This window comes from Triturus cristatus, chromosome 5_1, assembly GCF_964204655.1.
Source record: "Triturus cristatus chromosome 5_1, aTriCri1.1, whole genome shotgun sequence".
Lineage (NCBI taxonomy): Eukaryota > Metazoa > Chordata > Amphibia > Caudata > Salamandridae > Triturus > Triturus cristatus.
Genome location: NC_140587.1, coordinates 334302332 through 334446510, shown reverse-complemented (window position 1 = coordinate 334446510; position 144179 = coordinate 334302332).

Sequence of the window (144179 nt, the reverse complement as noted above, 5' to 3'; positions counted from 1 at the left end):
CTGACTTTTCATTGCCATGTTCCATGGTATACTGCAAAGCTTTTACTGCATACCATGGGCCAACATATAACTAAGGCCTAGCAGTATTATTGGATTGTGGTGCCTTTTTATCTTTCACGATGTTACGTGGGCAATGCAATACTTAAGTCAAATTTACAAAGGAATGCAAGGCCACCATGTGTGGCCCTGCATTGATTGGTAAATTTGGAGAAATTCAAGGCAGTGCAATTCACTGTTTTGCACTACCCTGCACACCAAAATCTACATTGCTGCTAAATTTGACATATGTCCATATGCTATACCCTGAAGCAACTCCACTATGCATTATTCCATTCTACACCACTCCAGTCTACGCCTCTCCAGTGTACAAGACTCCACTGAATGCCACTCCATTCTACGCTATTACACTGTGCACAACTCCACTGTATGCCACTTCATTTTATGCTATTCTGTTGAACCCCACTCCAATGTACACCACTCTACCGTATACCACTTCACTGTATACTATTACAAACTACCCCACGCAACTATTTACCTCCCCAATCTACACTACTCCAGTCTATGTTATTCCACTTTATGCCACTCCACTGTACACTACTTTACTCTATGCCATTGCAGTGTACTCTCCTCCACAGTATAAATCTCCACTCTGCAAATCTCTACTACACTCTATGCCACTCTATTAAACTCTACTCCACTCTATCCCTGTACACTACTGTCCATATTGAAACTCAACTCTATGCCTGTACACTCTATTGTATAACACTTAATTCCACTCTCCGACAGTTACCAACACTGTATGACAGAGCACTCCACTCTACTGTATGAGATGCCACTCCAACAGTTTCCTCAACTATATGTTATGCCACTTCAATGCATGCCACCCCACTCTACTCTAATCCACTGTACCCCACTCAACTCTGGGCAACTCCACTATCCAGGATGCCACTTTATGCTTCTCCATTCAATTCCATTCCATTCTTCTCCGCTCCACTGAAGAGTGTTCCACTGTATGATACTCCACTTTACGGTAATCCACTGTACCGCAAAACAGTATACCCAACTTGGCCCTATGCTGCTCCATTGTATGACACTGTCCTCCATTTTATATAACTTCACTCTATAAAAGTCTACCACACTTCATGGCACTCTATGACATTCTACTCCCCTCTATCTCCATACACTCCAGTCTTCAACTCTATACTCCACTCTGTGCCCATGCATTACAATGTACAACACTCTATTCCTCTATACAACACTTTTCCATATGGCACAGCACTCCACTCTACTTTACGAGACCACATTCCAATTTATAACTGTTTACTATCAACTGTATTCCAGTACACTCCACTCAATGCCACTCTACGATACATCAATGCACTCTATTGTACTTTACTCCACACTACGTAACACCACTCTACTCTACTCCACTGTATGAGACTTTACCTCACTCTACACTACTAAACAACACTTCACTCTATACAGCTCAATTGTTTCACACACTATTGTACTCTACGTAACTCCACTCTGCAACACTCCACTACTCTATGCCACTCTCTGATACTTTACTCCTGTCTATACCCCTTCACTTCAATTCACAGCACTGTATTATACTGTAGGGCACAGTACAAATCTGTACTCCACTCTAATCTATGAAACTTTAGTCCACTATACAACACTGTTTGCTGCTCTTTGTATGCCACTGCACCCCACTTTACTCCACTCTGCTCTGACACAGTATTCAACTGTACTCTATTACTCCACTGTGCACCACTCCACATCACTCAATGCCATTGTACTCTAACACTATATGCCAAGCCACTGTACCACACTCAACACCACTGTACTATGCACCACTCCACTCTACAACAATCATCTAGCTTGCATGCCACTATATTCTATTGTAGTCTACATCCCTTTCCTATGCCATACATCACCACACTGCACTCTACTGTTCAACACAGTACTCCAGTTTTTGACACTCTACCCAACTGTATGCTATGCCACACTACTCTACTGCACTCCACAACCACTGTAGTCTGCAACACACAATTCAGCTTCAATAGTCTATGACACTTTACTCCATTCTACACTACCCCACTCCTATGTACTCCACTCCACCATACTCCACTCCATCATACTCCACTCCACTTTATCTCATTTTACACCACGGTACTATAGTCTTCTCTATGCCACGCAAATGTCCGACACTCTACTCCACTGTATGCAACTCCACCCAACTACAATGTACTACACTCGAAGCCATCCACACTATGCAACTGAACTACATTCTATGACATTCGACAACACACCATTCAACCTCTCTCTACAATACTCAACTCCACTATATGACACAGCACTCCACTCCACAACACTCTCCTCCACTGTACTTTGACACTCCACTTAATGATACTCCACTCTACTGTTCAACGTGCCAATCCAATGTACAACTTGCTGCTCTAGTCTTTGATACTTGACCCCACTATATGAAACCCAATGCCACTACACTATATAACAATTTACTACACTGTATAATATGCCACCACACTCTAACCTACTCCAATCTACAATACTCCAATATATTATATTTTAATGTGACACCTGGGCATGCTTTGGAACCTCTCCTCCACTGTATTGTATGACACTCTACATCACAAACCTCTGCCGGCAACGCTGGGCTCTTCGATTTAAAACACATTTTTATTTTTAAAAAGTGTTTAAAATTGAATTCAAAGGGAAAAACAAAGGTTAAAGCTTAGTTATAGCTATGAAAATGTGTTTTCCCCACACAAACAAAGTTTAAACTACACAAACTTAAAACATTCCAAAGTTATAGTTATAACTTTCATTTGCAATATATCCACCACCTTCAAATTATCATAAGTAGCAGAGCTCGTTACACACACATTTCAGCTCGCTAACCACACAACACTAACTATAACTCACCACTCTACCATGCACTGTGTTCTCACAAATAATGATACTCCACTGTACAACACTACACAGAAAAAAGACTCTCTGCTACGCAACTGCATGATGCTACACTTTAACATCACTGAACTATATGACACTCTACTCCACTAAACTCCATTCTTTGCCACTACCCTCTACCACACTGTGTTACTCTCTATGCCACTCTACTCAAGAACACTCCTCTCTACCACACTCCATTTTTATGACACTCCAGTCAACCGCACTCCACTGTACACTCAGCACTACATGGCATTACACTGTACAACATGCCACTCCACTCTACGATACTCCACTCCACGATACGACACATCACGCCACTCCACTCCACTCCACCGTGTAACATTTTACTCCACTGTACGTTATGTCAATCCCCTTTACTCACCTCGATTCTATTCTGCTCAACAAAACTCCATTTTACAGCATTAGACTTTATGGCAAAATCATTCACTGTACTGTACTATACTCTACTTTATGACACTCCAATTAATGACAATTCACACTGCAATTTGAAACATGTTTTTATTTCAAAATTAAAAACATTAACATACAATGAGAAAAACAAAGGTCAGGGATAATCAATTCTTAGAAAACCCTTATGTATTTTTTCTAGGCAAACCCAACTTAAAACACACTAATATTAAAATTTATAAGTAATAATTATAACCTCAATTTAAAATTGACGCAGCACCTTCAGATTACTATAAGTCACGCACTTCGAACACAGACTTGTCACCTCACTATCCCTAGTATGTTAACCATAACTCATGCCTTTTCCATGCACTTACAGCATGCAAAACCATAGCATTCAAAACAACACTTTTTAAATTTAAAATAAGCTTTATTAGTTTTCAAAAAGAACAAGCATATCAAAAATAAGGGAGACAAAGTAAATGAAGGGGGGAAAAATAGATACAGGTAGTTTAATGAACCAAAAGGTCTCTTGGAAAGGGCTGCCTGAGTGCAATGGTTCTATACATACTCAACATTAGAATAAGTGAAATAATCACATGGCTGGGTGAGGACGCAGTGCAGAATCATAAGGAGAGGGTTCAGGTATAAAGGCACACAATTCATTGAGAATGTCTATCCTTCCCATAGAGTGTATAAGGGATAACTATATCAAGCTGAGACTATAGGTTAAATTGTATACAGTTTATGGTGGCTTGTATCTAGCAAAGTATGGCTGCATAAAAACACTTTTAACTTCTGAAATGACATTATTTGCCACAACACAGTGCATGGTTAAGTGGTGAGTAATAGTTATTATTGTCTGGTCAAAGATCTGAAAGGAGTGTGTAAGAAGGTCTGATCCTTATGATAAGTTTACAGTGGTGGATAAATTGTAAATGAAAGTTACAACTATAAATTACATTTTTTTAAAGCATGTGTAGTTTAAAATTGGTTTGTATAGGGGCAAATAGGTTTTCCTAACAATAACTAAGCTTTAACCTTTGGTTTCTTCATTGATAAATCTATATCTCTAAATATATGTCTCTCTCTCTCTCTCTTTCTCTCACTCTATATGTAAACATGTGTATGTATATTAGGCCTGGGCGAAGCACTACGCTACGCTCGCGTAGTTTGCGAAGTTCGCGCTACTTCGCACTACGCGAACTGCACGTAGCACAGTGCGAACACGCGTAGCGTAGTGTTGTGTAGTGCTGCGGTCATTTTTTGCTTGCTCGCGGTCCTCAACGTCAAGTTGGCGACCGCGAGCAAGCAAAATGACATCCTGGCGAGACTTTTTCCTTGTTCGCGATCGCGAGCATGGAAAATAAACCTCCCGGCGAGATTCCCAACGCGAGAAGGTCAGGTTTCTCATTGCGAGGGGTCGCGTATGCTCGCGACCGCTCGCGATGAGAAACTACCAGTTCGCATTGAGAAAGCTGCAGCTCGAGTAAAAATCTACTCGAGCAGCAGAAAACTACAGCTCGCACTGTGCAAGATGCCATTTTCAATGATTGCACAGTGCCGGTTGCTTGTCCGCACTGTGCAATCATTGAAAACAACATCTTGCACAGTGCGAACATGTTACTTCGCAGTTCGCGAAGTGCTACGCGTAGCTCGCGTAGTGCGAACTTCACTTTGCGTAGCTTCGCGAAGTGCTACTTCGCGAACTACGCCCACCCTTAATGTATATACATATATATATATATATATATATATATATATATATATATATATATATATATATATATATTATTCACAGAAAAAAACATAGGTTTCAGAGGCGTTATAGTTAGTTGGACATTTGAGTCATATAAAACCAGAGAAATTTGCCTGTTATAGATAGTTGAGCTAACTATAACTCGCGTGCTCGCAATTCACTGCTGATGACGTCACGTATTACATCATTCATGAAATGGTCAGTGACATCACTCATGACATCACTGATGACATCTCAAATGACATAACTGATGACATCACTGATGACATCATCCACGTGATAGTCTGACACACCTCTTCACACTCTAATATAACCTTTAATACACCCACTCTAAAATACAGACTACCATTTCGAAACTATAGACACACCAATACCAGATACTAGATACCCATCATATCTATATATTGTGAGCCCAACATACACCAATACATTCACTCATACATGCTGTCACTCATCATTACATCAGTATAATATCCACTCATACACCTATACATACATTCGCACAGTGCTACTGACCCATAGAGTTACTCACACATCTACTCTGTCATGCCAAAAATCAATCACACACCCATGTACTCACCTATGCAGATATATACACAACACCTGAGTTATTTATATACACACCACTTCCCCTATTTATATAGATACTATCACATACTTACTCTCTTATACAATCACTGATACAAGTACACATTTGTGTATGTAAACACTCTTGCAATCACTCTCTCTCACATATAGTCAATTATATACCCCAACACTCACATATACTGTCTAAAAACATATATAGTTACTCACATATATACAACTGAGACATCAATTCACTAATCAACACACCTGTACACACAGTTAGCTACCCATACAGCCCTTCCGAGATGCAGTTTTGAATGTATAGAACCAGTGAAACAGCTATTCAGACATGTATGCACAGAGTCAGCCACCCCCCACCCGGATAGACACTCAGACACCCATACAGATACTCATACAAACAATCAATAACCCATATAGACACTGATGTAGCTACTCACCAACCCATGCACCTGCTTACACACCAACTGAGAGACTAATAAAGACATTCACACAGTTTAGTCACTAATCCATACATTCAGTAACATACGTTCAATCAGTGACTTATAGAGTTTCAAAAATGGACACTGAAAATTTTCTGGTGAAAACCACACAATGGATTCCTATGGAAGGAAATACAAGCTACTGGTAAGTACGCTTAGGATTAGTTTTCAGGGTCTGTGCTGGGCTAAAAGATGCAACACTGGGTTCTCTCCTGATAACAGGTGAGTAAATCGGAATTCGTAGTTCGGCTTATTTTAGAGGAATATTTATACGTTTCAAAAATGGACACTTAGAAAATTTTCTAGTGAAAACCACACAATGGATTCCTATGGAAGGAAATACAAGTTACTGGTAAGTACACTTAGAATTACTTTTCAGGGTCAGTGCTGGGCTAAAAGATGCAGCACTGGGTTCTCTCCTGATTACAAGTGAGTAAATCGGAATTCGTAGTTCGGCTGATTTTAGAGGAATATTTGTACAATGGTGAAGGAAGGGGGAGGGGCCTGAGGTGACATGTGCAAACAGGCCCTCTGGCGCGATTTAAGTTGGGTAATTAATTCCTCTTCAATCCTGAGGTCCCCTGGGGGCCAACTAGCCCACCAGGTACCTCCAGTATGCGCCAGGGAGCTGCATTGCAGAGAGGTATTCAGAGGCCACGCCCCTTTTTACAACACTCTGCAACACAGCTCCGTGGTGATTACTGGAGGTACCTGGTGGGCTAGTTGGTCCCCAGGGACCCTCAGGATTGAAGAGGAATTAATTCCCCAACTTAAAACACGCCACAGTGCGTGTTTGCACAGATCTCACCTCAGGCTCCACCCCATACCTTCACCACTGTGCAAAAGCACCCCGTGGGGTGTTTTAAGTTGGGGATTAAGTGCCTTTGAATCCTGAGGTCCCCTGGCAGCCAACTAGCCCACCAGGTACCTCCAGTAAGCGCCAGGGAGCTGCGTTGCAGAGAGGTGTAAAAAGGGGCGTGGCCTCATTACACTTCTCTGCAACACAGCCCCCGGCACATACTGGAGGTTCCTGGTGAGCTAGTTGGCCCCCAGGGACCCCCAGTATTGAAGGGGAATTTGTTCCCCCTCTGCAAACGCGCCAGGGGGCTCGTTTGCAGAGAGATGAAAGGAGGGGGCCCCAGGGCCTGCCCCCAATTTGTATTTTTTTATTAAAAAAAAATACATCGGGAAGGGGCGGCATGGCCCCCTCCCGAGGCCATAATTTGCCCCGGGGACCCCATCCCCCGGGGCCTGGCCTTTTTTTATGTTTTGTTTTTAGGAGGGGGGCCGCGTGGCCCCCCTCCCGGGCAACTACTGGCCCTGGGACCCCATCCCCCAGGGCCTGGCCATCTCGTTGGGGACCGTGGGGGGGTCCCAATCCCCCCACGGTCCCAGCCGGCTCCCCGCTTCCTGCGGGAGCTGGCATTGCTTTTCCACATGGGGAGCAGCTAACATGCTGCTCATCTCTCTGCAAAGCAATCGTCTTTGCTTCATAGAAGTGAGAGCAGGTTTCCCTGATCTCGCTTCAATGAAGCAAAGCAGTTTGCAATGGCAGGGTGGGAGCCGCGAGGCTCCCGCCCTGCCATTGCAAACAGCAGTGTCCCGGGGATGGGCACCCCGGGACACTGCAGGAGCCGGCCCTGGGAGGTGGTGGTCTCCAGGGCCATCATTGGCTCCAGGGAAGGCTGCGCAGCCCCCTCCCACTTAATTTTAAGCCCCGAGGGTGGTGGTCCCCGGGGCTTGGGGGTCCGTAACGGACGCCCTATTTTAAATATTTAGTGCCCCAGGGAGGTGGCGGGACACGGGGTGTGTGGGGGGGGGCTCGAGCCCCCCCACACAGGTTTTTTTTTTTAAACAAACAAGCCCTATTTTAAATAATTAGTGCCCCAGGGAGGTGGCGGTCCCCAGGGCTGTGGGGGGGCCATGAGCCCCCCGCATGCATTAAATTAAAGCCCTGGGGGGTGGTGGTCCCCGGGGCTGGGGGGCCTATTTGGGCCCCCCATTATAATAAAGATATTGCCCCTGGGTCTTGGCCCCTCGGGGGCTTAATAAAAAAGAAGTGCGGGAGCCCGCGCTTCGTTTTTTTTTTTCGTCAGCGCGATGCGCGGACCCTACGCGCATCCCGCGCCTTTTTTTCGGTTTTCTTGCGCCTCGGTTCTACCGAGGCACAAGATGGCTGCCAATACTTCCTGATTCAGAGTGTTGGCAGCCAATTAGCATTCAGCTCGTGCTCGGGAGGGTTCGGGGAGGGTGCGGGGAGGGTGCGCGGATCCTCCCCGGCCATAGATATCACTAACTTTTTTACCCTAATTTTCTCAGGAACTACTGAACGGATTTACAACATTTAAGCAAAAGGCACGAGTCTGAACTGAGGACTACCTCTTTGCCAAATTTGGTGTAATTACATTCAGCAGTAGCTGTAGCTGCGACAACAGATCCTATAGGAAATTGCATGGGGAAAACGCGTTTTGGGACCCCCCTTTTTTCTCGGCTCCTGCTTGAAGAATCACCACAAAACTTTCAGGGTAGGAGCGGAGCGGAGCTAGCCAGACTTATTGGGAATAGAATGTTGCGGATTTCCTATGGAAAATAGGTCCTAACTATAACTATCTACTGGCGACCGCCAGTAGATAATATATTACCTACTGGCGGTCGCCAGTAGGTAGTTATAGTTAGGACCGTGTTTCCATAGGAAATCCGCAACATTCTATTTTGAATAACTTTGGCGCCGATTGACGAATCCTCGCGAAATTTTAAAAATAGGTGGGGCGCTCCGCTCCGCTCCTTCCCTGAAAGTCTCGGGGGGATTCGTCAAGTGGGGGCTGAGAAAAAGGGGGGGTCCCAAAACGCATTTTCCCCATGCATTTTTCTATAGGACCTTTAGTCCAAGCTGCAGCCCGAATGGCTGAACAGAATTACTTGAAATTTGGCAAAGAGGTAGTCGTCAGGTCAGGGATGTGCCTTTTGTAGGTCTGGTGTAAATGTGTTCAGTATTTGCTGAGAAAATAGCATTTAAATCAATATATATATCTATAGGCGCGCTCCGAGCGCTTACGGTAAGCTTACCGTACGCGCACGCTGCCATGCGCGAGCTCAATTCTGATTGGTGGTTACATGACTGTAAACATTCGAATCGGCCGAAATGAGGAAGTGTCGGCCTCCATTTTGTGTGCCTCACACTGATAAAAAAAAGGAGGAGAACGTGGAAAGGGGGCAACGAAGTGAGTTGCAGACCCCCTAGCGTTTGTCAGGGGGTCCAAGAAGGCCATAAAGGTATGAAAAATACATTTAAATGTTTTTAAAAAAAATCGCGGGGTGCGCGTACGGTAAGCTTACCGTACGCGTACGGTAGAAAATAAAAAAAAAGAAGAAAAAAACAAATTTAAGTGTTAAGATAATAGGGGGCTCTAAAAAGAGCCGTTGTGTTCATTGAGTGTTTTTTGGTACCTACAAGTAAGTACCGATGCAGAGTCTAAAGTTTAAGAGGAAGACTCTGTTCCCTTCATCATTGAAATGTACACCATCTCCTCTATAAATGTCTTGCGTGTTGTAACGCAAGTTGTTGTGGTATATAGAACCCATACCATAGTCTCTGAGGAAAGCAGAAACAGATTTGTTGACGTGCTTCCTTGCTTTGTCAATCTGCGGACAAAATTGGTAGGACCAGTTCCACTTTTGCCTTTGGCATATGTTAGAATATACAAAGGCAGAATGAGGAAAAAGAGACATCAATTGCACAAAGGTGTCCTTAATAAGCATTTCCAGACCTACCCCAGTTAAAGTGCCTAGGTAATTTCCACCACAGTGCACAATAATAAGGTTAGGCTGTGGGAGATGTAGAAAGGTTTTGACCAATCCATTTAATGTCTACATTTGGCAAAGCAAGGTCTCTCACCATACCTCTTTTTTCTGCAAATCACTCCAGAAGACATAGCTGTGACCTACAATCCACACTGTGAACATCTTTCAAGGAGATCTGGATGCACTCTGAAGGTGTCTTTCAGTAGAATGGCAAAATGAAATGAAAGACAGTTTGGAAATGGAGGCATGCATATTTTTTTAAAATAAAAAGAACTCATTGGCTGTTTCACACCATTCTACACTAAAAACTAGGCTGTATGTGTAAATTTATAGAAGCATGTTTTGTATTGGTTCAGAAAATTGTGTTCCCACAGAAGAATAGTTTGGATTTGCTGTTAGGTTGTAAAGGTGAAGCACTCTTGCTCTTTCAAAATGAAACATTGTGTGGTGAACTTCTGACCTGACTCCTCACAGCAGTGTTCCATGAGCTGTTGCTATGGTAGCAGGCAGAAGTCAAGTTGGGGGAAGGGTACTTTTGGAAAAGGGTTGACGTTTTCAACCAATAGAAATGTGTGATTTCATTTGAAAAAAAGTGGGAAGCACTGAGATTTGTAATTAACATGTATATGTGTGAAAAAAGAGAGGGAAACATTGCCATTAATTGGTTCTGCTCAGAGGAGAGAAGTGTACAGCTCTGATATTCTGAGTCTGATAGTCTGCAGTTTGAGTGCCACATTTCTTTCTCAACTAAATAATTTAAAAGGTGAGTTATGAGTTTGAGAGGGGATGTATGTGGTGATTTTTGCATGAGTCTGTGAGCAAAGAGGAATTTCTGTCAGAGAGGTATTTTGTGTCTCTCTGGTTCTTTTGGGAAGTAACCATGCATATGTCTCTTACAAATGAAAATACACAGTCTGCATAAGCAGACTGTTAGCACACACCCAGCAGTTTATCATGTAGAATCATGCTTAGTATTCACAAGTGAGTGGTGTTTCAGGTAGCAGTGAGTAACGCTAATACATTTAACATCACTAAGGCTGATTTATTTTGCTGGAGTGTAGTCAGTCACCAAGGTCACACATGTACATGGTCTCAAAAAGCTGTTTGCACATGTGCTGTTTTCTGTGTCTGAAAACTGTAATGAAAATGTATGCACATGTGCTCTTTTCTGTTTCAGAAAACTGTAATGAAAATGTATCAGAATGTTAGAGTAATTAACGCTTGGAGGAAAAAAACAGTACTAAGTGTGCTTTGAAATTGGCATGCAAATTTCGTTTTCAGCCTAAAAACACAGAAAACTGTAGTAAGTGTGCTTTGAAAATGGCAAGCAAATTTCATTTTACGCGTAAAATCAAAGCATGAGGCTGTGAGCATAGTGGAATTGCTGTCACAGAGGTATTTGGAGTCTCTCTGGTTCTTTTGGGAAGTAACCATGCGTACGTCTCTTGCTACTGAAAATACACAGTCTGCATAAGCAGACTGTTAGCACACACCCAGCAGTTTATCCTGTAGAATCTGGCTGAGTATTCACAAGAGACTGGTGTTTCATGGAAGCAGTGAGTCACGCTAATACATTCAACATCACTAAGGCTGATTTATTTTGCTGGAGTGTAGTCAGTCACCAAGGTCACACATGTACATGGTCTCAAAAAGCTGTTTGCACATGTGCTCTTTTCTGTGTCTGAAAACTGTAATGAAAATGTATGCAACTGTTAGAGTAATTAACGCTAGGAGGAAAAAAACAGTACTAAGTGTGCTTTGAAATTGGCAAGCAAATTTCGTTTTTTGCCTAAAAACACAGAAAACTGTAGTAAGTGTGCTTTGAAAATGGCAAGCAAATTTCATTTTACGCGTAAAATCACAGCATGAGGCTGTGAGCATAGTGGAATTGCTGTCACAGAGGTATTTGGAGTCTCTCTGGTTCTTTTGCAAAGTAACCATGCGTATGTCTCTTGCTACTGAAAATACACAGTCTGCATAAGCAGACTATTAGCACACACCCAGCAGTTTATCATGTATAATCATGCTTAGTATTCACAAGTGAGTGGTGTTTCAGGTAGCAGTGAGTAACGCTAATACATTCAACATCACTAAGGCTGATTTCTTTTGCTGGAGTGTAGTCAGTCACCAAGGTCACACATGTACATGGTCTCAAAAAGCTGTTTGCACATGTGCTGTTTCCTGTGTCTGAAAACTGTAATGAAAATGTATGCGACTGTTAGAGTAATTAACGCTTGGAGGAAAAAAACAGTACTAAGTGTGCTTTGAAATTGGCAAGCAAATTTCGTTTTCTGCCTAAAAACACAGAAAACTGTAGTAAGTGTGCTTTGAAAATGGCAAGCAAATTTCATTTTACGAATAAAATCACAGCATGAGGCTGTGAGCATAGTGGAATTGCTGTCACAGAGGTATTTGGAGTCTCTCTGGTTCTTTTGGGAAGTAACCATGCGTATGTCTCTTGCTACTGCAATACACAGTCTGCATAAGCAGACTGTTAGCACACACCCAGCAGTTTATCCTGTAGAATCTGGCTGAGTATTCACAAGAGACTGGTGTTTCATGGAAGCAGTGAATCACGCTAATACATTCAACATCACTAAGGCTGATTTATTTTGCTGGATTGTAGTCAGTCACCAAGGTCACACATGTACATGGTCTCAAAAAGCTGTTTGCACATGTGCTCTTTTCTGTTTCAGAAAACTGTAATGAAAATGTATCAGACTGTTAGAGTAATTAACGCTAGGAGGAAAAAAACAGTACTAAGTGTGCTTTGAAATTGGCAAGCAAATTTCGTTTTGTGCCTAAAAACACAGAAAACTGTAGTAAGTGTGCTTTGAAAATGGCAAGCAAATTTCATTTTACGCATAAAATCACAGCATGAGGCTGTGAGCATAGTGGAATTGCTGTCACAGAGGTATTTGGAGTCTCTCTGGTTCTTTTGGGAAGTAACCATGCGTATGTCTCTGGCTACTGAAAATACACAGTCTGCATAAGCAGTCTGTTAGCACACACCCAGCAGTTTATCCTGTAAAATCAGGCTGAGTATTCACAAGAGACTGGTGTTTCATGGAAGCAGTGAGTCACGCTAATACATTCAACATCACAAAGGCTGATTTCTTTTGCTGGAGTGTAGTCAGTCACCAAGGTCACACATGTTCATGGTCAGAAAAAGCTGCTTGGACATGTGCTGTTTTCTGTGTCTGAAAACTGTAATGAAAATGTATGCGACTGTTAGAGTAATTAACGCTTGCAGGAAAAAAACAGTACTAAGTGTGCTTTGAAATTGGCAAGCAAATTTCGTTTTCTGCCTAAAAACAAAGAAAACTGTAGTAAGTGTGCTTTGAAAATAGCAAGCAAATTTCATTTTACGCGTAAAATCAAAGCATGAGGCTGTGAGCATAGTGGAATTGCTGTCACAGAGGTATTTGGAGTCTCTCTGGTTCTTTTGGGAAGTAACCATGCGTATGTCTCTGGCTACTGAAAATACACAGCCTGCATAAGCAGACTGTTAGCACACACCCAGCAGTTTATCCTGTAGAATCTGGCTGAGTATTCACAAGAGACTGGTGTTTCATGGAAGCAGTGAATCACGCTAATACATTCAACATCACTAAGGCTGATTTCTTTTGCTGGAGTGTAGTCAGTCACCAAGGTCACACATGTTCATGGTCAGAAAAAGCTGTTTGGACATGTGCTGTTTTCTGTGTCTGAAACTGTAATGAAAATGTATGCGACTGTTAGAGTAATTAACGCTAGGAGGAAAAAAACAGTACTAAGTGTGCTTTGAAATTGGCAAGCAAATTTCGTTTTGTGCCTAAAAACACAGAAAACTGTAGTAAGTGTGCTTTGAAAATGGCAAGCAAATTTCATTTTACGCATAAAATCACAGCATGAGGCTGTGAGCATAGTGGAATTGCTGTCACAGAGGTATTTGGAGTCTCTCTGGTTCTTTTGGGAAGTAACCATGCGTATGTCTCTGGCTACTGAAAATACACAGTCTGCATAAGCAGTCTGTTAGCACACACCCAGCAGTTTATCCTGTAAAATCAGGCTGAGTATTCACAAGAGACTGGTGTTTCATGGAAGCAGTGAGTCACGCTAATACATTCAACATCACAAAGGCTGATTTCTTTTGCTGGAGTGTAGTCAGTCACCAAGGTCACACATGTTCATGGTCAGAAAAAGCTGTTTGGACATGTGCTGTTTTCTGTGTCTGAAAACTGTAATGAAAATGTATGCGACTGTTAGAGTAATTAACGCTTGCAGGAAAAAAACAGTACTAAGTGTGCTTTGAAATTGGCAAGCAAATTTCGTTTTCTGCCTAAAAACAAAGAAAACTGTAGTAAGTGTGCTTTGAAAATGGCAAGCAAATTTCATTTTACGCGTAAAATCAAAGCATGAGGCTGTGAGCATAGTGGAATTGCTGTCACAGAGGTATTTGGAGTCTCTCTGGTTCTTTTGGGAAGTAACCATGCGTATGTCTCTGGCTACTGAAAATACACAGCCTGCATAAGCAGACTGTTAGCACACACCCAGCAGTTTATCCTGTAGAATCTGGCTGAGTATTCACAAGAGACTGGTGTTTCATGGAAGCAGTGAATCACGCTAATACATTCAACATCACTAAGGCTGATTTCTTTTGCTGGAGTGTAGTCAGTCACCAAGGTCACACATGTTCATGGTCAGAAAAAGCTGTTTGGACATGTGCTGTTTTCTGTGTCTGAAAACTGTAATGAAAATGTATGCGACTGTTAGAGTAATTAACGCTTGCAGGAAAAAAACAGTACTAAGTGTGCTTTGAAATTGGCAAGCAAATTTCGTTTTCTGCCTAAAAACAAAGAAAACTGTAGTAAGTGTGCTTTGAAAATGGCAAGCAAATTTCATTTTACGCGTAAAATCAAAGCATGAGGCTGTGAGCATAGTGGAATTGCTGTCACAGAGGTATTTGGAGTCTCTCTGGTTCTTTTGGGAAGTAACCATGCGTATGTCTCTGGCTACTGAAAATACACAGTCTGCATAAGCAGACTGTTAGCACACACGCAGCAGTTTATCCTGTAGAATCAGGCTGAGTATTCACAAGAGACTGGTGTTTCATGGAAGCAGTGAGTCACGCTAATACATTCAACATCACAAAGGCTGATTTCTTTTGCTGGAGTGTAGTCAGTCACCAAGGTCACACATGTTCATGGTCAGAAATAGCTGTTTGGACATGTGCTGTTTTCTGTGTCTGAAAACTGTAATGAAAATGTATGCAACTGTTAGAGTAATTAACGCTTGCAGGAAAAAATCAGTAGTAACTGTGCTTTGAAATTGGCAAGCAAATTTCATTTTCTGCGTAAAGTCACAGCATGAGTCTTTTATGGCATTTTTGGACCCCCTGACAAATGCTAGTGCATTCAACATCACCAAGGTTCATTATCTTTGCAGGAGTGCCGTCAGTATGCCAGGTTACACATGTATATGCTCGGAAAAAGCAGATTGCACATGTGCGGTTTTTTGTCTCTGTAAACTATAAAGAAAATGTGTCAGACTGTTAGAGTGATTAATAATTGCAAAAAAAAAAAAAAAGTGTGCTTTTGAATTGCAAAAGAAATATCGTGTTCTGTCTAGAATTTCACCAAGAGTCTGTGTGCAAACAGGAATTGATCTTAAAGATTACATTCATGTTGGTTTTCTTGTGTTTTTTACTTGTAGGAAACGGATAGGTAGTGTTATTTGAAAAGAAATGATCATAACAAAAATAGTAATATATTTAAATTACAAAAAAGGTATTTTTTTTTAGTTTCTTTCAGGTATTGCTGGAGAGCAGTGAAGGAAATATAAGATGCCTATAAAATCAAGACAAAGAAAACAACAGAAAAAAAGGTTCATTTGAAGACAACTGGAGGACCAAAGTTAGTTGAAGATGCTCATGTTGGGAAAAAGAAAAAGTCTTCTGGTAAGCAGAGAAAGGAATTTTTAAAAAATATATTCAAAAAAAGGAAAAAGTTGAAAAATGCCCCCATTGGAAAAACTGTTTCAAGTAGAAAACAACAGGAGAATAGTGAAAATTTACAAGATGCTAATGTACAAGCAGAAGCTAAAATAATTAACTTGAAAAGAAAATCAGCATTTAAAGAGATCCGTAGGAAAATGTTTCAGAGAAGAGTGATGTCCAATTTGCTAAAAGATGTGAAAAAATATAAGAAAAGAGCAAAATTTTGAAAGAGAAAAAAAGATATTGAAGCCATTGTAGAAAAGGCTTTAAATTTAAAAAGGAAACTATTCATTTTAATTTTGAACAGGATGTGTACATTAGAAAAAATAGTTAATGTAATGAAGTCACAAAGCAAAAAGAAAAGAGTAGTAAAAAGAAATAACTTTTGTAAAGTGTTTTTAGGAGAATGGATGCATAGTTCAAGTACTGAACCATTTTTTAATGAAGAGAGTTATCTTCAAAGTAATAGTTTGCTGCATGCAGTTGACACCAGTGGTCGAGCATATGAAGTTAAGGATGGTTGTATAATGGAAAAGGAGAAAATGGTTCCAAGAAATGAGGAAGAAGTGATTGCAGATGAGGCTATGGGGAGACGTCCTAAAGCTCCCGTGTATACTTGGAAATGTAGTAGTATTTGTACTTTGCGACAGGAATCTATTGATAAATTACGTGAGTTTTTAAGAGAATATAGTAAAAAGAGTGTAAAACAGAAGATTAAGGTGCTTCAAGGACTAGATCCATGCAGAGTGAGAGAGAATACTGGTTTGCAAGGTCACTCTCTGGCTTGTTTATCTAGGAAAGTTTGTCAAAGTGTTTTTTAATCAAAATAATCTTTATTTCGGTCATAGACCATAAAAGATAAGCAATCCACAAAGACATACAATTATACAAAAGAAGAAAGGGGAATTGCAGTTCATAAAAAGTATGCACAATAAAGATTAGATTAATTGCCAATTAATTCATTAAAACAGTAGATAAAAGATTAAAAGATTAAAATATTATAAAAACAATGACAGATAACATCAATGGGTGTTACATTATACCGGGGGATTAGACAATAAAAGGGAACTTCTCCTTCGCCACACGGCATACCAGAAACGTGATACCGAAAAAACTATAGGTAATGCAGTGTCTGTCTTCAGGATTCTGTAGGCAACTTTACAATGTGTAGTCCCCAAATTCCTACAGAGTTGAAGAAGCCAACGTTTTCTGATAGGTTTATATGTGGGACAAAAAAAGAGGACGTGTAGATCAGTTTCACTAGAAGCTCCACAGGTTGGGCAGTCAGAAAGATTATTTATCGACCACTTTCCTGTGAATGCTCTCAGGGGCAATGTTCCATACCTGAATTGCATATATAATTTCCTAGAGGCATTAGGCTCCATCTGGTCTAAAACTGGCTCTATTTTGAAATCTTCTTTGATATTAAAGAAGTCCATGGTCAGTGAGCCTAATTTGTTATCGGTTAGCATCATATTTTTGTTATTTAACCAAAATGCATTTGCCAATTCAGCTCTAGAGAGTGTAGGGGCGTTTATTTAAGGATGATGCCATAGAGCAGGAAACCCTAATCTAATGAGCTCCCTTTTAATATAAAGTAGCCACGGTATATTATCTATACCACGGGGTGTCAGATTGCCCCACTTGCCGCACCTAACTTGGGCGAAATTATCATTATGGAGCCGTTTTATAATCCCCAAAAGGCAGGCAGGCATCCCCATCTCAGCCAGGAACGCCCACAAGGTTTGCCGAGGGACTAAGTCAAAAGCTGCTTTGAGATCGACGAAGATAAGGTAGAGGCTGCCACCCTCTACCCTCACGGTTTTCCAATAGAGAAGTTGTAATCGGAAAAGTTGGTCCACCGTGGATGTCTTCTCTCTAAAGCCAGCCTGGTAAGGAGTTAGTATTCGTTTTTCATCCATCCAGGCTTGCACTCGATCTAGAATAATACGTGCAAAGAGCTTCTGGCTGACGTCGATTAGGCTAATCGGGCGGTAGTTACTAGGCAAGAGAGGGGAGCCCATCTTGAAGACCGGGACTATCTCGGCACCTGACCAGGTATTCGGAATGGGGGCACCATGGAGAATGGCATTGTAAAGTAAACAAAGATATGGTATCCACACCTCGGGTTTATGCCTGTATAGGTCCCCTGGAATCTTGTCAAGGCCTGGTGCCTTACCTACTGGAAGTCTATTTACAGCCTTTTCTACCTCCCTGGAAGATATACTATCAATGACTTCGTTAATCGCATCAGGGGGGGATGGGGCCTCAGTAGTGAGGGCCAAGGGAGCATACAAACTCTGAAAGTGATCAGAAAAAATAGTTAATGTAATGAAGTCACAAAGCAAAAAGAAAAGAGTAGTAAAAAGAAATAACTTTTGTAAAGCGTTTTTAGGAGAATGGATGCATAGTTCAAGTACTGAACCATTTTTTAATGAAGAGAGTTATCTTCAAGGTAATAGTTTGCTGCATGCAGTTGACACCAGTGGTCGAGCATATGAAGTTAAGGATGGTTGTATAATGGAAAAGGAGAAAATGGTTCCAAGAAATGAGGAAGAAATGATTGCAGATGAGGCTATGGGGAGACGTCCTAAAGCTCCCGTGTATACTTGGAAATGTCGTAGTATTTGTACTTTGCCACAGGAAGCTATTGATAAATTACGTGAGTTTTTAAGAGAATATAGTAAAAAGAGTGTAAAACAGAAGATTAAGGTGCTTCAAGGACTAGATCCATGCAGAGTGAGAGAGAATACTGGTTTGCAAGGTCACTCTCTGGCTTGTTTATCTAGGAAAGTTTGTCAAAGTGTTTTTCACCATTTTAGGATGCTGGCAGTTCATCATACTGAAATTAGGAAATTTGTAAGAAGATTGTATTTTGCTAAAAGTCCAGCACTAAAGTTAAATGAGTTGAATAAGGCTCTGTTTCGTGGATCTGTATCAGATGTTGAGAAGGTTAGTGATGAGATTCAGTTTTGTTACTTTGGGCCAGAACAAGAAAGTGCAGGGAATGACACAGTTATTGAGGAAAATGTGGAAGATAATGTAGAACCCTCCGTAAGTAAGAAATTTGAAGATCAAATTACAAAATTTGCTCTCATCTCTAATGAAAGACCAAATATTACTTGTATTTGTTGCCGGAGAAGCCATTACAAAATCCAAACAAGGAATGTTGATCTCTACAAAAAAAGTGAAGAAGAAGATAATTATAAGTGGAAGGATTTTGCAACATATATATTTCTTGAAAATTGTTTTGATTTGGGTGAAGACCATCGTATTTGTAAATACTGTTACAACAAGTTGGAAGAAAATAAAATGCCAGCTAGAGCTGTACATAATAATTTAGAATTGGTTGAAGTTCCTGCTGAACTTTCTGATTTAAATACGTATGAGTCTATACTCATTCAATGTGTTCATCCGTTCCAGACCATAGTACGTATGGAGCCAAAAACAGGCAAATTACCTCCTTCAGATTTACAGAGAGGTTTAAAAGGAAGAGTTGTCTATTTGCCGTTGGATTTGAAAAAAAATATGGAAACTATTGACACAGAAAATTTGGAAACTGAACCATTAGTTATTCTGGTTAATGGTGTACCTACAAAGAATAAGAAAATTTGGCAGGAATTGGTAGATGTTCGGAAAGTACAAAGAGCAAATTTATATTTGAAAAGGAATAATAAATGGTATGAAGCCATTTATATGGATGAAGATGAAGAAGAATTAGTAGGAGACACAGACACACCAACTGGGCAAATTGAAAAAGTTGACAAGTCAAAAGAAGAAGAAATTTATGAACATTTCAGCATACATCCTCTTCATTCAAAAGAAGTAATGGCAAACACCATTGATCTATTTCAAATGAAAAAAGCACAAGGAACTCCTGTGAGTGTATGGGAGGAGAGTTTGGAAGCTCGATGTTTTCCCCAGCTGTTTCCTACAGGAGAAGGTGGACGATATGATGAACGTCCAGTTCAGATTCCTGCTTCTGAGTATCGGACTACAAGATTATATGCAGAAGATCCCAGATTTCGTCAAAGTATTCCTTATTTGTTCCATCTGTTATTTGAAAGTGACTTGTCTGCACTATCTTATGCAGTAAACCACATTTTAAAAAGTGGAACACATCTACATAATGTGTCTGCTAAGGATTTATTGAACAAAGTGCAGCAGCGAGATGATCATTTGGAATCACAATTGATCAATCTGATGGCTTGTCAGCGTGGGACGAATGAATATTGGTACAGACGCCATGGAGAATTGAAATGTATGTTACGGAATTTAGGAACTCCAACATGGTTCCTAACCCTAAGCTGTGCCGAATACGCTTGGGATGATTTACTGGATTTTCTACGAGAGGCAAATTCAAACATTAAAATCATTGAATACAAGACAGCAGGAGAACTGTGCTCATTGGATCCGGTTAATGTTTGCAGATATTTCAATCATAGATTTGAGGCTATGATGTCCTTTATCTGCAACAACAAAAAATCCACCACTTGGAGAAGTTTTGGATTTCTTTTGGAGAAAAGAGTACCAAGCAAGAGGTGCTCCTCACATTCATATGCTGTTGTGGATCAAGGATGCTCCAAAATTTGGAACAGATGCTGATGAAGCAGTGTTATGTTTCATTGAACAATATGCAACATGTGCTATACCTAAAAGCACAGAGGAGAAAAAGTTAAAACAGCAAGTTTTACGTTTCCAAAGTCATCGGTGTGGAAAATACTGTCGACGGAAGTACAAGACCAAAGATAAATTCTACACAAAATGTCGATTTGGATTTCCTAGACCTGTTCTTTCAAAAGGAAGAGTCAACAGTTTTATGTCAGCTGTGCGACATACTATTACAAGAAAATCTCCCAAAAATACGTACAACCTGAGAAGAAAAGAAGAGTCAAAATATATAAATGACTACAACCCAGTCATTTTATCCATGTGGAATGCAAACATGGATATTCAGTATGTGGCAGACAATTCTATTGCTGTTGCTCGGTATGTCACATCGTACATTACTAAATCTGAGAAAACAGAATTGAAGGAAATGTGGGAAGAGATTTCTCACGAGAAGAGTGTCAGTAAGAAGCTGTACAGTTTCAGTTTGAAGATGTTAACGCATCGAGAAATTGGATCCTACGAATGTTCAGATAGGTTATCATCTGCAAGTCTTTACTCGAAATCCAGAAGAATAATTTGGGTCAGTTTAGGCCTTGCAGGAATGCGAAATCGGGTACTGAAATCTGTTGGAGAAATTAAATATTTGGCCGAAAACGACCCAGAAAGTACAGATATTTTGAAAACAAACATGTTGGACACACATTACCCAAAAAGAAGTCATCATCTTGAGAACATGTGTCTCTATGAAGTGCTGCAGAACTACATTTTTTCACGGAAAGCCACAGAAGACATCAACAATGGAAAATACAAAGTCATTGGTGAGGAAGGATGTTTAGTGAAGCAAAAAAAAGGAAGTTTGATTAATCACAGGAAGCTGAGTTGTGACACTACTGACAAAAAGGAATTTTACTACTTGGCACTTTTGCAGTTGTTTAAACCATGGCGTTCAGAGGACGAACTACTTGGAGAATTTCAAAGCTATGAGGATTCATTTAATGCATGTAAAGATACCATTGAATGCAGTATTTTCAGGAATTATGTCCAAATGTTAAACGAAGAAATTGAACAGGAAGCTACAATTGCAGCTGAAGTAGCTAGAGATAGTTCTCAAGACAGCCAAAGTTCTGGAACGCTCAGTCAAGATCCCCTAGGACAACCAATCGTAGAAAATGAAGCTGCAATAGCCATGACTGAAGTGGAAACGGCTATGAATCAAGCAAAGGAAGATTAAATAGAATTACCAGATTTGGAAAAACAACTGAATGAAGAACAACGACAAATTTATGAAGAAGTCAGAAAAAAAATTGATCACGGATTACTACATGAAATTAAAGAGTGCACATGCACAGCATTTGAACCAATTAGGTTATATGTGAGTGGACAAGCTGGAACTGGGAAAAGTTTCTTAATTAAAGTCATCAGAAGCTACCTACAGCAAAAAACTGATTCAACTTTGTCTTGTGTTGTTACTGCTCCAAATGGATTAGCAGCATATAATATTAAAGGAATTACTCTCCATCGCTTGCTAATGTTACCAGTGGAGCATGAGAACAAAATAGAATATCACAAGCTAACTGGTAAAGCATGTTTCGAAGTTTCAAGAGTGTTGAAGAAGATGCAAGTTCTCATTATTGATGAGGTAAGCATGGTATCAAACTTAATGCTTGCCTTTGTGCATTTAAGAATGCAGCAAATTCTAAAAAGAGACTATGACGTGCTATTTGGAGGAAAACATGTTATAGTTTTTGGGGATCTACTGCAGCTCACTCCAGTTAAAGGACAACCAGTGTTTAATACTGTGACACATGAGGACACAAAGAAGTCATTAGGAAGCATTGGTAATGCGAATATTTGGTCATTCTTTGAGTACAAAGAACTCACTACCAATATGAGACAAGCAAACGATGAAGAATATGGAAGTATTCTAAAAGATATCAGAATTGGACTACTCACAGAACATGCCAGAAAAGCTTTACAGAGTCGATTGCTACATAATTTATTTCCAAGTGAAGAAATAGTTGCAGAGAAAATATACAAGAACATTGCAGAAAAAAATACTGTAATCTGCTTAATGCCAACACTACGTGAATGTTCAATATTCAATGAGGAACTTTTGAAATTGGAAAAGGAAGAGATTAAGAAAATGGAAGCAGTGGACAAAATCCAACATGAAAGAATTACAATTACATTAACAGGCGAACTGAAAAATAAACTGGATTCTCTAGAGAAGAACATTTCGAAAACAGCTGGATTAGAAAAAAATGTATATCTTTGCATGAACTGTCGAGTATTTTTAAGGAGAAATTTGGATGTAGAAAAAGGATTAGTAAATGGAGCTATGGGTAAAGTTGTGGGTTTTGTTAACTACCAGAAAAAAGAAGGCATTGAGTATTTAAAAATAAAATTTGATCAGATTGAAGAGGTAATAAACATTTGTCGTTCTTCAGTCCGTTTTTTGCTTGTGAAAGACTTATATGTACGTAGGAAGCAGTTTCCATTTTCTCTAGCATATGCTGTAACTATTCACAAGTGTCAAGGATTAACTGTTGATAGTGCATTTGTAAACATTGGATCTACTGTGTTCAAAGAAGGTATGGCATATGTTGCTTTGTCACGAGTGAAAACATTATCTTGTTTATTCATGATAGAATTTGATGACTCAAAAGTTAGTGCAGATGCAAATTGTGTAAAGGAGTATAATAGATTAAGAAGAACCTATGCTCCTCATTTAGGTCAGTATCCTGTGTTGGAGAAACGTGTTGTTTATCGGAAAAGGAGATTTGAGAATATCTGTAATGAGGATGTAGAGAAGAGAAAACAAAAAGAGAGTCATGTGATTGCAAGCAAAAAGAAATAGGACAATGTTGAACAGGTTGTTGGTTTCCATTTTGAAAATAGCTCTGGTGTCAACTGCTATGCTAATGTAGTGCTAAATGTTGTTTTTTATCTTGAAAGTTTGCTTGAGCAGATAACAGAAAATCATGAAAAAAGATTATGTTCTGTGCTAAGTCTTCTTTATGAGAAGCTGAGTGTTGATAAAGCAAAAATAGAAAGTACAACTGAAATTAGAAATCTATTAGATGTTTGTTCAGGACGAACACAGTTTTCACAAAATATCCAGCAAGATGCACAGGAATTCTTCATGTACATTCTTTTGGTACTTGAAGATGAAGGGGTAGACATAGAAAATATGTTTGGTCTGTCTTATAAATTGGAACATAGTTGTGAAAACTGTTTCTACACATGCAGCTCTAATGTTGATTCAGAAAGGTTTATCTATTTAACATTTCCAGAGACTAAATCAGTGACTTTTAGTAAATTAGTTAAAGATGCCAATCACAACATGGAATGTTCTAAATGTAAATCAGACATGTTTTCAACGTTATTTTTTAAAGAAATATGGACAGTATGTAATTTTAATGATGCAACGTTGTAGAGCTGATGGAACAAAATTGGACACTTTAATAAAGAAATTTACAGGACAGCAATTATCAATTTCTGGAAAAACTTTTGTCACAGTTGCAATAATTTTCCATGATGGGCCTATTGTAACTTCTGGTCATTACACAGTTTTTCTTAAATGTGAAAAAGGCTGGACACTGTGTAATGATTCGCAGTTGGTTTACAAGCAACGTTTGCCTTTTGATTTAGCAAATTCCTATTTAATTTTTCTGCAACCAAAATTTTAGACAGAAATTGCAACATCTGTACAAAACATTATTTACATTTAATTGGATTACCATTGGAAATGTCATCAAATATTATTATAAAAATTACCATTTGGCCGTACTGAAAGGTAATAATTTGCATTGTGGACTTCTTTGACAAAAATTATTTTGGTGAATATGCTTATGCAACAGAATTTTCGGACAATATTTACTGAAATTAGTGATTGTTTTTACGTGAGGATTATATTACGGTATGTTTTAGTGAGAAGAGATTATGGGCTTTTTTTAAACAATCTTTGTGATTGTTATTTTTTTTTGCCCGCTGTTAAGTGATGAATGCAATTGCTTTTACGATTCAAAGTAAAATGCAATATATTCTGAAAACAGCAAAAAAAGGGCAAAAATATGTTTAATGAAAAATGAAAATATGTGCACTGTATTCGAAAAAGTATTGATAAATATTAATACATTTTCTTTTTTTACAGATTGAGAAAGGAAAAATATAAAAATAAACTTCTTTTCACAAAGTAAAATAAATCACTTATTTTCTTTTAGTTATTTTCTTTGTCAGGTAAGTGTAAAATTTCAGGAATTATCACACATTTACTTTAATGCTCACTTTTTTCACTACTCTTGTCTATGTTTTTTTCATTTCTGTAGTAGTCCCTCATGGACCTTGTAGGGTGATTAAATTATTGGGTTTTTTAAAAAAAAAAAAAAAATGCGCGTACGGTAAAAAAATAAAATAAAAAAAGTCAATTAAATTTTTTTTAAAAAGTTAAGAAGTAAGGTTGGCTCTTAAAAGAACCGTTGTGTTCATAAAGGGAAAGAGGAAAGAAAGAATGGGAATACTAACAAGGACCACAGATGTGCTGGTCTATCCTATTGTTTATGAGGGAAACACTGGTCTCCGCATGAACAATTAGGCCATGACATCTTGTGCACCTCATTGTAACCCTCCCAAAACAAGGGTTTATATCCAGAGGACCAGAAAAGGGTGATGCTCCCACCGCAGAGGAAGTGCTCGGCTGAGCTGCCGAAGAAGTACTCGGCTGAGCATCTGCAGGTGTGCTTGGGTGACTTACTGGAGATGTTTCTCCAGTATGTCTAGCATAAGTCTTGGGATGTTTATCCTTAATGTGTCTAACCATAGAGTGATTTCCAAAGGAATACTTCTTCCTAGGATTCCCTCTAGATAAGACACGCTCACAAAGTGAGCAGGTGACTAAAGGAGCATTTACCTTTTTCTGCCCCTCTGGATAGGTGAAATATTCCCATACAAAAGAAGTCTTTTGTTTCCTCCTTCTCTCTCTGATGATGCTGCTACCTGGCTCACTCTCAGAAGAGGACTGCTGTTCTGCCATCGTATCACAAAGACAACTCAGCTCCTTCTCCTAAGGGATCACAAGCAGAAATGAGGGGAATGGGTGTGGTGTAGGAGAGTTCTAGAACTGAAAGTACTTTAAACCAATCAAAAGTGCTGTTTCTTGATCACGTGACCAACCGTGCGCGTACGTTACGCTTACGGAGCGCTTACGGAGCGCTTACGGTAAAAGTACGCATGCGCGTATCAAAGACACGCGCATGCGCGCATGCGCATAACAGGCACGCTCCAACACTTCCGCGTAACGTGCGCGTGTAGCGTATGCGCTTACGCGTCGCGTACGCAGTACGGACGTCTACGTAAATTGCGTAACTATACGCAAACAGAGTAGAAATATTACGTTCGTAAAGCAACACGTGCGCTTACGGTAAGCTTACCGTAAGCGCACGTAAAAAAAAAAAAAAAAAAAAAGATTCACTATGTTATACTACTATATCTTACCTGTTTGGTTAAAAAAAAGGTGAACAATTTTATATTGCAGAATTTTAAAAATGTTACCATAGTGTTTAAAGAGAATATAAAGTAAAAAAAAGAAGTAAAAAACCTTGCAAAAAGAAAAAAAAATAATAATTTCAGAAAAGTTAAATATAAGAATTAGCATTTAAAAAACCATACAAATTCACTGAAAAAACCATGGGTTTCAGACACGTTATAGTTAGGAATTTTCATTTTAAAAACCTTGCAAATTCACTGAAAAAACCATAGGTTTCACAGACGTTATAGTTAGCTGGACATTTCATTCGTAAAAAACCAATGAAATTCCTCCGTTATAGTTAGTTAAGCTAACTATAACTCGCGCACCCGCAATCCACTGCTGATGACGTCACATATAACATCACTCATGACATGGTCACTGACATCACTCATGACATCACTGATGACATCTCAAATGACATCACTGATGACATCACTGATGACATCATCCTTGTGATAGAGTGGCAGACCTCCTCTCACCCTAATATAACCTTTGATACACACATTCAAAAATAGAGACTAAAATTTTCAAAACAATGGACCTACCAATATCAGTTACAACAACCTATTCAGTAATTTTAAGATCCACATACACATCCACTCATTCACCAACAGTCCTATACAGTCACTCATACATGTACTTACTCATATGTGCTCATACACCTGTACATCCTGTTACACAATGCCACTCACCCATAGAGTTACTCACACACATAGTCACTCATGCTAATAAAGAATCAAACATCCATTTACTTGCATATACAGCTATACACACACCACCACACTTACTTCTACGGAAACTTACACATACTTAGTCTTTTAAACAATCACTTATAGAAACACATACTTATTCATACAGGAACTCTATCAATCTCTCACTCTCACATATACTCACTTATATACACCAATAGTCACATATACTAATTTAAAATATATGTAGTTACTCATAAAGACACTATTGAGACAGTCTATCACTCACTAACACACCCATACACACACTCATCCACCCATACAGTCCTGCACACATGCTGTCTTCAACACATACAAACAGTCAGTCACTCATTCATGCACCCATGCACTACGTAATACCCCCCACCGAACCATGCAGACACTCAGACTGATAATCAAAAAACCAACTAATAACCTATATGGACACTCATGTAGCTACTCACCAACCCATGCAGCCACTTATACACAAAGTGAGAGACTGATACAGATATTTACATATTTAAACATTACTCACTAAGCCATGTATTCACTATGATACACTTAATCAGTCAGTTACACAATCAATTTTTAAAAAACAAATCATCCATTTAGACACTTATATACCCATTTATCCTTCCATCGACCTTGACATATACATATATAAAAGATATTTAATTTTCAGAAAAACACACATTCACTGGATGATGTCATCAGTGATGTCATCAGTGATGTCATTTGAGATGTCATCAGTGATGTCATGAGTGATGTCAGTGACCATGTCATGAGTGATGTTATATGTGACGTCATCAGCAGTGGATTGCGGGTGCGCGAGTTATAGTTAGCTTAACTAACTATAACGGGGGAATTTCATTGGTTTTTTACGAGTGAAATGTCCAGCTAACTATAACGTCTGTGAAACCTATGGTTTTTTCAGTGAATATATATATATATATATATATATATATATATATATTTTTATATATTCACTTAAAAAGCCATAGGTTTCACACATGTTATAGTTAGGTGGACATTTCACTCGTAAAAAACCAATGAAATTCCCCTGTTATAGTTAGTTCAGATAACTATAACTCGCGCGCCCGCAATCCACTGCTCATGACGTCACATATTACATCACTCATGACATGGTCAGTGGCATCACTCATGACATCACTGATGACATCATCCTTGTGATAGAGTGGCGGTCGCGCGAGTTATAGTTATCTGAACTAACTACAACGGGGGAATTTCATTGGTTTTTTACGAGTGAAATGTCCACCTAACTATAACATGTGTGAAACCTATGGTTTTTTAAGTGAATTTGCAAGCTTTTTTAAATGCTAATTCCTAACTATAACGTGTGTGAAACCTATGGTTTTTTAAGTGAATTTGTACGTTTTTTTAAATGCTAAGTTATGTATGTATTATTATATTTTTTTTTTAAGGTTTTTCACCGTGCGCGCAGCCCGCAAATTTTTTCGCAGGGGCCCCCTGACAAAGGCTAGGGGGTCAGGAACTCTCTACCCTGCCCCCTTTTCACATTCGCCACCTCTCTTTTTCAGTGTCGCACCCAAAACAAACAAAATGGCGGACAACACTTCCTGATTTCGACCGATTCGAATGTTGACTGACATGTAACCACCAATCAGAATTACGCTCGCGCACGGCACCGTGCGCGCACAGTGTGCGCACGGTGCGCGCATATAGATATTTATGTACTTTTAACTGCAATATTTTCAGGAACTACTGTACAGATTGACTCCATATATTCAAAAGGCACATGCCTGACCTGAGGAATACCTCTCTGCCAAATTTCAAGTAATTCTGTTCAGCCGTTCGGGCTGTACCTTCGACTGAAGGTCCTATGGAAAATAACATGGGGAAAACACGTTTTGGGACCCCCCTTTTTTCTCGGCCCCCGCTTGATGAATCACCCCGAGACTTTCAGGGTAGGAACTGAGCGGAGCGCCCCATTAGTTTTGAAAATTACGCGAGGATTCATCAACCGGCGCCAAAGTTATTCAAAATAGAATTTTCAGATTTCCTATGGAAACACGGTCCTAACTATAACTATCTACTGGCGACCACCAGTAGATAATATATATATTATCACCAGTAAGTAGTTAAAGTTAGGGCCAAAGTTTCTGTTGAAAAATTGTTTTTTATTTTGCCAATAACTTTGGCGCCGCTTGACAAATCTACACGAAATTTCACAAAACCTTCGCTTTTGGGGGTCTGCTACTGTGCTGAAAGTTTTGGGTTGATCCATCAAATGGGGGTGAGAAGAATGGGGGTCTCAAAACGCATTATGTCCATGTTAAGTCAATAGGGAGTTTTTATTTTTTGAACACGACTGCAGCATGTACAGCTGAAAGGAATAACACCAAATTTGCCAGAAAGAATGCTTTTTCTGATTTGATGTAAATCCATTCAGTAGTTTTTGGGATATCTAACTTCAAAGAGGACATGAGTCCTTGCAGTGGACTTGTGGATCCTACTAAAATTTATTTGGCTGCCAGGTGGAGAGGTGTGGTGCAGCGGCCAGGGCAGCTGACTTCGGAGCACAGGATTCACGGTTCGACCCCCGGCTCCGGAGTCAGCTCAGCTCAGCACCATGTGACGCTGAGCAATAGTTCACTGAAATTCCATGACAGCCCCCAGTGCCTTGAGACCCGTAAGGGTGAGAAATTGTGCTTTACAAATACAGATTTAACACTTCAACCAGTGTTGGCAGCCATCTTGGGACTCAGCTTGGAGCCGAGCCTCAGAAAAAGTGAATAATAAAGAAAAAGGGGCATTGTAGGGATACCCTGACCACCCATATATGGTAGGGGGGTACCCTGCTGGAGGTAAAAAGCATTTTTTTAAAAAAAATGTTGCCATTGTCCACGAGTTCCTCCAACATTATTGGAATTAGCCCCAGGGAGGTGGCAGTCCCTGGAGGTGTGGCCTGCCCGCATGCATAGTTAAAAGTGCCCCGGGGAGGTGGAAGTCCTTAGGGCTTTGATAAGCCCTGGGAGGGAGGCCCTGTTCACCCCCTACCATATTTATTCGATGCCGCCAGGACCTGGCCCACTCGGGAGTTACTCTAAACCAAGAAATTGACCCCTGCTGTTATCTTCAATAAGTCTCACACAGCGGGATTGCTAAGAGGTCTTCGGAGGCCATGCCCCCTTTCTCCACTACTCTGCAAACTCAGCTCATGGTGCTTACTGGTTGAGGAATGAAGTCCACTTTACTCCTGAGGGACCTTGGGGGCCAAGAAGCCCTCTTGGTACCTCCTGTATGTCCTACACAGTGGAATTCCTGAGAGCTGATCAGAGGCCCAGTTCCCTTCTCCACCACTCTACAAACACCACTACTAGTTAAAAAACCATAGAAATTCCCTGAAAGCAACAAAGGCTATAGGGACGTTATAGTTAGGAAAGGGAATCAAAAAAACCCTTAGAGAGTCACTGAAAAGCCAAAGGTTACAAAGATGTTAAAGTTATGCTCTGGTTTCACTCGCTCAGAACCAGAGTAATTCAGCAGTTATAGTTAGCTGAGCTAACTCTAACTCTCGCCCCTGCAATGCACTGCTTATGACCTCACATATTACAACACTCATGATGTAGTCAGTGACATCACTGATGACATCACTGATGACATCATCCACAGAACATCTGATGCACCCCCTCACATCCCATAATAACCTTTCATACACCCAATCCAACTGCCACACTACCATTCTCAAAACCATTGACACACCCATACCAGTACATACACACTCAAACACTGATTCATAGGTCTACACACACATTCACTCAATCACCCATACAGCCACTCATACACCAACTCACTCACTAATACAGCCAATGATATATCCACGTATACACCCATACAGACACTTCCACACTGTCAGTCACCCATAGAGCTGCTCACACACCTACTCACCCATAGCCATTTACTCGCATATACAGTTATACACACACACCCACTCACTTATTCATACTGATACTAACACATACTCTCTCACATACACAGTCACTGACACAAACACACACTCACCCATACAGCTACTCTCACAATCCCTCACACATACAGTCACTCATATACTCACATATACTGCCTTTCACATATGCAGTTACTCCCACATACCACTGACACATCCATTTACTCACTGACACAGCCATGCACACACTTAGTCACCCATACAGACCCTCAAAGATACACTCATTAACTGATACAGCCACTGACTCACCCACTCACTCATTCATGCAAGCAGTCACACCACCCCTCACCCACCCACACAAACACTCATACACCAATATAGGTTTTCAGACAACCAATAAATCACCCATACAGCCACTCAAGTACCCCCCACCAACCCATATAGCCACTTAGACAACAAATGACAGACTGATACAGACATTCACACAACCTAGTCACTCACCCATACATTCACTGCGACACCTAATCAGTCACATATACAGTCAGTCATGCACGAACTGAATCATCCATACAGGCACTCATACACCCACTGATTCACCAATATACCTTTGTGTATATACTTAACACTCATAATGTTTTAAAAACACTCACAGCCACTGGATGACTTCATCATTGATGTCATTTGAAATGTCACTGACCACCATGTCATATTAGCTCAGCTAGCTATAACTGCTGAAATTCTCTGGTATTGTAGGAGTGAAACCTGAGTCTAACTATAATGCATCTGTAACCTTTGATATACACACACACACACAAACACACACATTTTAGCATTTATGCTTGAAATTCATTAGAGTGTTTTTCGTTGGCCATGTATGTTGCTTGACCTAATTCAAGGCTTTTACATTTAAGGCTGTTCTGACGCTATAATGGTTGTAGCCAATTTCAAAATTTGCGTTGTGAATTACAATGTTTTTACTATTTTGTGGGTGTGTGTTTTGTACTAATGTGTCCCTATTTAAATACCTCCCTCATTTTTCCTTAAGCCCACCCATTTTTTTACTAATTATTCCCTGTTTTTTAACCACTGCCCCATCGTTCCCATAGTTACTCCTAAAATGTATTCATGTTTGCAATGACCTCGGCAACACCATTGCTGAGACCTTTTTACATAAAAGATAGGAGAGGTGAAAACATAGGTGGAGATCTCCTCCTCTGAAAGTGCAAGGGGGGAGGAAGTGGTGGCATAGAGAGAGGTATTTGAAAAAGAAGTGTGGTAGAGTTGCAATAGTATGAAGGGGGTTACTTGTTACATAAAGATGTAGAGATAGGTAAACAGTGTGAGATACTTTAAGAGAGGGGAGTTAGTTAAAGTAGGTGCGGAGAAGGACGGAGAGAGATAGAAGACAGAAGCATATTTTTTTTAATTGACACTGACTGCCTGAGGGTACAAGCGTTGGGAAGTCTTGCCATGCACGCTAAACTTGCCCAGATGTCAAATTAAAAGATAATATTTTGCCGCCCTCTGTTGCTGCTTTAATAAAATGTAAATGATTCTGTTTTTTGTGCATATGGTAATCTTTCCTCCTGCATTTCTCACTTCACCCAGGATAGTGGGGGCCCTTTGACAATTGCCTTCTTTTATCATGCCTTAAAAGGGACCTTCATATAATACCCATGTATTACGCTATTTCATAAAGTATAAACAAGGGTGTGAGTGGGGTCATTATGTTTCATATTTGCATCTGTGTACTTGCATGATTTTCCAAATATAAGTGTTGACATCATCTACCTTTATAAAGATAACTGTGTAAAATGTAGATGAGAGTACATATGGTAGCCCAGGAAGGCTCATTAAATTGTGATGGGCCTTGGGATGTTTTACACTGTAGTAAAAGAGGGTGTTGATCAGTTGAATGAAAGATAATGGTTAGAAGATTACGACTAGTGATATTCCCCAGAACAGCATCTCATTGTAAACTTTTTCTTTCCTCAAAAAGCTTCTCCTAAGAAATTTCTTGAAGCCCAGTCTGAAATTCTGCAGCCAGAACAGGAAACTCCTGATCACTGGTGAGAGAAAATGTTCTGGAATACTTAAAAAATAAGAACCAACCAACACCTTCTCCCACCTTGAGTATTTATCACTCTTCAAGCTTCTTTTCAACAGCAACTTGATGAGCTTATTAACCTAGTTGTTCCTAAAATAATTGAGAGCTCCTTACACTCTTCCCTAACTAACCGTGTTGCAATCAGTAATCAGTAATTACTTTCAACCACACAAGGTCCATCCAACCTTCCCTCAAATGTTCATTTTCCCATTGTTGCCAGTGCTGTAATGAAAGATTAATCTTTGTAAGTAGGAGTCAGGTAGCCAGTTCAGGTAGAATAACAGGTTGTAGGATTATTGAGGAGGTTACAGGCAGAGGCAGGCGCCACTAACAAAGGGTGGTGGGGTGGGTAGCGGGAGCACGGGGGAGCGCACAGGGTGGGGGGACAAGGATATGTTAATAATAACAATTGAAAAAACATACCTAACTATAATATATGCAGTCTCCAGGGAAGGCAATAGGTGATACACAGAGAGGAGGACTTTGATGAAGGTGTGACTACAAGGCCCTCTACCCCTGCAGAATATGAGGCAGATTTTTGCCTGAACAGAAATACAGTGTATCAATGAATAAACCGTATGTATTGTGTGTACACACATTAGGTGTGCACCTCACTATTTCCTATTCACAGGAGTTATTAGGAGTGGTACGCAAGGGGCTGGTCCTCGTGTGGTTCTGAAGAAGAGTTTATAGGGGACAGCTCGAAACATGTTGACCAACTAGTAGGGAAACCATACTCATTATAGTTAGGTATCTACCTGGCAATAACCCCTGTTTTTAAACATACCTACTAGGAGAAGGAATAAAACATGAGGTAACTAGCTAGGTATTTTTAACTTTTTTTCTTCCCACTTCACAACACTGCCCAACACATAAATTAAAAAAACAGTGCTCCTACGTAGTTCGCAAGTCAAGGCACGCATCAATCTGCAGCGGTTTGAGATGACCCCAATAATGAAGCATGCCACCTAGGGGTAACCCTGGTGGGTGAGGGGCATCTAGAAAATATTTTTTTCTTTCTGGATAGAGGGTTTCCTCACACATTTTCTGCGGAATCCCTGTTCCCTTAATGGTTAGGTTTCTTATTTCGGCATTCTGAATTTTGTGCCATCCCCCTTCTTCCTGGTCCCAGCAGCCCTGGGACACACTCCCATCCAATGCCCATGCTGCAGAGGAGCACGGGGATAGGCCTGAGTGGGCAGCAAAGATGTTACACTCAGGTCATGGAGTCTGTGGAGTTTCTCCACTTGGAGAAACCTAAGTGTGCATCTGTGTTTTGGTCAGCCTGAGGCGGTCAGCCAAACGCATATGAGTACTTAGGGAGTGCACAAACACTCCTTCTCCCCCCGTCCATGCCCCACCGCTCCATGCACAAACTGGTTCAGAGCCAGCTAACAAAATAAATAAAACGATGCTAGAGCATCTTTTTGTTTTTTGTTTGCTGGCTCTGCGCCAGGCAGTGGGGCAATGCTCCACTGCCATTGCGGAGGAGCAACAACTGGTTACAGGTTATATAATAAAGTACCCCACCAGGAGCAGCATCCTCTGTGCTTTACCCATTCTATCCCGTTACTCATCAGCATTCCATGATGAGAGGGAGAGGAGTTGTCCTAACGGCTATGGCGGTCGACCTCGTACCGGGCTCGAGTCTCGGCAATGATGCTGAACATCCTGTGATTCTGGGCAAATAACGTAATCTCCCCAGGGCCAATTCACTGGACTAATCTGAGACAAAATCCTAAACTTACTACTTTTGGTATTCACAGAAGGCATTTAGTGGTAGTAAAGTTAGGATTGTGTCTTACGTTAGGATTTTGTCTTAAGTTAGGATTTTGTCTTAAAATAGGATTTTGTCTTAAGACCAAAATTTAAGAGAAACATAAGTTTAACTTAAGTTTGACTTAAGTTTCACTTAAGACAAAAATCCTAACGTAAGACAAAATCCTAATTTTACTGCTACTAAATGCCTTCTGTGAATACCAAAAGTAGTAGGTCTGTGAATCGGCCCCCTGTGCCTAGCAAAAATGATGAATGTGTCCTCATGTAAGCAACTTGTGCTATGTAAAACAGTCTGATACCCAATACCGGGTCAAGTTTGCACAATATAAAACGCCATAAAAAAAATTAAAAATAAAATATTACATCACACACTGCTGAGCAAAGAAGTGAACAAGGGAGATGGTCACAGAATGCATCACAACCACAGCAAATTATAACATACTGGTTGTGCATTCACATCATAAGCATGACTCCAGCTGCTGGACACGGTGTGCACTAGTGCACCCCTATCTATTAAGACCTGGAGCACAACTCGCATCCCTGGAATGCTCAACGCCAGCTTCCATTGGGTGGAATTAGCAAAAGGCCTCTCACTTAAGGATGACAGACATTCATTATTTGATCACCTTTCCGATTGTGCACATTCGTTTGGCATTGCTATGCGATGGCCTTACACAAGTAACAGAACTCCCATTTTCAACCTGCATTGACATCTAAAAGGGGCGTCACCATGTGGCCCCTTCTGTAATATGAATCTACATCCTCTGTAGGGTATGCCAGAGCTTAATTTGTGCTGGTGGTTTCCTGTGGTCAGCACCAGCACTTAATTGACAGGGCCAGGTATATAAATGTTTTCTCCTTCCCTAGGGACATCCCCTAACTATTCCAAATAAATACACCTAGCTGTGTGACTGCATGGCCGCTCTTGTTTAGGCATGATGAATGTGTATGGTTCATCACAACAGTGATGTCACAACCCTGGGCAGTCACTAAACAATTGTGTTGTGCTCTCCTCCACCACTTCTGCTTTTAGCAGTGTGCAGGACTATGTCTACCAGTGCGTGATCCCCAATTGCTGAGCTGCATGAGTCTGCCAGCATAATGGGGATATCTTACTCCACATTTGAGTTGCTCTTGGAGTCTTCACGATTGTTTAAATGGCTTTTGGCAAATTTTGAACCCCAGGACTTAGGGGTATATTCACAAGAACGTGTGATAACTACCGCAAGAGTAGCATAATGCAACTTTCAATATCGCAGCCCATCACGGGAATATAACCCCTTGTCAACGTGGAATTCACAATACAGCGGTACCATGCAATAGTCTGTTGAAAACGTGGAGAATGTCCTCGATACAACCACCCGACGGAGATAAAAACACAAACCACAACACCTGAAAACCTGCAATGAGCCCTTCCGCGATGAGGAAAGCAGGGATAAGCAGTGCGAGGAGAGCAAACTCATGTGCAATGCTGCAACAAGCATAAGAACAGCATACGGAAAATGCCACTGAACAAAATACAGCAACAGCAGAGTACCACGGATGCACCCTGGCCAACTGCAGAGGACAACATGCACACCACTACATCCAAGCACCGTAGAAGGACAGAGTCGACAGGCACACCACATGAAAGAGACCAGTGGCATAAAAATCAGAGCCGCAGGAGCGACACACCCACCGTGCAGCATACGCACATAAGCAGAAGTGCACGTCGACATTTGCAACACCCCGGTACAAACAGCAACCCCTCCACAACTGAACACAGTACACAACTGGATTCGCAAATGTGCACAACCAGACACATCACATCTATAACCCCAGGGATACGTAACATGACAATGCACAATTCCAACCTGTAACCTGCAAATATGTTTATTCACACATGCAGTGCAATTGGACATCAACTACTGTCCCATGATTGCCATGGACGGACAAAATGTGACGTGCTCATGAGAAGTATGTGTCAATGATGTAGTTCCTATGGGCCATTCCTGCCGCAGCTGCAGTGGGATGTGGGCCACCAGCCCCATTACCATCATCATCGTCCGGTACCTCAGGAACTGGCTTCCATGGGGCCCTGGTGCGAACACATATGTTGTGCAACACACAACATGCAACGAGCATCTTGCGCACGACGTCCGGGCTGTACAGGAGCTTCACACCTGTGCATTCCAGGCACCTGAAACGTGACTTCAACACGCCAAAAGTGCTTTCAATGATGCCCCTGGTGCGTATGTGGGCTGCATTGTACTGCCTCTGGGCGGGTGTGTTCGGGTCCCGGAGGGGTGTCATCATCCAAGGGCAGAGTGCATATCCTTGATCACCTGTGACAGTGCAGGGAGAAAAGAGTCAATACTTGGTTTGGCAGAATGTGATGGCAGGCCCACTAATACAGTGATGTCTGTGTTGGCTGTGCGTGGGGTAAGTGTAAGCCAGCCCTCAGGGAGTAGCTGGTGCTGGCAACAACTCCAACAGCCATCAGGCACTCAGACATGCAATGTCAGAACCGCAAGGGGGGATGACTCGAGTCGCACAGGGCCAGTGGTCCCAGATGCACAGTGGCCAACACGGGCCAACCGTCACGGGACGCTGACCTGCAGGAGAATGGGGCAGGGTCATGAGGGCAGAGCAGTGCCTCACATGTGTCATGGCTGCATTCCACATCTCCACACGTCAAGCCATTGTGTGGCTGTGGTGCCATGTAATGTCTGTATTGGGTGAAGGGGTAGCCCAGGATGACCATGGAGTGGTGTAGTCTTGTCTGGTAGGTGGTCGTGTAGTCTGACATGTTGAATGTGGCTTGGTCACGTGTGCATCCCCACAGATGTGGTTTGTGCGTTGGTGGCTCAGGGATATGTGGTGTGTTGATAAGGTACTTACCAACGAGCAGTCCCGTTCCGTATTTGTCACCCTGGAAGTGCTGGTTGATGATGAACTGTCGGAAGATGAAAGAATCGTGCACACTGCCTGGGTAGTTGGTGACGACATTGGTGAACAGTCCATCATTGCCTGCACATTGATGGAATGCATGTGCTTTCTGTTACAGTAGTGGTGAGCAGTATCCGCAGGGGGCATGAGTGGGACATGTGTGCAGTCGATTGCCCCAACACAGTCGGGAATCCGGCTATGACGTAGAAGCCTTGCCTCCAGCTGTTCCTGCGCAATGTTGGGGAAGTGAAGGTACTGAGGTATGAAGCTGAGGATGGCATCCAGGACAGGTGTGATGAACTTTGATAGGGCTGGCTGTGAGACTCCTCCGACTCTCGCAGTTGTTGGTTGGAATGTCCCAGAGGCCAACAGGTGCAGCACAGCCAGCAGCTTTGTCTGAGGTGGGATGTTGGTTCTCCGCTGTGCTGGGACCGTCAGCTTGTGGGCGATGTGGGTCATGATGCTGAGAATGGTTGTCCGTTTGAGCCTGTAGTGGGCAATGACTTCCGCGGGCGTTAGGTCTGTGAGAGTGGTGCATTTTTGGTAGGTCCGCTGTCTTACTCTACGCTGCCTCTGTGGTGGTCTGGAGGGGCGGGTCCGTGTCCTGGGGGTGGTGGCAGTCCTGGGGGTGGTGGCAGTGGGTGTTGTGGCCCTTTTGGGGCTCCGAGCTGCATGATGAGTATCTGCATGGCGTTGTTTGTTCTTTGGGTATGGCTGTGTGCGGGGCTCCGTTGCCTACTGCACATAGCCGTCCGTCTTTACACCTGCTTAAGTGGTGTTGTTCTTTCATGTGTTTTTGCACGGGAACGCCTACTCGGCATCTCATTAGAGTTAGTTTTGGTGTCCGCCGTGGTGTAGCTTTTGGGGCAGTTATCGCGGGAATACTGGCGATTTCTGCAGTTTGCACCTGCTTGTGAATGGGGTGTTAAATCTATCTCCTCTTCTGTTGCGTTAAGGTGGAGATAAATCGGAGATAAGTCCTTGTGAATATGCCCCTTAATATTTTACGAATTAAGCACTGTGGTAAACGGCCTGCATGGCATTTCCTCACTGGGCACAGATTATGTAACCCGGTCCTTGGAATTGTCATTTATATTACTTGCAGAGTTATTTTTAGAATTTTCAGTTTCACTTGTTTCTAACAAATTATTATCTTCCATCAGACATGTTAATGGGTAGTACGTTTGTATATAAATACGTGATGCTCTCACATATTCAATATTAATGTCTTTGTCTGCTATCCAAATTGGACATTAGCAGAACATGAAAAGTTCGGATTCTACACTCACCATGGTTAACTGCAGGTTTTCGCCTTGCTTCACTGAAAAATCCAGTTGGGAATGGAATAAGATGCTAAAATTGTGAAATCAAACTGGCCCCTGGTTATTTTATCATAACTTGAAAAACTAAGATTGGATTGATATTTTGTGGAAACAGCAATAATTTGAATTCAGAAGTTTAAATAAGTCCCACCTTGCCCACTGGGGGACCCATGTGAAAATGTTCACATGGGTAGCGCTCAAAGGCACCCAGTCAAATATTATTATGTTTTTTCCGAAGGTTGTTTAAGATTTGTTGTTCGCTATCCTTTTATACCATCAGCTCTGTCAAGGTGAAAACTGTATTTTCTTTCCGTCCTTCGGAGCTGCAGTCTTTTGCCTGTGCCTCAGCCTCATTGTGGAATACATCTCACCAAGAACACAGAATGTGCCTGATAATTAAGCCTGGGTGCCTTGAGGGGGTCTTTATTTATCTTGGCTGCAAAATATTTCTCTTGTTTCAATTCCCTTTCCTACAAAGACCAGCACACTTTGAACTGTGAGGAGTTGATGTCTTCTTTCACATCGTTGCAAGCAGACCCATAATTATCTTCACCCCCAGAGGAACGTTTTCCATCTCGGTGTTTCAGAAAGTAATTAAAAATGAAGAGATAGTCATACTTTGTCGGGTGTGCACGTAAAGGCCAGTTTTGTATGAAAAATGAGATCAGGTAGAAAGGCTAAGCTGTTTGCTCAGCATCTTCACCAGCCGGCCAGGTTTTTTCATTGCTCCATTCATCTCAGTGCTAAGTAAAATGTCTGCATAGGGCTGCAAGCACACTGACTGGTTGCAAATACAGGCACTGGAGCCTACAAGGAACAAATGAGCTCCATGTGGGTATTAATTTCCGCCACGTGGCAACATGGCGGTCCCTGGACAGGGGCCGGGGGTCATAGCACCCAAATAAATGGCACATTGTAAAAGGGACATCAATGAGAGCATGCTCAGGACCACTTCGGCTTGCTTTCCAATTGCTTCTGATGTCCTTCGGCGGTTGGTAATCATCGGTGCTTTACGACCACAGGAGCCATCACAAAGCATTTATTTATAAATGTCCTCGCCAGCCAGAGGGAAGGAGGAGAAACATCCTTTAACTGCCCTTTAGCCTCAAGGCGCACAAGGACTCGCAAAGCAGCTATCACGTTTCACAAATGAAGTTAAACTGCTGGGTGGAATTTCACATGCACAGTCTGCCACTTTGCAAAACACAGGTTTGTGCTTGCAAATCCCTTGACCCGTCTTGCAAATTATGTCTCAGAAGGCACCTATCACAGGTTTTTACCCTGAATCTTTAGCCCATATAACTTGGTGGAACATTTTTCAAATATGCCAAAATAGTGGTCATCTTCTTCTAAATGGAGACCACCAAATACATTTGCTCATTTAGAATGGTAGTTATCTTAAAGTGATTCTTGACCTGTTGTTGGACATGCACCTTATTAGGGGGATTTCCATACAACTTTTTGCTTTTTGTCCTCCTGGTTATTGACAACTCATTCTCCTGACCTTAGGACTCTGAGCCCTTTCCTGCTGTACTGCTGCAGGGGAGTGTGTGTGCCCTTCCTGCATGTGTCAGGGTAGGGTTCTTACTTGATTGGGTTAGGTGATGTATAAGTGTCAGGGAGGTCATTGCCTAAGATGCACAGTAGCAGTACGACGTCAATTCCCAATGCCACACTACAGTGTCCAAGCCAACCACGTTTACAAAGCATGCAACTGACTGAAGAACCCACAGGGGGGTAAAGGGGATGTGACAGAGAAGAGACTGCCACACTTCTTACTCTGGTTCCTTTTCTGGGTCTTCTCTCCGCTTGCTATCTTCTGATCTTGCAAGGGTGTGTAATTACATTGGAACTGCAAAAAAACATTTTATTAGAACCAATACCCTTTTCCCCCAAACATGTTATTCTATTATCTTTGTTAACTGGGTTCTAAATACACCTACCCGAGTTTCAGGTGACTTATGCCTCTCTTTTTTCTTTGTGATGGAATAGTATGCCTTGTCTGTAACTGTAGATACAATGTTTTGTCTTCTTAGCACTACTAGTTCATTTTAATATTTAATTATCCTTTATCTTTCTTCCAGAAGCTCACCTTAAACTTGTACAGATGGCACTTAATTGACGTTCAATTTTCCTAAGCAGGTAAGTACATTCCCCCTTTACTATTTTAGTGCTCTCTTGATAATGTGGTAATATTGTAGTAATCCTTTAACCCCTTCCCCGCTCATGACGGAACCACTCCGTCATGAGCCACGGTTGAGCTGTGCTCATGACGGAGCGGTTCCGTCATGCCGCGACCGTTGGCGGCCGCTCCGCCCACGCGGCGCTGTTTCCCCGCCTGTGCGGGGGGACAATGCAACTGGGCGGAGTCATGACGGAACCACTCCGTCATGAGCACAGCTCAACCGTGGCTCATGACGGAGTGGCTGCGTCATGAGCACAGCGCCACCGCGCTGCCCCCCCCCCGCACCCCCCAGCGCTGCGGCGGAATTCCCGCCGCAGCGAAGGGGTTAACCAATGACTGTGCAAGCTTGTGCCAAAAATGTTTTCCTGATGAACCATGCAAAATGAGTTAATGGGAAAAAACTCTTCCCTAATGCTCTTTCATAAGAGGGAAAATAACTAAGTAGATTGCAAGTTTCTACACACAACAGTAAGCATAACTAAATGATAACTGAGCAACTTATGCTGACACTGTATATAAAACGTAACAATCATGTGTGTCTGGAAATAATAACAAACTTGTCTCAGCTTGAGCATATGCTACTTCGAGAACCTCCTAATGAAACTAAAACTATGCGCACGCTAAAGATACACTGACTTAAGTGCGCTTGTGCTGGCTCTACCTCCTTTTACTAAACACTACTCTCCCCAAGCATGAGCTCTGGAACTTGCGAGAGAGAGCATGCGCAATCACTGCGCCCGATAACTTCCTCGGGAAACACAACTCCTCACAAATATTAAAACTAAAGCTGGCTTACTGACTAGCATGTCGCAAACACTACACCGCAAGACTGGAGACAGGATTCCGAACCGGAGACACGTCGAAAATTGGCGTGACGGAGGGTCCCTGACTGACATTCGCATCACAATGCCCCGAAGCTCGTTCTTCCACAAATACTTCAGGTGAAGTGCGCACTTTGGCGAGCGCTTCACGTGGACATTCTTGATTGCCTTCAGACTCCGGCACACTAGCTTGCTGACCTAATGAGTGCTTCCCGGTGGCCATCTTGGATCGCTTCTGCCTTCGGATCCTAGGTAAGTAGTTATTATTTACCCTTCTAGCTGGGCTTTCAACCCAATTAAGCCAACGGAAAGACTTTTAACCCTAAGAGGCTGAGTGGTTCTGAAAATAAGTCTGGGTAGAGTTCACCTCTCACAACTCATCAGCGCAACGTGGAGTTCCGCAAGCAAGCTGAGTGTTTTTTCCACCTGTTCGCAAGATGTTTCTGATGCTCGGAAATGTGGATTGTGCGTTCGGGGGATATATCGCACAAACTTCACCCCCCGGTTGCACATGTGTATGGCCATCTTTTTTTTCTTGTCTGCTATGGTCCTAGGCGTGTTTTTTAATCCTCCCTAAATCTTTGCAATCCTTTGTTCCCTAAAGTTTTTTCTGATCTTTTTATTTATTATCTATCCCTCTCTCTTTTTAAGTGTATAGTTTGCGTTTTTTTCTGATTCTTATGTGTTTTGAGTGGGTTTTTGTACTTTTTTCTATTATTTGCTTTTTATTTGTTTTTTACTTCCTTTCTTCTTCTCCTAACTTAATTTTTTACTTTCTACATTTTCTTTTCTGCCCTCGGCCCCCCCAGAATAATGGCTAAGAAGTTGAGAGAGTGTCAGGTGTAGGACGGCACGTGGTCTAGGGCCGGCCCCACTCACTGCACATTTATGTATGCCGTTGTGCGATAAGGTCCGTTGTGGTAAAGCGCGTGAGGCTGCTTCCTTGGCTCGCTGGTGGGTGTTTTGCTCCCATCGAAGGTTATGAACTTTGCCACTTGTTTATCTTTACTTAAATTGATGCCTGCCTTCTATTTGTAAGAGCTCTTAGAGCTCTTTATTGTCTTACAGGAGGTCCTTCCCCTGGGAACTACATCTCCCATCATGCTTGGGGGAAGTTGCACGGAGAGCGTGGCAATGCCTACATCAGTGGCCACGCCCCTTCCTCCGTGCTCACTATTCCGGTGGCTTTGCCCGAGTGCGGAGTTCCCGGCTTTGGTCCCTGTCTCCTTCTCTTCTTAGAGCCTTAGTATTGCCCTCTTGAGTCCCGGGATCCTAGTTTGGTCAGATCCATTTTGCCCCAGGCCTCCCGTTGTTCATCATTGGTTGATGCCGGCCCGCGCAGTACATGCTGGGCCTCCCGCTGTTCTCCTCAGGTCCGTGCCGGCTCCTGCAAAGTTTTTCCCTTCGCATTTGGCAACACTACTGATAAATAGCAGAGTAGGTCGTACTCTTCAGGTAAGAAGAGTATAATTTTATTACAAAGTCTATGTTGTGATTTAGTCTTCGTTATTGTCAACCCATTTGCATATTTTTTGAGTAATCACGCAGAAATTGGGTAAACTTGTTTCTTTTGTTTATGAGTATTGGTATAATCTCTGGCACACAGAAACTGGGCATACTTTTTGTTTACGAGTGTTTGCATAATCTAAGGCATTAAAAGAAGACAAGACTTCAGGAGCTCAAGACATATCTATATGATGCCTTAGGAGATGGTATCATTAGTGGAAAAAGGTGATTTAGAAGAAACTATTTCATTTAATAGAGAGTGATGTTAACTCATGTGCTACGCTTTCATTATTGTTCTGAGTGCAGAAACTTATTTACATAATCATACTGCGTGAAAGATAATAGTGAGATAAAACTCTAGGGAGTTGTGGGTCATATTATTTCATTAGTGTTATAGTTGTTTTGTCGTATTTTAACCTTTTCCTTTACAGATCTCCTTCCCTGCTGTTCCCATCCTAATTTCCCTTCCCCCCCGCTTGATCACTTCAATCCTCTGTTATACTAAAAATCAGAGTTGAAGGTATCGAGAGGTGGGTCATTGTGTCTTCACGTCCAGACCCTGAGGAAGGAAGCCTAACGTGACAGAGTGGAAAGAGGAGCCAATTTCTTTGCGGAGGGCGTCGCCCCAAAGGGGTGCAGTCCCGGCCTTGTTTTCGGAGGTGGCTGCACTTGTTTTTTTTGTGCAGCACCCCTTCCCCTCCACCCTGGCAGCAGGTGGAAGGCCTGATTCAGGGAGCATCACCAGCGGTGGGCGAGGGTATGCCAGGCAGTGTTTCGCTGCTCTAAGGTCCAGCACACCCATAACCAACTGACGCACCAGTTACCCGAGATCCTGGACTGAGAGCAGGACCTGCTGGACCTATTTAGGTGTTGAGGTCATGGGGTTTGGTGAGTAGCTAATTATTACTATTGCGTTCTATTCTATTTTATTGCAAATATTATTTTTTCCCAAATATCAAGAATGCGGCTGCTTACATGGAGGTAAGTTACATTTAAGAATCTTATATTATGTGATTGATATTCTTCTAGACAGGTGCTCTCTGCTACCAATCGGACTTGTTTGCAACTTTGTGCTCACTTGGGCTAATTATGGAAGTGAGGTTAGAGAACTTAAGTTAGGTAATGCAGACTAGACAGACTCATTTCCTTTGTCCTGTTCCTAAGATAGTGGTAGTTAGTTAATTAGTTAGTTACTCAGTATTAGTTGGTAATTTAGTGGCCTGTGTGACACGTGCTCTCACATGACTTCAGTCCTTGACACCTTAGTCCTTAGTAGAACCTTTTGTAGTTTGTATAGTGAGTGAATAGCAACCAACCAATTTGGTGTATGCAATATGCATGCATCCATCTATCCATTTTTAAAAGACTAAATGCAGACTTAGTGAATTGGCCTGTCAAAAAGGGTTGAGATGACTGTGAATGAGATCGGAATTCGGAACATAGAAGAAAATATTTTTTTTTTGCAATTTATTCCACTGTCTTTGGAATAGGTAGGCTAGGCAAGTTTAGGACTCAGGAATAGGAATGGAACTGTGGAATAATAAAGATAGGACGATCCGCACCGCGATACTAGTCTACTACTAGTCAATCTGATTTAGGAAATGTCAATGTTATTGCAATTGCTGTTTCCTTTCAAAAATCTTTTTTGAGCAAATATATAATATGTATTGAACACCAATAAGTATTTGTCTCTTTAATTATGTCTTACAAGATCAGCATCCAGGAGCAAGAAGAAGACAGGGTCTTCCGAGGTGGGTGGGTGAGCTGGAAGTGCCTCCCAACAGTAACAATGCTCCTCTGCAGATTGCTCTGCTGGCCCCAGTAAGTCCTCCTGTTGTTAATATTAATATATATTTCCCTAACTTTTACCGCTCCTTATTTTGAACTATTATTTCCGTTTCCTAATTTTATTTTTTCCCAAATCTTCTTCGACCTATCTGTTTCCAAATTCTTGTTATCCCTGCATTACCTAGCAACTTACTTATTTATAGTGGTTTTTTTTTTACATCAGATCAAACTGCCTTTGACTCGGTATTAGTACTGTAAGACTCAGAGAACCCAATGGTCCTTTGTACTACTAGTATTAGTACTAATACTCTGCTGTGCAGATTGCATGCCCAAGTAAGGTATTCTACGCATGTTTGTTGAGATGAGAAGGCTTTCTTTTCTTTTACTTTCTCATGCTCAATCAGTAAATGATGGTCACGGTGAACACCCCAAAGTTATGTATTTTACTTTTTCTCGTCTAGGCCTAGTACTAATTTTTTTAGCAGCAGTTGATGAAGAATAACTGTTTACCATGCACCATGGCTGGAAGGAAGCAATGAGGCGGGGGAAGAGGGAGGCACTGTTATATTTCCCAACCAAGAGACCTCATGTCCCATTGTCCGCCCAGTTGGCTACTCTTTTTCTAAAAAATGCAGATTCACCAATAGCTCTAGCCAATGAGTCCAGTCATTTTGGTTGTTCTCTTCTTGAGAGGTTTTTAAAAATTGCCACCAACAAAATGCCCAACCGGATATTTTATTATTTTTGATAGGACATACTGTCTAATCTAATCTATATCCGAATTGTACTGATACGTGTGGTGTATATATTGTATTTTCAAGCTTATTAGTGAAAAAAAAAATAGGGGGAGGGGTATATGGCATCTAAAAAATGTGAAATGTTTTTTCAAGATGTACCGACCACCAGTGCTGGGGCAGCTGTGAATTCAATGGCAGCCAGGAGGGAGCTGTTCTGGCAGCTGCAGGGGGTGAGCCAGAAGCAGTGGCATGTGGTGGTAAGTCATATTCCTTACTTATTGACAATACACTTGCTGCAAGGGTGTACACTGTACTGTTGAAAATAAGTTGTAGTGAACATTTGAAGAAGACACTCTTTACTTAGCATTACCTTTAACAGGAGTTGAGTAACTAATGGCCTCTTCTCTCTTCAACTCAGCAGAGAAAGTTTTATGAAGAAGACTAAGAGTCAGACGACCTTGATGGATTGATGGAAAAGTGAAAGTAGGATGGAAGGAGGAAGGACGGGTTACATGTAATATATGACTGACAGAGAAGGATGCGTGGGGAAGGAAGGGTGCCCGGAATGCATATAGGTGGCTGATAGGAAGCATGAGTGGTTGAAGGATGGGTGAAAGGTGAAAGAAAGGATGCCTGCCTGGGTGGGTGGGTGAAACTGTATGGGTGAAAGGAATCCTCCGGGGGGGTTGATAGGCCAAACATAAAGGCAAGCAAGGACGCATGGGGGTTAAATGACGAATGTATGTTGTTGGTGAAAGGTTTGTTGAGAAGGATAGCCATGTTTGGATGGATGGATGCCTGGATGGTATCATAGGTGAAGATTGGATGAAGAGAATGTAAAAGAAAATTAAACTGTGCCAGAGAAGCAAAATAGAATACAAATAATGCTGCAAGAGCAATGCAATGATAAATGGAAAAATCCCCCGGAAGAAGAATAAAGACGGACTGATTTTTTTTTCAAGGTTTTTTATTCAAAGGTTTGAGGTTGTATTTCAGAATACTCCCTTGACTCACAGTAGTTCACAAGCACAACATATATATTGTATACGTACCCACCCATCATCAATCGCCTCCCTCTAACTCCGAGGCCCACTCCCGCTTCCTATCCATGTAATTTCAACCATGTCAGCCATGGGTGGCCTAATGGTTGTATGGTTACAGGCAAACAATAGTAGTACCTCACGTCATGTGACGGCGTGACTTATACCCTCATTCATATTAGTAATCATATCATCTGTATTGTAGTAGTCAGGGTGAAAGTGAAATTGAGCATTTGACATTGATTTAACAGAGAATGGCCATAATAGAAAAAAAGATTATTGTGTAGTAAAGCTGCCCCACCTGCAGACAGTAGTAAAGTAAAGCGAGTCTGCGACACGATTATGTCTGTCTTGGGAGCAAGCTGACTGAGCTGGCATGCCTACAAGATTAATTTAGCTAAACAAGAGAGAGAAGAACAATACTTGTCTACTCCATAGTGCTTAATGCCTAGAACTCTCATCACATCCAAATCTTAGGGGCCGAGGAAGTGAGGATACCACAAATGTTATGTAATGCTAGTGCTACTATACCACTAGAATTTTATGTGTATAATTTTGTGTTACTGTTTTGCTAAGACTATTGGTTACAATTGTTATTTTTCTTTCTTGATATAGCTACTCCTTCCCAACCCAACTGGCTGGAGTTAGCAACCAAGACCTGGCACCAGAAGCTGGAGGTCATCTGGGATGAATAGCGGCGGCTGGTGGCTCTGGCAGAGGAGGCAGCAGCTGCAGCCTCCAATGCCCCGGGCCCCAACCTGGCACCCCCAGTGACTCTGGTGGTAAGACACTGTGGTCTGGCAGATGCCCGCCGCAAGTCAACCACTGCTGCCCCCCTGTTGTTCCTGTAAAAACTTTCAATGCCGCATGCTCCTCTGGATGGCACACCTAGAGGGCAGGATGGAGGAGCGTTTCCACCTTCTTGAGCCCAAGATCTGCTAGCCCACCACTAGACCTCATTCTCTTCACTTCTGCCCCTTTTTCAATCTTTTTTTTGGTCGGTGGTCCTTGTTGGGGAGAGGGTGGGAATGTAAGGGTTGGGGAAAATTTGGGTGTTCTTTTTTTATATACTTTTGCTTTTATGGACAATTTTTAGGACATGCTTTACTGGACATTGGTTGGGGTTAGGAAGAGGGGTAGGTCAGGTATTGTGGGTTTCTTTCCTTCTAGTTTATATTTGTTAGGGGAATACATTATTTATAGTTTTACATATGATGTAAATCTTTTTTCGGGGCGTTACTCTTTTACTTCGCACTGTTTCCATTTGCTGCAGGGCCGCAGCCAGTTTTTGAAATCTGCTGATAGTGTAACACACCAACAGATAAATGCAGTACCCTCACTTGTCGTACTACTGTCAGTCTCTCCTCCTAATCTCTGCGGTCTGCAACTAAAACCCCAATGGACTCAGAAGTGTGGGTGTGTGAATTAATTAATTTCCATAGTATATACATTATTGCATCCCCCACACTTCTTCTCTTATCTGTGATTGATGATTAGGCAAAGCGATGGCTGTATGGTGAAGGTTGGGTCTACCAAGGTGCCATGATGATGGTAGTAGTAGTAGACAGTAACATTTGCAAAAAAATAAAATGAGACAATCACCTTAGGGAGACTACGGAATGACTAGTAGAAGTACAGTACACGAGAAGAAGACTGCCAAACAAGAAACCATGATGATAAGGAATACTAAAGTAAAATAAAACAAAATAGTGGGCTAGCCTAGTACAAGTTATTACAAACTGAAGTTGACTCGAGCTATGAAGAGAACAAGTGTAACCTTTAGTGCTGGAAGGATGGTGGTGCTGGCAATTAATTATGATGGATTATGTTACTCTTAAAATAATTGAATATTGAATACTGAGCAATAATCTATATATTGCCAATGTGGGCTTAATATATTCTTAAAGCAGAAGAAGATCCTCACCCTGCCTTGAGTAAATGTTGCTTTCACCATATCCACCCCAGCAAGTGTGTGATCAATTATTGGTGTAAATTTAATGTAGTCACACCTCAATAAATTACACAGCCCAGAGGAAGAGGGTTAGGGTTTAATGAATGGTTGGGAAGGGGGATTTGAGGGAAAGGTTTGACAAACACAAACACTACACATAGACAACACATTCATCTTGGCAGCCGACCATCATAATTCTGTTAAGGGAGAAAAAAGACATGCATGCATAATGATGAGTAGTACTATACTAGTACAGGGCAGTATATTAATTATGCAATTTGCTATCTGCACCCAGAGAGACCCACATTACATACATTATGTTCTATTGTACAGGGCTTCCTTTGAAAGACAGCATATAAAATTAAAATATCTGTGGGAGTCTAATATAAGCAAACATAAACAACACATACAGTCATAATGATTGAAGAGAAATAAATAAATGATACTGTATTATTGCCAAATTGGGAGTTGTATCTCCGCATTCCTCTTGGTCCTTCCTTGGACTGTCCATCCGTCAATCTTGGGTGCCTGGTGGATGCAGTTTGGTAAGGTAAGTGTGAGTTGTTTTTCCAATATGACACAGAGTAAAGGGCCTGTAGATGGAAAAACAAAAAGGATATTGAAAAATCAAGGAGAAAAGTTAAATTGCATAATTAAGGAGGAGTGCAGGAAGAAGAATTTCAGAGGCGGCATGGCTAAATCATGTCTGTTATCGGCAGTTACCTCTAACAGCAGGAACAAGCCCCCCCACCCAATTTCCACTTAGCTTCGAGTTTGAGCCAGACAGCACAGTGAGCACACACACAGCAACATAGCATTTTCCAAATTAAGTAAAAAATCAATGCACCGCTGTCAGTCACGCCACACTCACCACCACAACTACTCAGACATGTAAGGCTGGGGTTGTTGTTTACCTTTAGGCTACTTCATGACCTCAGATATTCCATCAATCATCTCTGATCCTCCTGACTCAGACTGCGAGTATGTTATTGTGTCCAACTCCGTACGAACCGTGTCCCGAGTGATTCCAGACTCGTCCCCACTCAAAAATCCAATGGATAGGCCTGCAGTAGTACAATTTTGTTATTGAACAACAAGAAAGGGAAGATTGACTTGAGTCACTTTTTTGTGTGTAGAATAGTAGACATCATTCACAGCAAACAACAGTCACTCAGCCTGCAATGCATGCCATCATTTACCTGTTCTTCCAGGGAAGTCCCTCTAGGCTAGGAAAGGATATATATATAGTCAGGGCCCAGGTTTGGAGGCAGGCACACATTTCTCATTTTTTGTATTCTCCATCCAATGTCTGGCTTGAGGGAAATGGCTTTAGGACGAGTCAGGAGGGGTGCACTTACTTCTTCACTCACTGCACACAGTTACAACAAAGGATGGATTTGTGAATCAGAAAGACAGTGACACAGACATATAAAAAAAGTTAATATTCTTCATTAGCTTTATCTTTTTTGGGGGGGGGCTTCTTTTTGAGTGTTGCAGGAAGAAAGGAAGTAACTTGAAAGCCTAATTGTCAGGGAAGTTGAGTTTGTCCTCAAACTCTGGTGGTTCGTCCAGAAGTAGGTCACCTAACACATAACTTCTATGACCTGAGTCGCTGTTATCATCTTCCTGATGTGGTACTTCATTTATGGTGTAATCATGTGGTATAAAGTGCTGATTCATTTTGATCATGGTTAATCTCTCTATATTTTGGGGCAAGAGACTGGTCCTTCTCACTGTCAGAATGGCACCAGTAGCACTGAAAACACACTCAGCAGAGACATTTGCTAGGGGGCAAGCCAGATAGTTTATCACAAGCCTGCTGAGCTCTGGCCATTGCCGTCATTTTCCATACCAATACAGCAATGGGTTTTGATCAAAGTAGATCTCTGTTGGGTCATCCAGATAGGCCTGGACCATCCACGCAATGGTCAGGTTTTCCGCTTTGCTCGGCCTCTTTTGCCTTTGTCTCAGCACTGGACTTAAACCCTGCTTGTAGAAACCATTCCTGTGCCGATTTTGGGGCTGATGCTCCTGTTCTTGTTGTTGTTGATGTTGTTCTTGGTGTTGTTGGTGGTTTTGGCTGCAGTGAGCCAACCACACTACCCTCAGGCTCTGAAGTTGAACTTGAAGGCTGTCCTTCAGTACTTGTTGTGCCCTAGAGGAGCGGGCCTCTAATTCCTGGATGTTCTTTTTCTAGCTGACTGGCTTGCACAGATATCCAAGTTATGTAGCTGGCAATATTTCCGTCTGAAAAAAGGAATGAAAGTGTCCAGTGATGGTTTGTACCATGGATAAAGAATTGAGGCACAAATGTAATGGTAGGATGACACAATGTGTCTTTGCACCCTTGTATTTTCAGATGAGCTAAGGGTTAAGCTCTCCACCAACTCATATGCTTTTTTTTCCCTCCACACCTGCGTATATTGTAAACACCTCCTTTAGCTGTTCATGTGCGACACAGGGATAGCTTGGCTCATCGTACAGTCCTCCTTGCTGACTTCACGTGTGAAGACCTAGAAAGGAAGCAGCATCTCTGTCAGGCATTTAACAAGGCCCTATTGGTCCATCTCAATGATTATGCCTTTCAGAGTAGCATCCCCTCTTTGCATGACCTCTTCATTGATTGGTCTGTACTGCTCAAACAGACGTTCAATCATGTAATATGTTGAATTACAACGTGTTGGCTCCTCCTGGATGTGTGCTTTAACTGGCATTCTATTATCACGTTAAATAATTCTCAGCTGCTTCCGGGCTTTCAAAGAATGGCTGAAATGTGAGCAGATTCTTGTGCAGGTGGTAGGTAAGTTGCTGACTCAGTCTTCTTTTTACAGAAAGTCCTGAACAATGACGTTAATGCAGTGCGCCAAACACAGAATACTGAAATAGCCACCATCGCCCATGGCCTTAACTATATTACTGCCATTGCCAATGGCAAAAAACCCAATGTTAAGCCCTCTTGGTCACAGCCATTCAAAGACCTTAGTGAAAAAGTCTTCCAAAATGTTTGCAGCAGTATGGGATTTCTCCATGGCGAACACGGCTACTGTAACATGCTTCCGAGCGCCACTAAAAATGTCAGCAGTGTCAACACCTGCAGATATCTTTTCTCTAACCCACACAAAAGAGATCTAGTGTGCAGTGATGCATATGTAACCAGTGGCTGGCAACTGGTCCACATGTCTGTTGTCAGGTGGATAGTGTAAACAGCACTCTGCTACAAAGCTTTTCAAATCAATTCCAGCACGTCGTGATGTAGTTCTATAACAGCACCTCTGGTAAAATGGGATCGGCTGGGAACCTTACATTTAGGGCAGATGGCTGCCACAAATTCAAGAAAACCTACCCCTTCCACAAAAGAAAAAGGGAGGTGGTCCAGCACTAACATTTTAGCCAGCTTAGCATTGTGCAAACGTGCTGTTGGGTAGTTGCGTTCGTACTGCCCCTTCGACCTCAACATGCTGAGAATGGCAACCTGGATTTTGTTCTTATCTGGTGCCACTGATGTTTGTGACCTCTTGACACCTGAATGTTAGGCTCAATGTGTTTTTTTATTTGTTGCGGTACTCTCTTACCTTGGACCCCTTGGTGCCTCGGCCTGACTCTTGTATCATTGCGATGTTGCTGATGATGATGTTGGTGGTACCAATGCACTGCTGGGGACAGGACTGCTTTGTGTGCCGAAGAAAATTTCTCCATCTTGTTCACCTTCCACCGTGATCAAATCTTCTTCAACCCCTCCACAAACAACACTTGCAGTTTTTTGGTCACTAAGATGTGCCTCCCACTGGATCAAGTGATGTTTTCTCAGATGGGTTGTTTGGCCTCTGGTACCATAGCTTGTACCAAGCTTACCCCGACTAACGCCACCTCCACAAATGGAGCATATAGCAATATTCACCTCCTTCCTGCTAACCGAAAAGAAGTATCAAAGTGGGGAGGTCAACTTTCTGACACTGCTGGTGCCACTTGCAATGTCAGATGAACTAGTATGTGGGCATGACGTTTGACTCTCTACAGTACCTCTTTCTACTGAAGCGGTTATGGTAGATGTAGGTCACTGTCGGGATTTTGTAAATATGGCATCTGAAGGTGGTGTTGGTGGTATCCGTGCCACATCCCTCACAGCAATTTGGAATGGGGTAATGTCGGTCTCCACTGGCACGGGGCAAATGTCCATGATGACTGTCTCATCATCATCCTCCTCTTTTACATCCACCGCCATAACTCTAAGGCTTTCTGGAACCTTCCTTTTCCCTAGCCTTGGCTTGTGGTGTGTCTCACTCTCAGATTGAGGTGGGATCCAAGTGGCGTCTAGATCATCAGAAGGGGGGCTTGCAGAAGAAGTTGATGGATTAACCCTCCTTTTCCTTGCTAGGGATCTGGAACACAATGGATCTTCTGAAAGAGTGACTTGCTCTTCTTCTTCCTCAGCAGGAAGCTTGATCTCCTGAACTTCCCCTACTTCGGGAGGAACAACTACTATTGGGGGTGGTTGCGGCTGTTGTTGCCAGTTTCCTGCATTGATTGGGTACTACTTTGCGATAATGATAAGTCAATTTCAATATCGGTGCTCACCTGCATTGTGGTGAATAGATTATGTGCCTCTGCGACAGACATGGGCTTGGGTCTAGGTTGCTCCCCGGACACAGCTGCTGCATGCGCAATTTTTGGTTTTCCAAAAAAGATCTTGGGCGACATACCGTTGGTGGTATTTGGCAGTGCCTTCTTTTACTCACTGGAAATTTTCTTGGTACTAGACCTGGTACCTTTTTTCAGGGCCATCTTTAAGATGTCAGTTAGCACGCAGTGGCACAAGTTGAAGAGATGTCTGTGGTCATGTGACGTTGGGCGCAGGCCTTCTGTCTGGCAGTACAATGGGTGATGTTGTCTCCTCCTCGTTTGTGCATCTAAAATCAAAGAAGCAAGACGAACATCAGTGAAACTTGGCATTGTAGTGGTTCAATTACTAGTACAAACAAATATAATATAATTTAGTGTGTTGTCACACTTGTTAGTGTTATTAATATTATTATTACCTCAGTTATTTAAACAATTAACAATACAGAGTAGCCATTTGTGAGACTTTGACAATTACAAGGGCTTTCATGTTTTACTATACATTACACTCAGGAAGGATAGGAAAGAAGAAGAAGAACAACAGAAATACAAATGTAACGGTTTGACATTGTGCATGTCGTTGGAAGCAGCATTCAGGGAGCTACAGCTGACAAAGGACAATGGATGGAAGAAATAAGCCAAGCAGAACAAAGGGAAGACAGACAATCAGGCCTATAGCAAAAGCACATTAACTGCCTGCACAAAATGGCCACCAACCACATGGTCACAACAAAAACGAGCAGGAGGCCTGGAAACCAATGAACTCAAGCAGGCCTATATGGACACAGACTTTACAAAATGGCTCCTGGCCACATGGGCAGGCCAAGCCAAGGAAAATGCTTGCCCTCTGTTACAAACACACTCACCCACTGGCCAGAAAAAGAAGGCATGCTAAACAACACATCTTTAATGCAACAATGCCAACAACGAAAATCCAAATGAAAAGTGACCAGGAGATGGACAAAGCACTGGGAGGAGCCTGCTGGACAGGAACAGACTCTGGGGGCACTTCCTTCGTCTTGAAAAAAAAAGAAAAAGGACTCCTTGAAAAAGATGTATAGCCAAATGTCACTTTGAGGAGTTTTTACTGCAAATCAACATTTTGAGAAGGTTTTGATGCTGCTCGGGGAGAGAACCTTCTCCAGATTGTGGCCATGGTCGTCCCTGCGCGTTCTGGATCGCGAACTTAAAAAAAAAAACATTGGAACTCTGCTGGCATGCTCGGATGATGTGTTTGCTATCGCAAGCTCTCACAGGACCATTGGGGTCGCCTCGCAAATCCCGTGGTGCTTGCAAAAAGCTCTTGAAATCTCGTTGGCAATCAAAGGTAAGTGTGGAGTTTTTCGGCAACTCTGTGTTCTATGTGGAACACGGATTTGCCAAACCTCTGAGAGTTGAGGGGAGATTTGAGCCAGGGGTTAGTGTTGTACCTGTGAGTGTCCTGTAAAGAGGTACACCACATACCCAGGGCAGGTGCAACACTGGCTACTAGCGGGATGCCACACTAATTGTGCCACCTACCTGAATAGCTGGTGAAAAATTACTCAGACTCAGGGTGGCCAGTCTCACTCTGTAGCCAGTCTCATTCTGTAGCCAACCCTCACTACCGCTAAACTGGGTAGGTGAGTGGCTGGGTTGTTACATCTGCTTGTGCACTGCCCGGGTAGGGTAGAACACTCAAGTGGGTTTACCCTACCTAGATAATTGGCTCTTCCGATGGGACACTTTCTGGGTTTGTCCGATTTTCTTGTTAAGGGCTTAGGGCCTGGAGCACTTTCCCACTGCAAGCGAAGTATAAAAGTGCCCAGGCCCTTCCTACACATGTTAGAAAGTGGTGCTCACCTGAGGTTGCGAAAATGTTAGTCAGTTCTGCCATGGCCGGCCCGTGGGTGCACACTCACACCGATTAGGTTTTAAGACCTGGGTCTGACCTGCCATTGCAGGCTGGTTTGCGCACTCGCACCAAGGGTGCTCATAAATATATGTCCAGCCCGCCATTGTAGGCTGGTATGTGCTTTGCACCGATGGTTCTCCTAACTATGTGACCAGCCTGCCATTGCAGGCTGGTATGCGTTTTGCAGAGATGGTGCTCTTGGCAGGCTGATATGCGGTTTGCACCAATGGTGCACTTAAATATGTGTCCAGCCTATCCTTGCAGGCTGGTGTGTGCTCTGCACCGATGGTTCTCTTAAAGACGTTTCCAGCCTGCCATTGCAGGCTGATGCGCACAGTTGCACATTTACTCAGACTGGCCTGTTTAAGTCACTAGCCATTCTGAGAGGACCTTTCACCTCCACCTGAGTACCTCGAGTTCACTTCTTAAGGGAATGAAGTGAGCAGAAGGTGAGAGGCAAAGCAGGTGCACATATGTGTCCCCAGCCCAGATACTGAGGAATACCAATGTGTGTTTTCACTGTCGCTGAGGTTTGCTCTTCCAATAGGCTAACATGGGGAAATGGTTGAAATCAATTCAGACTGCTATAGTGGATTGAAGTGGAGCAGCCTCATGGTAGTTTCAAATCATTGTATTCAGAGCAACAACCACTTGCCATTAGATAAGGTGGCTTTGTTGTAATTTGCACAGAAATGCCACTGCATTTCTGTGCTGTAAACATTTCAGTGCCTGAGTGCTTGATCCAGTCCACACTGGAGGTTGCAGGAGCACATCTGGGCATTACCCAGCAACAGTTATAAAACACAGGGCATGCAACTGGAATGACAAACCTCTGCCATTTGTAGGCAAGCTGGAGAGATTGGAAGAAGAGGTTTTGACAATAGGTCTCCGAAGCGAGATCATGGCCCCACTAAAGATAAAGATCTACATTCCACAACCTCATGGCAGACAGGACTGAACTTTTGTGGACACATCTGTGGTTCAAAGGAGGAACCTTCGAACCACCCCTAACTTCAAAGGCAGACTCCAGTATAACTACTGGTACCATACTACAGCACAGGGTGAGAAACACTTGTGGGGACATAGGACCGGAGATCCCGGACTACATGGTAGACATTGCCAGAGGACTTTGTTGTGAACAAGGAGGATTACTGCCTCTGAAAGGGACCACATGCCCTTCCTGAATAGTGACTGGCTTGGGCCGACTACCTGCTGCTGTGTGCACCCTGAAGTGCTCTCTCCAAGGACTTGTTGATCTTTCCCACTGTTCTTTTGGAGGTCTCAGGGACATCAAAGTTCTCTGAAGAGGGATCCACACCATCTACCTGTGACACCTGATGCACAGCATCCTCTCAAGTGCCCCCATCGTCTGCTGGATTTCAAATGGTAGTGCGGCATGGGTTTGAAACTAAAAAGTGTGCCTGGAGACCGAATTGCCTAGTGTTGAGACCAAAGACTGGTTCACATCTGATGCGAGTGGCCTCCACATCTTGAGGACTTGGCATGCATAAGCTTCTTGTTGTTGGTGAGTAGATTAGTTGAAGATGCTGCATCTCTGTTGTGCGACACGGTGACTGCATGCTCATTGCATGCAGTGTCCGATTGACAGGTTGCGACCCATGGAGGTGGGGGCATAACTATATTTGTGCCTCATTCCATATCATGAAGAAGTGCTGAACTTAGTCCTGTGTGTATGACATTAACTGTCAGGTGCAACCAATATCGATGTGCACTGGACGTTGTGCCTAATTTCCAGGAAGGCAAGGAATTTGAAACTCTTCATTTTGTGTGTGACCAGAGCTGTCTGGTGCGGCCGACATCGACGTGCACTGGACATTGTGTGTCATTTTCAAGGAGGTACAAAATTTGCAACTCTTTGTTGTGTGTGATCAGAACTGTCTGGTGCGACCTGTATCATTGCCCATCCGATGTTGTGCCTGTATTGCCTTCTACTTCCAAAAGGCCCCTTAGTTTCACTCTCCATTCCTCGACTGTTCCCTATCTTGTCCCCCCGTGTGGCATACCATCTGTCCTCTCCTCACCTGGCATCCCCAATCAGGCCATGTTGCCAGGTAGTATTGCCCTGCTCAGGTCTGGGTGGTGATAGAGACTGACTGGGCTGGAGAAATGCTTCCGAGCACGATCAAAAATGGGCAAGTGACTATGTGACCCCCATGCTTCACAGAGCTGGGCTGGTGTCAGCCCTTGGGGACAATATGGAGTGACCGTCTATTACCCAGTCCCATGTCTGCTCCACATCCTGTGGGTGAACTTCTCGAGTGGTTGCTAAACCCCCATTGCTGACTACCTTCCAATTTCCGTTGCTGCCTACCCCACCTGCTTCCTGGGACCCTGACTAAGCGTGACTCCATCCACGTGCGGCCTAGAGCCTGGGGGTAGGATGGGGTGTCTCAAATCTGTGGGTGTAGGATAGTTAGGGTGAATTGGAGGGTGGAGGGAGGCTTGGGGCCACGGGGTCTGCAATGTGTAACCAATCGACCTGCACCGCATTAGGGTGCTGAGTGTGTTTGTGTTAGAGCAGTTTTGTATGGACTTGTCTGATATCCTTTGCACCGCATAGCAGTGCAGAGTGAGTGTGTGTGTGGGAGTGATAGTGCAGAAATGCCCATTATTCACGACACTAGATGGCGGTTTGCCTGATGCATTGATTTGTTGCCAGAATAGCATTACGTGTGACCTTGGTTGAACCCACGCATCCTTGGCCCGCGGTACTGCTGAAAAGTGTCATAATTCATGATATCTACATATTTCTGATATAGTTGTGATGTGGGGTTCACCCTATGCCTGTGTGGTATCAAATTATAAGAACTGCTACAATGGTCCTGGGGTGGACAATGTATTGCACCGTATAACGATGCTGGGGTTTATAGATTAGGATCTTTCCCAAATGGTCATATTAGTGATGTCATTTGAACACAACTGGGTCTAGGGCTGCTAGTAATAATTTCAAATGTGATTTATGCCCAGAAATACATGATGCATATGTTGTGTTGATTGTTATGTGTGTTGAATGCACATGTTATTTACATACATCAAGAGAGAAGTCTCTTTTTTGATGCTCAAGGTATTTATCATGAGTGAGTGCTGTGCCAATGCTTTACACATTGCCTCTGTGGTAATCGTGACTTTTCAGTGCCAAGCTACCCAAGGGTGAGCGCAGCTTATGAAGTGTGTGTAATCACTTGCCCCTGATGGGAGTGGTAGGTTCTGCCTGGCTGCTGGACTGCCTCAGCCAATCAGAAAGTGCCAGTTCCAACACCAGCACAACTATCCCTAGTCAGCAGCAATATCAAGTGACTCTCAGAAGGAAGTTCTACTGTAAACTAGGTAACTAAATACAACATGCTGAGCTAAAGAGCCTAAAGCTTGGGTTAGAAAACATATCCCAATTGAACCAATAGGAAAACAATAAACATGTTATTAGGGAAAAATACAAGGGTAACAAGGAAACAAGTTGAAAAAATTAGAGGAAAACAGCATTTAGCAACAGCAGAATGCTAAATGTACACAATGTGGAAATGACCATAGAATACAGGTCAGAAATAATTGGACAGTAAGTAGTCTTTGAGATAAGATAGCTTACTTCTGACAAGTTGCCACCTGTGACAATCCACGGAAGTATGATCATGAGAATTATCAAAATTCTTCCCAGGCGCATGTGGCACTATTTGTGACCTTGAAATTCCTTTATTAACATTTCCATCATTCACACATATAGCCAAGCATGACATGCTCCAAACTCCCCCAACATTCAGAACAACCACATTCTTCTTGACCCCAATGATCTTTACCAGACCAAAGTAACTAGACTTTTCATGGGCATCTGCCCCATTTTTTATTTTACACACACAATTTCTCCCACACTACAGTTGCATTCGTGTATGGGTATCATAGAAGCCCCTCTTATATTTCCTCTGATATTCTCTTATACCATGAAAAGTCTTCTTATTCATATCCATTCCTCTCACAACATCCATATCCATTCCTCTCACACCTTCACCACAACATTTTAAGTTTGGAACTCAACACTCTACCCTTTAGATACAGAAAAAGAGAGGTCCTTGTTCCCCACAATACAGGAAGATCAGAGTCTGACAAGATTAGCTCATCAAGAGGAAGTGAAGATAAGAAGACCTAGCCAGTACATTTTTCAGGTTCAGAAGATATTCCACGTGAAAATTGATTTCCATTAGGCTCTAAACCAACCTCATCTTTGGTGAATATGGTTTTTCTAGATATCTCAAAATCCCTAGGTTTGCCATCTTCCCAAATGTATCTTTTACCTTCTCAAAGGCTTCTTTACATTCCTCAGCCACCCAAAACGTATGTTCTTTTTGAGTAATAACCCTAATGGTTGTACTACATTAGCAAAATTAGGAACACACTTGGAGTAATAAGCTGCTAGATCAAGGAAAGCCCCGACATGATCTTTGTTGCTGGGTAATGGCTCCATCACAAATGAATTGGTAATTTATAACATGGGAGGATTTCTATCACCAGGCACCATACGGCCTAAATAGACGACTGAATTCACCCTGAAGTTATATTTCTATCTCTTGAAAGTAGTCCATTATCCCTCAGTCTGATCAATACTTGTCTCAACATTACATCATGGCGTGCCTTATTCTTATCATAAACTAAAATGTCATCCTCAATAAACATCACACAGTCAATGCCCATAAGTACTTCCTTCATCGCCCTTTGAAAACAGGCTGAGGCTAAACTGAATGGCATTCTTATGAACTTGAATGCCTCTAACAATGGAACAAAATATGTAATGGCTCTTGAATCTTTTTGAAGGAGCTCTTGGTGTATGTCTGAAAGGTCCATAATGCTGAAAATATTAGCCCACTCAATATTGGTTTCTTGTATGTTAGGCAGTGGTTGCAAATACACCTATATTCATTGGCTAAGATCCATGAGATCTACACACATCATTATTTTGATATCATTATCTTCGGGAGCTAAAACCACAGGGACCAACCATTACAACACTTCTATCTGTTATATGCCACTGACACATAATAGTCTGGTTAATTCATCATGTAATGGCTGCAACATTGGATGCAGTACCCTTCTAACTTTTTGCACCACTACTTTACTATTTTTCTTCTCAATTATTTTGTGCATAAAATTCTTCAAAAGTCCAAGTTCTTCCCTAAAAACTTAGTCCTACCAAGTCACCATCATCACTCATGTTAGCAATGAGCAGGACATGCTCTGGAGAACTGCGATTAAGGATAATACCAAGGTCTCTCTGATGCCGCCACCCTAAAAGATTATCTTCTCTCTTGGCAACATAGATCTTTCCAACAGTTTCTCTACCCTTGAAATTGATGTTCATCCCAGTAAATGCAATTAAATCAATTTTCAGTACTCTGTAACAATGAAGTTTTATGTCAGGAGGTAACAAAAGATGAACCGGAATCCACCAGAACTAGAACACTCTTTCCACAATCAAACCCTCACACTCTGACATAGCAATTTGCCCACCTTCAACCGCCTCATCCACTACTTTCACACCGCTTGCTACTTGAACTATTGTTTTAACATTGCCGTCAAGTGAAGCTTTACCAACACTATTGACTTTGGAGTCTGGAGTTTTTGCACACACAAGCCAAACTGCCCCTCTTGCCAAAATTCCTGCATGTAGAATTATGGGCATAACAATTAGGACTATTTTACAGGTGATTGGGACTGCCACACATGAATTATATCAATTTGGAATCTTTTTCTGAGCTTATATTGGCATTAGACACATCATTTATCACCTTTGGGCAGTCACTTTGCTGGTATCAGGCCACCAATTTTTACCCTCCCTCACACCAAGTATTCTCTAAACAATGTAACATTTCCTTAACCCAACCAGACTTGTATTCAATACTCTCCTCGATATTTATGGCCACTTTCAACAAAAGATTTTTAGCTAACATGTTTTCCTGCACCCTCAGATCATTCATGCAGCATGGCAATTGGTCACAGATTAAGGATTTTAATGAAGCTAGATTAAGTATTCAAAGTTTTAAGGAAGCTACATAGTGTCCAACTTTCTCATGTTTAGCATGTACTCTTGTCAAATAAATTATATCTTTCCATCACAATGTTGATACATGGACCAAAATGCTTCACTAACATTGTAACAGACATTTAGAGCACATCACTGGGTTTTCCTTCTCCATTAACATCTTCAAGAGTTTCATAAATGTTCCTCCACTCAATACCTAATTTGTGAATCAATACCCCTGGATTCCTTGCTGGTGAAAACTTCTCTCTTCCTATTGCGATTAAATAAGAGTCAAATTGTTGCTTTCTTTTATCCAGTGCAGAATTTGTCAGTTTCAGATAAAAACTGAAGCAGCTGCGACGTGCCAGCTGGATCTACAGCTATATGTCCTAGTGTGAGAATTTCAGGCAACTAGCTGATAAAAAACAAACAAACACATTAATTTAAAATAAGAGACTAAATTAATAAACTAATAGAAGAGATTAAAATAAAAACACCTGGCAGTAACGTGTACTCCACCACAATAGAGTGACCAACCGTCTGTAAATTTCACAGATTGCCCGTAATTTGTGCCTCTTGTCGGTTGTCCTTTAAGAATTCTTTCACGGATGCCTTTTGTCCGTAATTTCAGACTTTAGAGCGAGCTGCCTCCTGCAAGCAGCCTGAGAGTTCTGAAACTCTTACTGCAGGGGCCAGCTCGCGCTCATGCTGTGATCAGTGGCCTGCAGCAGCCCCTCCCCGGCCTGGCACGGCTGCTATCCACAATCACGCTGCACTGGTTCCCTTGCCATACAACCACCCCTGGCGCCCCGTCGTCGATATAGTCACGACACATCGACCCCGTTCACCTTCACTCATTGGCCGTACCTTCGGGATAATACAGTGAAGTCACTTATTAACATCACCTGTGTGTTTATTATCCTACCACTACCCAGTGCATGAATTGTATGCCTCCAGGCTGGTCTAACCGCGGGTTGTGATTTCTTTTTACCCCCCCACCCCTTGTTGTTTTTATCTCCCTTCTCCTACAGGTCTTTCTATACTCCAGTACCAGTTCCTTAGTAATACCCCCTACCGTTTTCAGCAACTAGTGCTAGACGGCAGTGCACTCACCTCACACTTTCACATTGGTCCTGACGAAGTGCCATTGACCCCTTTTGGGGCAGCTGGGGCACGAAACATGTTGACCACGTCCATCTTTGATTAGCCCTTATGGAACATCACTGCTATATAGGGCTTCTACATATTTTTAAATTAGGCTGGAGCTACCTCAATAATTAAAACTTGAATTAAGTAGGACGGCTCTATACCTATTTTATTCACCCCACACTTTTGTGCACTACTCAGCCCTCACACCCACACGCACCCATACGGCTTCTTCAAAAGATCCCCGATAAAGAGTCCCGGTTTCGGGAGCCCGTCAGGCATTGCAGCGCCAGCTTGACGAGGAGCAAATGCCCAAATGATGAAGCATGACATCCCTTGGGGTGTGTGAGGGCATTTTGAAGAAAGACCTGTTCTTCCCCCCTTCCTAGTCAGTTATTCCTAGGAACTGCTCATTCCTCATATAGTACGGCCCATTATCATTATGTATGGCGGCCTAATTATCACCTACAGAATGATAATGGGCCAGTGACAGCCTTTGCTGGGCCTCCTCCTGCCAGAGCCCAGGGCATTGCACACTGCTTTTGTTTATGGGCTCCTGTCACCTCACCAGGGGCCAAGCTCTTTGGGGGTGGAGATTTCATTTTGGTGCATTTTACCCAGGTGCATCCAATATGCAAACGCAAGTATTTAAGTTTCACTCCATCAACACAACAGATGCAGTGCAAGGTTCTCTCAACCTAATATAAACTTATTTTGACTTGTGCTTGTGTTGGTTGTCTATTTACTTACGTAATATTGTGCAACCTCCTCTGATGTGTCTGTAAAATGTACCTTTTGTCCCAAATTTTTGTCCTGAATTCTGACCTTCTGACCTGAATTTTGACTCTTTGTCCTCGGTTTTTACTCTCAATGTCCTGATTTTGCACCCATGCCAGATGGTCACCTTACACCACAAGTCTTGACTGCTAGTTAATTCCACACTGGACATCTGATCCAATGACGAAACTGCTCAAAGCTTCTGAAAAATAGTATGTTCATAATTATTTCGTACCACAGCATGTTGCCTGATTGTGCCCATAAAATATTGTTTATTTTTTAAAACAAGTGTTTTCCAAATATAGTGCGCACATCACTAATTCTTACTGAATACCACCAAAAAGGAGTCCAATGAGTGAAATAAAAAATTGTGAGGCAGTGCATTTCGATGTACAGACGGCACTCGGTATGACCCTATAAGATACAGGGTTTAGGATATGCGACATGGGGACAGAGTAGCTCACGGCTTCAAGCATGTGACTCCTATCACATTTGATTTAAAAGAAAAGCAGTTTGTGAATGCATGATGAGACACCAGACAGCCTGCATGACTCCAGTGAATTGGGGACTCAAGAAAAGCATCTTGCAGTAGGCACACTCAGTTGCAGTGTGTTTTGAATTCCAACTACCTTTCAGCATATCAGGGTGATTAAGACAGCTGATGTGCTATCAGTAGACAGTGCCACTGTTAGCAGGCACACTGCCAAAGCAATTATAAAAAAACTTGGAAGCAGCAACACAATTATTCTCAAGACATTCCCAGGTTTACCTGAAAATCTCCATACACGCATGGCTCTTGAAATGTTGTTGGTGGGTGGTTTGTCACAAACAGGTTGCACATCCCCAGTGTTATAATGAAGAAATTCAATGAAGCAGATGATCTTCAAACCAACAACATGGTACAGGCATCCAGAGTCAGAAGCAACATCAACAGGCTCTTAGAAGTATGTTTCACTCTAACCTAGGTAGCCAGATACAACATGCTGAGCTAGAGTTCTAAGAACCTAAACCATTGATTGCAACAAACTGCCGTGTACTCACAGGGGGTTCATAAACCAATGCCTTCTACAAATGTATCAGATGTGGTCGTTAGCTGACTCAGTGAGCTAGATTCATATTGTTGCAAATGCCTTGTTTAGGGTTAGCACATAATACAAACTTTGTTGTGGGAAGTCTTCTTGGAACAGTATAGGGCCACATGATTGTGGAGAATTTTAAGCACTTGATGATCAGCGAGAATCAGATGGTGTTCTATTGAGGGTACCCTTGAGGCAGAGTAGAAGATATATAGAATTATGGATAAGTAACAGTCAATAATGGGGATGTTTTTCATGTAAGGTTTCTGAGTGCCACGAAATAGACAACAATGGCAAAGCTCAAGTTGTCTACAATGCCACTCAAAACCACAAGTTGAAAAAATTCTTTATGATTTACTTCTGATAAAGATACAATTTTATGTTTTGGATTGCCCCCAAAATAATCTGCCCCTGATTTCAATTGCTACGTAAGCGCAAAGGAGTACAGGGGAGCCATAAAAAACACAGGTTCTCCTCCCTTTCCCAAATGTGAAACAAATACCTGGCTTTCTTCACCCACCATCACCTCATCTATGCTTTGCCTTGCTCTCCCTGACAGAAACAATCTTCTCTGCTCTCCTTTAGTGTCTGGCCTGCACTGAGAGACTCTCGAAGAGCCTTGTCAGAGCAGCCTGCCATTACTTTATGATATCACAACAGGGAAACACCTCTTGTATCCCACTCTTACTACATTGTAGCAGTGAATAACCAGATTCAGAATATGGCATTCACATTAATGAGAATCACACATAACAACTGTATTTAAACTCCTGTGAAATTTTAATATATAACACTTAAACCTGCAATCAGTGGATAGGATAACCCAAAAGTGACACCTTGCAATTGAAGGACCAGCCATAACATTCCCATATCTGTGTGGGCAGGTGGCCTCTATCTTCAAGAGCCTCAGTCAGGTTTCTTACTGAAAGGTATGAAAAGAAAGCTTTGGAGAGCTCTGCAGACGTTCAGCCATGAAGTGTCTTGTAGACATTTTACATTGTCTTGACATGCAACTCTCTTTTATTTAAATCTAAATTGAATCTGTAAAGTCATGTGTAATGTGATTGTTCTGTTTGAGGGTAAATATGAGCCGGACAGTATGAACCTGGCTTCTTTGGGACTTTGCCAAATCCTTTTTGGTTAGTCAAAGTATAGAATGTTCCTATAATTACACTGAGAGCAGGCTGATGTTAGTGCAAGGACATTTTTGTACTTAAGTGATTCTTCAGAACTGTGATAGATATTAGGAATCACATTCTGTTTCAAAGAACATGCCTAGATTTCATAATTTATTAACTGCATTGAGTAGGATTCAATTAATTTGAGCCTCATGAACAAGAGAGGTGATGGGTTTACTTGTTCTATGAATGGGATCTGTTAGTAATTTCTTTCTTTCTAGAAACATAGGACTCAGTACCTTACATCTGATTGCCAATATATGGACTGATCTAGATCTACTTTCAGCATTTTGTGCATGAAAGTTATTCTCAGGAGGGCAAGCTTGGCATATACAATAAAAGGAATATAAAATTATAATCCTAGTTCATGCATTTATGCACGGATGTATGACGTTACAACGCATACTTTTACAACGCATGCACTTACAATGCATTTTTTACATCGCAACATCCACTACAATGCATTCCATTACATCGCATGACACTACAACGCATTTTAAAAAACTATCTTTACAACGCATTCCATTACATCACATACTACCTTTACAACTGCATACCATTACAACCAATACTGTTACATTGCATTTAAGGTAAGTATTGGATAGTATAGGGGTAAAAATTACTATTCTAACTCCAAGGGGTGCAACAGTAGGGTAAGTGTTGTATAGTGTAGGGGTTAAAAATTGCTAATCTAACTCCAATGGTATGCATTGTAATGGTATGCGTTGTAATGCCTGCGTTGTAGTGACATGCGATGTAGTGTCATGCGTTGTAATGGTATACGTTGTAATGGTATGCGTTGTAGTGTCATGCGTTGTAAAGGATGTTCCGTTGTAATGCCTGCGTTGTAAGTGTAGTGCGATGTAATAGTTGCGTTGTAAAGGTTGTTTCCCTTTATGCACACTTTGAATCACAGAACTTGTGATAGAATGAGATAATGGTGGCATTTTGTGTAACAGCAGGTGAGCACACACATCCCTGTAGGTTTGTTGGTATTTGCTTGCTTATTTCAGTTAGTTTTCCACACTAGAAATATTAAATCCCGTGAAACAAAAGTGGTAAATGTGTTTTAAGGATGAAAGTTTGAGGGACCCACACTGTATTTAATGGTGAAACTGAGAAAGAGGTTTCTCCACAGCGAATAATAGGTTTCTTACTAGTAAAAATATTTATTAGGGAAACTATACACTAGAGACAGATGTTCACATGATTTGCCACCTGTTTTCCCCTTTCTCACTACAGTGAAGAATGTTTCTTTGAGAAGGAACTATAGCTCTCATAGCCATGACCCGATTTTTAGATAGGAAAGAATAGTGGATTTCTGCTAAGTACTGGGATTTGGGACAAATTTGTATCTTGGGTATTGTGAAAGTTGGTGGTAGCTGCAGTGTCCTCCATTGTCAGCCAGATGTGACTCAGTAACTATGAACCTTCTAGGAATCAAGAAGAAGTTTTGCTCCCATATCTTCTGCATTTAGTGATATCTGGGTTGCAGTTTTCCTCAACTAAACAATGATATGCTAGTTTGATTTGGTACTGCAATTCTATTTCCACTGTGTTTAGGTACCATGCTTTCTTTTTCAAATTTTAATCTCTTAATTTATCTTGCATATGTTGCTGAGTTTAGCTGTATCCATGCATGTGGGTGAATGTAAGGATCAGTCAGTGGGTAGTAGAATGAATGCACAAGTACAAGGATAAATGTCAGATTGCCTGTTTGATTACTTTGGGGCTGATTTATATCTTGACATCATAGATACTCTGCTGCAACAGTGATGGAGTATCTATATCACCAAGATAACTGTCAACTAGCCCGATTTCGATGCAGGCAGACCATTGGCTTAATCATGGCGGGGATTACTCCTTCTCAGCTGTGATGATACTCCTCTGATGGCCCTATGGGGAAAGGGCAATCAAAGGCAGACCTATAATACCACCCACAGGATTTAGATGGGTGGAATTAGAGGTCTGTTTTCACTGCCTGTCACTGTCTGGATAACCTTGTCAATATGAGGCAGTCAACAATTCTGTTTCTGGATTTTCTTTTCGAAAATAAAAAGAGAAAACTGTTTGGTTCAGAGCTCAGTCCTGTTGATGCAGCACTCCTCCAAATTACATAAGGCATTGACAGGAACTGCTGTGACGGTGGTTCCTGCCAATGTTTTATAAATGACCACCAGCTTGGCGGTCAGTAATAATTTGGTCGGGTGGCATCTCCATCAGGGAGATGGAGTAATTTACTCCAGTGCCATGGCAGAGAAATGGGCTGCCCACTGAAATCTAAGTCAGCCCTTTTAATGTGTTCATAAATCCATCAGTGAGAGAAGATACACTTATTCATATGCCAGAGTTGTGGCGTATTGCCAAGGCTTGTTTTACCTACTTTTTTTTTCTTCAAACATATGCAATGAATATTTGAAGTAGAAAAGTAATACAGAAGTTGTAAATGGCGGAAATGTAATATGTCTGAAGGTAGTGTTCATATGTGTACCAAAAGTAGTAAATTAAACATGGCACACCGCAAATGTGACCCATCGCAAAAATGCACACAAGCAGAGTTGTATTGGTTGGTAAACTGGCATTGTAATTTGCAATTGGTATAGTTGGTGTTGAATTTTTGTGTGACAATTTTGTGCATTGGTTTGCTGTGAAGACCAAACCTATTTCTGAAGGTGTGACCTTGAATAGGGCTAAATAAAGTACTGGGAGATAGGAAATAATGTTACAGTAAAAAAACTCTAGCAGGTGCCTGTGTGCATGAATTTACTAATATTTGTTTTTTACATATTAGCAAATTGGCATTCTCGGTCCACTCACGTACTCATTTCCTATGTGGCAACTAGGATCAGCTAAAAGTAATAATATTCATTTCTTTGAACTTTTTAGTTAATTGTGCAAGAAGTATCCTAAAGCACACATCGCATGTCTGAAAGACCCAGTTGATTGCCATATTTAAAACCATGTCACCCTCACTGTTTTTATCTATCCTGTGCATTTGCCTGCATCCCCTGAAGACACAAAATAACTTCATGCAGAGATGACTGGCAAAACTTTGTTTGCTATATAGTGCATTTTGACTAGGAGCAAAGCATGCACTGCCTTGGACGTGAGTCATCGGTGCACTATGACACGTTTTCTAAGTTCTAGGGCTCTACAGTTTCTTGATGATGCTGTAAAATGAGGTAACAAAAGGCCACATGTACAAAGATTAGAAATAGAGATTTCCTAATTGCGATTTCCGGTGAATATCAATTAGGAAATCTCTATTTCTCATGTATGAAACTCTTTTGAGTTTCATTAGCGATTCATATTTGGTCACAAGTCAACCCAACTTATGAATATTAATGAGGCAGATAGCAATTTGCGACCCATTAGAAATCACAGCCATCACAGGGATGGTGGCCTCCTGGGGTCACAATGTCCCACTTCATACCTTTGAAAGACTTATCGGATTCTAAAGAGCTTACATACATTTTTATCCAACATCTGGTGCACTTTCATGGTCTTCCTTCTGGTATTATGTCAGATTGAGGCCCCCAATTTGTGTCTAAATTCAGGAAAGGGTTGAACAACTTGCTGCAGTAGACGTAAGACTCTCTTCAGCTCATCATTCCCAAACAGATGGCTAAACTGAAAGGGTCAATCAGTGCATCGAACAATACCTCAGATGTCAGCTACTACGGGTAGATAGGGATTGGAACACTTTTCTTTGGACTGCAGAGTTTGTCTATAACAATGGTGATCATACCTCCATAGGAGTTTCCCCCTTTTATTGTAATTACGGTTTTCACCCCTATTGTGGCCTACTATCTCCGCAGGTTCCCACTGCTACTCTTGCTGCTCTATACATTGTTACTTGACTCCATGATATCCATGTAGAGGCTAAGCGGACTTTGGAGGAGGCCAAACGCAGTTATAAGGATGGAGCTGATCACCATAGGAGACCAACTGCGAATTATATTGGTCAAGGGGATGAGTAAATTTAAGCCTCGCTTTATGGGTCCCCATGTTGTTTCTAAAGTGGTAAACCCTGTTGCTATGAAACTCAATCTTCCTGACTCTTTACAAATTCATCCTGTGTTTCATGTGTCTTTGTTGAAGTCTGTGACCCCTGGTACTGTCGTTCCTGATCGGCCTCTCCCTGTTCTAGTAGATGATGAACCTGAGTATGAAGTGGCATATATTGTGGACTCACGCAGGGTACGCTGTAGGCTCCAGTATTTGATTCACTGGACGGGCTATGGTCCTGACGAACAGTCTTGGGAACCTGCTTCTAATGTTCGAGCTCCGCGCTTTGTGCGGTTGTTTCATAGGTGTTATCCCAATAAGCTGAAACCTGTTAATGGGGCTCTTAGGGGGGTGTACTGTCAGGCCGCATGTTCCATCGCAGCCCTCCTGAGCCTGCCAGCTGCCTCCTGCGTGGGTCCAGCCTGCCACTCTTGCCAGTTGGTGGAGGCGGCGCTTGAGGTTTACATAGGGAGGGGTCCACAAGGGAAATGCAATTTGCATTCCATATCAGACCCCACCAGGTCTCCTGTGCATTTCCCCATTTGTTGCTCTCTTACCTGCCTATTCATTGATTCCACGCCAGGGAGGAGGTAAGATCCAGCGTTCCTCTCCGGGCGTCCTTCTGCTTCCAGTTTGTTAGTATTCTTCTGGGGTTAGGATTATTCTTCTGTGCTCCTTCGTCGGCTCGCAACATTGTTTCTCCTGAGCAATGCAGTGCAGCTTAACTCTTTGTTTCCCAGTGTTCTACCTCTGTAAAAGGGAAAAGAAGGTATTTTGAAGAATCTTTGCTTCGAGTGTTTGTAGACTACGCTGCACTTTGGTTTTCTGTAGCACTCCTATACTTATCTGATTGCAGGGCTCCTTTGTTTGATTGAGGAGTGTTGTCTCCACTTGGTACTTGCTTCATTTTCTTTGATTGTTTCTCGTCTCTACCTGCAAGAAATATAAAGAGACTGTTGTAGAACCAAATATACGTCACATTTGTTTAATAGTTTAACCCCACATTTTTTTTGCCGCATATTTTTTCTTCATTCTGTTTTCTCCTCACTAGGGAAATGAGTTTTTTTTTTTTTTCCTGGTTCAGGCGAACTGGAAGATATTTTTGTTATGGGTCTACTGATAGCCAAAGGTGGTTCCTATTAAGGTTGTTATATTTCATTTATATCCTTCATTGTGGTTAAACTGTGTGTTTATTTTTTAGATACTCTATGTGGGTCCTACGTTCTAGTTGTATATATTCTCTACATAAGACTAGCGTATCCTTCAACCGGTATAATATCAGAATAGTCATGGTGTCTATACCACAGGCTAATAGCATATAAGAACCTACTTACCTTTGTGTTTTTTTTCATCAGGAGCCTCGGTGATACCTCATCGGACGATCCAGTGGAGTCAACCCCTTCTCGCTTTCCTTGTTTTGTCTCCCCTTCTTCCCCACCTTCCCTGTTTTGCTTTGACCTTGTTGGGCGAAGGAGGTGGGTGATAGAAGTTGGGACCTAGCATCTGTTCGATCCATTTTACTCTTGCACAAAACACCGGTGAGCCTCATACTTATATTGTGGCTGGCTCACTGCTCCTGCCTCCCCTTCATTTTCTATATTCTCGCTAAAACTACATCTTGAGAGTCTATGTTGCTATCGCTGGGGTGCTCGGGGAAGAAGATTGGGGAGAGGAGATGGACCTCCCCCCACCTAATGCTTCTCCATTGCCATATAAAGTCAACAGAGGGCAGATAAATAAGCTGAATGGGTGAAGTAACATATGCGACAATGCAGCATTCACAGAGCCCCCACAGTGGAGGCACCACCATATTAGAGAGTCGGTTAGATGCAGACTCAACAGAACTCTCAGCAAGCAGGCTATGCTGTGGCCAACAAGTGCAAGCTCAGTGGTGGAGAGATTGCACAGAGGAAGTGGGCACTTTACTAACTGTGAACTTACTGTCTTGAACTGCCTCACTTCCCATGACAGACCTACAGGTGCCCTGCCCTAGTCCAGTGCTGGTCTACAGGTAGGATACACGATGACGTCCACTAGACCCAAAAAGGAGGCTACAATAAAAGACATTTTTACTAAACCCCCGGCTAAGAAAACAGGAGCGAACCTTGGTGCTTTGTCCACTGGCTCGGTCAGCCAAATGGAGAGATCTGATCAACATGATGAGGCCCATGTCACCCAGGGTTTCATGTAGACCCTCTTTGGCTCCCTACGAGATGACATAGCGGCCTTGTATACAGAAGTCTCCAAACAAGTAAAGGACCTGCGCCACAACATGAACGAACTGGAGCAAAGAGTGTACTTGGTCGAAAAGTCAGGAGATGCTCGAGTAGAAGAACTCGAAGAATACCGCAGAGAAATTTTGGAACTCAAAGATCACAATGCAGACCTTAATTACCATCTAGAGGATTTAGAAAATAGATCCCGCAGATCCACTATACCCATCAAGGGCATTCCAGTGCAGGCCGATGCAGGCCACCTGGAAGAATACGTGCTGCACCTGTTTCCCCATGTTGCCCCGGAGCTAAAAGATAAAGAGATACCGCTGGTCCGCACTCACAGAGCTGGTAGACTTACCTCAACACCTGGCACCCGCAGCATATCCTCACATGTCTTCATAACTACAAACAAAAAGAGCTCATAATGTCTGTAACACGTGATCTCCCTCATGTATCCTTCGAAGGAAATAAAATTCGTCTTTTTCAAGACCTTTCCATAATAACTCTACAGCTCAGATGTGCCATGAAACCCATCACAGATCTCCTGAGCGAAAAAGGTGCACGATATAAATGGGGATGCAACTTTCGACTGGTCTTCCACTGGAACAAGCAGACATACCCGGTGTGCACACCACTGGAAGTGGCAGAGATCTTGGGAATCAAACTGGAGCAAGGGACTTCGTCGCGGCGAGCTGATTACAGGGAGGCTTCCCTGGGGTCGAACAGGCGGCGTGGCCCAGGACCGCAAAACATAAGCAAACCTACCAAGAACGAAGTTTTCGAGGAACGCTTGGCATTCCTGCAGCACCTTACGGTGAGGAAACAGCCCCGGACCACACAGACGAATGAAGATCATGGATGTTGGACTGCTGTGAAAGACCACTAGCTACAACATGACGGCCTATATGGACCTGGTACTTTGCAAACTGAAAGGGTGTTAACCGATGTTGCCACTGGGTTTACGCGGTAATGGATGTCTCCCTGGGTCATCCTATACATAACTGAGAAACTGGCAGCGGCGGAGATTTCTACGCCTTTAGTACTAGTCAGACACTGGCTGGAGTGGTCGACGACATGGGCCCCTGTCACAAAATTGCCAGTTACGCACCACTTGGTGCTGTTGTTTATCTTGTTTCACTTTTTATCTTTTTTTATGTCTCTTCCACTGTAATGTGGCAACTGTTATGCTTTGCCACACTATTCTGGTACACAATCACAACCCACCAGTTCGGAGATTCAAATGGCGGCTTCCACCACCGATGGGATATGGTATGAATATTTAGTTTAAATGTGAGGGGTTTAAACTCTCCTATTAAAATAGAATTCCTGTCCCAGTTGAGATTGTCATGCTGCGAAGTATGTCTTCTGCAAGACACTCACCTTCTTAAGAAGGATTAGGGCAGAATGCGATCTAAGTGGTTTGATCGACAATATTGGTCAGGCGGTCCAGGGAGTGGCTATACTGCTTGCTACGCACTTTCAGGGTCAGGACCTGCACATTCATTCTGAAATCACGGGTCGTATGCTCTCACTTAGCCTTTTCCTCCAATCACACACTGTTGGACCTGTCAGCCCTAGGGTGGTCTCCCCTTCTATTTTTGTATCGTGCCTCATTTTTTCCACCCTCATTTTTATGTTGGACTAGGTCTCCGTGCGCCTTTTCATTGCCAGGCAGTGTTAAGGTGCAGGTGCTCCCTTCTCCCAAGATGGCTGCCACAGACCCCTGCTACTGCAGGGTGGTCGTTTTTGATAGTAGCACCCTAGCTGCCAGGAGCTGGCTGGGACCCACAACAATGTTGCGACACCAGCCCGCCTTTTTGTCCCATAGTTAGAGTGGGGAAGCTCCTGGAAGAAGCTGGAACCTTCTAGAAGGGAGGTGGGGTTTTATTTTTGCCGCCTTGGCTAGAGGTCACCTGACCTAGGGCTACTTAAGAGTGGGAGGGAAACTTGTGTGGTGAGTTGGCCATTGGGGTGAAGCAGAGCTGGAAGAATCCACCAGGAGTGTAGGCGGTAGGGCCTAGCCAGGGACTTATGCCTCTGAGAGTGACAGGATTTAGGTACTGCCTCTTAAGTGAGTGAGGTGCCCTGTGAATCCCACTGATCTTGCCCAGTAGTAGGAGGACCCAGAGACTCTCTGCCAACCTGACTAGGAAGGATCTAGTCGCCCTCTCCATCCCTACCCCTGTAACAGAACCCCTTAAGGGCGCCAGATACATCTGCGCCACAAGACTTCAGCTGTCAACTGAGAACTGAAATCTAACTTCAAGAACTGAAACTGCATGACAAGAGCGAGCTGTAAGCCTTGAATGCCAGAGCTGAGACTGCGTGTCCAAGCTACTCTAGTGAACAAAATACTAAGCCGATTGCCAAGACACCGGGGATCGACCAGGTACTAGCGCTGTGACCCCCGCGCTTCCTACCCTGGTCTGGGACCCCCGGCAGCGTGCTCCGCTGAGCACTTTACCCCATCCTTAATTTGAGCCCCCCCCCTGTGACGACGAAGCCAGCGCGCTCACCGCTGCGGCCTGGAGGCCTGGAGGCCTGGAGGAGTGCCCTGCTGTGTCGCGAGGCCCAGGAGAAGCCCGGGGCCCCGTCACTGCTGTCGCAGCCGGGTGAGGAGGTGCGCAAGGTCGGGGCCGAGTTCCCCCAACGTCGTGAGGACGGACGCCTGCTGACGCCGAGACGGAGGTAAGCCCGGAGGCCGAGATCCCCCCTGGTGCGCCCCCTGCTGGTCCGGAAACCGCACCGCACTTGGCCCGGGTCGTCCCCTCCGTGGGAATCCCCTCCCCTGCCTGCGCGACGGAGAGACCCCGCCGAGGGATCCTGTCCGTGTCCCCCCTTCTGTAAGACTGAGAGCGGTGCTTAGTGAACTGCACCGGAGCATAGGGACCCGCTCCGCAAGTCCTGTCAGTCTCCCCGCTGGAAGCCGCCTAAAGGAACTGACTAACATTACCCTCGTGTGGCGCTTCCCGCCACCGACCCTGCTTCCCCCGCTGGAGTGACAAGGGATGCGAGTAGCGCACTGTATGACCTGTTCCGCCCGAAAGTATTCACATGCCCGTGATCGCGAGTAGTGCCTTGTGTTATATGCTCTACTCGATAGTGATTACCTTAAAAGGAAATGCGAGTAGCGCCTTGTGTTACATGCTCTACTCGAACGAAGTTGTTTGCCAGGAGATGCGAGTAGCGCACTGTGTTCCATGCTCTACTCGATAGTAATTGTTTTGCCAGGAAATGCGAGTAGCGCCTTGTGTTATATGCTCTACTCGGCAGTAATTACATGCTAAGGGATGCGCGTAGCGCATTGTGTTTTATGTTCTGCACGAAGGAAATTCTACACCAGGATCACGAGTAACGTATTGTATTATATGCTCTGCTCGACTGTAATTACCTACAAATGGTTGCGCGTAGCGCTGTGTTTCATATGCTTTACTTCACAGGATTAGGGGCCATTGATTACGAGGAGCGCTCAGTTCCACAGGCGCCATGTTAGTGAGCCCAATGTGTCCCCGTTCAAGTTGTTGCAGGGATTCTGCTTATACACAGAACTATGCGTAGAACCCCAGGACCTCAGTGAGTTGTGGTGTACCAGAAACTCACCTCAGAACCCAGAACCCAGTATCCGGCTAGCATAAGTGTCCCATTCGTTATCCGAGATTTAGCTCGGCGGTCCCAATGAAAAGACAACCCAGAACACGCGACTCAGTACATACTCAGGAATGGTGGGAATCGGAAATACCTGTTCGTATATTATTCTCACATCAGTCCACAACAATAATCAACAGAGACACGGTGTAAATAAAAAGAGTTTATTTTTATAGACCACGTGTCCTAAGATGCAGTACTTTCGCTAATACAAGCAGACAAATGATTAATATCAAAACCAGCAACATAGTTACAATACCATAGAATATAAACGGGGTGATCATATTATAATGACAGTGGATACTACCACCTTCCCTTTACTAAGAAGCTAATATTATTATTATGCTAATAGAAGGTCTCTTAGGCTTGAATAGGGGACCCCATACCTCAAAGATCAGCTTAGTGAAATCACATCACAGGAGCATCAGGAGTCTTCGCGCAGGAAGGCTCGTCTTCGGTCTGAATAATAAACATGATGTCTGTGATATTAAAAGCACCAACTTTCAGGTATGTGCAGCTGCGCGTGTGTTATGACTAAATAGTGGGTCGATCAACCTAGAGTGGAAAACATGCATTGTGTAATAATCCAGACTGTTTGTCACACCATGTACAGACCAAGGTCGCTGCGCAGAGCTTGGGATGGTAACAACAGATCGCTCTCGTGTGAAGCAAGTCTCGAGTCAGCAGTTTATTTAAGAAATAACATGTAAACGCAGTATCGTGTGCAAAAGCAGAAAGATGGCATTCTAACATCTAACGTGGTTATGCTAACTTAACAATGTATGTACGTATTCAGGAAGAACTCACTACACGCCCCCTTGATCGAAGCACTATTTAATAGGCAAGAAAAGAGAGAACGCAGAGTTCAGTTTCGTCAGAGCAGAACAAGGCGTAACCAATGCAGAGTTTCAGAATGCGCCAAAGTCCGAAACTACAAAAAATATAAACCAGGGTTGTTTAATAAAAAAAAAAGGAAGTAAAAAAAAACTCAAAACGACCATCAGGAAAAAAAAGAGAAAGAAAAGAAGAAATGTTGCGCTAGGGTGCTGTCCAGTAGCACAGGCGCAAAGGACGACTGTCCAGTTAATCCATGAATGTATAGGCAGCATATGTGGCCACTGCTTCCAACAAAAAATCGTTTGCAGGTCCACTGAAAGTCTCAGCCATCCAATCCATCAACGAAAAGGAACATACGTGTTCTTCAACCATCGGAGCCTCTAGCACGATCAGAGGGCACCCGGAATGTTCCTCCAAATAGCTCATAGCCAAGAAGTTGTAGGCAGCTGTTGAGATGTCCCAATTACCCAGGATACCATGCGCCGCACCACAGGCCATAATCCGGACACCAGAACAGGCCAACTCGTGAGACACTAAGGGCCTCATCAGTCGATCGAAATCCGGCACCGGAGACACCAGGTTGGTCAAGCACAAATCCAAAGGCCATTCAAAGGGACAATCCAGGCAGTGAAATACAGGCTGCACGCAGGTGAAGTAAGAATACCTGAAGGATAATCCATATGCCAGGCTTAAGGTCGCCAACGGCAGAGTTCCATAAAAGTCAAGCATCCTATCACGAAGAAGATGCAGGCGGGACAGGCGCTCGTGCGGCACAGAAGGAGCAGCCATTCCGGAGTATGAAAATTAAAAGCAGCACACCTGCCACTAGCGCCAGAAGCAGCGGAACACCTCCAAAGATGCTCGAGAAAAGTGAATGAAAAAATGCCGGAATCACACCAAAAACAGTTTTGAAAGAGGTCACAAGACCCGAGCCCACAAGTTTAAAAAAATGAGCCAGGCCGGTCGTGGACGAGGCATTAAAAATAGTTTGGATCAAAGTGCCGAAATGTAGGGGGAGGTCAGTATTCAGAAGCGCCTGTACCTCAGTGCGCGTATTAGCAACGTGAAGGACAAATGTTTCACGAGAAGAAGTCAATGGCACCTCTTTTTGGGACAATAGAGCTCTTATTCTGCTCAACTTGTTGAACTCTGCTTTCAAGGTTGGAATCGAAGGCCAGATAGAAACATCCAGCCGCCCATGCGGGGGTGGAAAGAGAACATTATTGCAGCAGACAACTTTCTGCGAGACAGTTACTATGTACGGGATTCCCACTAACATCCCGCAGCAAGCTTCATTATTCAAAATCAAATAACTCCCGTTTGCAAGCAGCGTGAAAGAAGGCGTAATCACAGGCACTGGGATACCTCGTAGGACGCAGGCCAAGTTCGGGGCTTGTACATTGCATGCGCCGTGTAATTGAATGTGCCTACATACCAAGGAATGGTCTGGTGTCGTGGTACATTCCTCGCCTTTCAAATAAACCTCAGTTCCGTCCCTCGTACATCTATACGTAAAGGGGAGGGACCAAACCTCATGTATGAAAGCGTTGCCCAGCGGTTCATATCTACCCAAAGCATAATGTTTCATACAAGATGTAAACTTAAAAAGCGCAAAAGGGAGAGTTATCAATCCGTGTACTAACCACGTAGCTGAATTGATCTCCGCTACAGAGAAAGGCAACGGTTCTAATTTTTCAATATGTAACAATGAGTATGTAGCATCCTTCATGGACATAAATCGCTGCTTGTCAGTAAGGTTAAAGGGGAGGAATAACGATGTAGTGTTCAGATAGTCCCAAGGGACTCTCCCCGCCTTTAACGTCTGCAATGTCCATGCAAACTGCATAACAGAACGCAACTGGTTTTGACCATGATATAACACAGACATATCATCATGCACAATATCAACAACAGAAGAAACAATATTATCTAATGTATAAATCCTTGAAGAGAGAGTGCTAATGCTATTATCTATAACGGCTAAAACCTTCTCCATGTTTGCTTGGTCAATAGCTCTCAATCTGGAAGCCGCCTCAATCTGCGACAACTTCCAGACTTCGTTGTAAATAGCATACGCCCACCTTTTGGTTCTGCCACCCACAGGACCCTTAACAAAATCATTCAAATCTATTTTGTCATGTAATTGTGATAAATGAACTTTGACAGACGCCAAGGTGGAATGTCGCAGCCAAGATTGACATAACTTGCCCACAGAGTATGTAGTTACAGTATGTGACGACTCAAACCGAGGGTCTACGCGTTCCCGAGTATACCCCGGCTTCAGTCCCAGAAAACGACGTTGACAGGTGTCTGAACTGCTTTGCCAAACTAACCAACCCTCACTATTAAATTTCGAAATATTAAAAGATGTATTTGAAACTAAGGATTGCAAAGCAGTAAGGGATAGATCTGTGTGGTTATCCCAATTGGGATAAGCGCCCAAATCCGGCACTGAAGGTGACTTTAATTGTTTTGAAGTAGCCAATCCAAAACAGGTGGTTTGGAAGATGGACGAATTTAAAAACAAAATATGATTTGGTATAAGACAGGCACGATGTAAAGCCTCTGTACCCTGAACCTGCCACGGTCTGGAACCCCAAACCGACTTTAGATCAATAGTAGCCTTCCATAGATCATAACCTTTGATTGACAACTCGTCCATAAAGGACTTGGAATAAAGCAACTTTGTGTGTGTCAGTCGAACCTTTGCGGCAGACTCAGGCAGCACTTTAAAATAAAACGCTGCCGGGTTGGAAACACTGAAGTCGGTAAAATAAGAATACTTGTTAACTAGGGTTTGTGAACTTCCGAATGCGGGAGTAGGACAGTGTTCCCATTGGGTAAAATTTACAAAATTTCTAAATGTATTTGCTTTATGTAGGAAGTGATTGCCATAATGTTGAAAACAATACTGTTCCGCATAATTAGCCGCATTTTCATATAAATCTTCAGCATCAAAAGCGGCATAATATTTCAAATCAGAAAACAGTGATTCAATGGCGTGTACATCCCAATCATCAGAACGTATGTTCTGCCTAACCACATCACCCATAGAAACACGAAATACATTAGGTACATTAATGACCTCTGTAGGCCCATGAATTTGGAATTTAACAGCATCCCATGCGATTCCATCCAAGACGGGCCAGGCAGTAATATTCACGAAAGTCTGGTCCCTTTTCATGATGTGGGACGAGGAGTGGGGGGCCAAAGTTCCATTGATAAGTCTAATTGTCGATCTCTCACTCAGATAGTGGCCATCCACAAGACGGAAAAAAACTATCACAAATCCAATTGACATAAACAAAAAAATAGTAAAAAGCATCAACCAGATGTATGTCCAAGGGGCAATCAAAAAATGTCTCTTAAACCAGCTGAAAAAAACAGCAATGTTTGATGGGGGGCTTGAGGGTAACGAGTTAGTGTCAAAGGAGAAACGGGACTGACCAAGTGCTGTAGATTGTAAAACAGGTGAGGGACCACGCGTAGGATAAGCATACTCAGTCTCTTCGGGCAAACCACCAGCCGATGGTATCAACAAGGGGTCAGTAACAGATTGCATCTCGATGGCAACCTCAGGCAAGGTGTTAGAAGCAAGAGCCAACATTGAATTTCTTTGCATCGTCTGGCATGAAACTGCTGGAGTCATACTAAGAAGTATCGGCCACTCGCTGAAGTTTGACATTGTCAATAGAGATGTACCTGTTTTCTTTGCGACCAGGAAGTGGAGGTAAAATGACTGTTCTTGTACCCTGCACCCCAAGCACTGGAACTGGTGCACGATAAGAGGGGCCAAACTCCTTCTTGTTCTTCACCTTCTCACGGACCAGGTCTCCAACTCGGGGTAGCCAGCCGACTACCGGAACCTGAACTTCAGCTTCAGATGTGGAGGGCAAGTGTTCCTTCGAAAGAGTGTCTCTGGCTTCTTGTAGAGTCTGTAAAACAGCACAGTGATCATCTACGTCAAAGGGTGCGGTCGACGCCGCCATGTCTAGACCATCAAGGTCTGGGACAAACATTCTGATTCCGAAGAGCATCATGTACGGGGTCCGCCCACCCAGAGACCTTCTAGGGAGATTATTAAGTGCACGTTGGACGTTATACAAATGGGCTAGCCAGTTCCGGCCTGTGCCTAAAACACGTGCTGTCAATGATTGCTTTAAGTCACGGTTCATTCGCTCCACCACACTATTACCCTCAGGTCGGTAGGGGGACGAAAATTTGACTAGGACCCCCAAATTTCTCATAGCCTCCTTGTAAGCCTTAGAGGCGAACGCAGGGCCCTGATCAGAATGGAAGGTACCACACGCAAAAGTTCCCACAAAGACACGCAAATCCCTGATGACAGTCCGCGAGTCAGCACTCCTTTGTGGCCATACCCATAGAAAACGTGTGCACGAATCCACTGCAACCAAGATGTACTTGTACGCAGTATCAGAGGAAAAAGGACCGCAGTGATCTAAATAAACACAACCAAATGGCTTATTAGAGATGTACAGCTGTGTCTGTGGTGGGCGCGCAACAGTAGAAGGTTTAATCTGTTGGCAAATGTCACAAGCAAGAACATAAGCGCGCGTTTGTTTATATAAACCAAACCACCAGTAACGTTGTTGTAGCAGAGATATTGTAGCCGACACACCGGCGTGGGCAGACGCCAACCCCTCATGTGCAGCCAAGATCAGTGCTGGCCTGCAGTCCGCGTTGGGAATAATTCTGTCACCAACGTCGTTAATCCTCACTAATGGGACATTATCAGGACTTAAATGGTAAATGTAACGAGAAGGAAAACCCTTCGGGTAATCGCCTCCCTTTTCTGTAGCAGCAATAGCTGCCAAGATGTCATCATCAATCTTACTTTTTGATCTGGTAACTGCTGCCACTAAGTATGTAGCCACTGCTGTTTTTGCTGCCTCGTCAGCCAAGCTGTTGCCGACAGCATGGACACCAAGTCGCTGGTGACCAAGAGTGTTAATAACATTCACGAGAGGGAGACGGTCTTTAAAGTCTGCCACTCGAACCCAAAGCGTTTTATGCTTAATTGTGCTACCTTTTGTGTCTCGATAATCATTCTGAGACCAGAAATGTAAATTGTCATTGTAGGACTGGACACAGTAGAAGGAATCACTCACTATAAGAGTAGTGACTCGGGGATCAGCAAACTCCAGTGCAAGCACTAGAGCCCGAAGCTCCGCCAACTGCGCGGTACAATCACCCAATGACTGCGTATGCACTGCATCAGATTGGAATTCACCATTTACGAATGTACCTACGACAATTGCGCAAGCCGCTGAGTAAGCGTGCTTCGATCCAATCGCGGGCTGCGCAGACCCGTCAGTGTATATGACACAATGGTATTCTTCGAGCGGGCGCAAAGACAGAGGTGCCGGATGAACGAATTCATACTGCAAGAACTCTTGAGTCTGTAATGTGGCATCAAAGATGTAGGTGACGTCTGGCGACGTCAGTGTTGTGGCCCATTGTATCCACCGAGGATGCAAAGCTTTAGAATTTGGTACACTTGCCTTTGTCACTGCTTCTAAGGCAGGATGGGTGTTACAACCAGAATCTGTTTCCCATGTGACAGTGCGCGTTCTTTAAGGATCGCCATCTGTACAGCAGTCAGAACTTTTTCGACCGCGGAAAAACGTAATTCAGCAGAGGTGTACAAGTGGGATTTGTACGCAATGGGGACGGTATCGCCCTCATTAAACGTCAAATACGTGAAACCCACGGCGCCTGGCACTATTCGTATTACCAGGTTAGTGTGGTTATCACGTGTCAGCAAATATTGTGAAGCAAGAAGGTCAGCCTGTAAAGACTGTAAAATTTTAGAATGTTCCAGCTGCCAGCTAGACTTCGAAAATGTTGGTTGTACCAAGGCGTAAAGCGGCTTGATACGCTGGGCATAATCAGGAATGTACGTACGGCCGAAATTCAGAAAGCCCAGCAAAGATTGTAATTTCTTTAGTGTCGTAGGCGCACTCATGCATGCGCACTTCTCCAGAAAGTGGGGAGCTAACCCCTTTCCTTCATTATTGAGCTCGTAGCCCAAAAACAACACCGTATATTCCGCGATGTGAGACTTCGCAAAATTGAATTTGTAGCCATAGTCAGCAAAACTCACTATAATATTGTCGACTCGAGACAGATGTGGCAACAGCTCATCATCCGTGAGGTAGATATCGTCAACATAGGAGTACGCCTCGGGGTCTATTCTTTCTAAGAGAGAAACCACGCGAGCGGAAAAGACGCCAGGGCTATTTTTGTACCCCATGGCTAATCTGGTAAACTGTTTTTGTTTTCCGCCCGAAGTAAACGCTGTCCACTGGCTACTCAGTGTGGACAGGTTATGGCTAAAAAAGCCATTGGAAATGTCAAGTGTCGTTTTAAATCTTTTACGCACGAGACTGTCGACAAGAGCCGAGCTATGTGTATTTTGTACCGCGCAGGTCCGGCAATGGGAGTTTAGGTGCCGGTAATCCAAAACTAAACGGTACGAGCCGTCAGGCTTCGTTACAGTGAATAAAGGGTTATTCATAGGGGACACACAAGTTTCAATTACACCCTGATATTCCAATTGTTCAAGGATCGCCGCGACGTGGGGTCTAGCTTCACGACGCACGGGATACTGGGGCTGAGGCTGGGGCATAGACCGCAATGGAATCTCATGGCAGGGGGACAATCGGTCCCAACCCACCTGAGTACGATACACCGCTGGCGCAAGCGCCAGCGCCCACTCCCCAGCGTACATTTCAGCCTGGTCCTTAGGCACTGTGTGCGCAAAGGACGGGAGGATTTTCTCCTCCCCTTTAGGAGCGTCCAAAATGAAGGCTGGGGGCCAATCTGCCTCCGCTAGGAGGATGTCATAGGTGGTGGTCAGATTATCCCAAAAAATCCCTTTTATAGAACGTTGTATGTCACCCTCTATTAATAAGACTATTTCATAAAGTCTGTCAGGGGGAGCCACTCTGGTGTCAGCTGTTTCAACAGTAACCAATACATCAGTTGCTGTCGCCGCCAGAAATGGACGCAGAGCTTGACGGACTATGGTAATTTCCGCCGCGCTGTCCAGTAGCGTCAGCGCCCATGTCCGGTTCCGAAGCTGTGTCCGCACTATCTGAGGCATACTTTGCCGTCAGAGCCGCCACTTTCTTCTTCTGAAACGGGGGTCTTTGTCGAGCAAATTCGTCCTGCTTGCCTTTTCCCTCAGTCTGCCGAGGCTGGTCACGCTGTTGTGGAACACCCCGACCTTTGCCACCGCCTCCGCCACCGGACTGTGTAGCCGATGTTTCCTGTGAAGAACGAGGAGAACGCGGTTCAGAAACCTGAAATCTATCAGGAGACTTAATAGTAGCACGATCTCGCAGATCATAAGTGCGCTCACTACTTGACTGAACGGGAGAGGCAGGCCGAGAGCCCTGTTTCTGCTGCTGCTTTCCCTGCTGTTTAGACCGCCAATTTTGTTTTTGAAAAGCTGGCCGGCCATCCTTACCAGAAGTATCTGCCTTACCCTGCTGCTTAGAATCGGGATTTTTGATCACAGGCTTAACTCCTAAAGAGCTACGACCCAAATCTCGATATGCCTCAGAGATTATTTTTGCAAATTCCTGCGGTTTGTCCTCTTCAGCAACTTTCTTCAGTTCATTACGAACCTGAAAGTGCAACGCATCACCCTTAAGGTTTCCCATTATCATGGTAGCCACCAGGCCAAAATCTCCGAGGAGCCGCATCCCCAATTCTATCGCAGACTCCGCTCCATGGTCCTCTTGAACCTGTTTAATAATGGAGGGCAGCTGTAACATAGACGGAGTGCCAAAGCACTGCGCGTACGTCGCAGCAAAAATCTTACCCCAGGATACACAATCGTCCATATGGGGAACTAAGTCTTTAGGCAAACTAATGGTGAGGATCCTGTGTTTCTCCACAGGAGTTGTATGCGGATAAACCGCCTCTATTTGGTCAAATTTTTCAGCAAGCCAAAAGGGATAATCATCCCTTGTGGGGGGGCGCTTGCCCATAACAGAATTAACCATAACAGGACTAATGACCACCGCGTGACGATCACTAGGTTGTCCCGCACTAACAGGCGCCCCCGCCTGTACAGTGCGCGACACATACTGCACTAACGCCCTATATACTGTTATAAGGGCAGTGTGTAGTACACGCAATTCATCCACCGTCACCGTGAGGTAACGGGGATGAGGCGTAAATCCGGCTAGTACCGGCCAAGTGGCCCCCGCAATTGATAAAGGGCCCATTCTCGGCGGTATAACCACATGGGGGAGGGCGCCATTAAACCAAATCTGATGTTGCCAAGCAGATATTGGTATCTCCTGTGTCCTATACGGCGCATAGGCGGCAGGCACGGCAGTGGCAGTGTAAGAATGAAATGTATTATCATTACCACTGACTGCCGGAATCGTCACCCAAGAGTAGAATAACTCAAAGGGATGAGCCGCATCGGCTCCCACCACAAAGATGACGTCCATGCCCGCGTCCGGCACTCCATATTGCGTCAAGTGACGTTTCAGTGCCGCACGGCTATGCGCCGCAATATTTATCGCCATAAGGACAAGCTACACTTCAAGTATTCAGTAGCACAAGGGTTCAATAACCTTTTTAATAATCAAGCTTGAAGGAACCTATATCAATAGAACTAGGTAGGTTTAAAATCCGTCAGACTTGTTATCCGGAAACAAGAATGAGGGTGCTGTGGACTAAATGTAAGCACTACTAAGGCGTTTCAACTCATAGACCAAACGTTAGGTGCGCCATGTTGCAGGGATTCTGCTTATACACAGAACTATGCGTAGAACCCCAGGACCTCAGTGAGTTGTGGTGTACCAGAAACTCACCTCAGAACCCAGAACCCAGTATCCGGCTAGCATAAGTGTCCCATTCGTTATCCGAGATTTAGCTCGGCGGTCCCAATGAAAAGACAACCCAGAACACGCGACTCAGTACATACTCAGGAATGGTGGGAATCGGAAATACCTGTTCGTATATTATTCTCACATCAGTCCACAACAATAATCAACAGAGACACGGTGTAAATAAAAAGAGTTTATTTTTATAGACCACGTGTCCTAAGATGCAGTACTTTGGCTAATACAAGCAGACAAATGATTAATATCAAAACCAGCAACATAGTTACAATACCATAGAATATAAACGGGTTGATCATATTATAATGACAGTGGATACTACCACCTTCCCTTTACTAAGAAGCTAATATTATTATTATGCTAATAGAAGGTCTCTTAGGCTTGAATAGGGGACCCCATACCTCAAAGATCAGCTTAGTGAAATCACATCACAGGAGCATCAGGAGTCTTCGCGCAGGAAGGCTCGTCTTCGGTCTGAATAATAAACATGATGTCTGTGATATTAAAAGCACCAACTTTCAGGTATGTGCAGCTGCGCGTGTGTTATGACTAAATAGTGGGTCGATCAACCTAGAGTGGAAAACATGCATTGTGTAATAATCCAGACTGTTTGTCACACCATGTACAGACCAAGGTCGCTGCGCAGAGCTTGGGATGGTAACAACAGATCGCTCTCGTGTGAAGCAAGTCTCGAGTCAGCAGTTTATTTAAGAAATAACATGTAAACGCAGTATCGTGTGCAAAAGCAGAAAGATGGCATTCTAACATCTAACGTGGTTATGCTAACTTAACAATGTATGTACGTATTCAGGAAGAACTCACTACAAAGTATCATGCTTAGTTAGACGGCCCGTTCAGGGAAAGACTTTACGTAAGTGCGCACAGCGCTAGAACAAGGTTAGGCACTGCATAAGTATCACCCAGAGTGTCGAATGTAATGTCATGATGGCATTATAATTCATGTATTACCTTGTTATTTCCTGAACTGCATCTGACCAACTAAACTTGGATAAACTTGAAGTATTTGCATAATTGAACGGTGTGGCGTCCCTTATTGTGTGTGTTCCTAGTCCATGAGAAGCGTGTGGTGTATGGTTGCTTAACACATAGCCCTCTGGTTGCCCGACCGGCTCGCGCCACGCTACCGCCTATAGGGCCTGGTGACCCCGGGTTCCTACATTGTTGGCCAGCGGTGGGATCCTTGGGACTTGTGACCATACAGCACCCTTCCGTGAGGTGAAGGGCGCCACAATTAAACGCCTATCCTACATTATTTTTTTGTTCCACAGCTCAGAAACCATTGTTGCTGGATCATTAGTTCCACTGTCCAGGTAGAGAGTGCAAGAAGCCTGGTTAGCTATTGACTGTTGCCTACACCCTAGGAATTTTCTCCTTAGAGTCTAGGTCCCCACCTGCCAGAATGGAATCCCGGCTAGCTGACCTCGAGGGGTACACTGTGAGGCAACTGAGGGAGTTCGCGCAGGAGTTGGGGGTGCCTGGGATGCGGAGGGCCAAGGCGCCGGAACTCCGTACCGCCATTAGGGCATGGGTAGAAGCCCACCCAGAAGGGAGAGGGGATGAGGGACAGGAAGCGCCAGATGCACCTCAGGAGGAGAGCGCCCAGGAAGTCCTAGATATCCTGAATGTAGACATGTCCGAGAATGTGCCCCCAGGAAGACGTTCTGGGGCCAGTAGTAAGACAGGGTCTAGCAGGAGCGCGTCTCCAAGGGAGTATGAGGACAGAAGGGAAGAGAGGCAGTTAAAATGGGAGCTGGCCAGGCAGGAGAAAGAAAGAGAAATGGCCAGATTGGAACAGGAAAAGGAATTAGCAAAATTGGAATGGGCAATGGAGGAGAAGAAGCTGGCGCACGAGCTTCAGTTAAAAGAGCTGGAGTTACGTGCCCTCCAATTGAATGCGTCTAACAAAGACAATGGTGGCAGCATACCCAGGGAACCTCAAGAACCAAAAATCTACCTACCCAAAGAAGTCATAGCCAATTATACATTAGGGGATGACATCATGAAGTGGTTGGAGGCATACGAGGTAGCCTTAACGGCCCATGGGGTACCCGAGAGTAACTGGGGAGGTGGTCTCTACCGGTATATACCTCCCACTGTTAGGGACACCCTGTTATATTTGGCCAACGCGGATCAGGTTAAGTACGCCCCCATGAAAGAGGCCTTGTTAAAGAAGTTTGGCCTGAACCCCGAGAAGTATAGGCAGAAGTTTCGTGGCAGCCATAAGCTGTCCACCCAGACATGGGTAGATTTGTTTGATTACGCGAGGAAGGCACTAGATGGTTGGGTGCGTGGCAGCGAGGTACAGGACTACCAAGGGTTGTACGATCTTTTTTTAAGGGAGCACCTCTTGGATAAGAGCTTTCCGGAGCTGCGCCAACATCTGGTGGACCGCAAGCTGAAGGATCCTCGAGAGCTTGCGGAGGAGGCAGATATTTGGGTGAGCACCCGGGTGTCTCACAAGGGCCCCGGGGGAGATGGCTCGAAAGGCGGACAGGGTTTCCCCCAGAAGAAAGAGGGGGGAGATAAAAAGGTGGAGTTCTCGAAAGGTCCCCAAAATAAGTTTGGGAAGGGAGTAGGAACCCCACCCCCGTCCAATTCCACAAGACCCACTTACCCTGACAGGAGTCAGCAGCAAAGGATTGTGCGGTGCTACGAGTGTGGGGAGATTGGACACTACAGAGGAGATCCCAAGTGTCGCAAGCGACCACCAGCCCCATCGGGCGTGAAGAGTCCCAGGGTGAGTAGTATAGCGCTTGGGGTGGAGCTGCCCTTAGATAGGGAAGGGGAGTGGACAGGCCTGACACTGGTTTCACTCGGGGATAGAGAGGTGGTCCCCGTAGTGTCCCTGCCCCCGAACACTGCTAAATATCAGCAGAGGGTGAGAATTAATGGGGAGGAGGTGGAAGCTCTGAGGGACACAGGGGCCAGCATGACCACTGTCGTGCGGCGGCTGGTGTCCCCAGACCAAGTAGTCCCCGAGGAGTTCCATCCGGCCGTATTGGCTGACGGCAGTTTGAGTCACTATCCAGTGGCTCGTGTTCCATTCGAGTGGGGAGGAGTCAAAGGCCTACTGCGAGTTGCTGTGAGCCCTGCCTTGCCTGTGGGGTGTTTGCTAGGGAACGACCTGGAGCACACCAAATGGAAGGACGTCGAGTTTCACGCTCACACTGAGATGCTGGGATTACCAGGGTGGACTTGCGTGAGCACGCGGTCCATGGCTGCCCGGCACGGAACTCACCCGGAGTTGGAGCCTGGAATCATGGCCCAACCCAAACCCAAACGTGGGAAGAAGAAGGAGGTAGAGGACATGCCCCGTGAGTCGGATGGGGAGGCCGCAGAGGTGCCCCCGGAGTCCGCGGAGGTAGATGTCGTTCCTGTGGAGGACTTGCCGACCCTTGCTGACTGGCAAGTGGGAGGAGGGCCTACCCGGGAAGAATTTTGTCAAGCACAGAGGACGTGCCCCACTCTTGAGGGTATGCGGCGGCAGGCCGACGCTCAAGTGGCTAGTCAGGAACTGGGAGGTTATCATGTGTATTGGGAGGATGGTCTCCTATACAGTGAGCCCAGGGTGCCGGTACATGGATCTTCGAGGGCCATAGTGGTCCCCCAGTGTTACCGGGCCTTCCTGCTGGAGTTAGCGCACGAGATCCCCTTAGCTGGACACCTGGGCCAGGACAAAACCTTTGCACGGTTAGTCCCCCATTTTTATTGGCCCAGGATGAGGATTGCCTCAGATGCCTTTTGCAAGACCTGCAAGTCTTGTCAGGCTAGTGGCAAGACTGGGACGAAGTTGAAAGTCCCGTTGGAACCGCTCCCCGTTGTCGTGACCCCTTTTGAGAGGGTCCGTATCGATATTGTTGGGCCATTGGACCCTCCGACCGCAGCGGGACACCGGTTTGTCTTGGTTTTGGTGGACCACGCCACAAGGTACCCAGAGGCTATTCCTCTGAGGACCATCACTGCACCGGTGGTGGCGCGGGCACTGTTGGGAATTTTTACCCGAGTGGGATTCCCGAAGGTCGTGGTGTCGGACAGAGGCACCAATTTCATGTCGGCCTACATGCAGGCCATGTGGAAGGAGTGTGGAGTGACCTACCGGTTCTCCACCCCTTACCACCCCCAGACTAACGGACTTGTAGAGCGCTTCAATAAGACATTGAAGGGGATGATCCGAAGCCTTCCCGAAGGCTTGAGGCGTAAATGGGACGTCCTCCTCCCCTGCTTGTTATTCTCCTATCGGGAGGTACCGCAGAAGGGAGTCGGGTTCAGCCCGTTTGAATTGCTCTATGGCCATCCCGTTAGGGGTCCCCTCAGTTTAGTGAAAGAGGGGTGGGAGAAGACTTCACAGAAGCTTCCCCGTGACATTGTCAGCTACATGCTGGCGTTCCGCAGCCAGATGGCCAAGCTGTGGAAGGCAGCCACAGAGAACCTGGAGGCTAGCCAGACCGTAATGAAGGAGTGGTATGACCGCAACGCTCGGACGGTCGAGTTGGACGTTGGACAGAAGGTGTGGGTTATGGAACCTGGAGAGCTTTGTGCCCTCCAGGACCGGTGGACTGGCCCGTTCGACATTGTGGAGCGGCGAGGCCAGACCACATACGTTGTGGATGTAAAAACCCCCTGTCAACCCCTCAGGGTGCTCCACGTCAACCGCCTGAAGCCGCACCATGAGCAATCGGAGCTTGCTCTCCTTATGGTGACGGATGGGAGCGAGGAGGAAGAGAGTGAAGCTCTTCCTGACCTTCTTGCGGCACAAGAGAAGGATGGTTCGGTGGAAGGTGTAGTCCTCTCCCCATCCTTGACCCCAGAGCAGCAGAGGGACTGTCGCCATGTCCTGGGACAGTTCGCCTCGTTGTTCTCCCTCACGCCTGGAATCACTCATTGGTGTACCCATGATGTGGACACAGGGGATAGCCCCCCGGTAAAGAACAAGTCTTACCGGCTTTCTGACCGAGTGAAGGATAGCATCCAGCGTGAGGTGGCAAAGATGCTGGAGCTGGGGGTGATAGAACCTTCCAGCAGCCCGTGGGCTAGTCCAGTGGTGTTGGTGCCGAAAGCGGCCCCACCGGGTACGACGCCAGAACTTCGGTTCTGTGTGGACTACCGGGGGTTGAACTCTGTCACGAAGACAGATGCTCACCCCATCCCACGTGCAGATGAGCTGGTGGACCAGCTGGGAGCAGCCCGGTACCTCAGCACCATTGACCTGACATCCGGATATTGGCAGATTGCCATGGCCGACGGAGCACGGGAGAAGACAGCGTTCTCCACCCCAGAGGGCCACTACCAATTTCGAGTGATGCCCTTTGGGCTCAAAAATGCTCCGGCCACATTCCAGCGGTTAGTGAATCAGGTACTATCTGGCCTGGAGTCCTTCTCAGCAGCCTACTTGGATGACATAGCTGTCTTCAGTAGCAGCTGGGAGGACCATCTGCAACACCTCCAGGAGGTATTGCAGGCGCTGCAACGCGCTGGCTTAACCATTAAAGCCAGCAAGTGCCAGATTGGACAGGGATCTGTCGTGTACCTGGGACACCTGGTGGGCGGAGGTAAGGTGCAACCCCTCCAGGCCAAAATTGAAACCATCTTGGCTTGGGAGCCCCCCAAGACCCAAACAGAGGTCCGAGCTTTCCTCGGCCTCACTGGGTATTACCGCCGGTTCGTCAAGGGATATGGTACCATCGTGACCCCCTTGACGGAGTTGACCTCAAAGAAACAACCTCGCAAGGTCATATGGACAGCTGCATGCCAAGAAGCCTTTGATACGCTGAAAAATGCGATGTGTACAGCTCCAGTACTAGCAACACCCGATTTCAGCAAGGAATTTATTGTACAGACCGACGCCTCAGAGCACGGCATAGGTGCAGTGCTCTCACAACTCAACACCGAGGGCCAAGACCAACCTGTGGCCTTCATATCTCGAAGACTCCTCCCTCGGGAACGGCGATGGAGCACCATTGAGAGAGAAGCCTTCGCGGTGGTATGGGCTCTGAAGAAGTTGAGGCCATACCTCTTTGGCACTCACTTCCTTATCCAGACCGACCACCGCCCCCTTCGCTGGCTCATGCAGATGAGAGGCGAAAACCCCAAGTTGTTGAGGTGGTCCATTTCCCTCCAGGGGATGGACTTTCGGGTGGAACATCGGCCCGGAGTTGACCACGCCAATGCTGACGGTCTCTCCAGGTTTTTCCGCCTTAGTGAAGAGAACTCCCTAGAGGTTGGGTAGCTCTCCCCTCTTTCGGCTGGGGGGGACGCATGTTAGACCTGTCAGCCCTAGGGTGGTCTCCCCTTCTATTTTTGTATCGTGCCTCATTTTTTCCACCCTCATTTTTATGTTGGACTAGGTCTCCGGGCGCCTTTTCATTGCCAGGCAGTGTTAAGGTGCAGGTGCTCCCTTCTCCCAAGATGGCTGCCACAGACCCCTGCTACTGCAGGGTGGTCGTTTTTGATAGTAGCACCCTAGCTGCCAGGAGCTGGCTGGGACCCACAACAATGTTGCGACACCAGCCCGCCTTTTTGTCCCATAGTTAGAGTGGGGAAGCTCCTGGAAGAAGCTGGAACCTTCTAGAAGGGAGGTGGGGTTTTACTTTTGCCGCCTTGGCTAGAGGTCACCTGACCTAGGGCTACTTAAGAGTGGGAGGGAAACTTGTGTGGTGAGTTGGCCATTGGGGTGAAGCAGAGCTGGAAGAATCCACCAGGAGTGTAGGCGGTAGGGCCTAGCCAGGGACTTATGCCTCTGAGAGTGACAGGATTTAGGTACTGCCTCTTAAGTGAGTGAGGTGCCCTGTGAATCCCACTGATCTTGCCCAGTAGTAGGAGGACCCAGAGACTCTCTGCCAACCTGACTAGGAAGGATCTAGTCGCCCTCTCCATCCCTACCCCTGTAACAGAACCCCTTAAGGGCGCCAGATACATCTGCGCCACAAGACTTCAGCTGTCAACTGAGAACTGAAATCTAACTTCAAGAACTGAAACTGCATGACAAGAGCGAGCTGTAAGCCTTGAATGCCAGAGCTGAGACTGCGTGTCCAAGCTACTCTAGTGAACAAAATACTAAGCCGATTGCCAAGACACCGGGGATCGACCAGGTACTAGCGCTGTGACCCCCGCGCTTCCTACCCTGGTCTGGGACCCCCGGCAGCGTGCTCCGCTGAGCACTTTACCCCATCCTTAATTTGAGCCCCCCCCCTGCGACGACGAAGCCAGCGCGCTCACCGCTGCGGCCTGGAGGCCTGGAGGAGTGCCCTGCTGTGTCGCGAGGCCCAGGAGAAGCCCGGGGCCCCGTTGCTGCCGTCGCAGCCGGGTGAGGAGGTGCGCAAGGTCAGGGCCGAGTTCCCCCAACGTCGTGAGGACGGACGCCTGCTGACGCCGAGACGGAGGTAAGCCCGGAGGCCGAGATCCCCCCTGGTGCGCCCCCTGCTGGTCCGGAAACCGCACCGCACTTGGCCCGGGTCGTCCCCTCCGTGGGAATCCCCTCCCCTGCCTGCGCGACGGAGAGACCCCGCCGAGGGATCCTGTCCGTGTCCCCCCTTCTGTAAGACTGAGAGCGGTGCTTAGTGAACTGCACCGGAGCATAGGGACCCGCTCCGCAAGTCCTGTCAGTCTCCCCGCTGGAAGCCGCCTAAAGGAACTGACTAACATTACCCTCGTGTGGCACTTCCCGCCACCGACCCTGCTTCCCCCGCTGGAGTGACAGGGGATGCGAGTAGCGCACTGTATGACCTGTTCCGCTCGAAAGTATTCACATGCCCGTGATCGCGAGTAGTGCCTTGTGTTATATGCTCTACTCGATAGTGATTACCTTAAAAGGAAATGCGAGTAGCGCCTTGTGTTACATGCTCTACTCGAACGAAGTTGTTTGCCAGGAGATGCGAGTAGCGCACTGTGTTCCATGCTCTACTCGATAGTAATTGTTTTGCCAGGAAATGCGAGTAGCGCCTTGTGTTATATGCTCTACTCGGCAGTAATTACATGCTAAGGGATGTGCGTAGCGCATTGTGTTTTATGTTCTGCACGAAGGAAATTCTACACCAGGATCACGAGTAACGTATTGTATTATATGCTCTGCTCGACTGTAATTACCTACAAATGGTTGCGCGTAGCGCTGTGTTTCATATGCTTTACTTCACAGGATTAGGGGCCATTGATTACGAGGAGCGCTCAGTTCCACAGGCGCCATGTTAGTGAGCCCAATGTGTCCCCGTTCAAGTATCATGCTTAGTTAGACGGCCCGTTCAGGGAAAGACTTTACGTAAGCGCGCACAGCGCTAGAACAAGGTTAGGCACTGCATAAGTATCACCCAGAGTGTCGAATGTAATGTCATGATGGTATTATAATTCATGTATTACCTTGTTATTTCCTGAACTACATCTGACCAACTAAACTTGGATAAACTTGAAGTATTTGCATAATTGAACGGTGTGGCGTCCCTTATTGTGTGTGTTCCTAGTCCATGAGAAGCGTGTGGTGTATGGTTGCTTAACACATAGCCCTCTGGTTGCCCGACCGGCTCGCGCCACGCTACCGCCTATAGGGCCTGGTGACCCCGGGTTCCTACACACACATTCACACTAGCATGCCTGTATGCCCCCAATGACCATCAGGAACACTTCTTGAAACAAGCACTTGCCACCATACTGAAAACACCCGACGCTAAGATAGTGATAGTGGGCGACTTCAATCTCGTTTCTGACAGCTCATTAGATAGATCGACACAGAGGTCAGGATCTACCGGATCCTTTTCCCGCAGGGTATTAGATGGTTAGCTGATGCAGGGCTTGTAGATGCTTTGAGGGCAATACACTCCACCACACTAGTCATATTCTTTTTTCTCAGCTGTCTGCCAATCATTGCTAGAATTGACTATGTTTTGATGTCAGCCACATTGCTTCCACTTGTGACACAGTCCAATATTGATGTAGCCTCTATTTCCGATCATGCGTCCATTCACCTCACACTTAGTTTGCCCTTGCGTGACCCAAGAGGCAGAAGCTGGCTCCTTAACTCTAAACTGCTATATTATGAGCCGCCAATCAAAGAGGTAAAGAAAAAAATTACAGACTATTTAATGACAAATGACAATGCACAAGTAAAGATAGAGACACTATGAAATACGCTTAAGGCATTGGTGCGGGGATGTATATTGCCATAGCTGTGCGACTCAATAGGTTCCCTGTTGATTCATGCAGCTATGGCAATTGACGTCCCCAAGGGCAAAACAAGCGGATTTGGAGGGGAGGTGGGAGACTTGGAGGCAAAGCATAGGATGACAGTTTCACACTGCATTAGACGTCAGTTAACTATAGCCCGCAAACAACTTATGGCTCAGGATATGGATGCTGCTGAGCAAGCTCTGCTTTGTACGTGGCAGAAGTACTATGCAGGAGGAACAAAGCAGGTAAACTGTTGGCTCACATGTTGCGGCCCCAAACTCAAGCTTGTTGTGTCCACAGTTTGAAGGGGCATGACCAGGCACCGATAACATGGGATGAGGACATAGCTGCGGAGTTTGGCCAATTCTACACCCACTTATATGGGAGGGATGAATAACTCATCAGGGATGGTGCCGTATACGTGGTGCAAAGCTTACTGACCTCCTTAGCAGACAATGTAGCAGCCCCACTGGAAACAGACATATCGTAACGTGAGGTCCTCGACGCTATTGGGAGGTTGAAATTGGACAAAGCTCCAGGACAAGATGGATATACAGCAGCATTCTATAGGCAATATGAGTCCATATTGTCTTCCATACTGGCCTGTCTATATAATTCTTTTAGCACAACCGAAGCCCTAACGGAGTCCATGCGTACCGCAATTATCCCAGTTACACCAAAGCTAGGGAAGGATCCTAAGTCCTGTCAGTCATATCATCCTATTTCACTGCTTAATGTGGATGCAAAAATCTTTACCGGGATTCTGGAGCACAGGCTGGGGCAGTATTTTCCGGGCCTTGTGGACCTAGACCAATCGGGTTTTGTGCAGGGCCATACATGTGGGGACGACATGAAGCGCCTCTATCATCTCTTAGATAAACGCACATATTCAAGACCCCAACTCTCCTCCTGTCAATAGATGCCAAAAAAGGCATTTGATCGAGTGCACTGGCCTTTTCTTAAGACGGTGCTGGAGGCTCGTTTTTGGAGCTGGATATGGGCTAGCTAAGAGAAGCCGACGGCATTGGTGCGGGTCAATAATTTACTATCCACCTCCTTTCCAGTTTTCAGGGGCACGCGGCATGGATGCCCCTCTTGAATCTTCTATTTGTGTTATATATGGAGCCATTAGCAGAACTTATCCATGGACGACACAGGGGAAAACATTGGCCGCTTCAGACGCGGTCATGGAGGTTCCCGAGTTGAAAGACCAATATGTCATAATTTTCGACGTTACGCTCGGCTAAGCTAAGTAGAGACAAACGCTATGTGGTAATATGATATCGGATAAGCAGTGAAGCGGGGTGCAGTGGTATTTTGTATCGGAGGTCTCACCTGGTAAACGGCGTGCATTGCCGGCTGCTCCACGGTGGTCCGGTGGGCAGAGAGAGGCCTGGATGGACGACCGACATCGGGGAAGTCCACGGGGGTGCCTACCAAGGACTCCTGCTGGGCACGCATGGCCATAGAGATCGGTAGGGGTCGGAGGGTGGTAGCTCATAACCCCATCCGGGGCAGCTTAGGCAGAGGCAGCTGCAGAACAGGAGCAAATGCAGGGAGCTCCTTACACACAGGAAGTAATCATGGGACAAATGCACTGCAGGACCCCTTGGAAAATGTAGGGAAGAAGCCTTTGGAGATCCTGAGCACCGGGGTAACTACAGTGTATGCATCACCAAAAACAGGTTAGTGGCATTCCATTGTAGGAGGTACAGCCGACAAATATCGGGAGGGTAAAGTGAGTTTAAACAATTGCGTGGGGAAGGGAATAGAACTGATACAGATACATAAAAAAGCGCTAGAGTATTTTCTGTTCCAATAGAAAGATTTCAAGTAAATACAGTGACATCACAAGCTCTAAAAAGTGTGGAGGGGGCGTCTGAAAGGAGCTCTTACCAGAACAGGTATCAGCTAAGAAGTCTGGGGGTGAAAACCCTATGAGGAGTACACTAACTAAAACTCAGGGGAACTCTACGGTAACTAAGGCTGCAGAAAACACTGCCTCAAAACAGGACGGCATTGCAGAAAGTAACAGGGAGACCCCTAGAAGGGGGAAGGTGTGAAGGAAAAAAGGGGAGACCCAGACAACAAATTTGAAGATTACTCCCTCATTAAGGACCTTTGTTAAGGTAGTGCCAAAGACCCTGATATTAAAAAATCCAGCTCTAATCTGTCCAGTGAAGAACCAGGCAGAGGATAGAGATATTATCAGCCCAAATAGATTTCAGGTGCTGGCAATTTTCCCTGAGATTCAGGAAGGAGCAGTACTGGAAGAGCCTAGGTCAATGCAGGACGAGGAAAGAGCGGCTCCGTCTCTTAGGATCATGGAGACTAGTCCTCTGCAGACAGGGTAAACACAATTAGAGAGAGTATCCATTAAAGACCTACTATTATCTCTCAAAGATCAGGAAGGGGTAAACCCTGTGCAGTATAACACATAGGCACAGGTATCGTCTCAACCCCAACCACAGTCCCAATCAGTCACAGACTTAATTCAGTTGTTAACCACCGAAGTGAGGAATAGATTTGAGGTTTCGGGATTCAATCAAAGAGAGATAAGATCGTCATGTGATAGTTAAGAAAGAAAGATGGACAACCTCGCTAGTAGGACAACTCAGTTGGAAACCTCAGTGAAAGATCTCACAATTTCAAACAGAAGCCAACACGAAGGAAATCATGATATTAAAGGAGAATAAGGTGTTTTTAAAAGAAAAGTTGGAATCACTAGAGAATAACATGAGAAGGAACAACCTCTGTATACTAAAAATTCCTGAAGGTTCGGAGGGTGAGGATCTGAAGGCCTTTGTAGGAAGACTACTGAAGTTGAGCAAACAGATTGATTGTACAGTAGAATACTTGGTGGAGGACATACAGAGGGCTCATTTAAGCCAAACCCGAATAAGACAAAACCAAGGCAGATTCTAGTTAACTTTAAATCATATAATGTAAAGGAAGAAATTCTCATAAAGGCCCTAAAAATGAAAACCTTAACAGTCGATGGCATGAATTTTGAAATAAGATCTGATATACCCCAATTTACGGCAAATAAGCAGTGGGAATTTGGTAACTTGATTGAGCCTTTTAAAAAATTGGGGGCGACAGCCCAGTTGAAATTTCCTATCAGCCTCGTGGTGATGCATAACAACAAGCTGCAGAACTTCCGAAGGGTAGAAGACGCTGCGGAATTTCTCAAATCCATATCTGACACAGGGGTGTGGTAGAGACCTGTGTGTTGGTATTTTTCGTTTCCGCAAGGTATAAGCAATACTTAACTCTCCTGGCTGTTTCTATTTGCTATTTTGATTAAGCGGAACACATTTTTAATGTTGATAATGGTCTCGTAAACTTAGTGGGCCTCTTCAGGCTTAGGCCATAAAGAAGGAAGAGGAGGGTTTTCCAGGGGAGGGAGAGGTGTGGGGGGGGGGTGGTCACGGGTTAATGTTAGTGCATGGGTATGGGAGCAGTGGGAAAAAAGACAAACAAAATTGGTCCTCATGGCACAAGCTGGAACTTAGATCCTAATGATTCTAAGGAATAAAAGATGACATCCAGCCAGAAAGCACAGATAGAAATATTATCATGGAATGTCAATGAGATCAGAGTGAAAGATAGAAGGGAGAAGATTTTGCAATATTTAAAAGATGCTCTTGCCCAGATCATATTATTACAAGAGACCCATCTAACAAGTGAAGAGATGAAAGAGGTATTTAAATCAAGGAAATGGATACAGAAAGCGGTATTCACTGAGCAACAGCTTACCATTAGAGGGGTAGCGATTCTGGTGGAAACTAACTCCCAGATAACGGTGGAGCGTAGTAAAGTGGACAGGGCGGGTAGATGGGCGATTGCCAAGATAAGATGCTATAACCAGACCTATACAGTGGTTGGCTATTATTGCCCCAACCTAGATGACCCCACGCCGTTCAGAAATTTGCTTTCAGACCTTTAGGATTTTTCCGACCCTGTCATTTTGGCAGGGGATTTTAATGTGGTTCTAGATATTAATCTAGACTGGTTCTTCAAAAGTAGAGCTGTTTTAAACAATAAAATGCATCCCTGATAAAGGAGAGAGAGAAAGGGAACCCTTAAGAGTTATACCTTCAACAATAAAAAATATGGGCACCAATCAAGAATAGACCTATTTTTATTCAGTCAAAATATAAAAGATCAGGTTGGAGCTGTCAATTATGTGGGATCACACCTGTCAGATCATTCACGTTAGCTCTCGTCCCCCTAAACAGTGAAATTCAAAAGAGATAGTCAATCGAGCACACTATATTGCTTGATGAGGGTACAGTAGGAAGACTAGGGAAGGAAACTCAAGAGGTTTTTTAGAATAATCTAGAAACAGCTTCAATAGGTATAGTCTGGGATGCCTATAAGGCTTTTTAAGGGGAAAAATAATATCCATTCAACCCAACAAAAATAAGCAACGGAGAGAAGAGATATCTGGTATTGAGAGTAAGATCCGGCTGTTAGAACAGCAGTCGCTTGAGAATGTGATAGGACAAGGGGCCTGGCAAAATTCTATTCTGGCTCTAAAAAACGATCTTGCAGGGGTGGTGGAAAGTAGATTACAAGAAAGGTGGGGAGCCAGTAAATTTGCACATTTTAATTATGGGGAAGGATGTGGCAAACTACTGTCATGGAAGGTGAAAAACGACCAGGTAAAATATTTTTTTAGAGAACTAAAGTAAAGAGGTATAGGGAGTCCAATTTTGACAACAGAAAGTATAGAGGAGGCTTTCCTGAATTATTTTGGAGAAGTTTACTCGGAAGATCTTATTACGAAAGACGGGGAGGTGGAAGAATGGTTGGGTCAAGAGATCCCACGTAAAGTTTTGGATGTCCAGAGGGAAGCTATCAATAGCTCAATAACAGAAGGTGAAATAGAAACTCCATTAGAGCAGGGAAATCAAACAAAGCAGGAGGTCCGGACGGTCTCCCAATGGAGATCTATAAAAAGTTAGAGGATTATCTAGCCCCGATTATGGTCAAGGTGCTTTCAGCTATCTTTGAAAATGGCAGGGAGATTCAACCTTTCTGGGATGGAGCCAGTCTGATGCTGATACTAAAATCAGATAAAGCACCTAATTGCTGTGATTCTTGCAGGCCTATTTCGCTACTTAATTCAGATTATAAAATCTTTACAAATATTGGCAGATAGGCTAAATGGGGTGGTGGGAGTTCTCCTTCATGAAGATCAGAAGGGGTTTGTACGAGGTAGGGGTATTAAAGATCTGACCTATAATTTTATTGGAGCCATAAATATAGCCACCACGTACAAAGTACCATTGGCGGTTATCACAGTGGATGCAACCAAGGCCTTTGATAGGGTAAATTGGTCCTATATACATAAGATGTTAAGGCTATCTAATCTTGAAGAGAATTTTTGCAGGGCAATAGACCTGCTGTATAGAAATCCTACAGCTAGAATTTTAGTAAACGGAAATCTTTCAAAATCATTTAACATCTTTAGGGGGACAAGGCAAAGGTGTCCATTATCTCCCCTCTTATTTAATATATGTATTGAGCCCTTAGCATAAAAGATAATAATCCACAAGTATTCCGCCTTTTAAATTCCTAGACTGGGAGAAAAAAGTTGGCCTATATGCCGATGACCTGGTGGTTTATTCCTCAAAGGTTGGTACGTCACTACCAGTGGTTTATGAATTGGCATCGCAGTTTGGTGTTATCTCAGGATATGTGATAAAGTAAAACGGTCGTAATGACTTGGAACATTAACTCGAAACTGAGCATTAAGATCGTTTCAAAAGTAGAACAAATCCCGGAATCCAACTTTTATAAGTTTAATAACGAAGTGGGAAAACTATTACTAAGTTTGGCCCATCTTCCTTTGACATTATATGGCAGAATTAACCTCGTGAAAATTTCCATTCTTCCTAAGTACACCTTTATGTTTCAGAATATTACTATGACTTTTAAGGTGGAATGTCTCAAAAAAGCTCAATCAAAAATTACCAGCTTTATTTGGGCATCAAAAGGGGTCCATATCGCAGGGAAAAAGGTAGGGAGGCAGTATGATAAAGGGGGGCTATGATTGCCGGACTTATTGTATTATGCTTGGCTATTTATTTTAAAAGGAGGGAAAATGTTATTTAGTACACTAGATATTTCCGATGTCGGGAAAATGTTTAAGGTAATTCTTCAGGATGTGGAAGTGGGAGAACATGGTTTTATACATAAATATGGAGATCCGTGTTTCTTTAAAAAAAGTGAGGCTAAAAGTCCTACAGTCTTTTGCAGAGACATGGTACAAAATCAGGAAAGAATTAAAACTAAATTACTACCATGGAATGGCTCCCATCTGGAACTCTCCTGGGTCTCTGGAGTGCTCCAAGGATAGCCTGGCTCTTCCGTTGAAAAGTGCAGGAATAACAACCTGGGGACAACTGACAGTGGAAGGGGCCTTGATTTCCTGGGACGAGGGACAAGTAATAGCTAACAATCGGCTCTCAAGATTTAAATATCTTCAAATTAAAAGTTGGTTCCTCACGGTCGGTCCTGGTGTTGAAATATCAAACAAACTGGAATTTCAGTTGATGTCGAATGTGACTCGGAAAAAAGAGGTGGCGAGCTGGTGCTGGCTTTTAATGGATTTAGCAGACGGAGATTTCAATTGAACATCGATATTGTGAGAGAAGATCTTGCCTGGAGAACAGATGGAAGCTTTATGGCAAGTATCTTGTATCTTTTTATACTCCACGGTGCGTGCTGCAAATTTAAGGCGGAACTACCTTTTCTGTCTTCACAGGGTCTATTCGACTCCGTACAAACTGTCCAAATTGGGGAAGGGTCCCACGCTGAGATGTCCAAGGTGTGGCAAGGAAAAAGGGGACGATACACACATGTTTCTGGAATGCCCCGAACTTCAGGGTTTTTGGCAGGACGTGAGTAATACTATATCCATAATACTTGGAGAGACACTCAAGGTAAGCAAAATCCTTGTTTTGTTTGGGATCCCGGAACATTATGAAGTCTTGTCAAATAACATTAAAAAACTTGAATTTTCTATCTAATACTTTTGGCCCGTAGAGAAATTTGTGAAAATTGTGTAAAATCCACTCGTCCGAATAAAATAGAATGGATGATGTTAGTAAAGCACACTTATCAGCTGGATAAGGTAGCTAAGAATAAGCGTACCGAGTTCTGCCTTCCTTACGAGAATTGGGCAAAACTCTCTACTTAAATCTAGTCCAATGATTAGGCCTCTATATTTTCTTTGCTTGATCACTCCTTTGGTGGCTTCACAGGTGGCTGTGTGAAACTAAGTTACCTTTGGTTGGAGAAATGTAAGCAAGGTCTAGAGTGATCCATCCTTGGTTCAGGAATATAGCTCTCTAGCCGGTGCTAATTACAAGGGAGACCCCGGAGAACAGATTACTATTTCTGGTTAACCAAGGCAAATGAGGACAAAAAAAAAAAAGAAGAACATATCCGTGGACATCCCCTTCTAGAGGGAGTGCGGATGGGAGGCCAGTCACAGATAATAGCGCTATACGCAGAAGACGTTTTGCTAACTGTTACCAAACCCAGACAGTCACTACCTCCACTCCTAAAGGAGATCACCTCTTTTGGAGTAGTATCTGGATTTAAAGTTAACAAGGCTAAATCTCAGGACTTAAATGTTACTATCCCCCTTGACGAACACGCACGACTTGTCTGGAGTTCCCTTTTGCATGGGCCACTAGAGGGATTCCCTATCTGGGTATAACCATAATGTCAACAATAGATAAATCCATATCCCACAAATTTTCCGAGCTCCTGGGAACAGTGCTCACGCTTGTTCAGTCTTGGCATGGGGGACCTATCTACTGGTTGAGGAGTATAGCTGCTGAATTTTGTTTGCTTTTGCCCAACATTTTAGATCTGATGCAGGTACTGCCACCAAAACCACCCATAACTGTGATAAAAAAGTTACAATCGATCATTGAAACATTCATTTGGGGGGCAAGCGGGCAAGAATGGCTAGAGAAAGAACCTACCTCCCGCTTACCAAAGGAGGGATGGGCATACCACGCCTATGGAGTTATTATCAAGTAGCGCAGTTACAATTCATGGTGGAGGGGCAGCGCCCACTCACAGAGAAGCATTGGTGCTTCTTGGATCAAGCAGTTGCAGGGATACACATATGGAAAATCCCATGGCTTCCGCACCAGTTGCGTCCCATGGGGGCGTATTACTCCCCAGCTGTTCGTGCTACGGTGGCAACTTGGGATAAAACTTGCGCTTCTAAATAACTTTCTACTCCGATCTCTCCACTAACCACCGAGCCTTGGAAATCCAGACTTCCCCCAGGCTTTAAATGAAAGAGCATATGCCCAATAGCAGGAAGCCAATTGCAAACAAATTGACAACCTGTTGGATGTACACTGCCTATTAGACTTTGGCAAAATGCAAAGAAGATTTGGACTCCTGAATTTGGAGCGCTGGCGTTATATTGCGGTGCGATACTGGTTCACGTTGCAGTCGGTCAGACTGCATGCTTGCAGGAAACGTACCTTATTTGAGCACTGGTTACTCAATAGAAAGGACAACCATTGATTACTGTCGGACATATATGCATTCTTCAACACTACCACCAACCTAGCACACACACCAGCTAGCAGAAGGTGGGAGACAGAATGTGAATTTACCTTTACGGACAAAGAGTGGGTGGACATCTTACACCGAGCACGCATGTCAGCCACCAGTGCTTCAGGCAAAGAAACATTACTAAAACTAGTCCACTACTGGTATTATACTCCGGTCCCCCTTGCCCAATGTCAGGAAAGGAAAGACAGAAAAAGGTTGGTGTAACTGCAATCAGTCTGGCACACTTGTCCACCTGCTATGGCATTGCCCAAAACATCATCGCTATTGGGCAGATGTCTTAACTGATATTGATCAAATGTTTCGTGCTGAGATACCACGCTTCCCTAGTTATGTTTTGCTAGGCCTCCCCAATATTCAGACATGTCCATTACACTCTAAGAGGGGGAAAGCCATTACTTTAGCACTCTGTACACCTAAACAGGTTTTACTGTCTAGGTGGGGTACAGACACCGTACCAACGTACACAGACTGGCTGCATAAACTCTGGGACCTATTAAGCATGGAAAAACTGTCGGCCTTTACATCCCGCACACTACCCACTTTTAAGAAAATGTGCGGATCGTGTATCTCTGACACCTACCGTGAACTTACCTGCCCAGTATATTTATGAATTCTCCCTCTTACATCAACAGCTTCCACTGACGATTAGTTGTGTCATAAATGGGCATAGCAAGAACCGAAGCATTATGTACGTGCATATTCTATTATACTTTGTTATTGGTCTCCTCTTTTTTTTCTACTTTAAGTGTTTATTCCTCGCTGGCCAATGGATGTAGGAAAATGCTGTTGTACTCTTTCCCTCCTCTTTATGGAAAAGTAAATAACAATTTTCAATTAAAAAAAAGACTGTAGGGGATGGTGGCTTTAGGTTTCCAGGGCCCACAGGTAATGGCAAAACCGCTGCTCGTCCTAGCCTATGTACCTAAGAATCTTTCCTGAGGGTCAGGGTATGTCTTAAGATGGAGTCTGTTACTGGTATAGCTTTTAATAGCTTGTTTCTACTGTCTAATGTGGGAGAACAGTTCCCAACTACTGGATTAATGTTTGTAGTATTTATGTGTATGCTGTGGTACTGCTTTAGTTTTGTTCTAGTAAAGCTGTTTTGTCTAAACAATGCCTTCATTACTTTCCATGTAGTGGTTTTATATTGATTAACTGATTATTATTTGCATGTGTCATTTTAATTTACTTTGTAGATTTATATAGCACGGCTTATCACCTGTGAGGGTATCCAGGCGCTGTCCGTTTTAATAAATGCATTGTATTCATACACTTTGTGTGTGTGCATTATGCATCCAATTTCCACTGAAATTTATCTCATATCCATTTATCCATACATATTCAAATGTATTCTAATATTTAAGTTCCTACAGCAACACATGTCTAGAGAAACGTAAATGTGTTGCTTTCTACTGCACACAAATATGCAATATGCCAAGCAAACACAATTATATGGAGTTTTTCTTAGCTGGTTTGTCACAGTATGATTAACACTATGGGGGAGATTTTCAAAACTTATGAGTTGATTTAGCATCACAAAAGTGAAGCAAGCCAGCGCAATTCTTTTTGTTGCTATTTTCGTTCCAACGCAAAACTTGTTTCGTGCTGGAAAACACTCTTTCAGTAGCGTAAAGCAGCGCAAAGCACTGCGTTACGTTACTTTGCGCCGAGGGGGCGTTAGCTGGGTGGTACATGGGCATTCCTATGCAACCACGTTTTGATTTGTTCTGCATTCCGTCCATCAATTGTGTGTCTTTTGCTTTCTCGCCCTAAGTGCGCCAAGAATGCCCAGACGTAGGTCCTGGGCTCACTGTGCGACTGGAATAAAGCTATCCTGCCTGAAGAGGGGTGAAACCCTAAAGCCGATCCTAGGATGCTTGTTTCAGGTCCAGGGAGGACCTGGCTTGGCAGTTCGGGCTGGACTGTTCCCATGAGGCACAGGGTCAAGACTGATTTGCATATGGCCAGGTCTAAACTAGGGTGGCATGGTGAGCAAAAGAATGATGGATTTAACCCAGATTTCTTGACTGGGGGTGAATGTTTTGATTTGTTCTGCATTCCGTCCATCAATTGTGTGTCTTTTGCATTCCTGTGCAACCACCCATGCCTTTTGACGCAAAACCATATTTACCAATATATGTAAACATGGTTTTGCACCAAAAGTTAACGCCCCATCATAGGAGGCGCTAACAGGAGAAATGTTTTTAATTCTCCGTGCTTTTCCGACTTTCCATGCGTGCTGCACTGTGCAGCATGTATGCAAAGTTGGAAAATCTTTGCATCGCGCCTTGTATAGTATTTTGTACAGCGCAAGCGCTGCGGCGCTAAGGTGTGTGCATGGTGCACGGCAGCTAAAATCGGCGCTGAAATCGCGCAATGCGGCGCAACCTTGCAGAGGACTGCGCTACTTTGCGCCACTTTTTGAAAATCTCCCCCTATGACTTTTGTTACATTAATGCTAGTATCTGTATTATTATTATTGCAGTTTATTGTTAAAAAACGACATGCTTTCGTAACATGGATGTATTCATTTGTTAATGATTAGGGTCTTTACTAGAAAATAATTAGAGTCCTAGACCCACAGCAGTGTGACTGCGTTTCTATACATACGTGTTATCATTAGAATGACACCCTTATTATAAGTGCTTTGGAGAGTGGGCAGCTTAGACCTTAGTTATGTCTTGCAATCAGCTGGAATGTTTTCCTCCCTACATTTTATGTGGTGGACAGCTGAGACAATGAGCAGGGTTTCTGCTAATTATTAAGATTTACATAACGCTGCATTGTTGAAGGATATGTTGCTAATTTCCTGGGATACCTACATCAACTATAGTATAATGCTACACATTGCCCCAACAACCCTTTGATTAGGTTGCTGCTTTAATTTAATTAGGTTTTTGCCTGGTCGTACACATAAAGAGCAGTATGCTAAAGGTATGGGTCTAATATTCTTGTATGGCTCTCACTGAATGTCACCATCGTGAACACCAGATTCTAAATCTGGCTATTCACTGCGGTTATATCCCACTGTTGATATCTATAAATGAATATCAGCCTGCTCCGAACAGGTCTCGCTCTGTGCACCAGTGGAGAGCAGCGAGCACAGCTTCATAAGTGGAGGTGGGGGGAAGGTACAATGGAAGAGGAAAGTTTTGTTTTTGTTTTTCTTAGCGCGAGACCGGGGAAAAAGAGAAAAAGGAGTCAAATTTTACAACTATCCTCCCTGCGTCGCAGACCTGTCGTCATACTAGCTCATTCACACACTCATTCATTGGTGGGGCCCATAACACCAACATTCACAGTATTCCATTCACGAGTCTGCACACAGGAGGGATGATGATTTCGCGCTGGACATGTGGGGTGGTACCTTATTACCTATAGGGAAGAAAAGTTATTTTACAGAATATACATTAGCATTTACCACCAATAGATTCCTAAACATCAAGGCACCCCACCACTTGGTCGACGGACCAATTAGTTGGATTGGTTGATGGTGATTTAGAACCGGCTAAAACACATTTAAGACTCAGAATCCTATACTCTTTTCATTGAAAAACCACAAACTCATAATTTCCGTTAATCATATTTGTTTATCTAAATATTATTTGCAATTAATATCAGCATTAATAATCGATCAAGTTTAGAATTTTGTTCACAAATTGCATGACATTTATATTTACCTATTCTTGCTATCTGGATTTTTCTCTAATTCATTTGGCTCTGCATAACCGAATTTAGCCGTTAAATTGTCCAAATAAAGCAGGCCAAAGCTCAAAGTCCAAAATTCTCTACTCAGCACGTTGCAGTCCCAAAGATCTCCAAAGGACCAGAAATCGTGCAATCATCTGTCATCGTCTGTGGGGTCGATAGGGGTATGCAGTCATCGAAACTGCCGAATGCTAGCACAGCTGTCAGGAAAAATGGGGAATGGAATGCCCCTCCCTATTCTACTACTCTTTTTATAATAAATTTCGGGATAACATGAAACATTTTTAAGCTAAGAAAGACGGTGATTGGCTGGTTGGGGAACGTCCGATTTTTATTCTATGAGGTTCTCATGGATTTTGCTGGTTCATTTCCTCTGTCAGTGTTGCCCTTATGCAACAAAGTTGAAGGTTTGCTTGTATGTACCAATTGTTCATTTAGACCAGTTTTTACTGACTGAAGTTTGGCAGTCTTCCATGTTCCTATCCTTGACCAGGAACACGGTGAATTGAGGTCGTTAGGAAGTTCACGGAGCCATCCGAGTCTGCGCAGATGGCATCGCGCTCACGAGACGGTGGCCACTTCTGAACTCCATTTTGAACGCCATATTTTGGTAGACCCAAATGTCAACTTAATAGTATTTTCCTAGCATACAGCGACATTTAAAGCTATAATGCTCACCTTTAGGACCCAAACAGGAACACAAACATCACATAAGCAACATAAATCATGTGATATCTATTACCACATGTACTACTATTAATATGCGTACATATTTTAGTTATTAGAATTATTTTGCCATGCAAATAGCAATAAGTCCCAAGTGTAACTGGTGTATGCAAATGGTTGGTTTAGTTTAACACTGCAAACAGTTAGTAAATTTATAATAAGTAGGTTATATAGTTAGTATTTTCATGCAAATAGAAGAGGTATACAAAATGTTGTTCTACCTGCTCCATCACTTTTGAAACAGATGTTGCATATGGCTCAATCATTATGCCTCTGCTCCTGCATGTCATTGGATTCAGGGGCAGCGGATTTCTGGGGCTAAAACTGATATAAAATCATAGATGTTTTTCATCTCATCATTACTCTGGTTGGCTATTCAATGTCACTTAGAACCCCTCAGTGAAAAATATCCCTGTTATTTACTATTACTTATCTATAATTCTAGATTTTTAGGACATTCTTTCTAGTCACTGAGCTTTGGTCCCGGCAAGTAAATTGTGTATTTGGCTAATGCAACGCTAAGCTTCATATCACATGGTAATAAACTTGGTAGTACCATATATCTGCCGTGCTGTGCATGCATGTAACTTATTTTTCTGTGCTTCATTGAAAGGGATGCTTCATATAAATAGGTATTGTGGGAAATAAGGTTTTGTTTGAGTTGGGTAAAGACCCTTCTCAAGCAAAAACCACACTCCTTGTCAAGGTGAACCGCAAAAGTCACTGAATTAACATGTGCTTAACCTCTGGTTGCTTGGCACAAAAGCAGTTGTGCTAAACTTATAGGCAATATGTAAATAATTTATGCAGCACTCAAATGGTAATGAAGTGAAAACACTAAACAAGAAAAATCCCAAAACAATTTAGAAAAATAGGGTAGCTCGAAATAAATAAAATGTTACCAGAACAGCAAAAATCCAATCAGTAGAACTGAAAATAGGCATTTTAAAAACATTTTAGATAGAGCGGCTAAAAGCACAAAGTGCCACCAGTGGTCATCTGGTTGTTCTACATTGGGAAAAAGTCACAAGTTCAGGCTGACTGTGATGGAGCATGAGCTGGATACAGGGACCAAGTTAAGCATGCTGAAAAAGTTACCTTATCAAAGTCCGGTGAGTAGAGTTCAATGTGCGGTGGAGGAGGCCGGAGGAGCTGGGAGCTTTTTGCGGATGTTCATCGCTGTAGCAAGAAGAGCAGGCCCAGTTGGCTTTGAGGACAGTTGTCACTGTAGCGTGAAGATGTGTTCGAGCGTTGCGGATGGTCATTGCTGGAGCTTCACATTGGTGGTCACCACGGACTGTTGTTGGTATCGAGTGAAGTGCAGATCTCGCGTTGGCAATGATTTACAAAAAGAGGCCTAGACTCTAGATACCCCACCTATGAAGCTGGAGGGTATATTACAAATAAGTGGTGTCCAAAGCAAGGGAAAACAGCCTCCTGGGTCCCCAGAAGTCGATATAATCCACACACTTTTACACCAAATAGATCAGCACTCAATATTTATTCTTTTACCAAATATTGTCTTTTCTGGTCCAAACAAATGTAATCAATTGCAACTTTAATTTTGAAGTAATTTACATCCATATTTCACAAATTTATTAAAAGTCAGTAAGGCTTGTCATGTGTTGAAAAAATTCTTTATTGAAAATATGCAAGATATTCACACCAACGTAGTCAACGCGTTTCGTCCCTTCTCTTGAGACTTCTTCAGGGCTACAAGACACAGATAACATATACACTTTTAAAAAAACAGACTTACACAACACGCTTGAAAAACAAAGCATACTGCTCAGAAGTATTATTACAACACATGCACTTATCTAAACGTGTTGCACAGATGTGAAAAACATAAGCCACAGATGCATTTCTATAAACATTATCCCAACAAAGTAACCTAAATTAATTTTTCTTTCCGTTTTTCTTAATAGTTTCAACATTACACTTCGAATTTATACATGGTAATATTCACTGCATCAGCATTAACGATTCCTGTAAATAAACAATAATTGAGCGCCTTGCTATTGACATTTGAAAAACAGATAGGGTTAAAAAACACTGTTAATGCACCATCCTAATATGATGTTTTGCAAGGCCAATTTATAGTCGCATTTCCATAATTAAATTCTCATTGGCTTTACATTTACCTCTCATGGTAGATGGATATGCCACCTGAGAACTGCACATATGGGTCTCAATAGCAATCAAGAGTTCCATCATTTCCTATAAATAAGAATGTTTCATTATGATCAGCGACACAATAGTGGTCTGTGATAGGTAAGGAGGTGGTAAAGAAATTGTGTGTGATAGTACTTGTTGCGATCATAGACTGTGAGTATCTTGCATATAGTCAATAAAATAATTTTCAACACACGACAAGCCTGAACGACTTTGAATGAATTTGTGAAATATGGATGTAAATTACTTCAAAATTCAAAGTTGCAATTGATTCATTTTGTTTTGATTAGAAAAGATAATATTTGGTAAATCAATAGATCTCCCGTTGCTGGTCACCGCTGGTGGTTGCAGTAGTCTGGTTCACCTGAGCTTCGTGTTGGCTGTCATCATGGGTGGAAGAGTCTTGGCCCAAACGGGGCTGTTCATGGTCATGAAGAGCACAATACTTCTGGATTTACTCCCTTCTTTACAGAGGAGTGCCCTGTAGTGAAGAGTCACGCAGGTGAAGTTGTCAATCTGTTTATTAAGTAATAACACAACAGCATCCTCAGCTTGTAGGTCATGCAGGCTAGTCAGAGTCAATGAAGGCAACCTCATCAAAATTCTAAGGTGGCCTTCCTACCAACATTCCACGGCTGTACCAATGGCGTCATAGGGGTGGGGGTGCATGGCCTGTACCAAGTGAGAGAAATTACAACACATCTTCCCCCCATACAAACGATAGCAGCAAGGTCTGCTTGAACCTGGGGAAGGAATAAAAAACAACACAAACTAACTGGAAGTACCTGACCCCCCTGGACAGCTCCGCGGGGAAAAGGAGTAAGGTCTACCACCCCATGCTATAGTGCTGGTGCCAGCTTGGAGCGTTCTTTTGCCGGCCCCCTCTCCTCTGTTGTGCCACATCCACCCTCTCTTCGTTACCTTGTCCCCTGGTGCACTCTCCGCGGGGCCTTTCCCTCACATCCACAGCCACCCTGTCCATGCTCCATTTCTTCCCATCCTCCATGACAACCACATTTCTCTTGACCTCCTTAATTCTTCCCTGGGGGTAATACTTTCCCCCCTTTCCCCTCATGACCTCAGGTTTCCTGATGTGCACCATTTGCCCTGGAAGAAAGGATCTCTCCTTGACCCCCCACTTTCTGTCTTACCACTCCTGGTATTTTCCCTGTCGGGCCACCGTTCTGTCCCTGAATTCCTCCTTGTCGACTTCCCCCGTCTCTTTTGGGCACAACCAATTAGGGGACAATTTCGATCCTGCCTCCCTTCCCCTCAACAGTTCGAAGGGGGTAAGACCCGTTGAGAGACTGGGTGTAGTGTGGTAAGCCCAGAGCATGTCTCTAATGGCAGGTTCAATGGCCAACCCTGAATTGTTCGCCAGTTGTATGCATTCTTTTAGCATCCTGTTCGCTCTCTCCACCTTCCCATTGGCTTTAGGGCAATAAAGGGGAGTGCGCACATGTGTTATGGACATGTCCTCCAGGAACTCTCTCATCTCCTCCGACACAAACTGTACACCATTATCTGTGACGAGGGAGGAGGGAATCCCTTCTTTAGAGAATATTTCGCTCATGAACTCTATCAGTGACCTGGTGTTGATGGGATTCACGAATTTACAGGTTATCCAGTTCGAATAGTAGTCAATGATTACCAAGAGGTACCACTCCTGTGGTCCTTTGGCCCGAATGGGCCCCGTAATGTCAAGTCCCAGTTTGTCCCATGGTACCATTGGGATTTCTACAGGAATGAGTGGAGCGTGTCTTATGCTTCTTGTCTTGTCACTCATGCTACACGCGAAACAGTCTTTCACCTTGTCCTCCATTAACTGATCCATTCCTGGGAACCAGTAATCCGCTCTCAGACGTGCCTTGCACATGCTCCTGCCCATATGACCCTCATGGGTGAGATCGATTATTTTGGACCTTAAACCCTCAGGAGGTACAATTTTTCCTGACTTGAGCAGTAGTCTTCCCTCAATGGACAAATCATTCTTTACGTTCCAAAACGGTTGAATGTTTTCTGGCAAGTCCCTGCACCTGTTAGGCCATCCTTTCGTCACCAGCCCTTTCACCTCACCTAGGATCCTGTCCTGGTCCATATGCTGATCCCATTCTTCTCTTGCCACCGCGGGGATCTTCACCTCCATCACCATTTCCTTTTCCAATGGTTTTTCCATAGGTGACCTTGAGAGAAAGTCTGCCACTTTATTTTGTTGTCCTGGGACAAATCCTACTTTGTAGTTAAATCCTTGCAATCCTAGGATCCATTTTGCAATCCTTGGCGTTACGTTCTCCAAATCTTTCTTTGCAAACAACCCCACAAGTGGTTTGTGGTCCGTGTATACTGCAAATGGCATACCCCACACATAAAAATTGAAGTGCTTGATTGACCAATAAACCGCCAATGCTTCCTTCTCAATGGTTGAATAATTAGACTCTGCAGCTGTCAAGGACCTTGAAGCAAACGCCACCACCTTCACACCCTCCTCTGTTCTTTGTGACATCATTGCCCCTATTCCTTTGCTGCTGGCATCCGTGGTAATCATAGTGTCTTTCTTTACATCAAAATTTCCAATGTACGGGGCCGTGGCAATGGCTTCCTTTATGTTTCTTACTGCCTCATCCTGTTCCTTCTCCCAGATGAACTCACTATTTCTTTTAAGCATTTCTCTCAAAGGTTGGGCCATCATGGCAAAATTCTTGATGAACTTTGCCATATATTCCGCCAGACCGAGGAATGAAATCACTTCCTCTTTGTTCTTCGGTGTAGGCGCGCTCCTCACTGCTTCCACCAAGCTACACTTGGGTTTGATTCCTTCCTCTGATATTATGTGACCCAAATATTCTACTGATGTGACCCCCACCTTGCATTTGCTCTCCTTTGTGGTGAATCCTACCTCCTTCAATCTTCCTAGGACCCTTTCGGCATTCATTTTATGCTCCTCCTCACTTGTGCCATAAATCAGTATATCGTCCTGGAAGCACATGCACTTCTGGCAATCCTTTAGTACATGCTGCATGGCTCTTTGGAACGCCGAAGCTGCCGATGCCAGACCAAACGGCATTCTTAGGAATTTGAAGTTACCAAAAGAAGTCGTGAAAGCCGTCAACGGCTGTGATTCTGGGTGCAATCTTATTTGATGGTCAGCGGATGATAGGTCCAAGACACTAAACACTTTCGCTCCCTGCAAAGTGCTTAACATTTCATGTATTCTGGGCAAGGGGTGTCTGTCCACCACTATGCTACTATTAAGAGCTCTCAAGTCCACGCAGAGCCTAATGCTCTTACCACTGTCCTTTGTCGTGATGACAATGGGCGCCAACCATGCTGAGCTCTCAATCTCCTTGATGACACCTTGTCTCGCCAATTTCTCCAACTCCATCCTCAACGGTTCTCTCATTAACAAAGGGACTGATCTCGTTCTGTGAACTACAGGCTTTGCCCCTCCTTTCAGTACTATTTTGTGCATATAGTTCTTGAGCAACCCCAGCTCCTCACTGAAAACTTCAGGGTAGTTCTTGATGAGTCCTGCACTATCCCCATGTGTTTCCATGAGCAATACCCGTTCCCTATTGTTGGGATCTAGCTTAATACCCAGCTCTTTCTGGTGTTTCCATCCCAGCAGGCTGGACCCCTCCTTTGCAATGTATACCTTCCCCACTGTGTGCCTGTCTTTGAATGAGATCCTCATCCTCACCATGCCCTCTAGGGGTATAGGGATCTTGTTGTAACCTGAAGGGGAAATGTCTGGACTTTCTAACTTCATGCCATGATTTCCAAATTTTTCATCAAACACTCTTTTTTCTACTAGTGTAAATGGCGAGCAAGAATCCGCATAAACCTTAATCCCCACATCATCCAGTTTAATCTCACATGTGGGATATACAGTGTTATTTTCCGTGCTCTCCCCCCCAATTTGAAAAATATAACTCTTTTCTGTGGCTTCGTCCATCTCATTGCTTTTGACCATATGCACTTTGGGTGTAAACACATTGCAAACTTTTGAGAAATGCCCTCTCTTGTTGCATTTCCTACATACAATATTTCTTGCAGGACACTTCCAGTTGTTCGCCAAATGATTATGGCTACCACATCTAAAGCATTGTAAGCTATTTGTCTTCTTATTTACCACCTCTTTATGTTTTTGCTCCACCACACACACAGCTTCGGTGACCGACGCCTCCTTGTGTTCTGCACTTTCCTTCCCTGCCTCTCCAATTTTCATCTCTTTCATGCACTGTGCCGTGTGTTCTAACCCCTTGGCTATACTAATGGCCTCCTCCAGATCGGGGTTTCTAGTGAGCAGCTCCTCTTGCACTTTCCCATCATTTGTACACCTCACCAATTGGTCCCTTATAAGCGAATCAGTAAGAGCCCCAAACTCACAAGTGGCTGACATGCCTCTTAACACAGCTATGTACGATGAGACTTTTTCATCTTTCTTCTGACTACGTTTGAAAAATTTGTGTCTCTCTAAGACCACATTAATTTTTACCTTGAAGTGCTCCCCCAACTTCCTTAAAGTGTACTCATACACATCCACACCTTCATCCTCCTCCAAAGGTTCATCCTCAACCAGTCTCCCTGTGACATCCTCGTACACTTTCCTTCCTTGCACTCCTAAGTTGTGTAATAAAATATGCTGCTTTCTTATATTGGAAAAGTTCCCTCCGCCAATGGCGATTAAATAGGACTTGAAAATCCCTACCCATCTCCTCCAGGGTATATCAGGTTCCCCTAACTCATTCAGAAATGGGGGTGGTTGACTCATTCCTGCTCCTGCCATGGTCCAATGTGCGTGAACTGATACTGCAGTATAGTACCCAAGGTTTGAACTAATTAAATAATACCTTCCCACTTAAATAACTACCAAGGAGCCCTGAGTAAAGCCCTTGGAAGTGATGAGGAAGAGCTCTAACCAGCAAGAAACCGGAAACTAAGCGCTATAAGTGGGTTTAAAACAGCTACTTCCAGTGCACAGCACCGCAGGGGTAAGCGAAGTGCTACTGAATAAAACCTTAAACAGTGAGACCCACACTACCTTTAAAGAGTAAATGCTGCGCCTAAAACCTGGACTTCATCGCACAATAGCCGGTTAATTCTTAGCTTCCAGTCCCATTTCTATGCCGGTGAATGTTATTCAGGCCCCGCCTACAGGAGCCTCTTGCGAGGAAGGCGTCTCACAGCAAGCTGACAGGATTTTCCTCACGTCGCGCTGAACTCCCGCTGCCTCCAGAGACCCCAGCTCTGCTCGACGAAACGTAAGTGCACGCCGCCTTTCGATCAATCTCTCCGTCGTGCACACAGTTCATTCCTCGCCGTGGCCGGTGGTACTTCTCTCGATCCACCACACTTCCCTCACAGGCTGCGCGTATACTCAGAAATGTTAATGCGCCAACCAACAGCAACGCCAAACAGTCACTGCCTCCCCTTGAGTACCAACTCTCAACTCACATCAGCTGATCCTCCGTACCTTCCGTCGTCTGTTCCCCGCTGAACCACCCGTACGTTAAAGCCTCTTCAGTCTTCCTGGTGTGCGCAACGGGTTTACGAAGGTCCGCTACAGTCCGCTAAGGAGCGCTAAAGTTGACCAACACCAAATTACCTCGAGAAGGGGAGTAGCGTAGACAGTTCCATCAGTAACGCCCTCAGGGCTCAGGTTTCTGTGCAACCTCGAACGAAAAGTAACCTCCGCAGGGGCGCCCTCCAGTTGACAGGCAGGACAAAGATTACCAAGACGGTGAATAGGCTTCCACAACTCGTCTCGTCTCCGCTGTAATTCATACACTGCCAAAGTAAACTTGAAGAATCACCGATACAAGCTCAAAATCCACAGGGGAGGATGCTGCACCGTCCCTGTCACGGTTTCCCTTGTCACTCGTCGCCAAATCTGTAGTGAAGAGTCACGCAGGTGAAGTTGTCAATCTGTTTATTAAGTAATAACACAACAGCATCCTCAGCTTGTAGGTCATGCAGGCTAGTCAGAGTCAATGAAGGCAACCTCATCAACATTCTAAGGTGGCCTTCCTACCAACATTCCACGGCTGTACCAATGGCGTCATAGGGGTGGGGGTGCATGGCCTGTACCAAGTGAGAGAAATTACAACATGCCCTCTTTTACCACTTTATGGGGATCAGGAACTCACTATAGCAGAGGCCAGCAGAGCTGCTCAGGCAGGTCCAGTTGCAGCAGATCAACTGGACAGTTGAATGGGAACCTCTGGAGCATGTTGTGTCCCCGTAGCTCAGAACAATCGGTCAGACAACTGACCCTCAGAGTCACTCAGGTTTGCCTGGGATGAAGGGAGCAAGTCCAGGCTTCCTTCTCAGAGAGCGGGCAGACTTCAAGCTGCAGAGCAGTCCTCTGGGAAACAAGGCAGTCCTCCTTCTATAGTCCACAAATCCAGGAGTGTACTGAAGAGGTGGTTCAGGCGGTCTGTGGTACTGTAAAAATCGGAACCGTGTAGGTGGCATGGTCCCACTATGCCAAGTTTGGTATCAGCAAACCGCAAATGAGCAACGCGGTATGTATGAGTGTTTTCGTCATGTTTCACTAATGAATTCACCCTGCATACGATGCCACATATCGTACCCTTTAGGTTCCATTTTAGTACAGTAGCCATTTTGTGGTTGCCCTCACATAGGCTGCGTACTAAGGCCATGCCCAGGCCTAAAGGACACGTACACCTTCTGTGACTTCTCTCTGACCTGTGCAAGCCGACTCCGCTGCCCGAGGTCAATCCTGTCCGGCCGGTTCCTTTCTCGCGGCCTAATGTGATTAGCATCAGGGCTCGACCCATCATAAAGCCCCTGTTTGCACACGATCTCTGACTAAGCTATTTTCACACCTGACTCTGTTTCCTACTTTATGGCTTGTTTTACGAGCAGGAGGTGCCCGTTTTATTGGGGTCTGCTGTTATCTGATGAGGGTTCTGAGCCTCGCTGGGTACAATGACTGCGTGCTTAATGAACTGAAATGTGGGATTGTCATTATGGCTCCGCTGTTCCTTTGAAACTAAAATATGTGAATGACCACTTGTAAAACAGGGGCGGTGTTGCTCCCAAAGCGTAATTTTGTGTATATAAGTAAAGACTGGTTTTTGGTTCAGGAGCAGTCTCCTGAGAACATACATCGTGTTGTACTTCTCGGATATCTGTGATTGGTCTGCAGCCAATAAAGACGATCTTTGATTTCACCTAGAAGACTCTGTGTTTCTGTGGGTCTGAAACAGGAAGAATCCGAAGTCTTAGGGTGTGTTCCCCTGCACCGCTGGGTTCTAAAAACCCGGTACTTCAGTTGGCGCCCAATGTTGAGCGATTTCAGTGGTACCGGTCCAAGCGAGAGGTTCGTGAGGAGCTTCGTGTGGAAATTCTGGAGGAAGGCCGCCACTTCATCGACCCCTGCATGTCGACGTGGTCCGAAAGTCTTTTCTGCGAGGTTCTCCGCATCCCGACGGCTACGAAGGACTGCTGCCCTGATTAATCGCCCTGTTTTGGACCCTTGACGATTTGGTAGAGCGAAACAATTGAGAGAGTCTTCTGGTGAAGTCATCGATACCTCAGTTAAGTATAAGTGGAGCGTCTCCCAGTTTGTTTGGTATCCTTCGGGATTTTGGTATCCTTCGGGATCGCTTTGATTTGGGTCTTGCAAGTGCCAAGGCCAGAGGACTCGTGTATTCACGAGACTATCGTATTCGATAATCCTTTGAAGTTTGAAACTAGACTAGTGAGCAAAAATGCCTGGTTCTAGTATATTTGGAAATTTGTTTTGTTTTGGTTGTAAAAGGGACTCCCGATTGGAGGATTCGTGTCCGGTTCCTCCAATTGGAACTCCAACTTATGAGCTTTATGTGAAACATGGCGTGGGCCCCATTACGTATAATGAAGTATGGGTCCGATACACCAGAAAGGATGGTGTTTTAAAATGGCCCCAAACTGGTAGTTTCAACACAGAGATCCTAGATAACTTAGAAGTTAAATTGTTCAAGAAGAAAGCCCGGCCGGCGATGTTTGATTCCGTTCGCCTATGGCGAAAGGAAGCCAAACAAAAAGAAATTAAATTAGCAAAGAAAAATAAAAGAGAGAGAGGTATGTCAATCATGCAAGCAGCTTTGCAGTTTAAGGATAATGAAGAGGACCGGATGGATGAGCAGTTGCATAGGCAACGCAAACTAGTCATTGATAAATGTTATCCAGTTTTGCCACCCCTTCAACAAGATGAGTCAAAAGAGAAAGAGAAAGATTCCCTAATGTCCCATTTGCTAAGTTCGCCACCCCCTTATGCGCAAAATGCTACAGCGCCTCCACAGCCCGTAAATGTGCAGCCTCCAGTTAATGCGCAGCAAGCTTTCCCGCAGCCGCCAGCTCCTCCTCAGCCTGCTCCTGTCCTGGTAGCACAGCCTTCCCAAGGGCCGCCGATTTTGCAACCTACCACTTCTGCGCCCCTTGCGACTTTCCCTAGCACATCAGCTGCCTCTCTGGGTGCTCTACCTGCTGCTACCCCTGTATCTGTATCGGCACCAGTTTTCCTTCCCTCTGTTTTTCCCCCGGTTCTTGCCTCGACTTCTCCTTCTGCAAGACAACGACTAGCTAGTGCAGTCACTAGTCTTATATCACCCCTCTTTGGGTCGTCTACTACGACCCCTGGTCCACAGCGTAAGCAGTTACGTAGGCAAATACCTGGTTCTAGAGAGAAAGAAGAACTGGACCGCATGGCACGTAGATGGATTGTTTATCCTTCTAGGTATGATGTAGAATCTGTTGTTAATGTTTTTCATCAGTGGGAAGCGCCACAACAGCGGTACGTTTTTGAGAAAATGTGTGAAATTCTATGTGAGGAATTGGAAGATAATGATGTAGACTCCAGTCCGCAGGAGTTGTGTCAAGTGCGATTTTAATTTGGAAAAGGTACGATTGTGGGTTCTGATGTTGAGAAAGCAGTTGCGACACTGCTGTCTTTCAAGAATGGGGATTGTCAGCAATCGTTGTTTGGACAGGAATTCCCTGAAGGGAAACAGGTAAAAGTACGACAATATCCAATGCGTGAGGTTCCTCCAGTTTGGGGACCTGGTGATGCGAATGCTGTTCCACCTGTTCTGCCACATTTTCAGCGTGTTTGGGTACATGTTCCCTGGAAACGATCTGAAGTATTAGCCCTTAAACAGACATTGCCTGACCCCCGTAAGAACCCTGCAGGATATTATAAGGAGTTATCGCAGACTGCAGAATCGTGTGTCATGAACCTGGCAGACATAGATATGTTGTTCGGAAATGTTGTTCCACAGCCTTTGTGGGGATTGATTCGTAATGCAGATCATGCTGCAGAATTAGGTGACACATGGGCTAATATCCTTAATGCGGACAACAGACAGGTCGGTGGTGCCAAGCCTGAGCCCGTGGTAGCAGAACTCCCTGGTAGGATAATTAATTATATGAAAACTTTAATGCCCGCAATACGTGTAAATTGGGATAAATTATCCGCATGCAAACAGAAGAAGGATGAAACAGTGTCCGATTTCTTCACTAGGTTTGAAGAAACATTTATCGACCACAGTGGTCAGGACATGAGTACAGAAGGTGGCCAACGGTTATTTGTCGATAAATTTGTGCATAATTTGCTTCCAGAGTTGTGTAAGAAATTAAAAGATTTGGAGAGTTCTTGGGCCGTTTCCTCTTCAGCACAAATACTGGCTACTGCACAGTATTATGAAAATAGGGATAAAGATGAGAAGGATAGAACAGATAAGAAAACGAAAGAGTTGAAAACGAAGGTTCTTTTACAGCAGGCTTATCCGCCACGTGCAGGTCAGAATAATTATAGGCAAACCCAGGGTATCTATCAGCAACCCCAACAGTTCCAGAATAATCAGCAAATTTGTGGGTATTATCAACCACGTGTCACTATCGGTCCCAATCAATGTTCATATTGCAAGGAGGAGGGTCACTTTAAAAATAATTGTCTTAGATTGTTGCAGCGCACAAATAATGCTTATGGCGCAAGAGGTGGAGGTGTTCAAAATACAAACAGAGAAAAAAACCCTTAATAAAAGGATAACATGTCCAGTACCTCAGAAGAAATAAAAAAGAGAATTTTTTAATGACATTTTCTTCATTTTTTATTATAAAAATATAGAATTTTTAGTCAATTTTTCTTTTTTCAAACACATTATTCAAAAAGATTCTTTTGTGTTATTCAACAATACTCCTTTTAAGCCAGCTATTCATCAGGCTACAATCAGCGAGGCAATATAATTTACAGAAAAGCAAACAAAGCATATAATAAATGAAAATCAGTGCAATAAATTACAACACAATATCATACAAAAATAAAACCAATACAACAAATCAACAAGAAAAAAACAAGAAAAAAAGAACAAATAATTTCGCCAATCAACAGGTACGCCGACGCGCGTTTCGGAGCCTTCCTTCCTCAGGGCGTTGATGGTATTTCAGATGGCAAAAAAGGATTACAACTAATGAAAACCAATAAACAATAAATCATAAATAACAAAAAAAGTATACATTCAATGCCTCGAGAGTATTCTCTGTGGAAGAAAAGATACCTATGTTATCCTTTTATACAATGCAATACAAAAAATACACAATACCAATTATGAAATATTTCAGGGCAGCCAGTCCACCAGGGAGAGTTACAAAAAAATCAATTGAAGAAATAGAAGGAAATAAGAAAGATCATTATATACACAAGTAGTCGGAGAAAAGAAATCATTAAGCACTCAAGAACCATGAGCAAGAGAGAATATAAAAACACCGAATTATGTGTCCCTGGAGAAAAAGACAGATGATAAAAAACACACAGTACACACTTGTAATTCTCACGAGACGAATCGCGATCAAAATGACCAGGAATGGAAGTGGACGGAGGGTATGCCGGAATCACGGTAAGCTCAAAAGTTAACGGATCCAAAATAGATTCCAGTACGACCGTACATGTCAAAAGGCTAGAGAGGAAGAATATCTAAATAAATCTCAGAGAACCAAAATAACTGTAGTGCCTATGAGAGATCTGGCAGATAAACTCCAGCCAAATAATGAAGAAACAGATCAATGAAACTTACATAAACCAAAGGAATGGTTCACAAAATGGTAAAGGTCACAGTTCATCAAGTCCAGATACAACTGACATGGTTTCAGGCCGTCTTGTTCTAATGGGCCTCGAAGGTCAACCTTAATTCAAGGTAATCTATAGAAGAAAAATAATAATAATGCTACTAAAAAGGAAGCTAGCAATAGGGGGTAACATACAGGCAACATCGCATATGTACAATGTAAAATAACCAGAAAACTAATAAGTCGGATTAAACTGCTAAATGTTGAAATACAAGCCAGGAAGTAAGGAATCTGAATCGCCTCTAGGCAAAATACCGATATAAAAACCGGTAGAGTAAAAGCCCAACTTTTTACTTCCAATGAAGAATGAGGATAATGATAGCGGGTATAACACAGAGCAGCACTACGGTAGTGTTAAATGGAGAAAGAATAAAGATAAACAACTATCCGGCGCATAACGAACACTGGAAAAGAACTTACTTGGCATTATGAAAATAGGATCGTGTAAGGTGGATTCAGAAACGGCGCCCTCTCGAAATCAGCATCTAGTGAGTCGAAAATAAGGTAACCACTTATATACTGAAGGTAGAATATGGGAGGGAGGAGCAAAATACTCTTCACCTGTTAGCAATTAGCAAGCTCTGAGGTGACCGGGTGGTAGATATTTGAAATCGAGAACGGAGTTTACTGCGGCTGCCATCTTAGAATGGGGGGTAAGACCCATAGTCACCAGAAATCGATAAGAATATCCAGATGTCAAAAAGACCTAATCGTACCTAAGCAAGATAAGAACTGTTGATAATAACCAAATTTCGAAAAATAAAAATAACATAATACACAAGGATGTTCGTACTGGTAACCGCCGCCATCATGGAACGGGCTATCGGGCCAGTGAATCATTTTCAATCGGAAACGGAGTTTTACTGCGGCCGCCATCTTATAGTAGAAAATATACCTCAAAATCACTGAGAATCGATAAATAAATCTAGATATCAGACAACCTAGTCGTACCTAAACTTGATAATCCAAAAGCAAAACTAAAATTAGAGCAATGGATAATAACAGAATTACGAAATTCAAAAGTGGTAACATTATGAATTGAAATGGAAAAACTGGTAACCGCCGCCATCATGAAACGGGCAATCGGGCCAGTGGTCAATAAAACTAGGGGGATATTTACTATTAATGAAAAAGCAAAATCAAAATCATTTGACAACTGGATCAAAAGATAGTACCCCAGTCTAAACGACAGATAAATGAGGCCAAAAGAACGCCTCTCTACAAGATTCAAGTGTATCCATAAGATATATATGTACCAACACAGGGTAATAAAAGAAAAAAGATTTCTTTTAAAGTTCGAAAGGGAAAATGATAAATATATAGTAAAAAACTAAACAAATAAGGTACTCATATCTCTCAATAGATCGTGTTTTCCCAGGGGAGGCATTCATTGAGACCATTGTCAAATGTTTGGAGAGTGAAAATCCAAAAGACTTCTCGTTTTTTTCTTTGTGCTTCAGTGTTATGGTCAATGGGTATTTTTACATGTTCCAAAATAAGCCATTGAAGGTCTTTGATCCCATGCTGTTTCTCGAGCCAGTGTTTAACGAGGGGAGCTCCTGACCTTTTAGTATTAATGGAAGATTTGTGTTCGCCAAAGCGTACACGCATCTCTCTGCCAGTCTCCCACACATAACCTTTACCACAAGGGCACAGGATTAGGTAAATGACTTTACTCATTCTGCAGTTAGTCATTTCAGTGAAGGAGAAGGTCTTTTTGCCCCATTCAAGGGTCGGGGTAGTTTTGACAAAAGGGCATGCTTGGCATCCGCCACACTTATGAGTGCCCTGTACCACTCGAGAGCCCGTGATGGAGCGTTGGACCATAGAGTTTTCACTAGGTATAATAGATTTAACCAAGATGTTTCTAAGGTTCCTATTCCTTCGAAAGGCAAAGATCGGTTTGGGAAGATCTTTCTGTTGGTTGCCAGAGTTAAGAATGTGCCATGACGAGTTAATAGCATGACGCAATTTGTTGTTAAAAGTTGAGTGCTTGGTGACACAAACAAGTTTCTCTTGTGAGTTTTTACTTTTAGGAGTCAGCAGCGTGTCGCGATTATAGTATTTCGCCCTTTTGTACGAATCCTTAATTATCCTATGCGGATATCCTCTGTTCTTTAATTTCATTTTGAGGGTGTCAGCATGGTCCTCAAAGGATCGCATACAAGTACAGTTCCTGCGAAGACGCAGGAACTGACTGAAAGGGATACTATCTTTTTGGCTACGCGGGTGGAAACTGTGGTATTGTAAGAGGGTATTACGAGCCGTTGGTTTGGTGTATAAAGATACTTCAATATGGTTATTGATGGCCTCAATCCAGATATCCAAAAACTCAATCTTTTCCTTGCTAGTTTTGGATATGAACTTCAAATGTGGATCACAAAGGTTAATCCAAAGAATGAATTCAGTGAGTTGCTCTTCCATCCCTCTCCAGATAAAAAAGATGTCATCTATAAATCTGCAGTAATGGGCAATATTCTCAGAGAATGGTGCCACCTCGTTGTATATGAACCTTTTCTCAAATACCCCCATATAAAGATTAGCCACATTTGGAGCACAGGCGGCTCCCATGCTGATACCTAATGTCTGTTTATATATCGTGCCATCAAATTCAAAATAGTTCTCATTGAGAACAATCGCCAGGCACTCAAGGATAAAAAGATTATCCAGGTCATTTGTACACTCATTTAGGACACTGCTAACAGCTTCCAAGGCCCCAATGATGGGTATATTGGAATAGAGCGCCTCGATATCCATCGAGACCAAGATATCCGTAAGGGGGTTAAATTCAATACCCTCTATTTTAGAAATAAGATCTCCCGTATCTCTAACAAAAGCTGGCAAGTTGCTGACTAAAGGGGCAAAAACACATCAACAAATTTTGAGAGAGGTTCGGTCAATTAACCAATCGTAGAAACAATGGGTCTGAATGGTGGCCTATCAAGGCTTTTATGTATCTTTGGAAGGCCATAAAGGATAGGAATCTGAAAGTGTTCTTTATTGAGGCATTCAAATTCTTGATTGCAAATACTGCCCGTATTAAGTGCTCTGATAGTGATGTCAAGAATATTGTTCTTTATTCTCTGGGCAGGGTAATTATTAAACTTAGTGTAATTCTCAGGGACCTTAAGCATGTTATTAATTTCGGTTTTATATTGGTCACAGTCCATTATGATGATACCACCGCCTTTGTCGCTAGGTTTGATCGTGATATTCTTATTAATAGCCTGCGATTTCATGGCCTGGTATTCGTCATAAGTGAGGTTATACGGGGGTTTAGGTACAAATTGCATCATTTGTTTGATTTTCTTATTAACAACTCTCTCAAAGATTCCAACCTCGGGGCCAACCTCTTCTAAACTGGGGGTAAATACAGATTTGGGTTTCAATCCAGATTTATTCTCAATCTCTCGCATATCACGGTTTTCAAAAAATCTATGTAGACGAACTTTGCGAAAGAAGGAATATAAATCCTGATTTAATTCAAATTGATTCAAACCAGTACTGGGAATGAAAGAGAGGCCTTTAGTGAGAAGATCCTCGGAATGGGAATCTAGCCTAATCCCAGAAAGATTGAAGATAGGGATGGGTTCGGCCTGTGGTGCATAATCTATTCTCTCCAGTATTGGTTGCGTCTGGTTTGGAGGAACTGTGGAGGGTTGCTCTCTGTGTGTTGATACCGACCCCTCTCCTGGGTCCTGTATCTCCCTCTCATGTTCCCCCGTCGGTTGCCTAAAAAACTAGAGTTTCTCCTATGTCCCTCAAAGGCACCTCTCCTGTTGCTGTAGTTATCAAAAGGACCATGACCGTCTTCCCCTTCCGATCCGGACGTGTCTGAGAAGGTGAGAATTCTCTTGTTGGACCAATATTGATGATCAGATTGGTTAGTTAAGTCTCTAGAGCCATTGTAATATTGTGTACCTAGGTATGGATAGACTCTCTCCTCAGAGAAGTATCTTATGTCCTTGCGTAGTTTTTCAGTCTTTTTCTTAATGAGGTAATCAATAAAAGAAGTCAACTCCATGTTAATATCATCTAGCTTTCTTTTAGCATCCTCTACTGGGTTATTTTTCTTCATGGTATCCTCCAGTTCAGCGATTTCCTTCATGAGCACTTCAACCACTTCTCTAGCCATTTCAATGATGAGAATCATGAGATCCCTTGAGCATTTGTTGGCAATAAGTGACCAACGCTCAAGAAATTTCCTGATTTCTACAAATAGGCCCGGGATGTTCCTAATTCTAAGGCCATTCGGGATCACTCCGGCTTTAAGGTATTCAATCATGAATTCTGCGTGGGACTCGGTGCGTCTCGCTTTCTTTTTAAGATTAAGTAGTCTGAACCACTCTTCATTTTCACCTGTATTGGTGGGAACCGCGCCGCCAGACGTGGAACTATTGCCAATAAGTCTAGCAAAGTCCTCATCAGAGAACCCGAAGGTTTTAATTTTATCCATATTGGCTACTATAATAGTTAGGAGGGAGATTATGTGTCACTCCTGCAGATAAGTTCAAATGAGATAAGAGTAAATGGTACCTAAAAGTGGGTGAATTAGAGAATAAATAAATTCGAGAATAGGGCACAGAGAAAAGGGCAGATACACAATATATGTAAAGAAGAGAGAAAAGAAGATAGGGGAAAATTAGTACAGACTCTCCAATGGACGTGACGGAAAACCTGAAATATAAGAAAGTATAACCCTCACAGCAACTTGCCAGGACTTAAGCAATATAAACTAAAGAGGGTCCCTGTACGTAATAATAACGGGGTAAGTAAGCAGGGAGCAAACAGTTCAAAATACAAACAGAGAAAAAACCCCTTAATAAAAGGATAACATGTCCAGTACCTCAGAAGAAATAAAAAAGAGAATTTTTTTATGACATTTTCTTCATTTTTTATTATAAAAATATAGAATTTTTAGTCAATTTTTCTTTTTTCAAACACATTATTCAAAAAGATTCTTTTGTGTTATTCAACAATACTCCTTTTAAGCCAGCTATTCATCAGGCTACAATCAGCGAGGCAATATAATTTACAGAAAAGCAAACAAAGCATATGATAAATGACAATCAGTGCAATAAATTACAACACAATATCATACAAAAATAAAACCAATACAACAAATCAACAAGAAAAAAACAAGAAAAAAAGAACAAACAATTTCGCCAATCAACAGGTACGCCGACGCGCGTTTCGGAGCCTTCCTTCCTCAGGGCGTTGATGGTATTTCAGATGGCAAAAAAGGATTACAACTAATGAAAACCAATAAACAATAAATCATAAATAACAAAAAAAGTATACATTCAATGCCTCGAGAGTATTCTCTGTGGAAGAAAAGATACCTATGTTATCCTTTTATACAATGCAATACAAAAAATACACGATACCAATTATAAAATATTTCAGGGCAGCCCGTCCACCAGGGAGAGTTACAAAAAAATCAATTGAAGAAATAGAAGGAAATAAGAAAGATCATTATATACACAGGTAGTCGGAGAAAAGAAATCATTAAGCACTCAAGAACCATGAGCAAGAGAGAATATAAAAACACCGAATTATGTGTCCCTGTCCCAAGAGGTAGAGGTGGCCAGCAAGCCCCAAGAGGTAGAGGGTGTGGAAATGTTCCCCAGAACGCACGTCCTCTTCCGCCTCAAAATACGTTGAATAGTTTTGATCAGCAAGCCAATGCGACTGGCAAGACAGCGCAGTACTATACTAATGACTACTATGCAGAAGATGATAATACGGAAGGGAATGATTACTAGGACAGCCGTAGACAGAGAGAGGGAGTTGTTTCAGTGCCAGTGGACCAGAGCGGACCGTATGTTAAGGTGACTACAGCGGGTGTAACAGAGCCCTTTCTGCTGGACACTGGTGCTGCAAAGAGTTCTATTATGCGCTCCAAACTCCCTGGCGTGCCTTTGTCTGGCGAAACGAATGTTTCCGTAGGTTTTTCTGGCGCCCCGGTTAGGAACCCAATCTCAAGTCCTATGGCCCTTTCTGTTGGACCTTGTGAGCTGAAAGCACCCCTCATCCTGACGACAGGATGTAATGAAAACTTGTTAGGATTGGACCTGTTGAAGAGATTACATGCAACATTATATTGTTCTCCCTCAGGAGTACAACTTACGCTGGGTAAGGAAGTGATTTCTCCCATGTATTTGTCAAAGACTGAACTACCAGCTGAATTGTCGTCTCTTCCTGATGCCCTGTGGGCCACTGGCCCTAATGATGTGGGCCTTTTGGAAATACCGCCGTATGTTGTCACTTTAAAAGCCAATGTTAAATTGCCCCGCATTCCCCAGTACAAGATCTCTAAGGAAGGTGAAAAAGCGTTGTTAGCAATTATCTATGATTTAATTGAGAAGGATGTCATTGAAGAGACAAGAGGCAACGTTTGCAATAGTCCGGTTCTGCCTGTTTTGAAACGTACTGACCCTTCTCAGCCACCTGTTTACAGATTTGTGATCGACCTTAGAGAGGTCAATAAGGTAGTTGTGCCACAGTTTCCAGTGGTCCCTGATATAACCGCCTTGTTGACTATGATTCCAGCTTCCGCTGTTTGGTTTTCAGTAATTGATTTAAAGAATGCTTTCTTTAGTATCCCGATTGCAGAGGAGAGCAGGGATATTTTTGGCTTTTGTTTAGGAGGTCGAAGTTTCCGTTTTAAACGTGCTCCACAGGGCTACTGTGAAAGCCCATCAATATACAGTCAGGCTTTAAAAGCACAGCTTGATGCCCTTGTTTTACCTAAAGGTGCTACCCTTATCCAGTATGTTGACGATTTACTAATCGCCGCAGATACTGAGGAGATTTGTAAACAAGCTACATCATCATTGTTGCGTCATTTGTCTACCTTCCATCACAAAGTGTCTCTCTCTAAGCTGCAATATTGTCGACAAGAAGTGACCTATTTAGGTCATCTCTTCTCGAAGGAGGGAAGGAAGCTGACCCCAGAAAGAATCCAAGCCATTGCACAATTAAGCGTGCCAAAGACAAAGAGAGAAGTGCGTGCTTTCCTGGGAATTACTTCATATTGTAGGCACTGGATCCTGAGTTTTTCTTTATTGGCAAAACCATTGCTAGCATTAACATATAAAGATATACCAAATCCTGTCACCATGGTCTGAAGAGTGTCAGAAAAGTTTTATGGAATTGCATAAGGCATTATGTTCAGCTCCTGTGTTGGGTACCCCCGACTATAGTAAGCCTTTTACCTTGTATGTTTATGAAAGGGACGGTTGTGCATTGTCAGTACTGACACAGCCTTTTGGAGACAGACCGCGCCCATGCGCGTATTTTTCATCGACTTTGACCCTGTAGCGAGGGCATTGCCAAGTTGTTTAAGAGCTACAGTGGCAGCAGCTGTGTCTATTCGACAGTCTGCTGGACTAGTGATGAAGAACACATTGATAGTAATGGTTCCTCATGCAGTGGACACATTGTTAAATAGGACCAAGACACAGCATTTAACTAATGCTCGATTGTCAAGTTACGAGTTGACGCTGCTACCGAATCATGTGCACATAAAGAGGTGCAATACGTTGAATCCAGCCACATTATTGCCAATTTCAGCAGACACAGATGAGGTTGAACAGCATGATTGTCTGTTCAGAACAGAAGAAGAAACAAAAGGGAGAGTGGATCTTAAAGATACTCCCCTGGTTGAATGTGATGGTACCTTATGGGTGGATGGTTCATGCTTCAAGCTTCCGAATGGTGATACGACTGCTGCGTATGCTGTCACGACTCTGCACACGGTTGTTGAAACTGTACGCATGCCACATAATTCGGCTCAAGCAGCAGAATTAATTGCACTTACAAGAGCATGCGTGTTGTCGAAAGGAATGAAAGTGAATATATATACTGACAGTCAGTACGCTTTTGGTGTGGCCCATAGTTTTGGGCGTTTGTGGAAAGAACGTGGGTTCCTGACTTCGCATGGAGCTAAGATTCAGAATGGTCAGTTAGTAAATGATCTCCTTGAGTCGCTGACCTTGCCATTACAAGTTGCGATTGTGAAATGCAGCGCACACAAGAAGGTTACCGATGATGTTGGGCGTGGTAATGCATTTGCTGACGAAACCGCGAAAGAAACAGCAAAAGATGTGACAACCCGAATGTATGTTGCAGGCCCTGCAAGATGGGTTGGTGATTTTGGAATGTGTGAAGACACAATAGAGAGTGTGAAGTCCCTTCAAGCTGAAGCTACAGAGAAAGAATTAAGTATGTGGAAAGAAAGTAAGGGTAAATTAGATGAAAACGGTTGTTGGATTGATTTGTCAGAACACCGGCGATGGTTGTTACCTGATGCATATGTGCTTCCAGTGGTTACGATGGCGCATGGAATGGCACATATCAGTGTGAAAGGGATTTCTAAGTTGTTGGCTCCAGTATGGCAGAATGCTGGAATCCCTAAATGTGCAGAGAATGTAGTCAAAAATTGCATGATATGTCTGAAATACAATCCTGGTAGGGGAACCCCAACTCCACCTGGTCATTTTGCGCCTCCATCATATCATTTTGAAGTTCTGCAACTAGACTTCATCCACATGGAAAGATGCAACAATTTGAAATATGTACTGGTTGTTGTTTGTGCCTTTTCAAAATGGATAGAAGCATATCCCCTAAAAGACAATACTGCCTTACCCACAGCTAAAGCCCTAGTTAAAGAATTTTTCCCTAGGTTCGGAATGCCAAGGATGGTGTGGAGTGATAACGGGAGTGAATTTGTAGGCCGAGTGATGAAGAATGTGTGTGAGGGACTAGGCATTAAGCAAAAGTTTCACGCTGCAAATCACCCCCAATCAGCTGGATTAGTAGAGTGCTACAATGGCACCTTGAAGCTTAAGTTGGCCAAAATTCAGGCGAGCTCCGGTCTTAAATGGCCTGACGCTCTGCCCTTAGCACTCCTATCAACAAGAATGACTGTGCATTCGCGAGTGGGACTTAGTCCGTATGAAATAGTGTTTGGCCGTCCGGCCAATGTATGGGGAGTGCCAAGGCCGACAAAGTTCAGTGAAATCGAATATCCAGTACTGCTTGATTACCTGTATGAATTGACGGCTAAATTGCGTGTCTTACACCAACAGGTTCACGATACTCTGCCCCAGACCTCTGAAGCTCCAGGACACCCTATTAATCCTGGAACGTGGGCGCTAATTAAAAATGTTCAACGTACAAAGAATGATGAGCCCCGTTGGATCGGCCCCCACCTAGTCCTGCTATCGACAAGATCAGCAGTTCGAGTAAAAGGGAAAAAGAATTGGATTCACGGCATACACTGTAAAAGGATCCCTTTACCCCTACCATATGATCGGTGGGTCCAGGAGGGGATCGCTGACTCTGAGGCTGAGACTGTGCCTCGTTTTGTGCCTTTTAGCGATGCACGTGTAAAGGGGACCAATACAGAGCGAGAAAGTGACGACATTCTGCAGGAAGCTGTATCGCCATCAATTCGATTGGGTACCACAGAGCCTGAACTTTTGTTTCAAGACCAGACAGTGCCTGGCAGAAATAGGTATAATTTGAGGCCAAGAACTATGGACAAATAAAAATTCTTTTTCTTTGATATCTTCAAAAAGTGCAGCTCTCTCACCTGAAAAACCTTTTGACTTTTAGTTTTTCGAACCACCATCCGGGTTCAGCTGCAGGGTCGCGGTGCCAAGACTTTGGGGTACAAGCCGAAGACGTTAGGTCAACGGTTCTGGTTGGTCTAGGGCGTTCCCTGAACTGACAGGTGTACTCCTTAGCAGAAGATACTCATCCGCCGCGAGCAGCACGATTAGAGGATGGAGTTTTTCGGGATGAAGAGGCCCACCGAGGAAATAAATTTCAAGAGCAGAATATGTAAAATAATGAATAGCAAATGTTTTATAGTATTATGTCTGTTCGTGCTCTCTAGCATAATGATGTTTTCTGTAGGTTGTGTATTATTGTCTTTCCAAGTGTCATTTGCACCCACTGTACAGCCCACACCTCTTCCTACTGTTTCCCAACTGTTGACCCCAGGGTAGGTCGCTCCCATGTCCTCACAGCGCCACCAGATCCCCTGTTCTGACTTCTCCTTTTGCCTGCATCGCTGCCTGTACCCCGAGTGCCTGTGTTGCCGCTTGTCTGCGTTCGCGCTCCCCTTTTTCTCCTTCTGTATCCCCGAGTGCCTGTGCTGTGTGATCGCGCTCCCCTGGTTTCCTTCTGTATCCCCGAGTGCCTGTGTTGTGTGATCGCGCTCCCCTGGTTTCCTTCTGTATCCCCGAGTGCCTGCATCTCCTGAGTGCCGTCCCCCTTGCCCTCCCGCCGTCTCCCCCTCGTTTTTCCTGCTTTTCTGCGCCTTTTTCATTTTTCTAGGCCTCCTCGCCTTCGAAGCCTTTTTCCCGCCGCCGCTTTTTTGACGCTTTTTTCCCCTACCCGCCCTCCCGCCTCCCAGCTGACCCCGCCTCCCCGGCTACCCCTTAATGGCGGCCGCTGCGAGGCAGTGGTAGCGACCCTTGACCCCAGGGTAGGTCGCTCCCCTGTCCTCACAGCGCCACCAGATCCCCTGTTCTGATTTCTCCTTTTGCCTGCATCGCTGCCTGTGCCCCGAGTGCCTGTGTTGCCGCTTGTCTGCGTTCGCGCTCCCCTTTTTTTCCTTCTGTATCCCCGAGTGCCTGTGCTGTGTGATCGCGCTCCCCTGGTTTCCTTCTGTATCCCCGAGTGCCTGTGTTGTGTGATCGCGCTCCCCTGGTTTCCTTCTGTATCCCCGAGTGCCTGCATCCCCTGAGTGCCGTCCCCCTTGCCCTCCCACCGTCTCCCCCTCGTTTTTCCTGTTTTTCTGCGCCTTTTTCATTTTTCTAGGCCTCCTCGCCTTCGGAGCCTTTTTCCCGCCGCCGCTTTTTTGCCGCCTTTTTCCCCTACCCGCCCTCCTCCCGCCTCCCAGCTGACCCCGCCTCCCCGGCTACCCCTTAAATGGCGGCCGCTGTGAGGCCGCGCAGCGGACGCGCCGCTGGCGTGCCGAAGGCGCGCCTAAGGCAAGCCCGTCTGCGCCCGTCCGCGCCTGGCCCGCGCTCAGCGCCTGAACCCCTGACCCCCGGGCCCCCCGCCTGACCTACGACTCCACCACCCTCGTCAACCTCAACCCCGGCCGCACTCCGGGCTGCTACCGCGCCCACCCTAAACGGACCCACGGACCCTTCACCTGCAACAACTGTCACTTCACCTGCCCACGGACCAACACCGCTCCCGTCAAGAACAACTCCCCCCGGAAGCAATCTCCACTGCATCCTGGTCAACACCCGATCCATCCACAGGCACGCCATCGAACTGTGGAACCTCATCAACTCTACGAACCCAGACATCGCCTTCCTCACCGAGACCTGGATGAATCCCTCCTCGGCACCCGACATCGCCATAGCCATCCCCGACGGCTACAAAATCATCCGGAAAGACCGCACCAACCGCATCGGAGGAGGCATCGCCATCGCACACAAAAACTCCATCCGCATCTCAACCAACACCGACAACTCACTCCCCGACGCCGAACATCTCCACTTCACGATCCACAGCGACCCCAAGACCACCCTCAGAGGCACCCTCATGTACAGACCACCAGGACCCCGCACCAAGTTCAGCGAAGACATCGCAGACTTCGTCACCCCTCACGCACTCTCGTCCACCGACTACATCCTCCTAGGAGACCTCAACTTTCACCTGGAGAACCTCACCGACAACAACACCACCGCCTTACTGGACAACCTCACCAACCTGGGACTGAATCAGCTAGTCAACACACCCACCCACTAAGCCGGACACACGCTCGACCCCATCTTCTCCAGCAAACACATCACCTTCAGCCACACCACCAAACTCACCTGGTCGGACCACAGCTGCGTCCACTTCATCTTCAAGAAGACCACTGTGCACCACCACACCCAGCAACCACCAAGAAGACACTGGACTCGTATCACCACGGATCAGCTCGCATCAACCCTCTCCCAGAACCGACCCACCAGCACCACCGACCCAAACGAAGCCGCCAACAACCTCACCAACTGGATCTCCGACTGCGCCGACCTCCTGGCCCCCCTGAAAACTCAAGCCAGCACCAACAACCACAAGAAAAACTCCTGGTTCACCCCCGACCTCAAGGACTCCAAGAAAGAATGCCACGCCCGCGAGAAGACGTGGCGCCTCAACCAGACCGAAGACAACATGTCAGCTCTCAAGGACGCCACCCGCCAACACCAGCAACACCTCCGCGCCGCACGAAAAACAGCCTACCGGAACAGACTTGACAAAAACGCCCACAACAGCAAGGAACTATTTGGCATCGTCAAAGAGCTCTCCAACCCGGACGCAGAAAACAACTCCATCCCCCCATCACAGGACCTCTGCGACTCCCTCACGAACTTCTTCCACCACAAGATCACCGACATATACAACAGCTTCCCGACCACCGACACGAACCCCCCCCCGGAACCCGCTACCGACATCACCACCATCCTCACCTGGAGCCCAACCACCACCGAGGAGACCACCCTCGTCATGAACTCGATCCACTCCGGATCCCCATCGGACCCCTGCCCGCACCACATCTACAACAAAGCTGACGACATCATCGCACCGCACCTCCGAGATGTCATCAACGCCTCCCTCACCACCGCCACCTTCCCGGAGAGCTGGAAACACGCAGAGCTCAACGCCCTCTTAAAGAAACCCACAGCAGACCCCACCGAACTCAAAAACTTCCGGCCCATCTCTCTCCTGCCGTTCCCCGCCAAAGTGATTGAGAAAATTGTCAACACTCAACTCTCCAACACCCTGGAAACCAACGACTCCCTCAACCCCACACAGTTCGGTTTCAGGACCAACCACAGCACCGAAACCGCCCTCATCGCAGCCACGGACGACATCAGAGCCCTGACCGACAAGGGTGAGACCGTGGCCCTCATACTCCTGGACCTCTCCGCAGCCTTCGACACGGTCTGCCACCGCACCCTGATACGACGCCTCAGCAACGCCGGCATCAGAGGCAAGGCCCTCGAATGGATCATCTCCTTCCTCTCCGGAAGGACTCAGAGAGTCCGCCTGCCCCCTTCAGATCCACAGCCACGGAGATCATCTGCGGCGTACCTCAAGGATCCTCCCTCAGCCCCACTCTCTTCAACATCTACATGACCCCCCTGGCGAACATCGCACGCAAACACGGACTGGACCTTATATCATACGCCGACGACACCCAGCTCATCTTATCACTCACAAACAACCCCACCTCAGCTAGGACCAGACTTCATGAAGGAATGAAGGAAGTGGCGAACTGGATGACAGACAGCCGCCTGAAACTGAACGCCGACAAGACGGAGGTCCTCATCCTCGGCCCCACCCCCACCGCATGGGACGACTCCTGGTGGCCCCCCGCCTAGGCAGCACTCCCCAACCCACCGACCACGCACGCAACCTCGGCTTCATCCTGGACTCATCCCTCACCATGACCAGACAGGTGAACTCGGTGACCTCAGCATGCTTCAACACCCTCCGCATGCTCCGCAAGATCTTCCGCTGGATCCCCACCGACACCAGAAAGACCATCACCCACGCCCTCGTCACCAGTCGCTTGGACTACGGGAACACCTTGTACGCGGGCATCACCACCAAGCTGCTGAGGAAACTCCAACGGATCCAGAACGCTGCCGCAAGACTCATCCTGGACATCCCTCGCCACCACCACATCTCAGGACACCTGAAAAAACTCCATTGGCTCCCCGTCAACAAGAGGATCACCTTCCGACTCCTCACCCATGCACACAAAGCCCTTCACAACCTCGGACCCAAACTCATCAACAACCGCGTCTCCTTCTACACTCCTCTGCGCACTCTACGATCCGCCGGACAGGCCCTGGGAGCCGTACCCCGCATCCGCAAAGCCACCGCCGGAGGAAGATCCTTCTCTTTCCTGGCAGCGAAGACCTGGAACTCTCTGCCCAGCCACCTTCGCGCCATACCTGAACACCTCTCCTTCAGAAGGCAGCTCAAGACCTGGCTCTTCGAGCACTGACCCCCCCCCCCCCTCCCCAGTGCCTTGAGACCCTTTATGGGTGAGTAGCGCGCTTTATAAATGCGAATGATTGATTGATTGATTTTCTCCCTCTGCCAGAACACGAACAAGCTAGACGTGCTGAATTTGTAAACAATTCGTTCATTCAACTACTTCACCAGCACCAACTAGTTATGAATACAACGAACTGCTGGGTGTGTGGTTTGATGCCGCATACCATTAATAAAGGCATCCCATATCTAGTACTGCCATTCAGCTACAATGGTTCATCATGGGCATTCCAGACCATGTTTCTTTTTGCGCTTGAAACCTACTCCCAGCGACCACTGCGTTCCATTAGACCTAACTCGAACAATAAAGCCTTGATGAAAGGAGTTGCAGATATGAGTAGAGATATCGATGCATATACATCTATTCCCAAGGATGAGTTGCGAGCTTATGTAGGCTGGAACGCGACTGGGTATAGCATCAGTTTGGGTGAAAAACAGCGCAAAAGTTCATCCCCAATTTGGACCGTACCCCACATAGGTCGGTTCTGTCTACAAGGTAATGGTCAGAATCCAAGAGCTCAGCTAGGGAAGAGTAACTGTACTGAGACATACACTTTTCCATCACAGTTTTCCCCTGCGTTTTTGGCTGCCAAGGGTACATACTTTGTCTGCAATGATCGAGCATATACATGGTTGCCCCCTGATTTCTCAGGCACATGTTATGTTGCGAATTTGCTGCCGCCAACATTTACTGCCGCCTCTGATTATCACAAGACCAGAGTTGTGAGAGGCGTTGTTAGCAAGGAAGATACTACCGGTCAGGAAGCGGGAGACTTTTTCCTGGGTTTCCTGCCGTTTTGGGGACCAATGGTCAATAGTCGGAACCTGAGACAACTGACCCTTGTAGTTGAATCCACTGTTAATGTAACGGCCGGTGCCCTTGGTAACTTGACAGCTGAGCTTCAAGTGGATCGCCTGATGACGTTGCAGAACCGTATGGTTCTAGACGTCATACTTGCAGACCGTGGTGGGGTATGCAAGGTCATCCAATCAAGCTGTTGTATTTTCATACCGGATAACACTCCGACAGTCTACCAGGATTTCCGAATCCATTCACGTAGATAAAGGAGATTGGTCACTGATGGGGTGGTTCTGGGGACTGATATCAGCTTGGGTATGGAAGATTCTAATAGTCATTGGAATGATTTTAGCCATCCTTTTTCTGTTCTGTTTATGTATACAGTGTGCTCCTGTAATGTGTAGCCTCTGTGTTACATCATGTGTAAGGAAACCTATATCAAAGGACGAGCTAAGCAATAGGATGATGCTACAGCAACATCTCCATGACTTTATGAATGTAGACTTGGACGCAGATTAGTATAGCTCTTGCCAATGTAAGGGCAAAAGGAGGGTCTGTGGTACTGTAAAAATCGGAACCGTGTAGGTGGCATGGTCCCACCATGCCAAGTTTGGTATCAGCGAACCGCAAATGAGCAACGCGGTATGTATGAGTGTTTTCGTCATGTTTCACTGATGAATTCACCCTGCATACGATGCCACATATCGTACCCTTTAGGTTCCATTTTAGTACAGTAGCCATTTTGTGGTTGCCCTGACATAGGCTGCGTACTAAGGCCATGCCCAGGCCTAAAGGACACGTACACATTCTGTGACTTCTCTCTGACCTGTGCAAGCCGACTCCGCTGCCCGAGGTCAATCCTGTCCGGCCGGTTCCTTTCTCGCGGCCTAATGTGATTAGCATCAGGGCTCGACCCATCATAAAGCCCCTGTTCGCACACGATCTCTGACTAAGCTATTTTCACACCTGACTCTGTTTCCTACTTTATGGCTTGTTTTACGAGCAGGAGGTGCCCGTTTTATTGGGGTCTGCTGTTATCTGAAGAGGGTTCTGAGCCTCGCTGGGTACAATGACTGCGTGCTTAATGAACTGAAATGTGGGATTGTCATTATGGCTCCGCTGTTCCTTTGAAACTAAAATATGTGAATGACCACTTGTAAAACAGGGGCGGTGTTGCCCCCAAAGCGTAATTTTGTGTATATAAGTAAAGACTGGTTTTTGGTTCAGGAGCAGTCTCCTGAGAACATACATCGTGTTGTACTTCTCGGATATCTGTGATTGGTCTGCAGCCAATAAAGACGATCTTTGATTTTACCTAGAAGACTCTGTGTTTTGGTGGGTCTGAAACAGGAAGAATCCGAAGTCTTAGGGTGTGTTCCCCTGCACCGCTGGGTTCTAAAATCCCGGTCCTTCAGGTCCAGTTATTATGCCTGGTGCCAGCCTTTGACATGGGGCTGACATCCTGGCTACCCTCACACCTGGTTCTGGAAAGTTCTTCAGGTCCCTTGCCAAGGCTCCAAGTAGTCTGGGGTAAAAAAAAGACTGCTGTCAGGTCCCTTTGTGTGTGCTGGAGGCAAGCCTTTGAATTGTAAATGGGGCAGGGAACAGCTCCACCCCACCCACCCTGGCAGGACAACCTATTCTGCTAACACCTAGCCACCCTTTTGTAGGGTCTTGCAAGTTAGAAATGATAGAAACCTTTTGGCTCCTGAGGGACTCTGTAGAACTGTGATGGAAGTGTTAGAGTGGAATTCATTAAAGGCTTTTTTAGAATGTTGAGTTCGCAGGTACACTCTAGACAAATAAAGACGTGTAAAACTAAGCTTCATGTGGGTTGTATGATAGAAGCACAAATGGTTTAACAGCGCGTGCCTCTACCATGCAGCCCAACCACGAATACATCTTAACACGTATTCCTTTACCACGCATGCTTTTGCCACAAAATTTCATGGTATAGGCATGAGTGGTAAAGGGGTATGTGTGGCTAAGGTCGCCACTACCCTGACCACCTCCCACCCCTGCCCCCACACTGTCCCTTTAACTACCCCAACACCTTCCACTGCCCTAAACCCAACCCTGACCCCAACACTAAAAACTACCCCAATTGATATTAGACCTAAAACCCTAAACTGAACCCCATGCCCACTGCCATCCCATCCCTTAAACTACCCCAACCCCTTCCACTGCCCTAAAAACTACCCCAACCCCTTCCCTAAAAATGAACCCAACTACCCATTCCTCTACCATTGCCCTAAGGACTAAAACCCTGCACCCTACCTTACACTACCCCAACCCCCCACCAGGTGCACTGTCCCTTAAACTACCCCAACCCCTTCCACTGCCCTAAAACCTACCCTGACCCACCACCCTAAAAACGAACCCAACTACCCATTCCCTTCCCACTGCCCTAAGGCCTAAAACCCTGCACCCTAACTTAACCTACCCCTACCCCCAAACTCCCTGCACTATCCCTTAAGCTAGTCCAGCCCCTTCCTCTGCCCTAAAACCCACACCAACCCCCTCCCAGCCCCTACAAAAAGCAGCCCCACTCACCTCACCATGGCGTCTTCCTGCCTCCTTCTTCCTGCAGCTAGACCGCTCACTGTCTTTACCACGCATATGAAAACCTGTGCCCCTTGCAGATTTACAGTCCTAACTACTAGAAATGTTTTCAGAGTTTCTAAGAGACCAGGGGGCATATGTATCATCATCTCCATTGGCGATTCTCAAATAGCGATTTTTGGAGAATCGCTATTTGAGAATTGCAAAACGGGATGTATTTAAAAAATTGCACAAATTTTGCGATTTCTTAAAATTCCTTAATTGCGATTAGCAAATTGCGAAATCGCAATGAAGAAATACCTTCCCATTCATTCCTATGGGCCAGGAGGCCCATAGCAATGAATGGGAAGTCCTTCTCAATTTGCGAATCGCTATTTGCTAATCGCAAATTGAGAATATTTTCAAAGGTGCAAGGGTGTCATGATGACACTCTGATGCACCCATGAAATCAGCATGTGTGCACATATGGCGCACATACATGCCCTAAGGGCATGTGTGTGCACCACATGGCACTTTGAAATATGCAAAAAAGTGCATATTTCAAAGAAATCGCAACTTACCACCAACTTGAAGTTGTGGTAATTTGCGATTTCTTAAGGAGAAATCGCACAACTTGGATGCGTGTTACATTGCATTTAAGAAATCGCAATTTGCGATTTCTTAAATGCTTACGCAAACTTAAGAAATCGCAAATTTAGCGATTCCTTAAGATTGCGAGGCTGAAATGCCTCATACATCTCCTTTTGCGATTTTGTATTCGTAAACGCTTGTTTTTTTGCGATTCGCAGCGTTTGCGAATACAAAATCCTTTGATACATATGCCCCATAGATCTGCATCATGTGGGGTCCTTGGCACGTGGGTTCAAATTTAGGGCTTTCTTTATGAATTAGGCCTGTTTTGTTTTAATTCTAAACCAATAATGGTTGGAGAATCTTAATGGCTGCCTTTCATTGTTTGTGTGCATTTCCATGGAACCAATGCTGGGAACCAAGGCCTGTCTCTATTCCTAGGACAAAAAAACATTTGTAAAGCCCATAAGCCTCGTCTTTTGATACCTACTAGGTTTACCAATGTATTTATGAGTATGTTGCTGTATTTACATTGCATATTTTATCTAAGTAGACTTTGAATTTGCTAACATTTTTAAACTCTCTTTGCTTTACTGCAATTTTGTATTGTAATTTAAATTTATTTTAATAAGTATTTACAAAGCCAAGAAGTCTCTGCTCCAAAAGCATGAGCTATTGGGGTTTCCAGTGCTTATATTATACATGGGATCTGAGTCGCATTCAAGTGTATGGGTGAGTTCTGATTGAAGAGTGTATTCATACTTGGGCATGATTGAGAGCTCTGAAGTTCAGGCCGAAGTGAAACAGTCTTCAGATTACATGCTCATCAAATCTTTAGCCTCTCTCCAATGCACACGTAGTGATGGCTACAGATGTACCATTTGTAGTTACCAATTCTAATTATGTATAGCATTATCATTATTACACATTTATTTCAAACTGATAACAAACACTCTAAAATAGATCTGGCTTGTTTTAGACGTTTGTTTGATGTTGTGTGATGTCTGGATGCACTAGCAGAAAACTCACAAAGAGAAACATAAACCCTGGCCAAACAGCATTATATATAAAGCACAGGATTGTAGTTCACATGTTTTAAGCCACACCCATAATTACTTAGTCTACTACCCTTTTAGCAATCCCCCCAACCCTTTTCATTTCACTTAAAGCATTGTGGTAAACAATAGACTTTTGCTTATGGCTAAAATCTGTCTTGTAGTCGAGCCCAAAGAATTGTGATGTTGTAAAACGAGTCCTTGATGTCAAATCTAAAACTTGTGGAGCAGAAAGAAGGAGCAACTGCTCTGATCCTATATGTCACTCACTCTGCAGCATCGTGGTAGGGCAGGAGCACAGCTGGTGTTAAGCATCAGAAGGGGGGAGTCATGCACTTCAGTAAAAGAAAGTCAAAAGCCTGACCTTCTCCACTGTGACAACCCAGGCATGATTGTAGGTCCGGAGGCTCGTGTTGCCACCATACCCCTTTAGAAGTGGAACTCCTGTATTTGTTCATTGACAAAGTTGATCCAAGAGTTGGGAAGGTCATTTGCTTCATGGGGATGCTGATCCAAATATCCTCAGTTTCTCTGGGAGTCAAGTGCAGCAGGAGGACAGGGAAACAACACAAAGGGTGAGGGGACAGGTGGGGATAGCAGCACGGTGGGCACAGGGACAAAAGAAAACTAACAGGGAGCGAGAGCAACATGGTGTACAGGGGCAGGAACAGTAAACTTGTGAGTGAGAGAAATGGGAATAGGCAGGGGAGAAGAATACGGACAAGAGAGAGTGCAACACAGATCATGGAGGACGGAAGAGAAGCACACTAAAAAGACAGCTGAAAAACACTGTCCTTCTCATAGAGTGCTAAACAAAAAAGGAAAAAGGTAACATTAGAAAAATAAGCAGTGTAAGGATACAAGTTATGCATCCATGCTCTAGGGGAGGGACACTTAAGAAGAGGAAGGAAAGCCCACACAAGTTAACCAATAAGAAGCAAGCAAATGAGAGTGAATTTCAATCCTTGCAAATGAGAAGACTCTAAGCCCACAGTGAGTTAAAAATACATTTCACAACAGACCGTTCATGCGCTATCTAGTAGGTGAGAACTAAATAGACTAGACAATGGAAGGTGCCAAAGCTGTCCTCGGAGAGAGCCCCGATTAGTACTGCATCCTCCATCACAGACAGTCTTGGTACCATCCTTGCTCCTTTCCGAAACCATCGTCAGCACTTTCCAAAGCTCCTTCTTGTGTGAATGGGTGCAACATTCAGACCATCTTCTTTACAGTGACTAGCCCCCAAACCCTTTTTTCACTGTAGAAAGGCTTACTGACCCATGAAGAAACACTGGGAAGCAATATTAAACATTGTGTCTGCTCTAAGAGTAGGAACCAGCTATGACATTAATTACAGGACTGTCTTCAATACTTATTAAAAGCCCAACTCAATGATGAATTCAGATTTTCTGATAAATTATTCTGAAACAGGACTTTTTAAAAGTCACCTTTTCCCTGACTGAATCTCTTGGAGGCTAATTTACAATAGTCTCCAACTGCCACCCAGCTGTTGAATAGCCCTAATGAGTTGTGAAATCGTCTTACAGAGTGTAGACAATGACCTTGGTATGGGAAGGTATTTTGTTCCTCTGGCAGGAAGACCAAGTGGACAGTGTCCTAGTACTTAACTTACTTCAAAGGGGCCACCCCTTTCACAAACAGATGTCAGATGACACCTGCACAGGCCCCTTCTTATTTCTACCAGTCAGGCAAACCCAGTGTGGGGAAAGCTGCCAAGGAGTTACCAAGGAGGAGGACACTGCTCATTACCGTGGTCACATCTCTGGATAGGCACATAAACTCTGCAAAGGGGGAAGGGTTTCTCTGTTCATTTTGAATTTAGTGAGTGAAGGGCACCGTGGGATTGCTTGCAGTAGGACACACAACAACTTCTGCCAAAGTGGGAGGGTTACCACTGGAAAACTCTAATCTATTTGTTAGGGTGGGGCCTGCAGTCACTCAATTAGCAAGCTAGTGCCAGGCATAAATGTGGCACTACAAGACAACTTATGTTCTTCAGTACAATACTGGACCTCCAGAACAGCAGAAGAAGGACTGCACCTTCTGATTGAGACCTGTGAGGAAGCCTGAAGGGCTGGACCGGCTCCTACTTGTACACAGATACAGAAGTGGACTGCAAGGGTCTGTTGGCTGTCTGCTTGTGTAAGCTACAGGGCCACAACAAGTTGCAAGAAGCCTTTTCCTAAAGTGCCCAATTGACCAGTGCTGTCTGGACCTGACCTGAGTCTTGCTGGTGGCCTCTGCCGGAGTAAGTCTTGGACCTCCAGTGCTGTTTCTGAGGTCCTGTGACCCTAGACTGTATCTAACTGGACTCTTAAAATCTCTGAAAACCTGGGACTTAAAAAATGTTTGAACTTGAAGACCTCTGGAGGACGAGTACAAGCCTGCCAAGCTGATCTGCCCAAGTTGTGTTGCAGCTTGCCTGAAGAAACAGGATAACTCCACTAAGGGCTTCTGCATAGCAGCAAATGCAATTCAGTTGGACCTCAGGGAAAAGGTATCTGACTTTGTGTTGCATCCTTCAAATACAGCCTGTAGCTTTGCTCTGCTGGAGGATTCCAACAAGAAACTAATTTCCAACATAGAAATCTTGATCAGGCTAAGGCGCCAAAAGTATCCAACCAGCGATATGAATTCCCTGGGTATGAAATTTGAATTTTCCCATTCAAAATATTTCCCACCAAAACCAGCTGCTTCGCTGGGATCTTGCCAAATGTCTATCTGACTTCATAGAGCCCTCTTCAAATACAGCCTGCTACCTTACCGGATTGAGGATTTTAATTTCTAGAAAAGAGTAAGTCCCAAAGTAAAACCTTAAACAGGGTCAAACCTGGTTTCAGTATCCGAGCTGCTCTCCATCGTGGTCAGTCTGAAATTGCTTCTAAGTCCGGGTCTATGGCCACCAGGTGATGCACATTGGCAAGTAGTGCTTTTTGGTGCTATTTTCTTTTACATTTTTAAAAATGCATCTCTCTGGTTCTCCTTATTGGGTTTTTGTTGTTTTGTTGTTAATTTCGTTAAGATAAGCCTGTGTGATATGTGCTATACCTACCAAGTGTTGCACACAGATTTAAACTACTAAAACCTTTAACAGGGCTTAACAAGATAGTGACTTTGTTACTCGTGGTGGACTATCATCCACCCTAATTAATAATCCAGTTTCTCACAATGACCAGCAAAATTTTTTTGTTTTCTGGAACCTGAGAGATTACTTTCTTGTCTCAGGTTTTCTGGAAACCAGTTCAACGGCTAAGGAGCTGCAACTTGAATGATTCTTCTCTCAAGGGATGACATTTTATTTGTAAGAACTACAAATATACTTTGCGTAAGTTACCTTGGTGTCTGCAAGGGTGCATAGCACTGGACCATGTAACAAAAGTATGAATAGAACGTGGCCACAAAGCCAGAGTGCTTGTGATCCTAAAACTAATGCTTTCGCCCACTGTCATCCAATAGAGACATTTACACACATTGGATATGTAACTAAATTAAACCAAAAGCTTTTACAGTAGTCTAGCCTACAATTAGTTGGTGCTTTTCTGAGCCCTTTTATTTCACTGTTTGGGACAACGACTTGGCTTGAGTCTGTGGAGCTCAAAATACACATTTTTCAATGTGGCAGGAGCATGTCCATTTAAAGACAGATGAATACATAGCCACACTATCAATATTCCCGTTATCCATAACCTCCTCCCACTTTCCAATGTGAAACAGAAAATGTGTCCTACTGCTCATCTGTAAGAGTCTGCATTTGGAATCAGAGAAATATCACTTCCAGGAAGTTGTGGTTCAGTATATGTTTTCATGCAGCATCTTACTCTCATATAGTACTTACTTTGAACTGAGTGGTGCCATGTATTTATAACAGACCACGACTGAGCGCTCAGAAGTTGAGACTGATGGCACCATAGGTTTCTCAGAGTGGGTCAGAAAGGTGTTCAGAATAGATGGTCATTCAATCCTTGGCCTCTATGCAGAGTGCCCAGAGCAATTGTCAAGTATTTCACTTGTAATTCTAATTCTGTGCAGATATGTGTGAATGAGGTATAGAGTTGTCTAAATATTAATAAGGATAAAGTAAAGGAAAATGTAGTGCTTACAGGTGGGTGGGTGTGTTGTGTGTTTGGGTCAGTGGTGAAGTGAATGACATGTGAGGAAGTGCATTCAGAGACGACGAAAAGATGGTGCTGAAATGGAAAGATGAGATGTGTGATACATAGAAGGAGATGTTGGGAGAAAAACTGTGTACGTGTCTACATAGAATGAACCACCGAGCATATTACAAGTTGCCTCACTGTGACCCTTTCTGCGGCAATACCTGCCATGGAAATTATGGCG